Source organism: Micrasema longulum, unplaced genomic scaffold (genome assembly GCF_059751315.1).
Source record: "Micrasema longulum isolate JH-2025_06_02 unplaced genomic scaffold, ASM5975131v1 h1tg000384l, whole genome shotgun sequence".
Classification (NCBI taxonomy): Eukaryota; Metazoa; Arthropoda; class Insecta; order Trichoptera; family Brachycentridae; genus Micrasema; species Micrasema longulum.
The window spans coordinates 58,634-180,995 of record NW_028277585.1 but is presented as its reverse complement, the minus strand read 5'-3'; the positions used below and the strand labels follow the sequence as shown (position 1 = coordinate 180,995).

General features: G+C 32.4%; 9 protein-coding genes across 13 annotated transcripts; 5 read left to right on the top strand and 4 right to left on the bottom strand.

The window, feature by feature from the left end:
- The first annotated feature begins 6,065 nt into the window (after positions 1-6,065).
- On the top strand, positions 6,066-17,901 carry LOC148282005 (facilitated trehalose transporter Tret1-like). 4 transcript variants are annotated; one of them, XM_088225773.1, is made up of 6 exons: positions 6,066-6,347; positions 10,698-10,887; positions 11,979-12,114; positions 13,038-13,246; positions 13,923-14,186; positions 16,401-17,901. In XM_088225773.1, the coding sequence occupies exons 1-6, from the start codon at positions 6,322-6,324 to the stop codon at positions 17,187-17,189; spliced, it is 1,614 nt and encodes a 537-aa protein (XP_088081899.1). In that variant the 5' UTR covers positions 6,066-6,321; the 3' UTR covers positions 17,190-17,901. The 4 variants fall into 4 exon arrangements, with proteins under 4 accessions (XP_088081899.1, XP_088081902.1, XP_088081900.1 ...); XM_088225774.1 differs by lacking the exon at positions 6,066-6,347 and having other exon boundaries at positions 10,755-10,912; XM_088225776.1 differs by lacking the exons at positions 13,923-14,186; positions 16,401-17,901 and having other exon boundaries at positions 13,042-13,229.
- A 10,099-nt stretch (positions 17,902-28,000) lies between these two features.
- Positions 28,001-55,459, top strand: LOC148282004 (facilitated trehalose transporter Tret1-2 homolog). Its single transcript, XM_088225772.1, has 6 exons — positions 28,001-28,357; positions 37,480-37,669; positions 47,977-48,112; positions 49,961-50,169; positions 52,237-52,500; positions 54,558-55,459. Exons 1-6 carry the CDS (start codon positions 28,332-28,334, stop codon positions 55,338-55,340), a joined length of 1,608 nt encoding a protein of 535 aa, XP_088081898.1. The 5' UTR covers positions 28,001-28,331; the 3' UTR covers positions 55,341-55,459.
- Positions 55,460-61,924: 6,465 nt separating this feature from the next.
- Positions 61,925-74,684, bottom strand: LOC148282003 (uncharacterized). Of its 2 annotated transcripts, XM_088225771.1 has the most exons (14): positions 73,912-74,684; positions 71,250-71,385; positions 69,104-69,394; positions 68,491-68,616; positions 67,274-67,428; positions 67,104-67,133; positions 66,978-67,011; positions 66,194-66,308; positions 65,506-65,641; positions 65,204-65,260; positions 64,994-65,120; positions 64,538-64,677; positions 63,927-64,039; positions 61,925-62,179 (listed from the first exon to the last, which is right to left on the bottom strand). In XM_088225771.1, exons 1-14 carry the CDS (start codon positions 73,963-73,965, stop codon positions 62,113-62,115), a joined length of 1,581 nt encoding a protein of 526 aa, XP_088081897.1. In that variant the 5' UTR covers positions 73,966-74,684; the 3' UTR covers positions 61,925-62,112. The 2 variants fall into 2 exon arrangements, 1 of the variants encoding a protein (XP_088081897.1); XR_015822200.1 differs by lacking the exons at positions 64,994-65,120; positions 65,204-65,260.
- Positions 74,685-79,007: 4,323 nt separating this feature from the next.
- Positions 79,008-81,632, bottom strand: LOC148282002 (tRNA (cytidine(32)/guanosine(34)-2'-O)-methyltransferase-like). Its single transcript, XM_088225770.1, has one exon. The coding sequence runs from the start codon at positions 81,375-81,377 to the stop codon at positions 80,457-80,459; it is 921 nt and encodes a 306-aa protein (XP_088081896.1). The 5' UTR covers positions 81,378-81,632; the 3' UTR covers positions 79,008-80,456.
- A 2,529-nt stretch (positions 81,633-84,161) lies between these two features.
- Sas10 (UTP3 small subunit processome component Sas10) lies at positions 84,162-85,977 on the top strand. Its single transcript, XM_088225768.1, has 2 exons — positions 84,162-84,352; positions 84,579-85,977. The coding sequence occupies exons 1-2, from the start codon at positions 84,336-84,338 to the stop codon at positions 85,876-85,878; spliced, it is 1,317 nt and encodes a 438-aa protein (XP_088081894.1). The 5' UTR covers positions 84,162-84,335; the 3' UTR covers positions 85,879-85,977.
- Positions 85,894-95,331, bottom strand: Nle (notchless protein homolog 1). Its single transcript, XM_088225767.1, has 10 exons — positions 95,064-95,331; positions 94,822-94,982; positions 92,975-93,111; positions 92,534-92,708; positions 90,681-90,798; positions 89,239-89,440; positions 88,624-88,813; positions 86,801-86,964; positions 86,232-86,358; positions 85,894-86,006 (listed from the first exon to the last, which is right to left on the bottom strand). The coding sequence occupies exons 1-10, from the start codon at positions 95,205-95,207 to the stop codon at positions 85,994-85,996; spliced, it is 1,431 nt and encodes a 476-aa protein (XP_088081893.1). The 5' UTR covers positions 95,208-95,331; the 3' UTR covers positions 85,894-85,993.
- A 152-nt stretch (positions 95,332-95,483) lies between these two features.
- TM9SF3 (transmembrane 9 superfamily protein member 3) lies at positions 95,484-98,386 on the top strand. Its single transcript, XM_088225766.1, has one exon. The coding sequence runs from the start codon at positions 95,592-95,594 to the stop codon at positions 97,323-97,325; it is 1,734 nt and encodes a 577-aa protein (XP_088081892.1). The 5' UTR covers positions 95,484-95,591; the 3' UTR covers positions 97,326-98,386.
- Positions 98,387-100,906: 2,520 nt separating this feature from the next.
- Positions 100,907-112,416, bottom strand: LOC148281998 (putative RNA-binding protein 19). The gene is made up of 15 exons (XM_088225765.1): positions 112,301-112,416; positions 111,689-112,084; positions 110,414-110,671; positions 108,787-108,927; positions 107,834-108,014; positions 107,654-107,748; positions 107,378-107,486; positions 107,106-107,294; positions 106,054-106,212; positions 105,864-105,967; positions 105,141-105,659; positions 102,441-102,643; positions 102,154-102,270; positions 101,964-102,072; positions 100,907-101,176 (listed from the first exon to the last, which is right to left on the bottom strand). The coding sequence occupies exons 1-15, from the start codon at positions 112,334-112,336 to the stop codon at positions 100,976-100,978; spliced, it is 2,817 nt and encodes a 938-aa protein (XP_088081891.1). The 5' UTR covers positions 112,337-112,416; the 3' UTR covers positions 100,907-100,975.
- Positions 112,417-116,292: 3,876 nt separating this feature from the next.
- Positions 116,293-116,772, top strand: LOC148281997 (cytochrome c oxidase assembly protein COX19). The gene has a single exon (XM_088225778.1). It carries the CDS (start codon positions 116,401-116,403, stop codon positions 116,650-116,652), a length of 252 nt encoding a protein of 83 aa, XP_088081904.1. The 5' UTR covers positions 116,293-116,400; the 3' UTR covers positions 116,653-116,772.
- Positions 116,773-122,362: the final 5,590 nt, after the last annotated feature.

Below are 122,362 nucleotides of genomic sequence, written 5' to 3'. Positions count from 1 at the left end.
TGACTGCTTGCATTCAATTAAGTTCAGTATCGCAAATGAATCCTTCCTATGTACTAAAGAAGCAAAGCAATACTCTGTACATCCCCCTAATCCAATACAGCGGATGAGACATACTCAATTTTTACAATATCGCGACTATTAACTTTGTATAGACACATATGATAGTTAATTAAATTTTATAATATAATTAACACAAATTAAACTGCATTTAAATTTATCTTTTTTTTTACAAAATTGCAAGGTTTTTAGTTCCACCTGAAAATTTTGACAAATGGTTCATCCGCGGTATTGAACTTACATAGACGATATCGCAGTTATGAACGCATGTTTCATTTTCTAATTATCAATGCGTAGAATTAAGAATACTCCAGAAACCGTATCAAAACAGAAGGCGACTAAACTACTCTTAAAGGAGTAGTTTTATGTTTTGACCCTATGACCATACGTCGCTCAGTACGCAACTCCCGATTTGAATTCAACTATGCCGTTTTGTGTCATTTTAAAGTGTAGAAACACTGCTGGGATCTTAAAGAAACAGGATAGGATCACATTTCATTAAGTAGTAAATGTATGTGTGCGTAGCAAATGCATTACTTAAAAATTCAATTATTTTTCCATCTGTCAGATTGTCAAAGAAAACAAATTGGACATTTTTAGCCAGGGTAGTCAAATTTTTTACGCTACTTTCCTCATCTAGTGAGAGAACCAACGAAAATTGAACCTCTCGAATTAAACAACGCCATGTTGGACATTTAATTTAATTTTTAATTACATAACATGAATGACAAAAACAATGATCATGTGTAAATTATGTTTATTTCGATAAATTTATTTTTATCAAAAAAGTACTAAAAAATTGGCAAACGTACAATGCCAATGTATTTTATATTTATAGTATTTACGGCCTCAGACAATGAGGAAGTTCAGTGGTTTTAAAAAACTAAATTATTTGTTACTAGACTATCAAACTAAGCCAAATTTTTTTTGAAAATATTTTATATATCTTATATCAGTGCTGTGATTTTTCAAAGTTTTGTTATTACTCGGCTGTGACATTACAAGTTCTCTTCGTTGAGTTCTGCTTATTGGTGAGCAAACGAATATCTATCATAGTACTCTGTCATTAGTTGTTTCGTAAGAACCTGTGACGTAGTTCATTTTTATTAAAATATGTAAAAAAATATATATATTGTGTAATTAAATGCTCTTATTTTTACTGCGTGTAAGAAATCATTTTTTGGATCCAATTTTCTCTAGTGTTGAACTTCCTCATTCATGTAATTATTTTCACATACATTATGCTTAAAAACTAAATACAGTATTTTTATTATTATAAAAATAAATATGGTTTTTATAAACCTTTATTCTTCCTTTACAGCATTTTAAATTTCCGCCAACGATTTGATGTAAACACTTATAAATTTATCAAATTAAGCATTTTATTATGAGACCACTTTTATTTATTTTAGAGCACTACTGTTATACATAATGTAGTTTCGGAAAACAATCACTTCATCCACAGGTGTAGTTATAAACTAAAAGTTTAATCATGTTATTCCACAATGTCAATGGCGAGGCAATAAAAATAATATGAATACTTGTGGACATACATGTGTAAATATTTTTTCTGTGCAGTTGTTAAAATGATTATTTCTGTTTCAGGTGTATGAATGCCTTACTTGTGGTAAATATTTCTGTTGTGATTGCGACATATTTGTCCACGAGAGTCTCCACGCTTGTCCCGGTTGTGCCTCTCTATCCGGATCTTCAGTGACCAATGGCAGTACAAAACCACCGCAGAAATCTGAACCTATTACCATAGACTAGAGCCAAGTATCTCCTAGGATAGAATAATTAATAAATGATTCTTAAACAATCTTGTTTATTTATTTTAAATGTATTTAACAAGCAGGGCCAGTAAAAATACATATACAGTCGAACTTGGTTATTACGAGGAAGACGGGACCGACTGAATTTGCTCGTTATAAGCATTACTTGTTATACCAGAGAAAGGTTTTTTAAAGCTAATCGCCATTGCATATTGTCACTATTTTTCAATTATAATAAATGCTTACAAACACACCGGTTTCTAAATTTCAAAATCAGTTAACCGTATTTAAATAAACATTTGTATTTTTCACAATAGAGAAATCTTTTTTCACACTTCAACATATTTCACACCACGTTCTATTATACAAATAATTGCCACTTTTTCGCAAATTGAAACACTTCTGTTTGTTAGTAGTCATGTTTACAATTCAAGGGTTAGGTTTTAACTTATCTGACATCACCCACTTTCATTATGCATTGACCTTAGAACATAAAAAAAAAACATTGTAAAACCCCCTCAAAACAAGGATGTCATTCGTAAACTACAAAAGAAGTTGTAAATTGTAATGAGGTGCCGAGCCTGTGCTTACTAAGTTCACAAAGCTCAGATTTTTTACACGCCATTTCAACCATATGTGTATACTTTGTCAATGCTGTCGGTGAAAACACCAATTAGGTACTTAGACACTTACTTAGTATCATAAACGTAAACCGATCCCAACGCCCAGCTGCATCGGTAATAAGTTAGTCCTGCATTTGGATTTTATTACTTAGGTTCTTATTTCGAAAATAATGTTTTTAAATAATTGAAGAGTTTTTGCTCATCTGTTGATAATAGTTTTGTTTGGCATGTCCGAGAAGAAGCTCTTTATTAAATTGAATAAATGTATGGAGAAAACCGCAAACTAAAATGTCAACTAATGTTTCTTCATTATAACCAAGATCTCGCTATTTCCGTGATTGTTATAACCAAGTTCGACTGTACCTCCATTTACAAACCAAATGAATTAATCTACAAATATAGAATTTATACTTAATGCACTAACTTTGTGGTTAATTTTTATAATAAAATATTTGTAGATTCCCCCATTTGTAGATTATAATAAAATAAACGTAAAACAATTTTCTTTTTAACCACCTTTTTTTTCTTTTCTTTCTACCTACCGGTTTCAAAGCTAAACAAGCTTCTTTTGATAAAGTAATCACTGTTAAAATTAAATAGGATAAAATTCATTACTTAATTATATCTTTATAAATAAGTTTTTGTAGCTTTGAAACCAGTTGGTAGAAAAAAAGTGGTTAAAAACAAAATTGTTGTATATTTATTTTATTATAATATACAAATGTTAGGGAATATTTTTAATGGCTGCCATACAAATGGCACATACACATACACATCTCTCATTTGTAATTATTGGTAATTTAAGGGTGTTTTGAGGACTCTTGGAGTAATTTTAGGAATGAAATTAATTTGCTTTTTTTTCGGCCGTTTAGATGCACGGTCAGTTTTTCTGGATGAGGTGGACTTGTCTCCATTCGATTTCCTTTTATAGGATTTTTAGCTGAGAGTATCTTTCAAGTCGAAAATCCGTGTGTCATTTGCACTCTTTTTAGGCATTTTTATTTTCAGACGCAAACGAAACGATGGCATAATAACCAACAACGTATATAAGGCGGGGGTCAGGGCATTCAAACCTCCCCTCATCGAAAAGTAGTTTACACTAGATATAATGAATTTTGAAAAGCTCTTAGGTACCTGCTATTGATTTAAAAAATCAGGTTGTGGTCCCGCAGCTAGTGTCGCAGACACACGGATAAGAGGTCCGAGGTTCAAACCCCATTTTACCCCAACTTGATTCCCATTTTCTAATAGTGAGTTATCTATGACTCGTTGGACCTGGTACCCAAAATTATAAGAATGCAAATTTTTATTTCTAAAATAAAAGCTGAAAAACACAACACTAAGTTCCTATCTAACCATCCTATATGTCTGTCAAACACCCCCCTTGTGAAAGCTTTGAATACGCCCAGAAAAATTCATTGTGAAGCTTTGAAAATATCTAGTGATGTTTTTGGAGCTTATTATCCCAATTATATTGTCAAATGGCTTAATGCAAAGTATATTTATTTCTAATTTTTCAAACGTATTAGGCATCTTCGGAGCGCCTGATTACAAGTTTTTAGGAGTTAAAAGAATTTATTATTTTCTCTGGATCCCATACTGTACCGCTCGCTACTCTTAAGAAAGCATTATTTTTTAAATATTAATGCAACATGTTTTTTCGTGTTAAGACTAATATTAATCTGTGCCTACATAATTTTATTTTTATAAAATAATATGATGATAAAAAATTTAATAATTCGTAATAAAGAAATTATTCCAAAACATATTTTGTATTATTGTTTGTGTAGATGTTTCCTTTCTAATTCCTTTCACACCCATTGGTGCGATAGGAAATTGCACCGCTAGGTGTGGATCTCGTATCCGAGCCGCATGGACAGAATATGAGTTATAGAAGGAGGTAATTATTACATGGCAGATAAGTTAATCAGTCTAAAGTATCGTTTACACGTGGACAATACAATAGATAGGACAACATGGTTTGTCCAAGCTCCGTGAGCAGCCTCGCCCACGCAGGACAGGACGCTCGGAAATACGATAATTCGGCTGCAGTTTACACGTTTGAGCTGCTAAAATGAATTTACGTTTATTGCGAGCGAGTACACAAAAAACCGCATTTATTTTATACCAAGATGTATTGGAATTAGAAAGTTTAGTGGTTTTTTTATTATTTGTTTATAGACTATTAAACTGAGCAAAAAAAAAAATATTCAGTGCTATGATTTTTTAAATTACCCCACGTGTGACATTTCAAGTTCTCTTCCCCTTCTTCTCGGTAAGTTCTGCTGATTGGTCAGTTGACTTACCGGAAATCTATCGCAATTCTCTTACCATTTGTTGATTCGAAAAAACTAGTGACGTTAATCAAAGTAGTTCGTTTATATTAAAATCATTTTTATTATTTTTATCATACATTTTCAAAAAATTTCACCGTGCAATTGAATGCTCAATTTTCTAAGAATACATTTTTGTATCCAATTTCCTGTAGTGCTGAACTCCCTCGTTGGTAAAAGACGAACTAAATAATAAAAATGATTTTTTTGCGGCCGTTTTCGGCAGAAAAAATGCGTGGGAGCGAGCGTACACGTCGAGCAAATCGCTATTGTTATAAGGTCCTGTCCATACGCATTCGCATGAGGACAATGCGGCCACGCCCGGTAATCTTTGTTCCGCGGAGATAACCTGCCCGTCTATCTCCGTACCAATGGCTCGGAACAATGTCCTGTCCTAGAAATTGCTGTTTACACGTGGACAATGGCTGAATCTTGAGACGGAACAATATTGCATTGTCCACGTTTAAACGACTTTTTACTATTCAATTTTTTAGCAAAATTTTCATGTTCATATCAGCCATTCGAAGGCAGCTGACAGACGTATTTTCCCTACTCTATATTTTGATGTTTTTTAAAAAATCTTTAAGGGCCTAAACTCTAAACCATAGGTTCTCAAACTCATTTCGCGCACTTTGAGAATTAAATTTTTTCTAGAGCCCTCAAAAAGTTTCTCTGGGCCTTTTACCACCCCCCCGAAGGCCTTCAGTGCCCACCTTCAGAAATACTGGTCTAAACACATATTTTTTGTGTTTTTTATTCCATTACGAACCTACACCAGCTTTAAGATCACGTTTGTTGAATATTTTGTTCAAATTTGTAAAATAATGAACATTTTTTTTTCCATTTTCTCATCACTCCTAATTATTATTATTTTTTAATTTTCTGTCAATCACAAACTACCTTAAAAAGAACTTTTGTTTGAGAGCAATTTGTGCCTCGGATCTCTTGATCGTTCACGCAGAGACGCTACCACAGGAACACAACTTATCTAATTACTATGTATCTTCAAGCAAGCTTATAATTTAGTAAACGTCAGTAGTTAGATTATTAAATAATGTTGAAATACAGGCTTTAAATACCATAATGGCATTATTATTATAATTCACCTCCGAAAATGTTTTTTCGTAAGAACAGTTAAAACTGTCAGGATTTGAAAATCTAAGTGCTGAAAATTTACTGTTGTAAATTATTTTTAGCTCATTGAACAACTCATTAAAAAAAGTTGTCGCTTTTTGATTGGCCAAACTTTTAGTTGACAGTGGCCAGCAACAGGCGTCGGAGTTAGTATCAGCACGGCTGCTGAGTATCGATTTTTGTCCCTAACCAATAAATTTCCGCATGGTATTTTTTCAAATGACGCGCTCCGCAATATTTTGGCGGTAACAAATGAAAAAGAAATGCGGCGTGCGGTTGTGAAAATTCAATGCATTGATCGGTTTACTTTTGATATTATAAGTGTTTTTTGTGACACGTAATGTTTTTTATTTAGCATAATATATTATAATATACCGCTGACCTGTTGACATTCGCCGCACAATGGAGAAGAATGTCGAATCTTTTACGTGAGTGCTATTCTTTGACATAATAATATATTGCTGCTTTATGCTTTTCAGTTGAAAGTAGCCGGCCGCGTTTTTTATGCTTTCTTCTCTTTTTAATGAATTTAAAGGTGTACAGACTTGACTGACAGACTTTCACATGGCTTGATTAAAAAATCAAGCTATGTGAAAGTATGATTATTTTCTTTTAAATTTACTTTTTAAAAATCTAGAAAATATTTCAAAGGTGGTATACTTAGGTACTTACCTACTTACATAAATATATTCACGTAAATACAGAGTAAAATAGAAACATCCATGTTTTAAATGTCAAGGTCAGAATCGTCAGCGTATTCTTAAGATTTTATATGTACCAATATATTATATTATTATTTATTATGTAGATAATAGGTACCTATATATTCATCATCAAAATCATTCCCTTTCCGCACCTAAAGGTGCGTAGGGCACTGCATTGGTACACCAATCGCAGCACATCTTGGTCATTTTTGTTATATTAAGGTAAGATGATCAGTCTTACGGTTCAGGTGCCAGTCCGGGAACTATGAAATATTCCAGAGTAAAACACCTTTTTAAATAAATATTTCATCTGAACCATGCCGGGAATCGAACGAGAAAGTTCAGTCAGAAGCCAAAAACACAATATTTTATTTTTATGTAACAGATGGAAGAATTGGGGAAATGTGGATGTTACACATTGTGTAAAGTGGGCTTATAAACCACACAAGGCATGTCATAAGCTCTGTAAATGCCTCGTCGTCCAAATGTTCCGTTTTCGAAAATGTTCTCCATCTCTGTTAAAATATGATTATTATAATAAAATTACGTATTAAAATAAAAACTTGAGAGTGAAATCCAGACTGTCTACAAACGTTTTAACATACTTTTCAATTCTTCCATCTGTTGATTTTTTTAAAGTTAAAGAGCTGAAACCTTTATTGATGCGAGCGAAATTTTACTAGGCAACGCCTGAAAATATTTTTCAGACTCTCGTTTCTCCCCAGTCCGATAGCTAATAATTTTATCTACATGTAACAAAAAAATACCGAGATTCACAGCGATTGGTACACCAATGCTGTGCCCTATGCACCAAAAGGAGATGGTGATGATAACATAAGTATTTATTAAGTATTAACAATATTTTGAGTATATAATAACCTTTGTAGACTAATAATGTAATTTTAATTCTCTTGATTTCATCTAAAAATACAAATAATATAGGGATGAAGAGATAGAAATGAAGGAGATAACTTTGATAGATCCGAGATTAATAAATTATTATGAATGTGAAAATCTAGGCATTTATGGGGCCTATCTATTTATTTATGATTTATTAAGTAAGTTCATAATATCTTAAGAACTAATATAAACGTTTAACAATTTTTTTATCAAAATTTCTCAATAAAATATTTTTTCAAATTAATTTTAAATATTTCATTTTTTTCTATTTCTTTTATTTCTTCAGGTAACTCATTGTGCAGCTTCAACCCCTTGTACAATGAGATTTGAGATTCTGTTTTGTAATCTTATTTTTTTTACCTCTTGTTTCATATGCATGACATCGTTGGTCAAATTTTATTATTGCTTTTATTTTATTCATCCCCTTAATTGCTACATTATATTTAATTTGTTGCTTTACTGTGAGTAAGCCAATTTCTTTGTGCATTATTTCTACATTAGAATAGATATTTCTTTTGAGTATAATCCTCATTGCCTCATTTTGAAGAATTTGTATATTTTTAATTTCTCTTTCATTACATAAAAAAGAATGGAAGCACAGTAATTAATGTGTAGACATATTATTGTTTTATATATAAGAATACTACTTTTTAAATCTATTACATTTCGTCATCTTCCCATAAATGTTTTTTTAATTTTTTTAATTATTATTATTTTTATTTTTTTTATGACTATGTCTTGTCATTGGGTGTTTTAACTATTAATTTGCACACCCGTGTAACATTAACTGTTTTGTCTAATGTTTATGATCACCACAATTTTTTAGAAGTTGTCAAAGCAGACTTTCACATTATTTGATAGGTACCTACTATCTTGAAGTTGATATCTGTTGAATTTTTTTTTGCATTTGTGCATTTACCTACCACGCTTGAGGTCCCTGGTTAGATTTTTTTATTTATTTAATGTGCAAAATACACAATTTTACATAGACACAATTATATGTTTTTTATGTCCCGACTTGTTAGAAAATTCCGTGTTAAGTCGGGACTCTTCGATATATAATATAATAATAATCAACAATATTTATTTACATATTAAAACAATATACAGGTAGTCAAAACAATATGTAAAATAATCAAAACAATACACAAAATAATAATATAAAAATATACAAAATAATAATAGAAAAATATAAATAATAAGAATTTATAATACATGTCGAAAATGGAATCAAAAGTTATATAATAATACGTATGACAGTGATGACATACACATATACGATATACGTATATGGATAATAATGAAAACAGCAGCGATGTTATGTATTTATTTCCGAAGCAATCTCATACAGTGGTCTCTACCCCTCGATACAATCCAACTATGGATCTTCATCTTAAATATATACGTTGTTTTGGAGAACTTAATATGTTCATCCAAGACGTTGAACACTCTTGGAGCTATATATGAAAAGTGTCTCCAAGCAAACATCGTAAACATCGATTCCTGACAAGGTCGAACAAAATATTTATTCAAAAGGTTTTACACAGCATGTTTCATAGTTCCTGGACTGGTCGAGATAAGCTGCATAAAAATAAGTGTTTTACTACCATAAACATAAGCTTTCTTCCATATAAAAAATACAGCGATCTAAATAGATTAGGACAACTGCCAGAAAAACATTTTGTCCGTGACCATGACATCTGTGTCTGACCCGGTTCTGACTAGGAAATGCAATCCCAAACCAATTTTTAATTCCGGTATTTTAGAGGCTGGGAGATTTTTCTCTCGCAAGATTTTAGTATTCGGTAGACTGAGGGATTTTGTTTTCGTGGGATTCCGGTATTTTTCGAGAGATCGAGGAATTTTATATTTTTTTTAGGAATCCCGCGGGAGGCCCGAATTATTTGAGAAAAAAATAAAAATGCCTCTTCGAATCAACGAATTTTCTCATTTCCTTTAATTACTAAGGCCTTCATCGGTGCTCCAATCTCAGAATATCAGCGAGCATTTGTAATATGCATGAAAGTAAGATGATCAGTATTAAGCTTCAGCCACCAGTCCAGATACAAATATTGTACTGAAAATCCACCTTCTCAAAATATACTACTTACTCGTCGACCTGCCGGGAACAAAGCCATTACGACATTTTTTAAACATTTTAATTTTGTGAAATGTACAGTATTTAAAGCACTGCTTAGTTTATAGTAATTTTTCCAAACCTTATATGTAATTTATTATTTTTCTCATTTTTTTTTTCAATTTAGTATTTTTATTTTTATGTTGATTTTAAGTGTGATGTTTTTTTCTCGGGCTAGTAGAGGAGATGTACCGAATATGGAATATCTTGGGGGAAAATCTTATTAATTATAATCAAATTGTTTATTAAGTATTACACTTTAAAATCTTTGAAAATGTAGTTACGTAACATAATATGTTATCTAAATGTTGGAAAAAACATACAAATATCATAATTTTAAACAACAGGTACAACAATAGAAAAAAGTGTTCTCAAAAACGTGTTCCATTAGGAATATTAATGGTGTATTTAGATTTTGAAATTTCGCATGCGACAATCAGATTTGAAATAAATGTTATCGCCCCCTGAATACTTATATGCCACCAATGATAGCGGGCTTTGCTCTAGATTCAATCGTTGTCTTTGATTTCGTACATTAAAAAAAAATGTCCCTTTTCTTTAACAAGCCGCCCAGTTCTGTTTGTCTGACGGAGTCTGGAACCTGGCCACAACTTGGAAAATAGAAATAAATTTAGTTCTACTAGAATTCGATCTTTGAAATAGTGTTCCTAATTTCAGACGGAACTCCATGTAAATATCACCCAGGTTTCCCATATTAGGAACAGGATAAATACAAACACATATATTCGCAGAAAAAAAAACGAAACAGTATGGAATTATAAAATGGAAATTATTAATTAGTAATTGATAATTTGGTGGAGAAAAATATTAATTAATTAAACATTAAATCGGAAAGGCACAAAAAGGTAATTACTATCTCTGACGCTTGTGGTGGTAGGGAAGTGGGTACGCTGGATTATAGAGGGCGCTCTTGCTTAGTTTTTTATGCCATATTCGGTATCTCCTCTAGTATCTAAACCTATACGTGACCACGAAAGGGGGTACAAACAGATGACGATCTGTAAATGATTTTTCAGTGAAACGGAGACGATGCTGACCAGTTCCCAGAAGTCTCCGCAGATTCAGTCCAGCAGAACTGGAGAAACAGGTCTGAAGAAACCACGCAAGGAATCCCTGAGAGATTTTCTTAAGGATCTTGGATCCGTTGGATCCCTACCTGGTCATCAAGGCAAACCCTACTCGACCACTAAAGGTGTCATCAATCAGGCTAGTAATGGAAGGACAGATTCAGGTGTTTACTTTCCAAATTGAAAACTTTTGTCAAGGCTGTAGTCTGGAATTTGAATTAGGCTAATCTTCTACTAATCGCGCAAAATAATACTATTGGAAGTAATAAACTAACTATGGCGCCTGAAATTTAAAATGTATTATTCATTAAATCTTTCAAGAGAAACTTCGTTGTTTATGCCTAAATGTCCAAAATGTGAAGACTAGTAAATTCTTCGCACGACTTGGAGTTCTTTTGAATTGATTTTTCTTAATTTCGTATTTCTTAAAATCAATTTTACTATTTTCTTAATACGTATTTGAGAAACTTCACTGTACAATTAAATGCTGTAATTTTTACCGCGTGTAAAATAACATTTTTATTTCCCGTGGCGCTGAACTTACTTACTGAGCTATGTGTTGCAAGGATATAAAAATGAAAATACTCTTAACAACTGCTGTTATATCTTGTTCCAAAATGAGTATTTCCCAAAACTCTTTTGGAATATCAGATAAAATTATGCACTTAAATATCAATAAATACAATAACAAAAAAGAAAAAAAAACTTGATTTAATTTATTTATTTAATTTTTTAAATATTTATTTTATTGATTTAAGTTATTCTGATTATTTTGTTTATTTTATTAATTTTATTTAATGATTTCATATAAAAATATTAGGTCAGTTATTTTCCTGCGATCCTCCAGAGTAAGTAAATTAAAAAAAAAACATAACAATGACATTTGTTTTATAGGAATATTCAGTTTGAAATTAATGAATCTTCAAAAATTTCATTGGACTCTTTCAACGTTATTTATGTGAATTTGGTAAAAAGGAGACCACAATAGTAAGGAAATACATTTTGTGTTGTTTATACACCTGTTCAAACGACAATGTCTAAATCGTTGTATGTTGGTGCTGCATCCTTAACTAGAACAAATATATTAGTCAATGACTGATGAGACATGTATCTAGAATCTATCTATCTTGATAAAACCGTTCAGTATTTGTTTACAAAGATTTAAACATTCTTAAATTGTTATTGTCCGTCTTTGTTGAGATACGTAACTAATCCTGTAGTTATTCACAGTGCCTCGCCGCCGTTGCTGTGTTCGTTCTTGCAGCAAGTGCTGGGCAGCCTATCGGCTTCTCAGCTGTTCTTCTTCCGCAATTGTTCGTTGAGAACTCTACAATGCACGCTGACTTGGAGATGGGATCGTGGATAGGTTAGATCCTAAATAAACATTTACAAAGATCAGTGTGGGAAAGACGTAAATAATAATAATAATAATGAACCTGTTTTATTAAAGCATTACGAATATAAGCATGTACGAATACATCTATACTCCAGGAACTGGACATAGAAGAGAGACTAACATACATATGCGAGAAAAGAATCCTGCAGTTCTTTGGGCATATTTCCAGGGGGAACTCTGATAGTTTGGAGAAAACTTCTCCTGGGAAGTGTCGAAGGGACAAGGTCGCGTGGACGTCAACCGACAAGATGGAGCGGCACAGTCACTGAATTATCAGAATCATCACTAACAAATGCGTATAGAAGAGCACAAGACCGTTCCAGATGGAGGGAGACTGTTTACAGACGAGCCATGCCTGGAGTCAGGCGTAATCACCACCCTCAGATATGAGGCACGGATTGACGAGAGATTAAAGCATATACGTTAATACTATTTTGATTTAGTCATGTCTCCAGGAAAATAAATATTCCGTGTGTGAAATTAAACAAGAATCCTGAACGGGTTTTTTCGACTCGATGGCTTCTCTCAGTTTAAAACCTTAAACAATAAATCGAGTGAAGATTAATCCACCTCGTGGTGTACTAGTTAGAGCATTTGCATACATTTCTGAAGTGCTGGATTCGATTCCTGGCAAGATTGACGGGAGAATTTAAAAAGTGTGTTTTTCTGTAATATTTCACTGTATCTGGGCCGCGATTTCAAACACAATCTTCATCGGTACATATCGAAGCGGTTTATACCGCTTATTTATTTATAGTAAAAAGTTCGAAAATGAATATATTAGCATGAAAAATTAAATCGTCTTCATCGGCAACCTGCAATTGAACATGTTTAGAAAAAAATATAAATGTATGTTATTTTAAGAAATTCCTGGAATGTCTCATTCTTTTTAGCTAGCGTCCACTCGACAGCGACTCCTGTGGGGTCCCTATTGGCAGGTCCCCTGATGGAGCGGGTGGGAAGACTCAGAACCCTCCAAATCTGCGTTCTTCCACTGATAGCTGGATGGATAGTTCTCGCCACGGCCCCATCGCTGGCTTTGCTCTTCGTTGGTCGCATACTCTGTGGGTACGCGGTAGGAAACATCGGAGTGACAGCACAAGTAAGTGGCTCAAAATAATATTGTAATTTCATGTAAAATTCCCTGCGCTGTAGTTAACAGAGTCCCGTCGGATTCCATAACAGCTATATCCCTTGAAAGACAGCATTTAGTTATATTTATTTTAAAACTCGAGAGAAGCTTAGGCTTTTGGCTTAGGCCAAAACCAGTCGAAGGTTTTGCTGAAGTTGAGTTTTAGTATTCAGCTGCAAAAGACTCAAGGGCAGGGCATTTTTAGAAAGGTTTAATCTGCTTTTCAAAAATCATCAACAACGAGTACAAAAGTTTCAATGTTATATATGGATTCCTACTTTTCGTCAGTATTCTAAGATTTGTAAATAACATTGATCCTTCGGCTTCAGCTTTAGCCGAAGGTTATATCAAGCCGAACAATCGGCTTATATTCGTTTTGTAGAAGGGCACATTATTTTTCATGTGAATTTGAGAGACCTGCATTTTCTTTTCCATCCATTACTGATATCAACTGCTCTTCATAACTGTCTATTTGACGTGTATTTTATATCTTCTTTCATTTGATTCATATAAGCGAACCAACGTACCTGATCGCCTCCGCTATGTGACAATGGTTACCAGAAGTTTCTTTTTTGTCTAATTTCTGTATGTATTCCTCTATTACTTCACACGAAGACGCTAAAAGCTTCGTTGATTTTATTGAAAGGTATACTTGGGTGAGATTTCTGACCCCAAGCTCCGTGGCCTTCTATCTGGTGCGCCATTCGTGAACTTCTCCATGGGAATACTGTTGATCTACAGCCTCGGCCAGTTCCCCTGGCGGTGGGTGGCTGCTTCAGGAGTCCTGCTTCCCATCGTGTCCATCCTGCTGCTTCTCCGAGCGCCAGAAACCCCAGACTGGTTGGCGCGCCATGGCAAACTTACGGAAGCGCATTCTTCAGTTCTTTGGCTGAGAGGAGATGAAATTCTGGTAAGTTTGTTTAGGTAAAGTTAGATGTTAGGCTGCAGATTGAATACAAAAAAAAGACGTAGCTTTGTATCCTGCATAGTAATTTGAATGAGAATTGAGAATGGCAAAATTCGACATCCAAACTGACAATGAATTAATTGGTTTGGATTTCATTAAAATTACACATCTCTTTTTTTTTGTAGCGACACTTTTTTCCCATTCCTAATGGGGTTGGTGTTCAAGAATAATGCCGTTAAAATCTGACATAGATTTAGTAGAGTTTTTGAACATCTTCTTTTTTAATTATGTTATTTATAGCTTGAAAACGATTACGTATTTTTCTTTTTTAAAAAAAAACTCTTTCTGTATTAAAAAAATAGTGTTACAAATTTGTACCGTCAGGGAATTGCAACATAAAAAGTTTTTATTTTTCCAATACGATATATTTACAAAAATAAATGAAAAACCCCCATTAAAATTAAACCACAAAAATATTTGAAAAAAAAGATCTTACTGCTATCATAATTGTACTATTGAGGTTTATAAAATCTTTTCACAACCAAAAGGGTTACAGATCTACGCAAAACTAATTCCGAGTAGTAATTTTTTGTAGCTAATTACTTCAAAATGGCCGAAACTAATAAAAAATGTCCAAATATGTACCGACGGTGATTAGTTATATCAAATGCATTCTCATAAAAGAGATATGTGAGTTATTTTACACTTGGACAAATTTGCACGGTCAGGGAGCAAAGGGTAATAAAAAATAAATCATTAAAAAAAATATAATTACGTAAAACCGATAAGAAGACACACGGTCTCTGTGAGTGCACGGTGAGGGATCTTTCACTGTGGCATGGCGATCTTCTTCCTCTTTTTCCTTAGCCTTCTGTCCACCACTGTTGGATATAGGCCTCTTCCATATTCTTCCATTTTTCTCGGTCGGTTGCTACTTGCAGCCAATTTTTACCCCCTACAGCAGCTATGTCGTCGGACCATCTTTTTTCCTCACCTCGCTTACTCTCCCAAGGTCTCCATCTTAAAATTTTATCAATTTTGGGTCCATCTTGCGGGGTCTTGTCTCGCAACATGTCCTGCCCATTGCTACTTCAGTCCTGCTACGCGATCCATGATATCCGTTATTCTGGTTCTGTTCCTAATTTCTTCATTTCTTATTTTGTCTCTTAGTCTTATACCAAGCATGGATCTTTCCATGGATAGCTTTTGAGCTTTTCTACATTTCTTTTTGTGAGGTCCATGGTCTCTAATGCATAGTGGCATAGCGATGGCGTCATAAAATATGAAGTAAAAGATCCTAAATTTGTTGCAACAGAGAGGAAAAACATTTTTGTGATATGGACCAGCCTGTTTATAAATATTTGGACACACTCAAAACATTGTTAAAAAACCCTAAATCAGATCCTTTCATCCAAATCAGAAAGAAACTGGTGTACATTTTATTTCCATTAAAATGTGTTTATTACGATGGTGGTTAGCGTATTTAGACACCAAGTGCGAGATTCCGTTTTGTCAGCCTCGTAGTGTAATGGTCAGCGCGTTTCCCTACGATGCAAGAGGTTTCGGTTCGATTCCCGACATGGTTGAAATGAAATATTTAAAACAATGGAATATAGTCCCTGGACTGGCACCTGAAGCATATGACTGTTCATCTTACCTTTAAGTAATAAAAAAAGAAGATCGAGATACGATGCGATCGGTGTACCGATGCAGTGCCCTAAGCACCATTCAGTGCAAAAAATGGAATTAAGATAATGTGAAATACCGGTTTCGATTCCCGATAATATCGACTTGAGCGTTTATTTGAAAAGTCTGTGGACTGACAATATTGATGTAATAATGCAGTGTGAACCATCACGACGCGTTGCGCCGTTGTGTTGTAAGAAAAATAGAAAAAAAAATAGCTTGGAATGATGGTATCTTGGTGGTTAAACAGGTTAATGTATTATTACGAGAATTATCATATTAAAATTGTTCAAAAGTATTCGACCTGAATTTTTCGTGAATCTGAGGGGAAAAACCAGTACCTTTGATTTAATTAAAAAATCATGTAATTCGATGCCTGATACTTGAAGTACTCGGCAAACCTCATATTTTATTATCAGATAACTAAATAAACATTTTAATGGGTTCCATGCATACAAGCCGTTAGATAAAATGGACTTAACGAAAATTATTTTTGGTCATATCGGATATTGCCTGATGTTATTTTTTCAGGCACGAAAGGAAATCCACCAAATTATGACGACGAGCGCCAAGGAAAAAGACGAACAAACCATATCTAAAGACAGCTTCTGCACTATTATAAGTCGTCCTTCAGTTCTCAAGCCACTGATTATAATCAACGTCTTCAACATCCTTCAGATCTTATCTGGGACGTACATAGTTATATTTTACGCTGTCGATATTATCAAAGATGTGGCTGGAGACAGCATCGATAGTTTGGTTGCTGCTATTTGGACAGCTGTCATTAGACTGGTATTTTGTATCGTTGGGTGTTGCCTTTTGTTTTACGCAAATCGAAGAACCTTGATCATAGTCTCTGGAATTGGATCTACAGCGACTTCACTAGGTCTTGGTATTTTTATGATGAGTAGGTTTAGTCAACAGCCTACGTCTTTGGATGTTTGGGTTACAGCTGTGTGTATTACTGTGTACATAGCCTCGAACACTCTCGGCTTCATGATGCTGCCAGGATTAATGGTCGGAGAGTTGTTGCCAGCAAAGGTCAGAGGGCTATGTGGAGGATACATTTTCATGTTGTTCAACTTGACTCTTTTCACATATACCAAATTGTACCCTTTTATGAAGAACAGTATCGGAAATTATGGCCTTTTTATCATTTTTGGGGTTTCTTCTTTTTTCGGTACTCTTTTCATGTTTTTGTTTTTACCAGAAACGAAAAATAAAAGTCACGCTCAAATCCAACAGTATTTTGAAAAATCAAATATTTTGTGGATGACTAGAGATAAGATTGGCGTTTCTTATGACAATACACAAGTGTAATCCTCATATTACGGTCAGAAAACGGAACAAGATCTTGTGCATGGTTTGACTCAATGAATATTGTGTCGCGTCTGTAATAGAAAAATTGGGTAAAATCTGTAGTCAAATTCAGATAAATTAGAACACGTTCTATTTTTCAGCAAGATTTGCTCGACCAACCTACGCTTGTCACCCTGTTAACCACTGGATAGGAAATAAGACTAATAGTTCTCTTATACATATCTATGCTGTTAACTATCAACTTCAACAGTCAACGCATATTTGTTGTTGCTTTTGTCATTTTATTACTGCATAAGATCTTGCACTATTTTCTGACCCACGTAATGCGAATTTAAGCCTTGAAAGGCTGGGTATTTCTGACCAAGAACCGGCATTTTTAATTGATGGTGATTATTTCATTACCAGAGTATGATGAAGTTCAGTGCTACGGCTAATTGTATATAAGAAATGTTATCTTACACGCGGTTAAAATAAGAGCATTTAATTGTACGGAGAAGTTTCTCGAAAATGTATGAAAGCATTAATAAAAGTGTTTTTTTTATATTTTATTATTTATTTCGAATATAAACTGATGTACAGGTTAAATTAATATATAAAAAAAACTTTATAAAATGTATACATAGTAGAGCCTGCCATCTAATTATAAGTATTCACTAAATAATACTGTAATAAAGCGACGACGGCTTAAAATTTCAACTCTATAAATAATAAATATACTTTGTATTAAAATAAGAGAAAGAAAATATAGACAAAACAAGGAGATGGTGGGAAGGAAAATAAGGAAATTGATAAGGAGTGGTGAAGGATGATTGAAGGAAAATAGAAGTGGAAAATTGCATTTGATTTTGTTAAACAACTTTTCTTGCTCTTAATTATTATTAAGAGCAAGAAAAGAGACTAAACGTTTATTCCTTCACTGCTCTAAACTGTTATTTAAGGTGATTCTAAACGAAAATATAAAACTAATTATTTATAAATGGCTTTTATCATTTTTAATTGAAAAATGCAATTTTTACGTTTATTTTCAATGTAAATTTTACGAAACTTGGTTTGCGGAAAATTTTCACTGTATTGATTGTAACAAATACCATAAAAATATAATTTAGGTCCTTTTGACAAAATGGTGTTTAAATAAGATAAGTTAAGGTATTTTTTGTTTTGTACACCATTTTGTGAAAAGGACCGAAATTATATTGTTATGATATTTGCTACAATCAATATAGTGTAAAGTTTCCCGAAATCAAGTTTTGTAAAATTTCCATTGAAAATAAACCAAAAAATGGCATTTTTCAATAAAAAAATATAAAAGCGTCATTTATGAATAATTAGTTTCATATTTTCGTTTAGAATCACCTTAAGTAACAGTACAGTTTCACATATCATGTATGTTATAAGTAATAGGCTTATTTATTATTGTGAAACTGTTTAAATTTTATCTCAAACGCTGCTCTAAACTGTTATTAAGAAACCGTTTCACATAACAATTAAATTTGCAAAACGGTAACTGTTACTGTTATTTCATTTTTTTTAAGTTGGAACGCCCATATCTATTTTAGTGCCGACTACACTATGTAGACAAATTTATTTATGAGCTACATTTATTTTTTGTTGTTCTTTATACAAGTAGGTAATAAATGTATTGAAATATTATTTACTTAAGAATTGTACAAATATTTACTAATTTATGACATGTGTTGTGACAATAAATCTATATTTTTGAATAAACTTCGCCTTTTATTTTTACATACTATATTTATTTATTTTAACACTTTATATACATATACAGTTTATATACATACAAGGGCGGGCATATTAAGTAATTTGTAATTTCTTCCTACCTACCCAAACTGTTCAGTTTGACAAAATTATAAGTAACATGGACATATTGAATCTAACAATTTTAGACAGAAAATAAAAATACATAAAAAAATTAAAACTATACTATGAAGAGAGGAGAGGGGATGGGAAAGAAAGGAAAGAATAAGGGTACAGGAACAACTTAAATATTTAGATAGTGACATTTCAATTTTGACTTAAATGTAAATAAAGAAGGGGGAGTCTCTAACGTAAGTGTATATATATGGTCTTTTATTATTATTTCAAACAAGTTATTTCGTTTTATTGACCACAACGTCAATGTCCATGAGGAACTTGAATGAATGAAAAAAGTACGATTAGTCAACGTATTTTGACGAAATCGCAATAATTATTTAACTTTAAACTTTTTTTTCACATTACAAACATTAATATATAATGTATAGAGATGACACTACAAATCCGAGCAAAAAAGTCGTCCCCAAAGGAAAGGGAATGACCAGCGGAGGAAGCAAGTGTCGTCACGTCATATCACGTCGACTTTGGCAGGCAAAACACGTAGTACAGTAAAAAGCGCGGACTGTTTACATCGGTCTACTGTAAGTTCTATTCAACATGTCACTCCCTTCCGCATACGCGTCACCAATGGTTTGCAATGGTTTGTCGTTTCAAAATACGCCCGATTAACTGAGCAGGAAAGAGACAAGAGATAACTCACAAATTGGTAACATATTAATAAGACGTTTTTTGACATTAAAATAGCTATTTTAAACAAGTATTGATTCAGATATAAACATTACTTACCGGTGAATGGTTAAACTATCGCTTTTCCAGATCGATTTGTGCAGTATCTTTGCGCACATATAGGCATTTTAGTAATTGCGAGGAGACAAAAGTTCAAAAGTAGCCGGGGACTGCTCGCAACAGATTGAGTCTGTTCTATCGAACATATGCTAACTGGCCGCAGGTTAAGGGACCATATTTCGAACGCTCGTGCTTACTTTAGTTATATACCCCAAGGATTACAAATGAAAATTATCAAACTAAATAGGTACAATGAAAAGAAAAGTGACAATAACGAAAATCATCGAAAATATTTTCCTTTCCGAATACGGTGGTGCATAGGACATTGCATTGGTATACCAAATGTAGCATGATATAATATATTGATCATCTATTACATAAAGGTATAATGATCAATTTTACCCTTCAGGTGTTCGTCCAAGGACAATGAAATATTTTTGGGTAAAACTACATTTAAAAAAATATATTTTATCCCAATCTTCCTAAAAATCGAATCGACCTTAGGCACGGTTGGCGAACGCGCCAATCACTACACTACGAGGCGGACTTTTCCCCACTCAATTTCCCTTTTCAGGACTTTTACCTGAGAGCAGCCATCCAGTCGAAAACACTCGTCTAAGATTCTTGTCGTATTTTACCAGCAGAACTGTATTCCTCATCTGCCTGGACACGAACTGAAACCCAAATAGACGTAAAAATTAATACGTATTAATACAAAAAATATTTTTAAAGTAAATTAGTTAAAACACCTAAATATTTATATTCTTCGCTGGCAGCTGGACCGCGATACAAACGCTATCTTCATCGGTATATATCGAGACGGAAAAACGCAAAATCGATATTTATGTACGAAAATGGGTATATTTGTATGAAAAATTAAAGTGTTTTCGTCGGTAACTTATAATTGAACATGTTTAGAAAAAAAATTGTACTATGTTGTTGTGTTGAAAGAAAAGAGTTTGAATGAATTTAAAAATAAATTACCATATTACAACAGAGATTAAGAACATTTAAGAGAAGGTAATATAGAAGTCTAGGCATCTACAGGGCTTATGACCTGTCATTGGCTGGTTTAAGTGGCCACTTTACACACTGTGTAACATTCACCATTCTGCCCATATTTGAACATCTATATTCCTTCGATTCTTTCATCTGTTGATGTTTGTGAAGTTAAAGAGCTGAAACCTTTATTTATGCGGGTGAGATTCATCTAATTGAATTATTTCACCTGCTTACTAGGCACAGGCGTTGCCAACGTAGGCAACGCCTGTTAATATAAACAGCTCCCCAGGGAGTCGAATCCAGTCCTTGTCTACAAAAATTTGGACTAACTCAAAATATTGTTGTTAAAAATAAATGTTACATTTACATTAAGATGATGTAAATAGATTCGTTAGTTATTTTGTTGTATATTTTGTATATATTGGACTATTTTGTATCCATATTTATTTATATAATGACATATTTAAATATTTTCATTATTATTGTTGTACAAATCTATTTTGCTTTAAATGACTGATATAATTGTTTGTTATTATTTTTATCCTATCTTTTTACGTATGATTTGAAAATGGTTTTGCTAATTATATATATTATATGTAACTTTATTTTGTTTTAAACTAGTACTGAAACAAATGCTTCATCAATTGATTCACATTTTTGCTTACAAATATTATTGGTAATTTAATTTATTTTATTTCTATTTTCACCATTATTAAGCCTTATCTTATTATCAATTACTATTGGTATTTAAAAACAGATTTCATTAATCATTATAAAATTTAAAGTCTTGTTTGAAGTTAATTAATAGTATAAAAAAAAGATTATTATATAATTACTTTTTGTTTCCTAATTTTGCGTTATCGTTGTTATTAATATTTGTTTATATTTTTTTTCTTATGTTAATTGAATGATTTTTTCCAACAATTTATTTAATTTTTTTTTTTGTTTTTCCTTTGTATATTAATATTGTTTATTATTGTTTAGTATTGTTTATAGTTTGTTTTATAAATTGAGCTATACTTAAAAAAAAAATATTTATTGTATTGTAATCCAAAGTGTCAGATCAAATTTAGGGTTGTATCATATTTAATTTTTTAAAAACATTTCAGCTCAACACAGGCTTTTACCTAAATAGCTTAAATATATACAACCAAATATAGCTTAATTCTTATATTTAAAAAAATATTTAAAAAAAATTTAAATATTAATTTCTATACTTATTGTAATATAAGGTAACTTAAAAAACATTTTTTTTTTATCATTAGAAAATTTCATTTTACTTTGTAGATAAAATTAGTAATAGGTAAGTAAGTCAAAGTAATACGGGCCCTGAAGCCCTGAAGCGTAATACAGATTATCTTATCTTCATGAAACAAGAAAACGATCGAGATACGCAGCGATGAGAGATTGATGACGACGGTGATAAAATTGGATTAACAATAATTGTCTGAGTCAAGGAAGGTGCAATCATGTTTTTGACATTGTCAGCATGACACTAATCATTATTTTATAAATTATTTTTATCAATGAGGAAGTTCAGCTCTACGGGAAACTGATTATAAAAAAAATATTCTTACCTGTGGTAAAAATTGGAGCAATAAATTGTATGGCAAAGTTTCTTTAAAATGTATGAAAATTTAATAAACACAAACTACTTTGCATGACGTCAACTCTTCCATCTGTTGACTTTTGTGAAGTAAACGAGCTGAAACCTTTATCACGTGGGTGAGGTTGGAAGAGATTAGGAAATGTGGATGTTCAAACATGGACAGAATGGTGAATGTTACACAGTGTGTAAAGTAGCCACTTAAACCAGCCAATGACAGGTCATAAGCCCTGTAAATGCTTAGACTTCCATATTGCCTTCTCAAAAATATTTCCTTTCTATTAAAAATTCAAATGCAAAATCAAAAGGGCCAAACAAACAAAAATATACGGACATAACCTTAATTACAAGTTAAACAGAACACAATGACACAACAGTTAAAGATAAAAAATATACAAATACATTTATTTTAAATGAAAATCAATTAATGTGATACCTGAATTTGTCGGATTCTGCAGATTTCAGAAATATTCGGTAGAATATTTAATATAGCTACCCTCAATAATTCTTCGTCTTAATTCGTAAGTCTTTCATTATATAACCACTACACTTAAGTGTAAAAAAGCACACATTCGTAATTAGCTTCCATAGAAATGCATAGTTTTTTATGCATGTTTTTGAGGTCTCTAAACTTGGTCGAGTGCAGGTTTTAGTGTTGCTGGTAACGTCTTTTAAACTGGAGATTATCTCGCGAAGGACTTATTCGATTATCATCTCGGAGACAATTTTCATATAAAGCTCCAAGAGTGTTCAACGTCTTGGATGAACATATTAAGTTCTCCAAAACAACGTCTAAATTTAAGATGAAGATCCACAATTGGATTTTATCGAAGGGTAGAGATCACTGCATACGATTGCTCCGGGAATAAATATATAATATCGATGCTGTCTTCATTATTATTCATATATGTAATAAACTTAGCAGTGATGATTAATAATTTGTGAATATATATTTTAACTATTGCTAATCGAAGCGTAAAATTATTTGTTTTAATGTTTATTAAATTACATATTCTACCATGTAGATACCTAGATTCTACCATGTAGATGCACTTTATTGAATTATTTTGTATTTATTTTTAATATCAATTAATTACCAAATTATATTATAAAATAACTATAAATTATTAATTACATATTGCCATGTATTATGCAATAACTTTACTGCATTCCATTTTGTATATTGTTTAATATTTATTAATTTTTATTTGGGAAAAAAACAACAATTTTTACATATATTGTATACAAAAAATAAGAATACATATGAATGAAAATTGTGAAAACAGTCAATAAAAATTTTCCACAGGGGTGTAAGCTATTGATTGAGTACATTATCGGTATCAAAATAAAAGCAATTAATATGATTATAATATGTTTATAAATGTTTTTGATTTATATATAGAAGAGTTCCGACTTAACACGGAATTTTCTAACAAGTCGGGACATCAAAAATTATATCTGTGCTATTATAAAATTGTGTATTGCGTGCATTAAAAAAATATATGTTGCGCGTATTTTTCTGCTTTTACCATTTTTTTGCGATGCACTTGCAACAAGCTCGCGGTGGACCAGTGGTCCGCGGTACATCTGTTCAGAACCACTGCCTTAAAGGAACAATATTATTTCGCATAACCTGCTGTGCGCTATGTATCAGGGGCGAACCGTGTATAGAAGCGATTATACGCAGCTTACCATTATATTTGACCACCCATAATAATGTCTTACGGTAACTTTATTTCCAGAAAAACAAACAATTAATTACTATTTCTTATAAATCATTGCCACCATTTGTATTTTTCTCTAAATATAAATAAATCTATGAATTGATTTATTTCACATAAGCGCGCCTAGCGCTAGCAATGAGCCAACGAACTATAGTCCTTAAAATATAGGTTGATTAGAATGACAGCTGTCAACTAATTACATTAGTGATTGGAAATTTCTGATCACTGATCAAATTGATTTTATCAGTTATTTCATGCAATCATGAAACTCTGTTTCCGAAAATTGATATAAAACCGCAAACACAAGCCTATTCTAGTGTGTTTAACTCAATTATTCGCCAAAAAATAAGACATTTATACTTTTTCATGAACAGCAACAAATTAATTATTTTGTTATTCGATCAATTTACATTGATCAATTTGTACCATCTCTAACGTTTTTGCAAAATTATGTTACCTTGTTCTTACAATAATGAGGTTTATTTTAACAATGTTTGGCTGGATTTTCTCCCTAGGGAGTTGTTCATATTTAAATTTATTTCAACAGAGAGGGAAAACGTTTTTGAGAAGGGAATATGGAAGTCTAGGCATTTACAGGGCTTATGACCTGTCCTTGGCTGGTTTAAGTGGCCACTTTACACACAGGCCATAAGCCTAGACTTCCATATTCCCTTCTCAAAAACGTTTTCCCTCTCTGTTGAAATAAATTTAAAGGTTTGTTTTAGTTTTTTTTTTAGTTTGAAAGCTGATTTTATATATTGATTTTGATTTATGTGTCAAGCAATGTATTAAAAAAAATCATTAACACGCTAGATACGAATGATTTTTCGTGTGTCAATATAAATAACTCCTTTGACGTTACTACAAAGTTGTGTCGTTACTTTTTCTGACAAATGTCATTCTAATCAAGCTATATTTTAAGGACTAGGCGATTACTCTAGCTTATTTCTTCGTACAAATAAGAGTACCGTATTTTAAACATCTTAAACCCAGTGAGGGGATTTTTTTCCTAGAGTAAACTTCCGGATTAGACAAATTCTTTGAAGATTCTCGATTTAGAAAACAGTATTTTAAACATTAACTTAAGAACTATTTTCCTTTGAGATATTTTTGACATATGACTCGCAACACATGTGGCGCTCGACGCGGTCGTTTTTGGCATTATTCTTTTCTAGAACAAATCGGCCAGTTGACATTTCAATCGTAATGACAATACCTAATACTGACTGAATTCATTGTGCAATTTTTTATAAACTTTTATAAAAGTTATGTGTTAAATTAATGGATAATATAGCTACACGATATAATAAAACACGAAGTTACGTCGTTTGAGTTGATTTCATAGATTAGAGTTGTTGTATCACACAGAACCACAAAAAAATAGCAATTTGTAGCATCTATCACTTACATTATATTATGTTCCTACTATGTAGGTACAAATAAATGATATTTTTTATAGCTTACCTGTAAATAAAATCACCGTTCGCCACTGCTATATATCTATATAATATTACATATATTTTGTAAAATAAACATAGCGAATGTCTGATTGACATCTGTGTTTTTATTCTTCATAGGCATAAAATTCTTGGTATTTTAATTTGTAGAGTTTGGACTGCTATGCAAAAAGTGTGTTATCACGATTTTCAATTGGTTCGATATGTACATACATTACAATATATAGGAACAGTAGTAACTGTTACCCGCTCACAAATATCCATCAGAGCTGTATTTAGATTTTTAATCGACTTTAAGGACCAGTTGGATAAAAAAAGTCAAGTCGAATAAAGTTGTACGTTAAATGATTAAAATTTATTGCAAGAAAGAGAGTAAACATTTTTATTGCAAGAAAGAGAGTAAACACTTTTGAGAAAGGAATCCATTTACAGGGTTGATGACCGGTAATCAATAAATAAATCTGCGTTTATTTATTTATATTTTATTTTATAAATTTATTGCAAAAAAATAGTATACATACTTAATAACGAAAATCTATATAAAACTAATTAATGTAAAATGAAAACGGAGTGTTTTCTGTTTATGATTGTCTCCATCTAACATGGCTCTGCCTGTTCTAAGGTGGAGATTTTTTATCTTTAGAGCATAAGTAGTTCTCTACTAATAAAACAATAACATAAAAAAGAAAAACGAAAACTACTTAATTATAAATGCCTAGCTTATCAAATAATTAATAATAAAAATTATATGCATAGTATTATTATACTCTATCTGCAAAACAGTGAAGAAAAAAAATATACCAATAAGCAAAATAAAAATATAAGAAAACATAGTAAGCTCTGTCTATTCTCACTAGGTATAGTAAATACCTGTTTTGAGGTAAACAGCATTTATTTTTTATTTTAAATATAAAATACAGCATATTGGCTGGTTTAAGTGGCCACTTTACACACTGTGTAACATTAACTATTATGCCTATGTTTTAATATCCATGTTCCTTCAATGTGGGAGTTCAGTGCTACGGGAAATTGGATAAAAAAATGTTTTCTTACACACGGTAAAAATTAAAGCATTTAATTGGACTGCGAAGTTTCTCTAAAATGTACGAAAAAATAATAAAAATGAACTACTTTAAATGACGTCACAAGTTCTTCTAAATCAACCAATGTGTGTTGGGATAGAATTTTCGGTTTCCAATCAGGAAAATTCACCGAAGAGGTCTACGAACTAGTGACGTCACATGCAAAGTAATTAAAAAATTACAAAACTTTTAAAAAAATCAAATCGTTGCGATGATAACGATAGGTACATAAAAATAAAATTTTGGCCTAGTTTGATTAGTCTATTAACAAATACAAAAAAAAACTACTAAACTTCCTCACGAAAAGTGCTAAAATATACATAAACATAAATAACCGCAAAAACATTATTTTGAGAAATCGCAATTTGAAAGCTGGAGAAAGAAGACAAGGGCCAAATCCTTTTTCCTGTTTTGGATGTTTTTTGTGCACAAATAATTATTTCCTGTCTTTTTAATTAATTCCGTCGGAAACTTTTTCTTACTGAAACATTTTCATATATCTGGAAGGTTTTTAATAAGGCAAAGTGGCTTAAGTTTGGTTGAGTGACTATGGCTTGTTTATAATATGGACAACGCAAGCCAAAATAGTAACAGGAAGGGAATATTACAAACAATTTTTAAACATGTTTATTGTTTTATGTTTTATTATACAAATACCTAAACACGAACAAAATCTTGTTTTTAGGAAGAAAACAATCGTACTTACGAAATGATAAAAATCTGTCCAAACGGTCAGTAAATTTTATCTGCCTTTAGTGATTTAGGCTTGTTGAGATATTATTGAAAGTCACCACTGTTTTGCCGTAACAACCAATAATTTCGATTTACAAAACTTTTTTTAAACTAAGTAACAGCGAAATCGTATAATATTTGAAACATCATATTAATAACACATTTAAAATGTTTTAAATGAACCTAACAGGATCTTGAATCAATGTGGAGTGTGAATAGGCGCTTGTGCTTTTAATATTTAAAATCGTCTTTCAATAACAAAACTTATATAATTAAAAATAATAACTACCTACGTACATAAATAAAAATTGAAAGTAGGTACCTACATAAGATAAATAATAATTGTCAGGTAATAATATTTTTTGAACTTCCTCGTATGTGCATATTGTTACCAACTTCTTTTTCATGGTCGACGTCATATCACTTCAAACTACAGGTCAACGATTTTAAGTAGTACGTGCCTAATTACATAATTTTTCGCAGTGTTTGTTTCAACAGCAAGATATTTTTAATAAATCGATTTGACCCTGTGTTTTTAAGAGCCGCTGTTTCAAGTTGAACACTCGGCGATTGGTTTATCACGTTAGTTGACAGTCGACAGTGCGAGATCCGAGTAGGCGGTATGTTGATAGCACGATAGCAATAACGTTTTAATAATCTGCCACACTATACATATTACGATTACTTGCGAACCCGGAAGAAATTTTTAAAAAAAACATGGCGGTTTTCAATTTTGACGTAACCATGACATGACTTTAAAAAAGTTTTAAGTATTTAAATTAATGTTCCTATTTTTGTGATTAGTGTAATTGTTATGTGAAAGTTAAAGTGGCAATTAAAACTCATTAAATATTAATTCATGTATTGAATACGGCCTATTTTTTACAAATCAAAAAGATTGACTTAACATTGAAGACATTATGACAGAAGAAGCAGAATCGACAGCGTAAGTAAAACATAATTGGATTTATTTTACTGTATTGAATTTTCAAAAAAATTAATAATAACAATAACAGTACATGTAAGCTAAAAACGGATAGTCAAACAAACGCTAAAATAAAAAAATGTAAAAACTTGAATTTAATATTTTAAAAGATATGTTGACCCTTTTTACTTATTACACCATGTTGCGTGTTTAGGTAATGCGGCGAGAGATAAATACTAATTGATAGAAAACTATCTCTATATTTGTATTATTATTATTACAACCTGTCAATTTATTTATTTTTAATGAGTTACGTGAATATTTTTAATTTGCTAGGAATATTTTTATTTGCTGACAACATTTAAATGACTCCAAGAATATTTATATAATTGCCATTAATTTAATTATTTTTTTGCGAAAATAATTCAGTTGTATCCTAAATAACATAATATTTTTTTTTATTATTATTATTAATCTTATGGATAACTTATATAGCGCACAAATCCCGAATATTCATTTTAATTTGAATTATGGATAACTAATATAATTAGCGAAGGTCCTAAGAGACGATTAACTGAGGCCCGTAGGACCGATTTAATAAGACCATGAGGACAGATTCATTAGTAGGACGTAGTAATATTATGTAGCAGTTGGCGGCAGCTGACGGTTATTATTTTAAATTTACAGATTCACTTTTGAATTTAATTCGCTTGCTAAACAAACTTGTTGGGTAGATAGATAGAAAGAGAAGAAATAATGAATTGGTTAATTTCGCGTGGTTTTAGTAGCATTGTAAATGAGAGAGATTTCTTTACTACATTTAGACTGATCCGAATCGCAAAAAAATGAATTCTGAGGCCCAAAGAGCCGATATTTTTAGGTGCCCGAGTTCCTAATCAACTGAGGTTCGAAGGGCCGAATTTGCCTAGCATATTAAGGTATATTTTATTCACCCAGAATCTTACAAGATTCCAATTAGTTCATTCGAATATTAGAATTTGGAATATTAATTTACATATTAATAAAATAATAAATTTTTAAAAATACATTAATTTTAATAAATTTTACATTATATATTTAAAAATAACATTTCATATTTTTTTAGTAAAAAAAGTACAAGAAAATATGTTATACTGCAATGTAAAGACGTTTCTAGCTAGAAACGCCGTTTTTATTTAGTAATCAAGTAAACGTCTTTCTTTTTTAGTGTTAATATGCCAATTGATTCTACTAAACTAAATAAAAATAGACGTTACTGGCCATTTACTGTTTTTCAAACTAGTAACGCCGATCTAATAATCAATTAACTTCGAAATTACCATCAGATCTTAAATTTAATTGAAAACGAGTATGGACATTCATTTTAGATGTTTTTAAAATCGGAATAGAAGAAAAAATAAGTGTTTTAATCAGTCTTTAATAATTATAGTCATAAAAGCCTTTTGTATTTAGTAATCTTCAAGACTTTTTGCAGTTTAGTCTAATTTATTAGTGAAAATAATAGAGTTTTGGTTATTTTAGGAAGATAGATGTATTTTAGTAGATGCGTATTTTTTTCTGATTTCGGATATGTATTTAACTCATTTTCAAAAAAAATGTTAGATGTGTCCTTCTTTCTTATGACGGCAGTATACCTATAACCACATAATTCGTTATCTTTTATTTTTAATTATTGTTATAATTATTTTATATAATTGCATATAAAATGAATAATATTTTGTTTTATGACACCTCGTGTTGTCGTGGTTAGCATGTTTGTTTACCATGCATAATATATGGGTTTAATTTTAGAAAAAAATGACGTTAAAAAGTTTTTTGTCTTAGTATTTCATACACTTCTCTTGCCCCCTCTTCTTTTACCATACGAAAAGAGTTGGACTTTGAAGTTTTACGAAAATTATCAATAAAATCAATGATTTGCTAAAATTTCGTGGTGAACGAAATAGTTTATTTATGCACCGTCATTCACGGATAAAGAGAGATAAATATTAATTACTTGATTACTAAAATAATATATTTAAAACAACATATTACAACAAGGATGGAGAAGATTTTAGAGAAGGAAATATGGAGGTCTAGGCCTAGTTTTTATTATTATGGACTTATATAGCGCCATTTTCGTTATGTAGTACAAGTGATTATATAGATAAATAAATTTAATTGAAGCTTTCAAATTTGTAATTAATTTATAATTTGTTTTGTTAAGACATGCTACGGATTTATTCAAATGATTTAAAGAACAAGTGGGTTTAATTTATTTTCCAAAACATCACTTCACTCTCACAGCCTCGCACCTCTGCTGGGAGAGCATTCCATGCCGTAGGGCCTGCGACAGCAGATGCGCGTTCACCGAATAAAGTGCGCTGTTTGCGTAGAGGTATAATAACTTTTTTCTCGCCGTTGACGTAGCTGATCTAAGCGTAAGACGCCTGTCATCCAGTTCATCTGGAATGCATAGTTCCCTTAGATATTCCGGAGCAGAGTTGTGCAGTGATTTACACATAAGCTGAATATAAATTATGTGGATGAAATCAAGTATCTCGGGGTCTACTTGGATAGATATTTAAAATTTAAAAAACATACTCAATATGTAACAAAAAAAAAACGTTTATGTGAAGATTACGAAATGTAATAGATTTAAAAAGTAGTATTCTTATATATATAAAACAATAATATGTCTACACATAAATTACTGTTCTTCCATTCTTTTTTTATGTAATGAAAGAGAAATTCAAAATATCCAAATTCTTCAAAATAATGCAATGAGGATTATACTCAAAAGAAATATCTATTCTAATGTAGAAATAATGCACAAATAAATTGACTTGCTAAAGTAAAGCAACAAACTAAATATAATGTGGCAATTTTTATGCATAAAATAATTAAGGGGATGAATAAAATAAAAACAATAATAAAATTTAACCAACAATGTCATACATATGAAACAAGGGGTAAAAAAAGATAAGATTACCAATGAGGAGAAAAAAATAATCTCAAAACTCATTGTACAAGGGATTGAAGCTGTACAATGAGTTACCTGAAAAAATAAAGGAAATAGAAAAAATTGAAATATTTAAAATTAATTTGAAAAAATATGTCATTGAGAAATTTTGATTAAAAAATGTAATATTATTAAAAGTTTATATTAGTTCTTAAGATGTTATGAACTAACTTAATAAAGCATACATAAATAAGCCAACAGAGTTTGTATTCCACCATCTGTGGAAAACGTAGCTAGTGTTATTCCCGAAGTAGAGGAGTGACATTACTGAACGTAGAGATTCCGAAAATAAGTCTCGCTGCGGCATTTAATACAGACGGTAGGCGAGTCATTTTGTTCATTGGAAGACCTGCATAGATACCATTACAATATACAGGCATTGACAGGGCATCCATATGACCTGTCATTGGCTGGTTTAAGCGGTTACTTTACACACTGTGTTCTTATGTCTTAATGACTTCCTAGAGGGTGAAATCTAGTCTTTTGTCTACGAACATTTGGACAAACTCAAAATATTGTAATAAAGCAACCTAAGTTAGGAAAATTTTCCCAATAATTCGTAATACGAAAATAGGTAATGCAGAAATTTGATATAGAATTTACTAAAATGTAATATTCTTTATACGATTATGTTTCTAAAATACTTTTATGTTGTTGCTAGTATTGGTAGAGTTAGCGTTGCAGACTCCGGATGGATACCCACACTAGCACAGATTGGTTTCTATTTATCAGTAGGTACTAGATGCAATTTCAGGAAGCTAAAAAAACGTTAATGTTTAAAAAGGCTATAAAAAAGTGGATAGTGGAGCTAGGTAGAAGTAAAATGGATTGTCTCATTCGCCCATACCAATACTGAATCAACTGCTCCACAACTATATAGCTCATGTTAGGTTTTTGTTATTTTCATTGGGTGTTTTGTAATATAAATAATATAGATGTACATAAATACCTTGTTTTTAAAACTGTCTGAATATTTGATAATTATGTTTGTTTTTTAAGTTAGTCTTCTTTGTTTATTCTCAAATGTAATTCAAAAAAACTAAATTGTTAAGTGTCCTCGGCACGGGAAACCCCAGTGAGGTCACATTATTTTTATTATTAATTATAGTTTGTGAGCGAAAAATATGAATAAATAAATAAATAATAGATTTTTTATTTTTTTTTAAATTTCATACGTGAAATTTTAATTGCCTTAATTTATTTAATTAGCCAAGGGCCCAGGGCCCAGATTACAATGGGAAGTTACCATTAATCTTCAGTTTTATCCACAAAGTTATAAAAAGCAGAATAGGTTTTCTGTATAAAAAGCAGAATAGGTACAAATACATTTTTTTCTTCTAAACATGTTCAATTATAGGTTACCGACAAAGATATTTGAAATGTTTATGCAAATATACTCATTTTCGTACACAAATATCAGTTTTTCTTTATAGTCAATCGAAGATAACTCTATTGACTTCTCATTGTAATCGTAGAGAGTGTAGAGAAGATTCATAATTGCACCCTAGGGGTGCCATTTTACTACTATTGCCCGTTTATCACGTCAGACCTGTCATATTGTTATAATATTATTAAACTTAATGTACAAGTTGCACAAAAACCGCCCTTGAACCTGTAGCAATTGCACAGAAATCTTTAATCCGAGTCATCTTAAAAAAAACATTTCGCTATCCAAGTGACTTGCTCTTCAAAGAATTTAGAGTACTGAATATTATTCAACAGTATATATTGAGAACGGTAGTGGTTACACACATAAAGAGAGACATTTACCCAAGCGTAAACCACAACCATAATACAAGATACTCTAATAGGGATCTGATACTAAGTGAAGGGGTCAACACTGTTCTGGCATCGAGACAACACTATAACGTAGGCAAAAAGGTCCATAACCTTTTGCCAGAATCGTGGAAAGACGGGAGTGTTGTCAAGTTACGGAAGGTGTTGACCTCGCTCTTTCATGACATTGGTCGTAGGGAGTCAGAAAAGTTGATGCATGCCACGGATTGGAGAACCTTACTGGATGTCAAAAATAAAATATAAAAATAAGGAATAATTAAAAAAAATATATTTATAGATGACAACCATGAAGTTTCGCATAAATAAATTGTCTATGTTTTTATGAATGTATGTATGTGTATGCGCATGGGTGTATGTACGTGTGTGTGTATGTACATGTGTATATATGTGTATTTTTATATATACATGTGTGTATATATGTGTATGTCTGTATGTATATGAATCAAAATGTGTATCCGAATAAGTTTATATTTTGTTTGTCTGTGCTCTATATTAATTTGTTAACTATTATAATATATAAAAATGTAATTGCCTAGCTTGGAACGGGGTATGTACCCTTGTTAGCTGGGCAAAGTGAATATGGAATTGTATTTTGATAAAGAGTGTGAATAAATAAATAAATAAAGTTGACAAAAAGTAAAGAAATGCGCTGCCAATGTTTTAGGTCAGGAGCCGCCAGTGGTGTATGCATATACCTTTTCTGGTTGTTACTATCAAATCTATATCTAGTAACAAATTTTAATTAATTTAATAATTTAATTACAGTCTGACATTGTTTTAACTATGAAATAAAATCTTAATAATAAAAAGGGTATATTATATGTTGAATTGTTTTGCAACGGAGAGGGAAAACATTTATTAGATGGGAATATGGATTTCTAGACATTTTTTTTTTAGATAGGGTTGCATTATTATTATCCCTGCTTATAATGTACAAGTTTTATATTATTTCTTAAAGTGGAACTTAAAGCTTCCATTTTCTCTCGTGTTGAGATCAAAATAAACTTCAAGGAATTTACAGGGCTTATGATCTGTCATTGGCTGGTCTATTTGGCTCCTTTACATCACTGAAGGTTTCAGCTCTTTTACTTGACAAAGGTCAACAGACGGAAAAGTTGAGGAAATGTGAATGTTCAAAAATAAGCAGAATGGTGAATGTTACACAGTGTATAAAGTTGACAATGACAGATCATAAGCGCCGTAAATGCCTAGACTTCCATATTCCCTTCTCATACATATTTTCCCTCTCTGTTGCAATGAATTTCAACCTTGATAATTGGAGGGTAAAATCCAGCCTTGTTTACATTATTTAGGCTTTTTAGGCCGTTACCTGTGTTATGTTACATAATAAATTTTTAAGTTGACTTAATACTTGGCATTTAAATCCATTAAACATTTTGGTGAAAAGATTGAATAAATCACGCAAAAAAATCACAAAGTAAAATTAATTACACACAACAAACTAACAACTTTCATAATAAATTAAACAAATTGAATCATTTCAAGTAGGCAATTATATATATTTTTTATTTATATAAATAAAAAAATTATAAAAATAATATCTAAAGATTTTTTTTAAACACGTGTAAAAACTACATTTAATTTTAATAAGTATGAATGCATTATTGTTTTACGTTTTTTCTTTATATATCCTATGTTTTTATTTTTTTCTCATGTACTCGTATTTAAAATTATATAAACTCTTATAATAAACAATAAACAACTACAACAGTGTAAGTCACTCTCCAAGCACAAGAGTTAGTCTCTTTTTTGGAGAGTTGCAGTGATAACATTTACTAGATGTGTAAAAGTAGATATGTATAGAATTTAAAAAAAAACATGTACCTTTTATGAAATTTATTAATAAAATTTTATAAAATAGTTTGATATAGGAAACCACGCGTAAAGTTCAAATTCGAGATTGTTTTTCAACTGACGCAAATATATCTTTGTTTTGTAAAAAAAATAGTAAAAATATTATTGACGAAAAAAGGAGGAAGAGCACATAACTCTCGTGCAGGAACCTGGATCAGTTTATCTTGGCCATGTTTCTCCTTCAGAAGGCACAACTAGAATATTCGAGAAAGCTATATGCGATAACGACAAAAAAAAAAAACCTTTTTGCAAAAGAATCATACAATCTCGTTCTTTTGATTTCTTCAGGATTAATAAGAGCATTTTCCACTCCTAAATTAAACTTTAAAAGCGATAATTATCATGGTTTGATTGACCAGCATGATACAGACCTTGTTTTGACAAAACTTCGGCTTTTGTGAACCATAACGTCAGTAGTGTTAAGCTAGGGTTTCCTAGGACAGCGGTGCCCGTATTTTAACGGCCGTAGTGAACGGTGATGCAGTGGACAGCCGTCGTAACGTCGACTAGAGAGTGGTTTCCTAGGGAAACGGTGTTAAATGGTGTTGATAACACCGTTTTCCTAGGAAACCACACTCTAGTCACCGTTACGACGGCTGTCCACTGCATCACCGTTCACTACGGCCGTTAAAATACGGGCACTGCTGTCCTAGGAAACCCTAGCTTTAGTGCAACAAGTAAACCAAGACAATGTAAAGGTGTTGGACTTCTTGGATTCTGGTTCTATTTCACAAAGAACTGTATTCTTAACCCGTCCGGACTCAGAGAATATACACTGGAACCACTTTTACACGGGGTATACATTTCACGCGGTACCGTATTAAAAAAGTCAATGGTGGAGTTTCTTTGAACAGAAGTAAATCCGGATTTTCAAATTTCCTTTTTCCCACCAAGAATTTTTCCGAGGATGTATTTTTTTTTTCGAGATGAGAAATAGATTATCAGTTGTCAGCTCTCCGGCTATCCCTATGCAAAAAATCACGTCAATCGGTTGTTCCGTTGCAACGTGAAAGAAACACAAGCAAACAGATAAACACACATTCGATTAATAAATAATATCAGGTTCGGGAAAAAGTATTTTTTATATATTGCCTAGTATGTTTGCTTACATTTTAATTTAGCTTATTTGTATATTTTTTACATTACTCACTGTTTTGCAAATATAATATAATAATACTATGTTTTACTTATAATTAACGCCGATTTTTTCGGCTCTGAAATGAACTGAAATTAATATCTTCAATAACAAATTACAACACAGACGGAAAACAGTTTAGAGAAGGGATATGGAAGTCTAGTCATTTACAGGGCTGACCTGTCATTGGCTGGTTTATTTATGTTTGAAAATATATATTTCCTGTTGTAGTTTGTTAATCTTAATGAATCCTGTCTTTTGTCTACAAGCATTTGGACAAACAAAAAATATGGTACAAATTATATGTTCTTAAAATCTTTGTTGAATTACCTAATAAAATAAAATAAAATGCTAATGTTAGTAAATATCAGTATATAACCACTTACCGGCTTTTAATGTCTAACGGTTCCGGGACGTATCTGTTTCTTGGTTAAAACTCTTACTACACAACAATATGTTGTGGATGCGACAACCACTTATCCTTTAAAAAAATGCGTATTTTTATTTATTTTATTATACATTTTTTTTATAAACTTTGCCCAACTAACAAGGGTACATACCCCGTTCCAAGCTAGGCAATTACATTTTAATGCATAATAATAATTTACAAGTTAATATAAATAACAGACAATTAAAACATTATTTTACTATTACACACATATCGATATATACATACATACATATACATATATAGATGCTTATTTATTTATACATATATATATATATATATATATATATATATATATATATATGTATATGTATGTATACAGGTGTTCATTAAACCCTGCAACATCCGAAACCACGATTATCAGTATAAGCAAGAAGACATATTGGCACATTAAAATATTTTTTTAGAACGGATAAAATGAAAAAAAATGTAAATCAAAAAAGGAAATGGTTGCTTACTTCTGCAGGGGATAAACGAGAGGGGGAAGGGGGAGTCTGATACACCGACAACTGAGCTTCCCTCACTTCTCCCCTGCAGAAGTAAGCAACCATTTGTTTTTTTTAATATATTATTTTTTTTTAAATCTTTGTTCTAAATATTAAAAAAATATTCTTATGTGTCTTCTTGTTCATACTGGTCATCGTGGTTTCGGATGTGACAGGGTTTAAAGAACACCTGTATGTATGTATGTGTATGTGCATGGGTTTATGTGTGTATGTGTAAGTATGTATATACACACATACATATACCCAAGTGCATATACATACATACATAAAATATACACAATTTAATTAATATGTGCGAAACTTCATGATTGCCATTTGGTGTTTTAAAATTATTCTTTATTTTTATATTTTATTTTCAACATATGGAATGTATGTTTACAGTGAGGTGACAGCTATGCTGCCAGGCGGGCAGAAGTCCCCGCGGATAGTGCCGGCCTCGGGCAGCCAGCAAATTATCAAGAAGCCCCGGAAGGAGTCTCTCAGGGATTTCATTAAGGACCTCGGGTCCGTCGGCTCGCTGCCCGGCCATGGAGGAAAACCCTACTCTACCAAAAGAGGTATAATCAATCAGGTCGGTTTACAAAACAATAATTAAAATATATTCTAGTGTTTTAAATCCGGGTGTCATTGAAACATGCAAAATAAGGTGAAAAGGTTGCAATGTGTGAACTGTTACAGAATGGCCGGTGGCCGGTGGCGACGGCTCTGGTTTGCCCGATCGTTTTACTATCGAGCTAACGAACTAACATACCCTGTCAGCGTCAGAATTGCGAAAATCAGATTAAAGGTGACAGACAAATTGACTTTATACATTCTTTAAACTCTGTCACATCCGAAACCACGATAATTAGCGTATTGAAAAAATATTTAGATCAAATATTTTTTTAAAATAAAATATTTAAAAAAACAAATGGTTGTGTACTTCTGCAGGGCAGACGCGAAGTGAGCGCGGCCGCACATTTATCGGCGTATCAGACTCCCCCTCCCCCCTCCTCGTTTCTCCCCTTCAGAAGTAAGTCATCACTTGCTTTTTTTGATGTCATTTTTTTAAAATTCTATCAATTCTAAAAAATTATATTAATGTGCCAATGTGTCTACTTGTTCATACTGATCATCGTGGTTTCGGATGTGACAGGGTTTAATGAACACCCTGTATAACGAGGTGCACTAGCATAGAAAGTAAATGTACATTTTAATTAACGCGAATCTTTTATAAAAAAATGACCAATAAGTAAAATAAATTAATTATTAACCGTTCATCAAAGATTAAAAAAAAAATCTTCATCCTAAGGAAGTCAATTTCACTTGATCGAAGAATATTCATCTCATCCTCCCAAAAACTCAGTGACCGTATGCCGATGATGCGGTTATAATTGACGATTCAGTCACGAGTCTTTAGGCCACTGTAAATAGCATAAATAGGTACTCCGAATGCATAGGTTTAAAAATCGATATTGCAAATACCCATGTACTGTGTAACGCTTTATGCCTCGATGCCCAAAATCCACTGAATCTGTCAAACCAAATCATCGAAAGGGTCGAGTTTCAAATACCTGGGAGTATATGTTACAGAAAATGGCAGCTTTCAAAAAGAACTGGGACTGCGGATAGGAGTAGCAGGCGCCACATTCAACAGTATGAAGGCTGTCTGGAGATCGGATATTTACTTAGCGAAAACCAAATGCCGCCTATATAACGCCTGCATAACACCTATTCTCTTCTACGCATGCGAATCGTGGCACCTCACTTGGGCCCAAAGCAGCAAAATATTGAGTTTTGAGAATAGGTGTCTCAGAAGAATCTTGGGTGTGAGGTAGTTTGACTTTGTGCGAAATGAAGTAAAAAAAGAATGGACGCAGCAAACTCCGGTGACAACTGTCATCAAGCTGAGGCGATACGGTTGGCTTGGCCATGTACTGCGGATGCCTCCTGAGAGCCTTAACCATTCTTGCCTACTTTACAAGGCATCGGGTTCTCTGTTCGTCGGCAGTTTATGTCAGAAATACGGGACGCGAACCTGACTTGGGAGGACGCACAGGAGCTGGAAGCCGACAGAGATGCCTGGAGGATCTTCGTGGACACCGTATGCTCCAACTAGGAAGCGGACATGGAATGATGATAAAAGATTGGAATGATGAGAAAAGTTGTTTTTGTAATGAGCGGATTTAAAAAGAGGCTTTCAATATTATACCAGTGTTCGATGTTGTTCCGTGTCCGCTCTTTAGTTAGAGCATTATATTGTCTACAAACATAGTCTACAGGCCTCTCTGTCGGCTGCCACTTGTGCTTCATGCCGAGTCAGGTTCGCGTCCCGTAGTTCTAAAGTGAAATGTCGACGAACAGTCGACAATGGACGTCCAGGATGTCAAGAAAAACAGCGTGGTTAAGGATCTCGGGAGCTATACGCAGTATGTGGCCCAGCCAACCGTAACACGTCCGCTTAATGACAGTTGCCTCTCGGGAAACCAGCCGGGCACAATATGTATGTATCGAGGCATTCATTTATATTTGTAACTAATTATAAACATTATTTCAAGTACATATTAGAGCACCTGAAAAATTATAATAAAAACAAATATATTTTTATTAATATTAATATTTTTTTTTCTAAAGAGAAGAAAATGTTATTAATAATGAATACTGAGTATTGTGCAGATATTGATACAACAACAACAACAAACCATCACGCCGTTTCCCTGTAAGGGTAGGCAGAGAGGATAGAACGCCACATCACTCTATCTTTGCATACAGATCTCGCTTCTTCTACTTTCATACATCTTTTCATGCACGCGCGCCGATTATTCCGACTTTTGACATGTCCATCTTCAAGTATTTGTTGGATTTGGTCATGCCATGTCTTTCTCGGTCTACCTCTATTTCTGCATCCATCAACATTCGCATTGTAAATATTCTTAGCCGTTTTTTCGCTGTCCATTCGTTCTTCATGTCCGAACCAGCGCAGAGCTCCTTTCTTAATTTTGTCGATAATGCTTGTCTCAGCCTTACATAAGGTACGGATCTCAACATTTGTGCATCTATCGTACATAGTTTTACCACACATACACCAGAGAGATCGCATTTCGTTAGCATTCAGCCTACTTTCATCCCTGTTTTTCCAAGTCCACACTTCGCTCCCATACATCAGGGTCGGGACCAGGACTCGGTTGTGAACTGCTAATTTTGCCTCTTGCGACAAACATTTATTTGCCAATGTTTAAGTGCTACGTTCAATCTGTTCCCAGCACTCACCCTCCTTTCAATATCTTTCAGTCATTCCATCCCTAGTAAACATACTTCCCAGATACACAAATTCCTCTACTTGTTTTAGTATAACTCCATTCACAGTGATTTCACATTTAGTCATACTTTCATTTTTTTCAAAAACCTAAAAAAAATTATTGATCTGTATAGGAAGTCGGTGTCTCGTGCTATTTGGCATTTCCTCACCGATTACCGATAGCTCACTATCTGCATAAATATATTTAAAATATATAAACATCATATTAAAAATAATGCTTCACAAAAATCGCACTTTTCCATCTTTCCAATTGTTCCAAGAAGCTAAACTTTTAGACATAAGACAAATATATTTTTTTCAATGTTTAAAATGTATATTTAAGAACCAAAATTTATTTACAAGTAATTCAAATAGATCAAGTCAAAGAAGGAATCGTGTGTTAGAAATAACACATTGTAAAACGAGGCTCGCACAGAGACATGCCTATTTTATAGGCCCAAATTTTTTTTATTCTTTTTTTACTGATAACATTTTATTGATTCCAAACTTTCAACATTTTCCTTCTTTTAAAAAACACATACTATCCTGGATTCAAACTAAAGATATGAACTCTTTTTTTCTATGATATATTTTGTTGCCTTTTAATAATAAGGAATATTTTAATGTTTTTTTTAATGTTTTTTATTTCCTTTTTTAATTACTATAAAAAAATACTATGTAATATTTTATAGGATATTTTATTTTCTCTTTCTTATGTTAAACAAAAATATTATAACTGTCTATTTATTATATGAGCAAAAATTCATGAACATTTTCTTGTATTCCCACGAACAGGCCATGCCTTTGTGGGATTTTTTTGTTTAATATTTTTACTATAATTATGTATTTCATTGCTATGTAATTCTCCTTTATTTTTTTAATACCCTGTTTTACCTCTTATGTTTATTGTAAAAAAAAATATACATGTAAAAACATAAGGAATGAAGTAAAAATCACAATTCAGTTAAATAATATACTCGTACATATTTTTAATTTAAACTAAAAAAACTTGACATTGACGGTAGTCCACTTGTTTTTACAATATTCAATACAAAGATACCGAATTAGTTGGAGCTACTTAATTGATATCTCAAGAGGAAATTAAAAATTATTTTAATTCACATGTCATTACAACAATACTCTATTTCAGTGGTCGGCAAACTCATAAGTCAAAAGAGCCAAGGATCAGCCGTTAAACAATTAAGATTTTCTTTGAGAGCCAAATTCCTTAATGTTTTAAACTGTTTCCTCTGTATGATGTGCCATATATGCTTTTTTGAATTATTTTATGAGTTTCTGATCCTTTATTAAATTTGTGGTAATATACTCGTGTCTGTGTCAACTAATTGCTCGTCCCATCTCAACACAAGACTTTCAGTCCCATGGAGTTGGGACTTATTTATTTGTGCTTTATTAAGTTAGTTCATAATATCTTAAGAACTAATATAAAACTTTGAATAACGTTACAATTTTTTATTAAAATTTCTGAAGAACATCAAATTAATTTTAAATATTTTAATCTTTTTTATCTCCTTTATTTCTTCAGGTTACTCATTGTACAACTTCAATCCCTTGTACAATGAGTTTTGAGATTCTGTTTTTCTCTTCATTGGTAATCTTTTGTTTTTTTATCCCTTATTTCATGTATGACATTGTTGGTTAAACTTATGTCTCAAATAATGTGTCATAAACTACATGTATGTAAATAAATGGCAACGTACCTTAATAATAAAGTGCGTACATAAGCAGCAGAAAATGTGCGTATTCGTTTTCCATTTTGACCATAAATTCTTGAAATAGGCGATGATAAAAAGCTTTAGCTATAATTGTGATGACAATATTGATCATTAAAACATGTTTTCTGGAAATGTCTGCGCACAAAGCGGTTCTTGTTGAATGATGCAACGGCAAATAAGTATCTTGTGATCAATTTTTGACTTTTACCATTTAAAAACAACATTTTGCCCCACCTGCAAACAAATTTATCGAGTTTTATATGTTTTTCCATGCATTTAATGACAGCATAAGAAATATTCTCGCCACTTGTTGGAACTTTCCGTGGCAATAATTTTTTAATGTTTTTCTTTGGAACCGATAGACGAAATAAATGGAATGAACGTAAAACTTAAGCTGTGTGGTCAAGTGACTAAAGAGCCGCATGTGGCTCGCGAGCCGCAGTTTGCCGATCTCTGCTCTATTTAGATAATGTAGCACAGTAAATTTTGATGATCAAAAATGTTTCTTATCAACAAATAAAATAATCTTGATTTGTTGAATGCGTGATATGACAAATTAAGATTAATTAGGTTAATTGAAATATTGCTATTATTATGTAATAATAATTATAAATTTATTGATTGAATTGGTGTTTATTTTGTAGAACTTTATATTTAAACGAAATGTTTGTTTTTATATTTTTTGTATTTATAAAAATAAAATAAAGTGTTCAGAAGACTCAAATCAGTGTTTGATTTCAAATGTTATAAATTTACCTTAAAATTGAAAATGTTTAAAGATTCTCGCAAAAGATTTTTAGAACGTTTATGAAAAATAAGAACATGCTGCTGAGTACAACTGGACTTAAGTTAGTACTGTAACAGTTAATCTATATATTAATATATAAAAGGCAATGCACGTATGTGTGTCCTCGATAGACTGAATAACTACCGGACCGATTTACGTGCGGTTTTCAGCGAAATGTAGATCTTTGCCACGGGCATATTTATAACTAAATCTTCAATTTATTGATTAGAAAAAAAGGAGCGTAAATATTTTTTTATCCATCACCAGGGTTGCATTCGACGAGAATGCATGTAATAAAACGTTGGGAAGATGTTATTTTTTAGTGTATAAAAAAGTTTGTTTTTAAATGTTTAATGTTTTCAATGTTTACAACATTCGTTTTTTATGAATCCCAATCAGATTATTTTCTTAAGTTCTTTATAATTTCTACCCATTAATATATTTTCGCTGGATTTTTGGTAATACTAAAATAATATTAACTGACATTCAATCTTATCGCATTCCTGAATAGAGTGCACCCCTGTTTTTTTTCCTCTATTAGGGCCTTCTACCTAAAACAAGTTACATTAATTTACAATAAACATAGGAACAATACGAATAACAATATAGACTCAAACAACAGGCAACAAAACAAGAAAAAGCACAAGAATAACATGGAAATAATAGAAATAGTCAACATTTGAAAATGAATTATGGAATGTTTTGGAATTCAACCATAAACAAGTACCTAGGTACCTACTTAAATTCAATACTTTAAAATGATTTATTTTAAGTTCTGTAATTCAATCATAAACAAGTACCTAGGTGCCTACTTACTAATGAAAAGTTACATATTTTTTACGTTTATCTGAACGGTTTTAATAATTTTTAATCTTAAGAGGAAACGCGGTCTAACTTTTTTTCATACAAGCGTATCCCATATTTTCTCTATGGATTATGGCAATAGAGCAGTGATTTTTTACACACTATAGATATTTTTAAATTTTTTTACAATTAACATAATAACAAAGAGTATTAAAAAAATAAAGCATAATTACATATCAATAAAATACATATTAATAGAAAAATAGTAAACAAAAAAATTCCACCAAGGCATGGCCTGTTCGTGGGTTACAAAAAAATGCTAATGAATTTTTGCTCCTGTATAAATAATGGACAGTTATAATATTTTCGTATAACATAAGAAAGAAAAAATAAAATATTCTGTAAAAGATAATATGGTATTTTTTTTATAGTAATTAAAAAAGGAAATAAAACATATTTTAAAAAAACACATAAATATTCCTTATTATTAAAAGACAACAAAATAAATCATAGAAAAAAAGAGTTCATATCTTTAGTTTGAATCCAGGATAGTGCATGTTTTTTAAAAGAAATCAAATTTTGAAAGTCTGGAATCAAAGAAATATTATCAGTAAAAAAATAATTAAAAATTAATTTCCTATAAGCGTGTTTATTTTGTTTCGTTTTTATAAAAATAGTTTATTATGCGAACTAGAATCATACAAACCCGTAAAAAAACGCAGTTTTACGTAAAAAAAAAAACCGTAAAAAAACACAGTTTCAACGCACGGTATACAAATATAACTTTTTTTGAAAAACGCAAAATGTACCGATGCTGAAATTTTTATTTTGATACTCTGTCTGAAAAAATAACAAAATCGGTTTAGTTTTGAGGTGCGGAAAACGAGACAATGAAACGACAATTTTGTCTATTCTAACAAAAGGTCTGACATGCATGTTGCCACCTTGTCATTAACAGCGAAAATGTTAATGACAAGGTGGCAACACTGGTTCTATGCAATAGAGCGAATTATTACTCTGAGCATAAATATATATTTATGTATTCCACGATTTGTAGGTACTGTACTACTTTACCTTTGTTAATTGGATATTTATAAAATGAAAAGAAATCTAGAACCTCTTTTTTACACGCTTTCTAAATAATACGGTACAAAAATGTTTTTTAAAAATGATGGACGCTGTAATGCGATCAGAAACGTCGGTAAATAGCATGAACGACACACGGCACAATAACCCAGAAAAACTTATTGTGCATCTAAACAAATGCATACGGCAAATAAATAATATTTTCCTAATTCCAGCATATGTTAATTGGGTTTTTCTTTTCTTTTCTTTTCTTTTCTTTTCTTTTCTTTTCTTTTCTTTTCTTTTCTTTTCTTTTCTTTTCTTTTCTTTTCTTTTCTTTTCTTTTCTTTTCTTTTCTTTTCTTTTCTTTTCTTTTCTTTTCTTTTCTTTTCTTTTCTTTTCTTTTCTTTTCTTTTCTTTTCTTTTCTTTTCTTTTCTTTTCTTTTCTTTTCTTTTCTTTTCTTTTCTTTTCTTTTCTTTTCTTTTCTTTTCTTTTCTTTTCTTTTCTTTTCTTTTCTTTTCTTTTCTTTTCTTTTCTTTTCTTTTCTTTTCCTTTCTTTTCTTTTCTTTTCTTTTCTTTTCTTTTCTTTTCTTTTCTTTTCTTTTCTTTTCTTTTCTTTTCTTTTCTGTTCTTTTCTTTTTTTTCTTTTCTTTTCTTTTCTTTTTTTTTCATGGTCATGTCATACCATATATATGTGCTTTAATTTTTTTAATAATTAAAAAAGGAATGGCCCACGCTCAGACGCTGTAGTCTTTGTGGGCATTTTTTCCAATTCATGTTATAGCTTAATTTTAAGATGTATTTTTCTAAAGTGTATTTTTGTAATTATATTTCTATGTAAATAGTATGTGTATGGAAAATTAAACAAATGAAAAAAATAGCCGTGAAAATCTAATAGGTTAAATCATTATTTATCAAAGCGTAATAGTAATATAATAATACTTATTACACTAGGTATTCGTTTTTGGAATTTCCTACAGCGATTTTTTACTTTTTGGGCGCCGAGAGGTATTTGCAAGGAAAGGGCGGTATTAAATAATATTTTTTACGATTTTTATAGTATTTTATTGTTCATGTTATATTTTAAAATTAAATTTAGGAAGAATAAATAGTAAACCAATATTATTATTTTTTTAATCGCAAAATTTTTGTACCTATTCCCTATTGTAATTTTTCAGTATATTTTTACACGGTATTGGATAAAACGTTTCCCCCATGTTAAAAGAGGTTTCGATGTTTATTTAAAAAATACATCAATTGTATAAGATAGTGCTTTGAATTCCCCTACACACCCGAGGAAAACATCTGTGTAAAGCAAATATTCAATAAAGTAATCAATTAATAACTTAGGTTTTTCTAAATACTTGTGCGAAGACAAGACTAAATAATTGATTACTATTAAAACAGGTTTTATGACACGCAATACACTCTAGTTAAAGTACATAATATTACCCTAATTGAAAAGGGGAGAGGTATGATATTATGTGTTCGTTTTAGATAGAGGGTTGGGAGAGGAGAAGAAATTTGACACCACAAAACCAACAATTCCTTAACTTATTATTTCTAAAGATAATGAATTAAGTCACTCAAATTTATTTCGACATTTTACAGCAAACATGAAACTAGTCCACATTTATATTATTCTTACATTATTGTATGTATGCGAATCATGGTTAGATGAATATTTTTATTCAGAGATTGTGACTATGAAAAAAAACTCGTAGCATGTTTTCTTTGGTACGGGGTTTCCAGTGAGGAATATACCAACAAATCATGTTGTATTTAAAACTAAGAATAACAATAAATAAATCGTTAGTCACCGACTGAAACAAGATATTTCAGCTGAAACCGAAACCGAATGTCGGCTTCTGTTCTAGTTTCGAAAACTCGAAACTTCGAAATTTTTTTAGTCGACTCGAAAAACTCGAAGCGTTCTTAGACTTAGTGGGTAACAAATTGTTATACATATGTATTTTAAAATATCGAATAAACGCTGTTTTGCGGCGCTGAAATTATAAAATAAAAATCTCTTCAAAACGCTTAAAATTAGGCGTTTTTATTGTTAAACCTTACAAGTTCATTAACACAAGTTTTAAAATACACATTAAAATAAATGTCATAAATCTAATGAGTAAATTTGTATGTTTTTAGCACTTTTTGGTTCGTCGTTATGTTATACATACAGGGTGTTCTTTAAACCCTATCACATCCGAAACCACGATGATCAGTATGGGCAAGACGACGTGTTGGCCATATTAAAAAAAATATTTAGAAGGAAGAAAATTTGTAAAAATAAAATATTAAAAAGAACAAATGGTTGCTTACTTCTGCAGGCGAGAAGCGAGGGAGGCGCGGCCGCGCGGTTAACGGTGTGTCAGACTCCCCCTCCCCTCTCCCCGTTTCACCCCTGCAGAAGTTAGCAAACATTTGTTTTTTTTATATATTTTATTTTTAAAAATTTTATTCGTTCTAAAAAATTATTTTAATGTGCCAATATACCTTTTTGCTCATACTGATCATCGTGGTTTCGTATGTGACATGGTTTAAAGAACACTCTGTTTAACTTTATATGTATCAGTTTTTCAATGTCGGCTATAGGAACTTTAACTTATTATCTAAAGGAATTACAAAAATAGAAATATGATAGATCTTGGAACTCACTAGAACTTAGAGTCACGCGCCATAAGATGCACCCGAGTACAGCCGAACGTAATACGACACATCCCGACGGCAGGTTTCGGCTGAGCCGAAGTTTTGGCCAATTTTTGGTCGAAATTGAAACTTCGGTAGGTCACTGTAAATCATTATTGCAAAAGTGTTACTATAAAACTGAAAAAATCAGACATCTTATTAAATTAATGTGTGGTGCCTTGTGCCTAGTGAGGTGTTAATTTAGAAAAAAAATGTTATGTAAAACAAGAAAATAAATAAATTAATAGTAATTCACGCAGGAAATATGATTATGCCATTTATGTAGGCATATTGTACTAATTTAAAGTCGGATTCTTTCGTTGGCTGTGTTTATTAAAATATCATTTTTTAATGTAGATAATTTGCACTTTAAAATTATTGCGATAATAACTGACCTACATAATTATATGGATCAGTTATTATTGTTGTTGTGTTCTATATTAATTATGTATAATCAATTAGTAAATTAATACATAATCGATTGACAATGAATAAAAAAAGGATTAACTTTTTTCAGTGCATAGCAGCCTTTGCAGTATTTGTGTTGTCGGCAGGCGCCGGTCAACCAATCGGCTTCTCCGCAGTTTTATTACCTCAACTTTTCGCCGAAAACTCCACCATGAATGCTGACTTAGAAATGGGATCGTGGATTGGTAAGTTACGTTTTTGTGGAATAACTCGGGGGACGTCCGCTGACCATCGGCATAAGGGGAAAAGCGACAATGTTATAGTTTACAATAAATTAATAAAATATGAAATTATTCGGTGAGTTATTACCCCAAAGGTACCTGTCAATGTGTTTGGTTTCAATATTATATTTAGCAAAAAATATGCAGGTATTGAAAATCCATTTTCTGTTTTCTATATGGTCTAAAGACTCTTTATTGTTTGATTTTATGAAGGAGGTCGCAGAAAGTGATATTTATTGACAAAGGTGATGAAAGGTGACGGGCAGCTTACTAAAGTAGATCATGGAAACAAATATGACCCATTCTGTGAAAAAACTTTTACAAGGGCACATTTTTAAAAGTACCTAGCAGTAAATATTATTATAGAATACTTAGGTAGTTATTTATTCCACATCTCAATTCTTCTTCTTCAGTCTTGTTCTCTCCACTGCTGAATAAAGGCTTCAACCAAATATTTTCACTCCTTTTACCTCCCCTTTTCCCATCCACGTTCTACCGGCTATCGAGGCAATGTCTTTGGCCCATTTTTTTGTGGCCTTCCAACACCTCTTTCGTTTGCCCGTGGTCTCCATTTTATTGTTCTGGTTGCCTACCTGTCACCATTTTGTCTCGGCAAGTGTCCAGTCCACTGCCGTTTTAATTTGCCGTATGATCCATGACATCTATGGCTCCGTTTCGGTGCCAAATTTCTCAATTTCGTACTCTGTCTCTTAGGCATATACCGAGCATCTGTCTTCCAATTGTTGCGTGCATTTTAGTATCTGGCTACTTTTCTGTACTATATACATGGTTTCTAGTCCGTATGTCATTACTAGCAATATACACAATGAGGAACTTCAGTCCTACGGGAAATAGGATACAAAAATGTTTTCTTGCGCGCGGTAAAAATTAGAGCATTAAATTGTACGGCAAAGTTTCTTGTAAATGCACGAAAAATATATTTGATTAAAAATGCACTTTAGTTCCCGGCATTATATATCGTACATCGGCACTTAGAAAGAGTCTGTCGGCCATTTCATCAAACTTGACATAGTAGAGGGTGGTCTATTTGGAAGATTTAGAGCAGGGCTGTTCAAGTTTTCATACTAAAAAATAGAAAAATTACGGAATTAATTCGTGTAAAATGAGGTAGATAAAAAATGTAAAATGTTTTTATTTCCTCAAATAGAGCTTGCGAGGCTCGATCGTAAAGCGCAAATTTCAGGTAGATACCCTTAAAGCGGAGTTTGATACGGCCGTCCAAAGCGGCGGTATTAGAGTCAGGTGTCCTTTCTCAGACCGTTCTAAAAAATGTATGAAAACTTTAAAGTCAAAATTGTGTGATTTTTTTAATGCCGAATTGTAGATAGTTAAAAAGATGATGAGAATGATCATAGATTCGAGTTCTCTACCTGATTATTCACGAAAAACCCAAAATAGTAATGGAATAATTTTCAACACGACTCACGTAAATATGCCCGGCATTTCAACTAGTCGAAATGTCGGGAAAATTCAAATTTAAAGGTGAAAATTGAAAGTTGCTTTTAAAAATCTGAAATAAATAACCTGTGCAACCCGGTAGGATTCTGAATCAATAACATAAACAAAATTTAAATCTGAGTGCGTCGGACCTTCTATATCAATATAAAGTTCAAATATAAAATATTAAATTACAATTACAACAAGATTCTTATGATATTCAAATTCCCGAATAATATCTCCAAAATTGTATGTAAAATAGTGTATAAAAAATAGATAAATAAAATTTCATCAACCCTTTTTTATTATTTTTAATAAAATCTCAGCAACACCACAATAATTGTATGTCTCCAGCGAGTATCCACTCGGCTGCCACGCCCATCGGGTCCCTGCTGGCGGGGCCGCTTATGGAGCGCACGGGACGGCTGCGCGCGCTGCAGCTGTCTGCGGTGCCGCTAATACTCGGCTGGCTGGTGCTAGCCACCGCCCCCTCCCTCGCCGTACTGCTGGTTGGGCGAGTGCTGTGCGGCTACTCCGTGGGCACACTGGCGGCTACTGGACAGGTACCGGCACAAGCCCACCACTTACCCGCAGCTGTTGTAGAGTGCTGAGAGACAATTTGTCAGCTGGGCGTAGAGAAAAGTTAGCTAAATTATTCCCAAGAAATACAAACTCTAGGCTAATTGAGGGAGGAGAAGGATACATGAATATCCATGGATTACTATTCCTCTCAGATTCCCACTGTTTCAGTTAGTTTTTTATTCAAAATTTAATGGTGATAAAATTTGATAAATACTTATTTACAAAATACAACTATCTGTATTCTATTTTACCCTTGTGAATGGGCGTCAGTGCTAAATAAGCTCCTTATGTCACTGCAACTTGAGTACTCGCCCTCCAAGCCTCTAGGAGTTAAAAAAGCCTGACTGCGAAATGGAGGGAGAATGTTCTCATATTGTTAAATCTTCTCCTCCAAGCCCAACTGCTTAAAGTAGGGTAAGTGTAAGAAAAGGGTGAGTGCTCTCACATCCTCAGATTTAACCAATGGTACACCGAGGAAAAGAGGCTTCTTTTGCAATATAAATCATTGCATGAACGTAGAATGTGTATTGGTGTTCCATCTGCACTGTAAAACTTACATCAAAATTATTATTATTATTATATTAATTTTAAGCGAGCTATGCTTAAATCTATTTTATTGAAAGTTAGCTGTTGGCGTAATCTAGTAAATTTTTGAACTCATTGAGACTACATATTGAGATCACCTCTTGTAGTAGCTTATTCCAACCATCAACAACCCTATTGCTCAGGAAATGCTTCCGTAGATTTAGATTGAATCACGTTTTTTCCAGCCTGAGACTGTGGCCTCGAGATGAGCATCTTCTTAAAGCTTGAACATGGGATCCAAATTTGGGCAGCTATAGTGACTGTGGAGTATCTTGTATGTCTCTATCAGGTCACCCCTTTCTCGTATTATGGCATCTGTGACTCTTGATTACATCTGGAATTTGCTAAACTGCCATAACTAAAAAGTTCATTATAACCGCATACGGAGTACATAGTGGCACTCTAACGTGATATTTATCAATTGTAATTTGCCAAGACTGCCATAGCTGGCGGCCTCCGTGGTGTAGTGGTTAAGACGCTTGACTCACACACGGAAGGTTCCGGGTTCGATTCCCGGTGAGAACACAAAAAAATTAAATGTGATTTTTCTCAAGCCTGGTTGTTCTGTAATGTAATTCACCACTGTAATTGGGCCTCCTGGCCTGTTGTGGTACAAAAAAAAAAAAAGAAAAATAGCACGATATATGGCAGTCATAACATATTTTATCGACTTACTGCCAGAAGTCATAAAGTGAAATTGTTAAAACTGAGTTAGAAGTTATAATCTAAAGTACCCGGCAGTAAATAAAATACATCGGGCTTAAAAATGAGACTGCTGATTTTGTAGAGCGTCGTCTCTGTCGCAAGAGTTCAGTATCTGTATGCATATATGTATGACCAAAGACAAGCTCTACAAAGCCGTAGTTTGCCGATTACGCTGGCAGTCTCTTTCTTAAGCCCGATCTAATTTATTTAACGCCGGCTACTGTACCTCTTTTATCATGTTTTATATAGTAAAGAAGTCAGTATATTCAATAACACCTCGCTTATATAGCTATAAAAAAGTATATTGTAAGTTCTAACTCAGTTTTGACGATGTCACTTAATGATTTCTGGCAGTAAGGCAAAGATTTATTAAGTGTCAAAAATAACAATCAAAGGTATTTTTTAACAAATAATTGTTGTTCTTGAATGTAAATTTATTCAATAATCTATTGCATCTGAAGAATATGATATTGCGTGAATAGTTCTTGTATTTTTTCTGATTCATCAGTACAACCAGAAGCCGCTTAGATCTGCCCCTCTCTCTCCTCTTAGATCGGTCCCTTGTAAGTCATAGGTATATGAATGTATAATTATTATATTTAGTAAATTGTTTTATACTGATCTTTAGTAAAAAATTACAAATGTCAAAACCTTCAAAGTCGTTTTTCTCAGAAGACTTGTGGCACTCACGACTGGGAGGTGCGATTTATCCACAAGCAGATGCTGAAGACTTTAAAGCCTCTTAAATAATTGCGCAGGTGTATCTGGGGGAGATATCAGAGCCGCGATTACGCGGCCTCCTTTCTGGGGCGCCCTTCGTTTCGTACTCAATGGGCATCCTAGTGATCTACAGCTTGGGCCAGCTGCCATGGCGGTGGGTGGCGGGCTCGGGGGTCGTGCTTCCAGCGCTAGCCCTGACGCTGCTGCTGCGCGTACCCGAGTCCCCGGACTGGCTAGCGCGACACGGCAAACTACAGAAGGCGCACTCCTCCATCAAGTGGTTGAGGGGGGATGACTTACTGGTTAGTGTTTACTATCTATTTACCTACCTGTGTATGAGGGCCGAGGACTGATCAAAAAATATAGTGAATCTAATTTTTATAGCAGCAATTGCAATATTGCAATATTTTATCTTTTTTATATGGATGTATGTACACAGATAGATAAATTGATTCCTAGTTTTAATTGTTATGACATAGGATTTAGATATTTGTGATCTCATTTATAAATAATTTAATATGTATTATGTCTTAACTTTTGAAAAACCATCAACGTTGATAAAAATGTTTTATTTAAGTAAGTAAATGATATTTATGACAAAAATAAATTTAAAAATACATTATTTCCTGCCTTAGAACAGGGAAGCTATTCCTATTTGGACAGTTTAGATGACTCACGAGCAAAAACAACAAATATGTATGTATACTTTCACTAATGAATTAACCTATTGCATAAATAATTCAATGTAAATTGTTGTAATAAATGTAGGTATGTACAAATAAATAAATAAAAATAAGTTCATTGCCTGACTCGTTGAGATAGTCAGTGTCAAATTTGAACAAGTTGTGACTTGCCAGTCGGCTTCCATCTTCCAGAGCTGGAAGGGTTAGGTTGTGTTAATCTGTTTGTAGTGTGTCTGTCACGCATCATGGATTTTGAACAATCCATTAACATTAAGTTTTGTTTTAAGTTGCAAAAAATGCCAAAGAAGCATACGAAATGTTAAAATCAGTGCGCGGCGATAATGTGGTGACTTTGAAAATGGTTTACAAGGGGTATGAGCGATTCAAAAATGGAAATGAGTCGGTTGAAGACAAAAATGTGGACAAACATGATTAGTTTAACATATTAAAACAGAGAAGAAGAAGATTTTAGAGAAGGTAATATGGAAGTCTAGGCATCTACAGGGCTTATGACTTGTCATTGGCTGGTTTAAGTGGCCACTTTACACACTGTGTAACATTCACCATTCTGCCCATATTTGAACATCTATATTCCTTCAATTCTTTCATCTGTTGATGTTTGTGAAGTTAAAGAGCTGAAACCTTTATTTACGCGGGTGAGATTCATCTAATTGAATTATTTCACCTACATACTAGGCAACGCCTGAAATTTTTTTATTTTTTCGATTTCTATACTTCTTCATGGACCAGGGCTGGAATTCCAAACGAAATTATAGCGGGGTATAGCGCGTTTTTACATACTAAATACGCATTATAGCGCGCTGTAAACGCGTTCGGAATACCAGCCCAGGCAACAATATTTTGAGTTTGTCCAAACCTTTGTAGACAAGGTTACTTTGTAGACAATGATTAGTTTAAATAGGCGATTGACTATTTGAGAGCTTACTGAAGAACTGAACATCTTATACGGGTCCGTGTAAGATAATTTTGGTAGTGAGATGAGTAAGTGCAAAATTTGGCTTCTGATCCGCAAGTTTTTGCCCAAAAAAAGGTTCCTGGCTTTCTACATTCGCCTTACTCTCCAGATTTTGCATCATATGACTTCTGGCTCATCCCAAAAATATAATCTGTGCTAAAAGGAAACCATTCCCAACAGTCAATGTTAAGGTAAGTGCATCGCGAGCCAAGGAAATTATTATATTTTCCTTTATATTATATATAATTTAAAGGAAATTAAAATGTAAGCTTATTACGTTCAGAATAAAATTATTCACCATATTTTTTGATCAGCCTGGGTACTTCTTAATCTGGTTTAGTTAGTTAAGTTAACCTTTAAACTAGTCAAATAAGCACACAATGTTATTTTTTCTGCGCTGTATTATGTTTATTATCCTTCTTTAACAAATTTAAGTGATTTTACAATGTTTTTGCACACGTGAATAGTCAAGATAATCCAACATCATCAAGATAGATGAATCATAAAGATAAAGATGGCAGTTTACTGTTTAACCTATGCAATATTTAATAGATGTGATCATAAAAACAAAAATGGCAGCTTACTGTTTAAGCCTGTGCAATATTTATAGTGTGAGCTAATGGATTTGATTGAAACAATTAATGTTTTCTCCATGCACAAAGAAAACAAACTTAATAAAAAAACATTTTTTCTATTCCAGGCCAAAAAGGAAATCCACCAAATTATGACGGCCAGTGCGAGGGAAAGAGACGAACAAATCCGAACAAAAGACAGTTTCTTCAAAAGTATCAGCCGCCCTCCCGTCATAAAACCTCTTATCATAATAAATGTATTCAACATATTGCAGATATTTTCCGGAACGTACATTGTAGTATTTTATGCAGTGGACATCATACAAGACGTAGCGGGGAATGCTATAGACAGCTTGATCGCTGCTATACTGACAGCTCTGATAAGACTATTATTTACGTTATTAGGATGCGTCTTACTTTACAACATAAACAGAAGGACTATGTGTGTCGTGTCAGGATTAGGATCCGGGATCACATCTTTAGGATTAGGAATATTCATGTTGTGCAGAAAAGGCACCGAGCCAACATCGGTAGATATTTGGGTAACGGCGACATGCATAATAATATACATAGCCTCTAATACTGTCGGGTTTATGATGATGCCTGGTTTAATGGTTGGAGAACTTCTCCCAGCCAAGATACGAGGAATGTGCGGAGGATACATATTCATGATTTACAACATATTTTTATTTGGATTTACAAAATTATATCCTTTCATGAAGTACGCAATAGGAAGCCAAGGGCTGTTCATAATTTTTGGTGTATCATCATTACTAGGTACTGTTTTTATGCATTTGGTTTTGCCTGAAACAAGAAATAAAAGTTTGATTCAAATTGAACAGTATTTTGAAAAGTCCAACTTTTTATGGAAGAATCGCCAAGTCATGATTTCTGATTGTACAAATGTATAATTTCTTAAGTAGGTTTACTTAATTTGATAGATGAAAATTGTTATAGAATAGGATTAACACGTTATTTAAATGACAACGATTACTTATTCATTTGAAAATGAGTGATATAAATGCTACAGTTGAGCACCTGACCGGCAATCGGAAGGACTCATGTTTGAGTCCTGGGGTGACAATCCTTTTTGTCCTGTGATTTTTATGTTCATGTTATCATAGTATTTATTTTTGTTGCCTGTTTTGTTAAAAATTTGACAATTAATACCATTTCTACCAATGTTTATTTTGTAAGTAAGCAAATTCCATCATATTGAAAGCTTTTAATTTAAAGCTCTTTAAATATTTTTTAGGTTATTTAACATATTAATTTTATGTTACTACTTATTAATTAGAAAATTAGTTTAATACACTTTTTTCCCATCCATTGGTGCATATGGCATTGCATTGCCATACCAAATGCAGTGTATTGCGACCATCTGTAGTCTTCATCCGCCCGGACAGTCATTTATAGAATTATTCAAACAAACCATCACGACGTTTCCCCGTAAGGGTAGGCAGAGAGGATAGAACGCCACAACACTCTATCCTTGCATACAGATCTCCCTTCCTCTACATTCATACATCTTCTCATGCACGCGCGCCGATTATTCCGATTTTTGACTTGTCCATCTTTAAGTATTAGTTGGATTTGGTCATGCCATGTCTTTCTCGGTCTTCCTCTATTTCTGCATCCATCAACATTCGCATTGTAAATATTCTTAGCCGTTCTTTCGCTGTCCATTCGTTCTACGTCCAAACCAGCGCAGAGCTCCTTTCTTGATTTTGTCGATAATGCTTGTCTCACCCTTACATAATGTACGGATCTCAACATTTGTGCATCTATCGTACATAGTTTTACCACACATTCGCCCGAGAGATCGCATTTTGACAGCATTCAGCCTACTTTCATCCCTGTTTTTCCAAGTCCATACTTCGCGCCCCATACATATAAACTGTTAATATTTATAATCAGGATTAACAAATTGCAAATACTTAAAAACTCAAATCAGGTCATATCTGGAGTCTACATAACTGAAGGACTCTAATGACTAGATGTATGAGAGTAGATGAAGCTAGGTCTGCCTATCCCCGTTGGGTTTTGTTAAATTTTCAGAAGTTATGCGTAGTTATGAAGACATACAAAATTTTTAATGTCATCAGAATCTCATAAAAATTATGTGGAAGTAAGTTGAAATATGAAGGATTTTGTATGAATTTTCCGTTTGTGTTTTGTTGCATTTGACATACGATAATCAGTATTAATCCTTGTACTATGTGAGAGATTTGTCTAAAATAATCAACCTATGTTTTTTTTTCATACTTATCACGGAAAGAATTGTCTTTATCCATGAATGGTCATTGATGATACTGCTGGTGCAGTATCATCAATGACAAAATAGATGGCATTTAAATTCATAGGTAATTGCCTTCATAAGGGACCTTGGCGTCATCAAATGTGACACTATTTATTTATTTAATAAACGCCCAGAGGGCTCTTACAATATACAGTCAAAAGTACATAAAGTATTATAGAAAATAACAATAATAAAATCATAACTAGTACACTCAACATGTAAATCATTCTAAAAAAAAAGAAAAAGGAAATCAAGTGAAGATGAATAGAGAAACACATTAAAAAGGGGAGAATTGAGGGGATGGCCATTCGATGGATAGGATAGCTAATTTGATAGCAACAAGAGTGGTGTGGAGCAAGTTGAATAATGTAGCCGCATATGATGAGAAAATCCCTTATTACATTGTAACAGTGAAAAGCAGTACGGATATATTGTTTCATTCCCAATTGATTAAATAAGTACGTAATTAGTTTTATTTTTAACTGTATTGTTTACAATTTTATTAAATACAGCACTGACAGCTCCGAAAAATGTCAAAAATATGCATATCTCTTTCTCAGATGAATGTTTTTTGTACAGTGATACAATCTCTTTTTTTTTTTTCATATTATTAAGGTCAACGCAATATTTATTATAGGTACCTAAGATGTAGTTTTTCTTCTTCTTTTTTCACATCCCCTCATAAGTGGAGCATGTAGACATCACCAGACGTCTCCAGAAGACCCTATCTCTAGCCAGTACTCCTGCCTTCTCAAACGTCAATCCCCGTCCCTTAATTCCGCTGCATAAAGCCAAAAAATTGACATCGACGGCTTTCCAGCATGGCGGGAATCCGCAGGTATGAAGAAGAGGCAACTTGGATTGAGTCTTCTGAGACATCCGCAGTTAGTGTCCAAGCCAGGTCCACCACCGCACTCGGAAAATGCTCATTATAGGAAGCTGATATGTCCGTTCTCGGACTTCAAAGTTGGCAATGGAATTGAACCTTCTTATACCTATATAATATTCTTCTCAAAACTCAGAAGTTTTGTGTTTTGGTAAGGTGCCAGGATTTGCATCCATATACGATTGCTGACATTATACAAGAGGTAAATAATTGCTATTTCATTTCACCAAATATAGACTAGAGTTCCAGACAGCACGCATCGTGATAAAGGTTGCTCCAGCAATTCCTACATGGGTTGCGAGCTATTTGTGCATGCCACCATCCTCAGTCATATGAACTCCCAAGTATTTAAATAAGATGTAGTTAGTATGGGAATAATATGTTTTTTTATTATGTGTCTGTAAGTATCGTCACATTATTTATACACCAAAATTATTATTTTAAATATACCTGTACCCCAGAGGCAGACGGATGCAAATCCAAAAGTCAAATGTTCACAAGAGTCTAAAGAATCTACTTTTTCTAAGTGATTTCTAATAATTTATGGCATTAATTTGTATTTTCGGTATCTTAATACATTGGTTCTTTCATTATAAGACTTACATTTTTTTAAAATCAATGGACATTATCATAAACTGGATACGTAAATCGAAATGTCATTTTATCAAATTCTGGATTTGCATCCGTCTGCCTCCGAGGTACAGATATATTTAATATTAATGGTTATCTATTATACTACGAGGCAGACAATTTTGTGACATGAACAAATAAAAAATATTTGAATCCGTGAAAATTATATGAAACCAATATTTTGAAAAAAATTACTTCCTTAAAAAAATTGTCTATAATTAGGTATCTCAAAAGATTTGAACTGACTGACTTTAGCACGTCACTTTTGGTATATGCTTAAACGAATAAAAAAATGTGGCAACAACTTGTGACTCTATGATTTTTATTATTTATTACTTATGTTAGTTTACATTACATGCTAGTATATATAATTTAATATTTACACTGTCTATAGATTAATATTATATGTGTATTAAATTTCTAAATTACTATTTTGATTATTATTTTAAGTCTTCATAATTTCAGGCACCTCATACATTTTCATTCCTTTATACATAAAATATTTTTGTGATTCTATTTTTGAAATGTTGCCTATTCTATCCTTATTTTTCAATTTTTATTAAAACAATTTTTGTCTTGAAGTATTTTTATTGTTAAAAGTCTATTTTTATATGTACGTATTTTTTATCAGTAATATTCTTATGGCTTAGTTTTGAAGCAATTCTATTTTATTTAGATTTTCATAATAAGCTAATTTACAACAGGGTACAGTAATAATCTTAAATAATCTGGATAAAGTGACAGACTATGACCATAAGTTTAATCAATCCAATCTATTTACTGTACTTGTACCACAATACTAAAAAATGTAGAGAAATAAATAAATAAATAAGTCAGGCATTTTTTAACCATTGTGAAATTTATAACTTTTTTAAACTCATTTTGCATCAAAAAGCATTAGCATGGCCTCCTTGGCAGCTATATTTTTTGACGTGCTCGGGCGGGTATGTAGAGTTTGCGATAAAAGAACCAAAATCAATTGATGGCGCCAGTGTTCTTTTATGGCTTTTCCTTATATGGCAACATTTAAAAAATAACTACTAAAATAGAATGTCGTGATCTTTTCATAACCAATTACAAAACAAGCCACTTATAATTTTGTGTTTCCAGCATAAAAATCAATAACACATAACTGTTTAAATTCCAAAATTGAATGTTTTCTACTATTTTTTTTTATATATTGGTGATGATTTAATCCTTCTCTACGAGTAAAGTAGTACTTACGTTAGTTATAAATAGTTTGATTAATTTATTTGAATGTCGAACACTCGTATACTTAACCTAATATGCAAATCAGTGCAAGTTACGTATAAATATGTTAGGATGACATATTTTAAGTGTTTGTTTTTAAGGAGTAGTGTGATTAGTGTATCAAAAATTGTTTTCATGTCAATACAAATATTGCATTCAATTGTCGTAATTTTTGTTCATTTTTATTTATAATTAATTTTAATCCTTTGTGACAAACCATAATAAAAAAATAATTTACAGTATTATATCCACATGTTTCAATATTCATAGCTTTTATGCTGTTTCATGCATGTAATTGGACAATTGTCTCATTTCATAACGGCTGTAAAAGACCATGATTGTTACTTAATAAAATCACATGACAAATCAATGATGATTTTCAAATTACATATTATTGGATGTTGAAGATGTTACGAATTGATATAATTTAAGCAGATTATATTAGAATTGTCTCAAAAGAAAATATTTTTACAGGATAAAAAACTATTGATGTCTTCCTACATTCAAGCCATGGTTTTATTATTGCTTTGAATGAATAATTTTACCTGTAAGGTTACAAAAAATCATATAACATTGTTGTGTTTGCGTCCAGACAAACAATAATATACATTTTTAATTTTGAATCCATTTTTTCAAATTCAATTCATAATTTCGGTGGTAAAAAGAACGGAGTCAGAAAATCATAGTTTTGAGAAAAAATATTTAAGTTGACTAGTTAACAAAAAATACATCCCTCTATCCTCCTGGTACCGACATTTATTCAGCTAGGTTAATAAGATATTTAAAAAAAAATATTACCATGTATAAACTAATTTCAAATGGAAAAGTTATGAAAAAGTTTGTTACTAATTCTTATTCTGAGAAATGGGGGTCAGTGTTATAAAAGCTCTTAACATCACTGCAACCCGTGTAGATCTATTGTGAGGAGTCCTCTTAAATTACTTCTCACTCTCCAAACCCAGGTTTTAAGGTTCTGACGATTGAGTGGAAGACTTCTTAATTTCCCCTCCAACCCCAGGCCCTTAAATTACCTGGCTATTAGGAAGGGAGAAAGCACTCCAACATCCTCAGGTTTAACCAGTAAAGCATCATTTTCATAAAGAATGTGTATAGGTTTTCTATCATCTGCACTGCAGAACCTACATCTAGAGGTTTCAAAAAGATTTATTCAAGAAAAAATTCAAAAGAGACATGAGGCGCTGAGAGCTTAAGCGACGTTTGATATTAATTCAATCCGAATATGTAGTTAGATGAAAAAATCTAGGTTTTAAGCTACACTAACTCAAGCGCCATTAAAATAAACAAAAAATCTGTATGACCAAATTAAAGTTTCATAAAAAATCATGGTAGACAAACATAACCGCCAAATTTGTAACAATATCTGTTAAGACAATTTGTTTCCTTTATTCATGTTAAGAAAAAATTGTAATGTTGACCACATAGGCTTAGTCATTTTATTAATAATAAAAAAAAACATAAGTCATAAATGTTTAGAAGCCAATTGTCAAAATTGCCAATAACTGTTTCAATGTCTAAGTTCCTCTGGCTCTCAGCGCCCCATATGAGGTATTTTTACCATCAAGATGACAATATATTCATCAACGAACCTAGACATTTAAATTTATTTTTGATTATTTTCTTATTTTAATTTCATCCGAGTTCTTATTAGTGCATTGACTAAAGAGTTTAGACTATTGTTCACAAATCAATCAAATCAATATTAATATCAAATGGTGTATGTTAAGGCACAAAGTTTTAACAACACAGTAATTTGCCCTGAATTGTATTGTAATATATCGAGGCTTTACTGACAGAATGCATTAAGTCATTAAAACAAGTTACGGGATAATCGAATTTAAACCTTTTTTATTATTTTAACGCATTATTTCTCCCACAATTTTCTTTAATTTTTATTTTTTAAGTTTTAAAAGAGTAATCTTTATTTTAAAAAAAAAAAAAAATGTGGGAGAAATAATGCGTTGAAAAAATAAAAAAGCTTTAAATGCGATTATCCCGCAACTTGTTTTAACGACTTAATGCATTCTTCAGTAAAGCCTCAATATAGGATACTAAAACAAACATTATCAACACTGCATAATATTAAATTTATTAATTGTGTTTATCAAATGTATGTTACTTTATATAGTGTCTTATAAATATCACAATTACATGGTTGAGCTCTATAAAACAAATGTTTAAAAAATGCTGCCTTGTGCTGTAGTAGAATAGTTATATTTAATAGATTTTTTTTAATTGTGTCAATTTTTGGGCCAATCAAAAACGCAACTATTGATAGTTGAATTGCATGTGATATAAAAATAAATGTATATAATGTAATTTATGTTTACATATTATGTAGCTACTTAATTGGACCAAATGTTTTTGTAAAAATTTATGAGTTTAAAACAATGTCAATAAATAACACTAAATAAGTTTAAAAATGCATTTTAATTACTACTGTAAATGTACATTCATTGAAAAAATAAAGACAAAACAGATAAAACATCAACAAAGTATTTTGAAGTAAGGAATGGTATATAAAATGGTGTTCAAGTTTTATTATCTAATTTTTTAAGACAATAAAAAAAACTTAGTAGTAAAAAATCATTTCCCCCATTTACTTTTTGATATCTTTAAGATATAAATCTTCTTCTCTGCCAGGTACGTAGGAGAAAAATACATCCCTGAAAAAATAAGTGTTTTTTAAATCAATATTTTTTTTGTTTTAGTTTAGTTTAACAGTGGGGTCTCAAATAGGTGTTACCTGAAGCGTAATACTGATTATCTAACACATGTTTTAGATACACTGTGATTGGAGTATCAATACAGTAGCGTCCTACGCAGTGGCGGCTTTGCCTTATGTTCATTGGGTCAATGACCTCTCAAAATGTGCTAACAATTAAAAAAAAATTGTACCTACTATGAAGAAAGTATATAATATAATGTAATTAGATTTGATAATATTTATTTTTAAAATGCTTTAAAATATATAAGCGCTACCTATTAATCTGCATATTTTTATTAATATATTATTATATCGAATGCTATGCAGAAAAATTGCCCTTCAAACCCGTGCTACATATTTCACAGCGCAGGTCAATTCCTAAAATGTCCCAAAACGAATGTCTCGTCTTGTACGTACCCTCGTTCCATACAACTTTTTAAAACGTTTTTCTGGTAAAACGATAATAATATTGTATTTACTCTCTGAATCTTTTAAAGTCTGTGATTTCAGTTTGTCTGCTGTTCCTAAAAGGTCATATTAATTTTCTAATACAGATACTTCTTTCAGTAGATGAGTCTGCATTAAAATTATATACTGTAGATTTTTTTTCCTTGTAATTTCTTTAAAGCAAATTATTTTATTTCACAATCTTTTTTTCAAAATCATTTTGAACATCCGCCATTACCGACAAACCTACTTCGCCCATTCCATCTTCCATCAATAAAACATCCTGAAAAGCTCATATCGTCAAAACCACCCCCTCTGATCGATTTCAAAAATTCATTAGAATATTAATGACAAGAATTTCATTTTCTGATGATATACAAACTTGTGTTGTAGGAAAGTTTCCACAAAATTTTGTTGGTGTTAGAGCGAAACTGTGTTGTTATAGGAGGGTTGCTTGTACCATTCATTTTATCTTTTAAATGTTATTCAACCTCCTTTAGGTACCTACATAGTACGTATTATTACTTACTTGTTCTTCTGGTTTTATTCATTATATCGATGACTCAGGTCCATAAAGCTATAACTAGGTAATTACCAGTTTTGAGAAATGGCTGGCCAAAGTTTTGACTCATCTAAATAGATTTGTAGCAACTAATTATTGTTATAACCTCAAGTGAAGTATATACATATATATTTATGTGAAATACATAGACAATCAATAGAGTAAAGTTTTTTATGAAAATTATCACAACATTTTAATTAGTTATGGAGCTGAGAGATTGTAAGGTTTATTTATTTCCATATAAAATCTGTCTATTTTTAAGAGTTATATCTTTGTCCAATGAGGAAGCTGAGTACATTGGGAAATTGGATACAAAATATGTTTTCTTACACCCGGTAAAAACTAGAGAATTATATTGTTCTGTGAAGTTTCTCAAAAACATTTGAAAAAATTAATAAAAATTGACTTCTTTGAACTAGGTCTCAAGTTCTCAAGAATCAACTGACGATAGAGTGTTGTGATAGATTTCCGGTTTCCGGGAAGCCAACTCATCAATTAAAACTTGCGACGTCACAGGCGGAGTAATTAAAAAAATTAAAAATCATAGCACTGTTAAAACGATACATAAAAAAAAATATTTGAAAAATAATTGGATATGTCCAGTATAATATAAAAATACAAAGTAATTGTAGTAGTCATAGAAATGTAACAAGATAACTTGAAAATTAAGGCTTTAAAAAATTTAGACAATCATTACCTGAAAGTAGTATTAGGAAATTTTCGAGTTTCCATTGTTGGCCACCAGAGTTGTCCAGTGTGAATCAGCTTACGCTTCACTTTTTTATGAAATTGTGTGTGCAGTTTATCTACCTACAAATAAAAGATCAACAATGGAAACCTTTTAAGATTTGTCAGTAAATAACATGAATCGAATTTGGTTAATCTATAAAATTATTTTCATTTTATGCTAGGGATTTTACTTTAGAAAGCTTTAACTGTGTATCCAACTGACGTGGTGAATATATATTATGTTTTAAGGATCAAACCACTTTAGTGCTCCTTACTTAGATGAATTATAGTTTTTTTTTTAAATGTCTATTACTTGTAAAAACGTTTTGATAAGAGATTTTGTGGAGAACCACAAAATCTCGTAAATGGTAAAAATACCAGTCATTTATTATTAGTAAGCACATAAATACATAAAGTCAATGATCAAATGGTAATTTTTGATTGAGGAGAGAACACACAGCTTTACAATACTATTAACATCACATAAAAAAACAAAATCTGTCGTCAATGTCACATCATCTTACGAAATCTTACCAAAAAAGTATTGAGTCAGTTACTTTTATAACATGATGCACTTACCATTTTGTTTATCATGGGGCGATGGTTCCAGTTCATGCTAAATAACTGCTTATCAGTAAAGGGAAGTTTAGGAGGCTTTGTACGGAATCGTTCAGTCAATAAAAAACGCCATCTTACATTTTGATCCAGTCGTGTTTTTTCTGTAAAACATTAAGAAAAATGATTTGAATAGCTAAAAAACTGATATGTAAAACATTTTTTTTTTAGTAGAATAAAATGGGGTCCCAAATAGGCAAATGAAAGCCCGTTCAAGGAGAATTTTTTAAATTTATTTTCCTTGATATGTTAAAGATGTGAATTTGTGTAGTGAAAAACTGCAAATGGATTTTACACAGCCTGTCAACGTATTTTGTACATTTGCATTTGTTAGTATCTGAGATCAATAAAAACGTACATCTATATACTTTTAAAATATCTCTGAATGTAACTGAACAATGGGAAAAGGCGACACATTACCACTCTCTTCATTAGTAACTCCCCCTTTTAATCGTTTTCTTGCCCATTCCTGTAAGATTGGCAACTTGTATACTTCAGGCAATGATGGAATACTGGCTCCTGTTTCAGCCTGTTCTTCTAATAACACCTTGAAATTACTTCGTCTATTAAAGTATCTATGCACACGACATTATTGTTACCAAGATATTTTATTTTTCTGCATTTTCTTACCTTCAAAAATGTATCGATTTTAATTGGGTGAGTTTTTTTCTTTTTGACTGGTTTTTTCTGTAAAATGCATATATGTATTTAAATGAAAAATAATAGGAAAGTATACAAGTAGCCTGAAAACGTGTAATCTAACATTTACAATGCGCAATATACAATCAAATAATTTATGTGGTGCACATTGTAAATACTAAAAAGTCAGGTTAGATCAGTCAGATCAGAGCTCCGAGGATCCCTCTCTCCTGTTTTCTAACAAAGCTTCGCACCTAAAAGCAAAAAGGTTCATAGTTGGAAAACTTGTTTACCTTATTATTTCTACGTCTAGCTTTCTTTTTCTCTGGTTTTTTACGTGACTTCTTTTTAGGTGGTTTGGCATTTTTTCTCCTCAATTCTTCCGCTTCCATCCTTTTCTGATTGATGTATTTCACAATAGCTGGATACCTGATACACAATATTTATATTCAAAATGTGTTTTTTATTGATTTACAGTGAACATACAAATATAATACTCGTAGGTAATAATAAAATATGAAATTAGATAGCTAAAAAATATATACCAAGGGATAATTTATAAAAAAAGATAGGAAGAATCTAACCTATATTATTAAACAAGTTATAAATTAAAATTTGTTCTAAATTTCAACAAAGGGAAAACATTTTTGAGAAGAGAATATGGAAGTCTAGGCATTTACAGGGCTTATGGCTGGTTCAAGTGGCCACTTTACACACTGTTTAACATTTACCATTCTGTCTATGTTTAAACATCCACATTTCCTCAACTCTTCCATCTGTTGACTTTTGTGAAGTAAAATCCAGCCAGTCGGCAAACATTTGGACATACTCAAAACATTGTTGAACCAACTTTCTTCGTTTGTTTTTTATTGTGCATAAGGCCGACAAATTAGTATACCATTTACGCATTATAATTATTACTTATATTTGTAAATTACATGAACGTAAGGTGATCAGCCTTATTTGGAAATAAATACGAACCATCTAACACATTCGCAATCCGCTCCGCAACAGTCATATGCAGTAAAGTTTATTATGTCATGGTTTGAGTGACCATGGGGCGAGTGTGGTGTGTGTGCCACCCCAGGTAACTCAACTGAGGAAAAAAAATATTAAAACAATTAATAAGTTCTTGCCTGCGGTGATTTGCACATAGTCAAAATATTAAAAATAATATTGTTGGTCTATTCAAACATTTGTTAAGTAGTGGATTTAACCGTCTAGAAAAATTATCAATAATTACAGATTTTTCAACAAAGATGAATAACATTTTTAAAAGGAATATGGTAGTCAATGCATTTTACAGGACTTATCACTTTACACATTGCGTAACATCACCATTTTATGTTTGAATATCTGTATTTCTTCAATTCCTCCAAAAGTTGATTTTTGTGAAACAAAAAAGATGAAACCTTTTTTGATGTGGGTTAGATTCTATTGAATGATTTCACCTACCTGATTATATTTTTTATACTGCTTCTTAGACTGAATCAACAATATTTTTGTCTCCAAAACAAGTACATTCACAAATTAATATAAACACTCGTACGAATATTTACAAACATACAGCAATGGCATTTTAACATTAAATAATAAATAAACACCTTGTTATTCACCATAATATAATATCATAATTTTGTAAAATTACATAACTTAGATTTTATTTACCAAATAAATTAAATGAACATGATGTATATGATCTTTTAATTAACATTAAAAACTACTTGTGTCCATAAACTAAAATTATTTATAGATAATACTTAACGTTTTTTTGTGGGTCTCCTGTTTTTCTTTGGGGCCTAAATATAGGAAAAAAATATTTGAAAAAGTTACAGTTAAAAAAACAAACATTTCATAGGTAAATCATGGGTATTGCAATTTGCTGGCTTACATTTTCACTGGCGTCACTATCTTCGTCATCCTGAAATAAGCAAGTCACAAATATAATATAAATAAAGATAATTGCATGGAATGAAAACTAACTATTTGACCTCCACAAGATAAAAACATGACTAACTAAATGCTCTTGACTACTCGTGATACTGTTTGGATAATACAAACCGAAATTAGGCCAAACTTCTTCATAATTATTTCAGAAAGTGGTAATGGTTCTTTAGCAGGGGGACGTGGTTTATACATTTTGGTAGAAATGAGTGGAATAAATGGATCTGCTGCTAAATACACAGACTTCGGAGGTTTAGGCCGTTTTTGGGAAGCTAAAATTGTAATAATAATTGCATTTAACAGAATTATTAGGTGATTGATAAAAAAGAGATTATTTTTTATTATTATCAGAATTGTATATGTTTAAGTAGTCTCAACACTTGGCTTTTACAGTAATTTCAATAAAATTTGTTTGGGAATTGAATTGTTTACATAAATTAAAATGCCTAAATATTTATTTATTCAAACACTTTATATACATATACAGTTTACATAAAAATTTATTTTTATTTATTTTTGTAAAATGTTTCCCTCGGCACGGGACACCCTAGTGAGGGAACATTATTCTGTATAAAAAAAGAATACAAACAATGTAAAAGTATAAATAAATATGAATAAGGGCGGGCATATTGTGTTTAGGCAATTTCTTCCTACCTACCCAAATATTATATGTCGTTATTGTATAATAGGTAATATAAATACATATCGCCAGCCTAACTTGTAAAGTGAATCCATAAATGGACAAAAATGATATTTTGACGTTTTCTGTTGGGACTTTAAAGAATATATATGTGTGTAAAACTTGTATGCCCGTGTACGGATGCTACAGCATACAGAGGCTACGCTACAGCGTTGCATTATTTTTAGAAAAAAATATTGAAAGCTACTTTGATACAATTCGCTACCGAAGTAAAAACTGTTTTTAATCCCACCTGAAAAATGTAAGTTTGGGATTTATGAATTTTAGTTAGGCAGGAATATTAGAAATACTCAGATAAAACATACATAATAAACTGCAAGACCCAATGACTGTCATCCAAATTTTCTAATTCTATTGCAGGTTGGGCTCAAATTAAAAAATATTTTTACTCTATTCAGTGCCTAATCTCCCCGTTGTCTCCGGACTTCGTCTTTGTGCCTTCCTGTCTTCGGAGGAAATGGGTATTTCTGGTAGAGCAGACATTATAGAGGTACGCAAATATTTTGCATACTATCTAACTTTTCTGAAGACAAACATGGTCAATTTTAATGTGCCTCAGATTTTTTTTACCAGAAAGTAAGTTGGTGTTCAAATTATACGTATTTATAACAGTCGTGATTAATAAAATAATTACGTGGGAGTTTAGGTGGTCCTTTCGGGGAAAACACATATTTTGCCTTTCTTTCCAATTCCAAGATTACATCATTGATACCGAGAAAAACCATAGATGAAAGAATAAGCTTCTGTTCCAAAATGTATCCTACAAAAATATGGGAAATAAAGTCACTTAGGTATATTATATTACTCAATTACGTTGTCCGTGTCGGGGCAGATAAACAATACAGTTCTGTGTGTAAAATAGAACCAGAATCTTGGATGAGTGTTTTTGACCGGTTGTCCACACTCAGGTAAAAATCCTGAAAATAGGAATCGAGTTGAGATAAGTCCGCCTTGTAGTAGAGTGATTGGGACGTTTGTCTACCATGCTTAAAAGCCCAGGCTTCGATTCCAGGCAAGGTCAGCATGAAAAACAGATTTGAAAGGTGGTTTTTACACTACAATATTTCATAAACTCTCGGCTGTGGCACCTGAAGCATAAGACTGCCTTTATGTGATAAGTTATCCGTGCGCCATTGCAGTGCCTTATGCATCATCAGGTGCAGATAAGGGTATGTTGAATAATTCAATAACATGTCTACCTTTCCAGCAAGGTCGACATTAATTTTCTGTGGAACAAATGGACTTACGTTCTTGCAACTGACTGGGATCCAGATTATATACGGAATGATATAAATCATTAAAGAAAAGAATGGGATCTTCGTCACTTCTTTTCAATGACGTCATTACTGTAAGACTCTTGTATCTCGGTAATATGCCAAGGGTGGCCAATATTCTCATTACTCTACTGGGAGTCCCTTGGCCGATGTCCATATGCATCATCAGTCTCAGAGTGGACAAACTCTCTCGCTGAGGGTTAGACAATTCTTGATACCAAATCGGTCCAATATCGGCCGTCAGTTTCGTCAAATAATAATCGTCTGCAAACAGTAAATATAAGAAATATTTGTTTATTTATATTAGGTTGATGGAAAAGTTATGATCGTTGTTTACATATACAATTAAACATTTTTTTATAAAGTTTATATTTGAAGCACTAACTTTGTGGTTATTCATTATAATAAAATAAATAAAACAACTCTGTTTTTAACCACTAATTTTAATAAATTAGTGATTAAAAACAAAGGTGTTTTATTTTAAACATTTTTTTATTTAATTATTTTCAATTTTAATCAATTATGTAATTTCCATCAGTTCATATAATCTTCTCCCATCTTTCTATCAACTTATTAATACCATTAGTGTAAAATTCCGTGGATTTTGATGCGAAAAATGTAGTAAGGGATGCTTTTACCTGCTCTGTTGTACCAAATTTTTTATCATTTAAAAATTCAGAAGGAGCAAGATCTGGAGAATACGGTGGATGCTTGATAACATCCCGATTCAACTCATTTAGCTTGTGTTGGGTCATCATAGCCACATGTGGTCGGGAGTTGTGATGAAACACTACCCCTTTTCTGTTTACCAATTCTGGTTTATCCTTTTGAAGGGCGATGTTCAATTTGGATAATTGCTGACAATATCGTTCTGCTGTAATTGTCTGATTGCGTTCCAAGAGTTCAAAATACACAATACCCTTACATCCCACCAAACACAAAACATAACTTTTTTTTAAGGATTTCGGCCTTCGAAGTTGTTAATGGGGCTTGTCCAAGTATAGCCCAATGTCTTTTTCTTGTCACGTTGTTGTACACGACCCATTTCTCATCTCCCGTTACCAAACGATGTAAAAAAGGTTCATGTTTTTGTCTCGTACTCAAAGCAACGCACGTCGAAACATGATCCAATAAATTAGCAGCCGACAATTAATGAGGTATCCAAATGCCGTACCGCGAAACCATCCCCATACGCTTCAAATGTCTTAATACGGTTGTTTGGTTGACTCCCATCATCGACGCGATCTCCCTGGTGGTTAGAATGGCCGCCCGGTACGTGGTTTATCAATTAGTGAAAAATCCCCAAATCGGAATTTTGCAAACCATCTTCGTACCTGTCGAACTTTGATGACATCTGCTCCGTACACTTCACAAGTTTTTTACGGAATTCATAAAGTAAACAATGACGTAAATGCACTTTATCGACCGACATTTTGAAAAAATACAAGGGCTCTTCTTCACTGTACTCTGGCCAGGCCAAAACTGAATAGAAAGTAGAGGGAAAGCATCCTTTATACAATGGAATTATTTAAAAGAAGATACTATTTATCATTTCTGAAGAAAAATTTTTTTCACCTAGGATCATAAAAAACGATCATAACTTTTGCATCAACCCAATATATATGTTTATACAGGTTAAATTTTTTGTACAAAAACACTGGATTTAATCGAAAAATTGTTTACCAATATACTATAAACATTATTTATACACACACAATGTCAATAGAAGATCTTTTCATAAGATAGGGGTTGCAGAGCACACATTGTTCTTTAGTGCTAACTGCCTCTGTGCAGGGATTAGATGATTCAGGTATTTTAGCAAGACAATTGATAGCGTCTCACAGTGATAAGAAAAAGAAGAGAAGTGAAATAAATCTCTATTGTAACATACTATTTCATCACATTGTCTTTTGAAATGTGCAATACACCTGATAATTTATTCTCTCTAAATTTATATCTCTTCTATTAATATAAAAGTATTTGGAATATGTTACTCCTTTGTATAGCTTACACTGAACTATTTACTATATCGATGAAACTGTAAAAGCACCCCAATTTAACGGTATGATAATAAAAGTAAGGGTCCTCTGACCGAATGTGGGTTTAAAAAAATACTTACGATATTCTTTCTCTCTACGATGTTCCTCTCTTATGCGTTTCCATAAATTTTCATTAACTATGCCATTTACTGCACGGTCTTCATCTCTCCATTTTAATTCTATTGACATCAAAGATGACGATGTTCTCCATATTTTCTTAAAGTTTATTAAACAATAACTAATACCAATTAAGCTTCATAATTGTAATTTAGTGTGAAAGAAATAGTGAATTTAGTGTTATTATAATTAGAGTAGTGATTTTTTAAACTGAATTTATGACATCAAGAGTCTGTTTACAAGATATTTGTAATGTATTTGATGTTTAAATTGCACTATTTTCTTCATACATAATAGATGTGTAACTTCTGATTTATTTTTTAAAAATGCTGTTAATGATTTTACACTGGTAATACTTTAAAACAACTGTCTAGTGTATTATTTTAAAGAAAAAACCGCATGGTATTATTTTTCAGATTTTAATGATTATTGTTTCTGTCAAAAATGCTCGAATTGAATTACTCAAAACGGCATCTAGTTATGCAACTTTCTCACGTTTAATAACAAGGTTTTTTCAAAAAAGAAATTACATTGTTAGAAAGTGTTAAACCTATGAAAGATAAATCATTATTACACTGGCTTTTATGAATATCTTTTAAATCTTTATATAATTAATAAATACAATAATTATTTATTAATAACATTTTTTTTTTGTTTTGGTTTATTATTACCTCGTTATTTAAGAAAAAAACTATTTTTTCTGGTGGCCAGGTTTATCTCAGGTCTCACAAGGTTATATAGAATATTTCACACCTTGAGTGTAAAACCGTAGTATTATGCAAATAGTGTAGTTTAGAGATATGGGGTTCTGAAAATTTAACTTTGCTTGAAAAACTGGGCTTTTTAAATATTCTCTTATTTCTTTTTAAAACTAAAAAAAAAAAAAAATTTAAACTTACTTCCCTTTTACACTTTTAAGCTTGTGACAAATGTGATTGTTTTGAATTTAAACCTCAAAAATTAGAAATTTGCACTTACTTTAGTTGTACACTCACGGTGCGATTTGCATAAATTAAAATAAAATATTACCCGATGAGGAAATAGTATTAGAAAAAAATAATATTACAGATTTCTAAACACAAAAATGTTGTGTCATACAAATGAATTAATTTACAACTTTGTAATAAAAATACCAGCATCTAAAATTTTTTTTCTTCCCGTTTGTGCACATAAGGATTGACAAGGAATTAAAATGTATTTTTCTGTTATCAGGTTACGAAGCATTTAATTTAAACACCACGTAATCACCCTGACTTTTTTTTATGGCCTAAGCCAATGAGGAAGTTCAGTGGTTTTTTAAAAAATTTAAATTTATTAATAGACTGTTAAACTAAGTCAAATTTTTTATTTTTTATTTTTATGTATCGTATTATCGGCGCTACGATTTTTCAAAGTTTTGTATTTCTGAAAGAACTCCGCGTGTAACGTCAGAGGTTCATTTCCGCTTATTCTCATTCAGTTCTTCCCATTGGTCCAGAAGCGACAAGCAGACAATCTTCCATAGCTCTCAGATCATAGGTCGATTCACATGAACCAGTGACGTCATTTAAAGTAGTGCGTTTTTATCAAAATATTTTTTATTATTTTTTCTGTACATTTTCAAGAAACTTTGCCGTACAATTTAATGCTCTAATTTTTACCCCGCCTAAGAAAACATTTTTTGTATCCAAATTCCCGTAGGGCTGAAGTTCCTCATTACAACAGTTATACAAAGAAACATATGTACAAGAAACTGAACAAAAAGAACATAAAATTATGTAGCAAAGACAAACAAGGGTAGTAAAATAATTATATATAATATATTTAAAAACACAATTAAGATATAAGACTTCGAGCTGACCCATGCCAATTCATCTTCACCCCACACTATTTTAGTGGGAAAGAGAACTCCGAAAAGCTAGAAGATTTATCCCAAAGAATTCCAAGTTGTGTGACGAATCGACTAATCTACACATTCTGGACATTGGGGCATAAAAACAAATGTTGCTCTTAGAAGATTTGATAAATAGCAGATTTTGACTTCTGGTAACACGGTTGGAAACATGAAAAGAAATTGATTGCAACAGAGATGGGACACCACTTATAGCCTTAAGTATTTTGAAAATGCATATAAGGTCCATCTTGGTTCTACGTTTCTCTAATGAATATAGATTAAGAGATTGCTCTATTTCAAAATATGAATAATTACCCCTTTGCAATCCGAGCAACCATGCTACTTTTCTTAGAAGAATGTGTTGAACAGGCTCGATATGGTCAACTTGTCAAACTCATAAATCCACAAACGGTCGAAAATTATATTTTTGCGTTTTCTGTTAGGACTTCAAATAATATATATACATGTGTGTAAAACTTGTATATCCGTACAGTGTTACATTATTTTTTTTAAATATACTATTAAAAAACTTTGGTACAATTCCCTACTGAATTGACAACTGTTTTTACTCTACCCTTAAAAAAACTAAATTTGGGCTTTATGAGTTTTACAAGCCAACTTAATGGCCCCAAGGCGACTATTTGTTGACCGTAATCCCAGCTAAATGGTGTTAAGATTGCCATCTGATCTTAATATACAGATGGTAGTATTAAGCAATTATAGTGGTAATTTGAAAAATAATGCAACGGTACCTTTTTCTTTTTCTTGACTTTCTTTTCAAGTGAATAATTTGAAGAATCACTCATTTTATATTCCTATCTTAATTTTAAAACAGAATATTTATTATATGAATTAAATTGGACAGAATAATTTGAAGGGAAAAAAAACAATATTGAATGGTTTTGAATAATAGATTTATTCTGATTTAAATTTCAACATAAGTAGGTGAAGTTTAAACAAATACTTTTATAAATATTGTTAAAGTACTTATTTACATTTTTTTTATGTACAACAAAATAATTATAATCGATAAAGAATAATTAAACAGTTTTTTTTTTAAATATACATATTTTTTTATTGCTAAAACGAAAAGTCTTCATACATATCTTATTATAATAATATCTATACAAGAGGTTACCTATTTTGTTTGTGACAATAATAAGTAAAAGTAAATATGGAGGTAAAAAGTAATAATATGTATCCCAACCTCCCAACATGAGATCCCAACAGTCGAATATTTTTTTAAAAGAGGAATATGAAAGTCTATGCATGCACAGGGCTTATGATCTGTCATTAGCTGGTTTGAATAATCACATTTTTCTCTACATTCCCTACTTGAAAATTGTCTTAGTCTCTAAATACAGTAAAACTCCAGTCATCCGGATTGCTAAATATCAGTATCGTTATCAGGAAATAAAAAATAAAGGAGATATTATAATAACAAATAAAAGTTAAAATTAACTTTGCCCGACATGTTTAAATAAGTTTTTAGTGTGATTCCAATTCGCTGTATTATTTCAAAGCAATAAAAATGGCGTGCATTACTTCGGATAATTGGAGTTTTACTGTAGTTCTTGATCAAATTACTCTAGAATCAAACACATTATCTATAATCTAGAGAAGAAAATATTAAAGTTTTGGCATTTACAGGGCTATGCCCCATCATTGTTTTAATATTGTGATACAGCCACATTTGCACACTGTGTAACATAAAAAATAAATCACTTACAAAACTAACCAAAAATGTTTTTTGTTTCCATAGCACAAAAAAATGTCAGATGACTATAAATAGGTAAGTATGAAAAAATAATTGCTAATTAAATAAGGAGATAATAAGGATTTGTTTTTATTTATAAGTAAATTTAATATTTCATGTATGCAAAAGGAATATTACAAATAATTTTACATTTGTCAAAAAAACTTGTATAAAAAAAGTAGTATGTTGAAATACATGAAATTCGTGTTTTCGGCTCCTTTTCTCAGATTAAGAAAATTCTTTGCAAGGAGACACAGATTGAAAAAATTATTTCGCACAAATATTATGGCTATTTAATAAAACAGAGGAATCCAAAAATAAATATACAAACAAAACGGCCGCCTGTGTATCGTAAAAAAATCCTGGAAATGATATTAGCAAGGTACCCGAAAAAACTATAATCCGTCTTCGGAAGGCGAATTCCTAGTTATAGAGAGTCTATGTGAAGAGGTCATTCTCGGTTACACTTGGTTGAAAAAGAATCAAGCGGTGTTTGATTTACATCGAGGCTGCATATACTTTGGAGCTAGCAAACAAACCACTATTCACTTAACCCAACCAACGCGGGCGACTAACCGGTGAGCCGCCGCATACTTGTCCTGTACGCGGGAGACTCATTGGCGAGTCGCGAGTTTTTCCCACATTATCTGAATGAAAACATACTAGCCAAAGGCGAAACCTGGTCTCTAAAAAATCTCGAAATCATCACACTACTGACATCTTGCGTCCTTTATCTAAAATACGGTTTCCAGCTAATCAGGCAAAAGTGCGTATTTAGTTGAGATAAGCGGCGGCTTGCACTGACTCCTAATCGAAGTATTCTTTGCTTTTTTGTGTATGTGAAGAACTACATATAATTAATCGGTTCCGTTTTATTAGTGAGTTTGTTTGATTCGGTGATGTGATAATAAATATAATACGCAAACAGTAATAATGTGGAGCCTGTTTTTAGTGTAACATGCTTTTACATAGTGAGATATTTTAGTATATATCAGTAAACTTATTGTGTTTAAAACTTTTTTAATTTGATGTATTTATATTTCTTGTAATTACAAAGTGTTTTTTTGGTGATGGTAAATAATTAATAAGTAGAGACTGGAAAATTTTGCGATTGCAATAAAATGAAAATTGACGCAAAATTCGGCATTTTTACACGAATAATGCGAAATTCAGTGTTTTTTTAAAATAATGCGAAATTCGGTATTTTTGCAAATAAAAAAAGGCTAAGCAAGCTTTGAACAGCCATAAAATATTTCGCCGAATTGGAGGCCATATTTGTATTCATAACCGTCATATTTCCATAAAAGTGTTGTTATGTGCCGATTCTGCAATATGACGATATCTTGGGAACGAAAGGATTCTTGTGAAAAACATATTCATGGTATAAAACATAGGAAAAATGCCGAGAAGAATTCAGCTTGCACTTCGAAGCAATCTTCGATCTTTACGGTGATAAAAGATGTTACCAGAAGACAAGACGCGAGGAAAATATGACACAAATAGTTAACGAATCCAATAAATTTAATCAGTACATAATGAGCACCGTCGATTTTACGGAAAAGGCGAAAATTCATAAATGAGTGGACAGAACAGTTTCGGAAATGTATATTTTCATGGCTATAACTTTTGCAATGACGAGGACTAAGCGTTTGACAATAGAAGAGTATTAAAGTACAAACTGTACAAACGGTATACTTCACACTCCGTTTTTTAAAATGACGATGTCCAGAGACAGGTACCAACTATTGTTGCAAATACTTCACTTTAGTGATAGTAATGTACAAACACCGACTGATAAATTTTATAAAATTAGATTTCTTCTTGACTACACTAGAACAATTTTTAAAGCAACTATTGTTTTCAAAGGCCTAACTAGGGTTTACCGACAATACCAGGCTAGCCCGCTACGCGATCAATATTTATTTATTTATTTATTTATTTATTTATTTATTTATTTATTGATTTACACGCCCAATGGGCTTTTACATATTTTAGAAATTACATTTAAGTGCAGCAGTGAAACATAAGTATGTAAGTTTGGTAAAAATAAAAGATAACATAAGAAAAGCTAAAAGATACAATAATAGGTAAAAATCAGGAAATGTACCAACATAGGTATATGGTACATAGAAAAATATTTTTAAAATTTACATATGAAAACATACACGCATACATATACATACATATAAGTTTATACATTATTAAAGAGATACATGAGAAAAAGAAATAGTAAATAAAGAAAAATATTAAGAAATTTTACATAAATTAATTTATAACCTTTTGAATACTTAACCTATATTTATATAAAGACAGACAAAATATATCAACCTCACCATACTCGTTACCTAGCCGGTGTAGTCTAGGTATTGGTGAATTGTAATAATAATTGTGACTGCCAGGAGATTCAAAAAATAACGTTAGCTGCCGAGTATTTCGAAGAGGTACTTTCAAGCTGATAACACTAGTTAATTCCGGGACGTCCAATACGCCATTCGCTATTTTATATAAATTTAATAAGTCATTTATAATTCTTCTTTTACATAGAGTTGACATATTTAGTGTACATAATAAATTATCATAATCAATATTTTCAGCGGGTATATTAAGTTTGTAATTGATGAATCTAAGGAATTTACGTTGTACTCTTTCTAACTTTAAAATATGAACATTGTAATAAGGTGACCAAATTGTTGAATTGAATTCTAAATTACTTCTAACCAAGGCAGTAAATAGCACTTTGAGGGTAGTGATGGAATTAAAATCCTTTACAGTTCGCTGCAAATATCCGAGACATTTCATTGCCTTATTAGTGATGGTATCAATATGTGGCTGCTGCGTATGGTGCACTAAGGGCTGGGCTAATTCAATGTGTTGGACCCGTGGTGGATGGGGTGACATCGTGAATGCGAACGCCGGTGCAGTGGTTGCGACAGCAGAAGAAGCTGCAGGAATTAAGCAGGCCCTGTCGCTGGCCAACATTGGATACATGGTGACCATCATGGTGGTAACCAAAGTGAAATTCTGGCTAATGAACCATCACATGGGACAAGGTGTCGCAGCCGGGTACATGGCTAAAGTACTACGTTTGAAGCTGCCAAATGCCAATGAGCAAGCAAGGACAATGCTTGCCCACACGGTGGGACACTGGACTTTGACGCTGTTCATACTTGGGCATGCAGGGGTTGCCGACGTACGCGCCACTGAGCCCTTTGCTGTGTGGAGTCGCCTTTGTCAATGATGTGGCAGTGAGATTCCAATCCATGCCTGCTGGTACACATCGTGTGGCCGTGTGCTATGAGGGGACTAAGCGAATGGTACGTTCCCGGGTGGCGATCTTCTGCCCGGATGTGCAAGGAATTGGGATTGTGGCCCAGCAGCGTGCTATGGTCATGTCAGACCCTGCGTGCTACCATGTGGGTGGGAGATACCTAGTGGGCGATGCACACTTTAATAACCGCTCCACAGAATTCGACCACATTGGGTGGGTATACCAGGAAAGGATTTCCAGCTTTCGATTTTTTTAAGAAGAAACATTTTTTGTCATAAATAACAATAAAATTTATACCATTTATGACCCTCTACACTAAATTAAAGGATTACGAAATAATTTCCCTACGAAAAACATCCTTTATGAAGAAAAAATTTGTGGCTGGAATGATATTATACATGGTGTGTCTGGAAAGTAACGGTACAAACAACTGCCTACAAAGTTGTCAATCATCATCTCCAACAGTCATTTAATTTATAGGACTGCAACACAAAACTGAACGCAATACTTTATCCTGATAAAAAAATTGCCGCAAAACAGTCAACTGCGCGGATTAAAGCCACAGCAATAATAAAAAAAACATCCTTGCACCACACTCTGTGCAAACAGTGAATGGGGAAGTGGACAATGTTCCTTACTGATGCTAGCAATCACAATGCTGAAAAAATGTTTTCTCTTCTTATTCAATAATTCTTTGAAAAAGAAGGTCTGCAGCTGAAATTGATAAAACTGGAATCTTTGGAAATGAAACTTCGGATCCTATTATTGTATTGTATTGCATAAATACACTACAAAATTAGAAAATCCCCCGAAAAAAGCTAACCACTTTCAGTGCAGACAATACGAAGAGATTACGTGCGGGAACGAGAGAGGCAAGGAAAAAACAATGATTTCTTAAAAACTGCAAAAGCAGGTGTCCAACAACATTGTAGGGATCAGTTGCCCAGCTCACATTTTACGACATACTATCTGTTGATGTAGAATCTATGGTACTTAAAATCTACAAATACTTTTACACATTTGCAGTGCAGAATGAATGCCTAAAACTTTTCTGTGCTGAAGCTGAAGTAACTCATACTAATTTACTGTCTGATGCCAGAACAAGGTGGTTATCTTTGTTGCCGGTGATCGAACGTATTTTAAAACTGGGAACCCTTAAAAGATTTCTCCCTTGCAGAGACTAAACCGCAAAGTGGTAATCGATATCTTTCTAAACCCACTGTCGCAAGTTTACCTCTTGTTTCTATTTGAGAAACAAATGAAGAAAATTGAATAATCCAACATAACCATTATAGAAGTAAAAAGCCACATAAATAGTCTTGAAAAGACTCTGACGGAACGGAAAGAAGCCAAGTTTTGGGGAATCCAAACTAAAATTGAACATGGTGAAGAAAGATTCTCGTTTTTCAAATTCAATAAAATTATTTGATGAAGAAATTGGTCTGGAAAATATTTGAAGCAATCGAGTCGCCCTCTCTCAAAATTTGAAATATTTTCTTGGATGAATCTCACAACCTCTCCACAATGGCAGGATGTAGAAAAGACAATAATTTATCTTTAGAGAAAGGCATAGCTATTACAGATGGTCGCTTTGAAGAAATATCGTACCTCAAGGATTTCATGGAAATGTGAAAAGTTAACAAAGCGTGGACCAAAAAAGACATGCATGATAAATGAATAAATATATTTCACAAAACCAAAGTATCGGAGAGGAAAAGCAATTAAATTGTGATGTGTCAATATTTATACGCCATCCCTGGTCATAATGCGAACATTGAGAGAATCTTTTCCCAAGTAGTTAGCCAGTGGACCAAAGAACGCAATGGCCTTCACATCGAAATGGTGGAAAGCATCATTCAATGCAAGTTTTAAAAATGTTGATATACCTATATATAAAATAACAAAAATAAAATATACCTTATGGATGATAATAAAATATTTAGAAAAATTGTAAATAACCCACAACAATAAATATATTATAATATGTAAGTTTTTATGAAACACATAACAAACTTTGCCTAACCCTAATTTTGGAACATTGTTACAAAACCAAACATTCATCCTTGTGGATTTGGGCGCTTCCATAAGTGGCATTTTAACTCTATCAGAAGATCTTATAAACTAACTTGATATAGCGTAAGTACTTAAATATATTCAATTAAAGCAAAACAACCAATGACAGGTTATATCGCATCTGTTGAGATTTCTACAAAAGAAATATATGATCAAAATTTAAACAGAAAAAAATAGTATTGTACTAACTAGAATGTACGCTATGAAGAATCTCCCGGTATGCCATCCGCACCAGTCTTCAGGGATATGTTATTCTTCTGCAGTTGTAGATTCTTGGTCAGGCCGATGGCTTCCGTATAGGGCGGGGAGATGGGACCTTGAACTGGTTCTCTGTAGCAGTATTCCTCTCTTCCGGGCAGCTGCAGGGATATTGTGGTGTCAGAGTCGTACGCACTCAAGTCCCCGCAGGAATTAAATGGCACCACGACCCTGTTAGGTCCGACCAACTGATTAAAGTCGCAGTATGTGTGGTCCAAGAGAGGATTCACCATGGTGGGAATGTACCCAGCGGGAGGTTTATACCCCTGACATACCACAAAAGCTTCGATACTAGAATTCCTGGAGCTGAGCGGCTTGGCGACAGTCACAATAGGAAAGAACTGTTTCAGTTGTGAATACAGTAAGGTAACATCTTTTCCTCGGAATATTTTGGCTACAAACGTTCCACCGTTCTTGAGAATGTGAGTAGTAATGTTTAAGGCAGCCAGTAAAAGTTGCGATTGGATATACTCGTCGATATCGTGAAGTCCTGTCACGTCGGGAGCGCCATCGCAGACTACTAAATCAGCGGGTTCACCTTCAAAGTGGCTGATAATTTCTTGTGCGGTGCTCAGCTTGGTTATATCTCCTTGGATCTGCACTACTCCGGGCAGCGGCGCCATGGCTTGCAGATCGACCGCGACAATCTTGATGTTCTCTACCTCGTTCGACTTGAGTTTCTGCGCGAGAACTTGACTCCAGCTTCCGGGCGCAGCGCACAAGTCCACAGCGCGAGTGACACCGTTAAAAATGTTATACTCTTCGTCAATATGCATAAGTTTAAAAGCGCTTCTGGCTCTCCATCCTTCTTCTTTAGCCAAACGGTAGTAAATGTCTCTTTTGTCTTTAGAGGATTTACCCATGGTAAATACTTTCCCGAGCCACGTGTTTATAATAAGTAATGTATAGCAGGTGTATATTAACTGAAAATATTTACCACAATTATACCACTACTGAGTGAGGAACTTTTAAAAATTATTTTTAGTTTTGGCTTTATGAATTTTCGCGGGTAACGGTCCGCGCCGGCGAACCAAGTCAGAAAACCGCCAGAAATGACACGAGATACGAGAAAGACAACAATAATACAAAATATGAAATTGAAGTATGAAAGTGGTATGAAATTTGAAATTGTGTAGAAAATAGAAATTAATCAAACTCAAAGACAATATAAAATGAGATAATTCGGATCCGAAGATCAAAGACAAAAAAACCGAAGACGAATGACCTGAAAAAAAATTTCGAACTTATTATCACCATAAAAATTAGAATATATATAAGTATCTGTTTTGGCAAAACTCGTTTTGGTCGTTAATATTATATTATAATTTGTAAATGCAGATAACCAGTTTTTAGCCAATGTCACCATATTTTGGTAAAAGGCACTAATAAAGAGGAAAAAATGACGCATCTGCGTATACTTATTATTATTATTATGGATAACTTATATAGCGCCATTTTCGTAATAAAATACCTCAAGGGCGCTTTACGTAGTGATTCTATTGTTAAATTAATTCAATTGAAGCTTTTAAATTTGTAATTTAATTAAAACAATTTATTTTGTTGTCACATGCTACGGATTTATTCAAATGATTTAGAGAACAAGTGGGTTTTAAGTTTTTTCCGAAACATCACTTCACTTTCACAGCCTCGCACCTCTGCTGGGAGAGCATTCCATGCCATAGGGCCTGCAACCGCAAATGCGCGTTCACTAAATTTAGTGCGTTGTTTGCGTAGAGGTATAATAACTTTTCCTCTCGCCTTTGACGTAGCTGATCTAAGCGTGAGACGCCTGTCAGCTAGTTTGTCTGGAATGCATAGTTCCCTTAGATATTCCGGAGCAGAGTTGTGCAGTGACTTATACATAAGCCAACAGAGTTTGTATTCGACCCTCTGTGGAAAACGTAGCCAGTGTAGTTCCCGAAGTAGTGGAGTGATATTACTGAACTTGAGATTCCGAAAATAAGTCTCGCTGCTGCATTCAATACAGATTCTAGGCGATTCATTTTGTTCATTGGTAGACCTGCATGGATACCATTACAATAATCGACTCTAGACACTACAAACGCATTTATTAATTGACGGGCGGCATCAACTAGCAAATTTTTGCGTATGCATTTAATTTGTCTTAGCTGGTAGAAGCATGAACTTATCGTTCTACTAATTTGAGCGTCAAGAGATAGGTCAGAATTGAGTAAAACTCCCAATAGTTTAACGGTGGGTAAAGCGGTACTCCCCACATTGGGTAGAGCCGTATCCTGGATCAAATTCTGTCATCTGGCTGAAGCCACCCACAGTTGTTCAGTTTTTGATGGGTTTAATGTAAGTCTGTTTTCAGCCATCCAGTTTCCTATTTTCTTGATGCATCCATCAATTAATTGACAAGCACACTTCTCTCGCCTGGTTTGCAATAAAAATTAATCTGCATAGCAGTGAGACCTTTCTGCTTTTTCTTCATGAAACATGATGACATAGGCCGAAAATAAATTACATGCATTTACAAATTATTATACCACTTAGAGAAATACAATAACTATAATTTATAATGTATGTTTACGCAACTCCATTTTAGTAGAGATTGTTTAAAAATCTCAAGATGTGAACATAAGCGTTTACTGAAAAAACTATTTTATATTTTAATTTTTTTCATAAATCGACGATCCACGAACTCTTTTTTTGACTTTTGTAATAGTATGCTAAGTTCCTTGGCAAATTTTAAAATTTATAATAAGTTAACAAAATAACATAAACACTTTCATACTTTCTATGTAAATAAATATAGCACTACAAGATCGCCTAAGAATATGCCAACAAAACTGTAATAATTAACAAAAAGGCTGATTATTAGTATCAGAAAAGTTTATTTTATTTTATTTAGAAAAAAGAGCCATACGTATTGATTTAACATTAAAAGAAGAAATATAAAAATGACCCATTGAGTTTTTATAAACTAAGCTAATATTGTTAATATGAAATGTGACAAATTAAAAAAAAAGTATCTTGAGTTTCAAAATAAATTCTTGAAATAGGAATACAATTGTGAACTTCAATCGTATAATATATGTACGACATCATTTTATCAAACTGACACTGACTTTTTTCTATGATAATATTACTTTTTGAACAATCTGGTTCACATTTTCATTAGATTAAACTTTTTTTATTTCAGTTTTTATTTTCACATTTTTTTTACAACATGCTATCCGACGTATTTGCAAAAAAAACACCCACTTTTGCTTTTGGATAACGCATCGCCCCAATAAAAGCTTTCGCGGTAATATAAATTATTGAAAATCTGAAGAAAATATTATGTGAGCGTTTACTTTGTATTCAAATCAATAATTTGTCACCCCCTATTTAAGCGTAAAGGGTTTTATGTCAACTGGTTCTAAATAAAACAACAAGCGTTTCGTAGTTTGTAGGGGAAATAATTCAGCCGCATGAATCTCATCCGCATCAATAAAGAATATTTAAACATACGAAGAATTGTAAATGTTAACAGTGTGTGTGGCAAGTTAACTCAAGCCCTGGAAATCCCTTGACATCCATATTCTCTTCGCAAAAATGTTCTTCTCAGCTGCAAAATGTTTATAGGTTTGAGAGCCGCTGGCTCAATCATAGACAATAACTATGTAAGAAATTTCTAAAGTAATCTTGGACGTAGACAAATACATATTTTGACAGCTGACATGTGCGCCCTTGTTTCTTGGAGTGAATGTTCCAAATATAACCTAGAAATACCAACTATTTGCTAACCAAAAATGCTTTTATGAATCTATCGATCTTAGTGTCTGTAGTAAGTTTATCGAAATATCAGTCACAGTATGTCTGAAAAAATAAGGTTAGTTCCAATTCCCGTTGTTTTTTATTTTAGTTTACTAGCATTGTTGATTATGAGTACATGCGTGTATTTTTACATTATGTTGAATTATTCCTTGAAGAAAACTGTATTGATTATTGTTTCACTTCATTCAATATAAATACTTGTTATAACTCGTTAGTCTATATTGGTAATAAACTGGATAGTAATGAGTAGTAAAGTTTTTATCCCACAAATTTTTTTTCAGATTGGATACGAAATTCGATTTGGATGGAGAATATAACCCTTCGGACTCTGAAGATGAATATTCTGATAACGAAAAACGTTTGTTAACTAAGGTCCGAAAAGGGAACAATGAAGATTCAGGCAGCGACGAAGAAGTATATGGATTTTCCGAGTCAGAGAAGGAAGATGATGTCGCCGACAGCGATATCGAAGGAAAAGGGGAATCCGGTGATGATCTTCCCGACACACGAGCGTGGGGACAAAGGAAGAAGTCTTTTTACTCTACGGATTACGTTGATGAAGATTATGGCGGTTTCGGAAAGGATGAAGAAGCAGCCACCCAGGAGGAGAAGGAAGCCAGGATATTACAAACCAGATTAGCGGAACAATTAGAAGATGACGATTTTTCTTTAGATTTTTTCACTTCTAAAGGAGAGGAAAGCAGTAAAAGGGAAAAGGATGGAGAAGTGCTCATCAAAACTGATCTCTCCCAGATGTCCAAGAGACAGAAACTGCAGCTTCTAGAGAAGGAATCCCCGGAATTCAGCGGCTTAGTTGATGACTTCAAATCAAAGATCTCTCTAGCCAGAGATACTTTACAACCTTTCCTAAATTTAGTAGCAGAAGGAAAAGTCCCTAAATGTGAAGCTACTCATTTTGCCAAAACTCAATACGATCTTATATTAAACTATTGTACCAACATAAGCTTCTATCTGTTATTGAAGACTAAAAGGATCAGTATTCAAAACCACCCCGCCATAAAGCGGCTTTATCAGTACAGACAGATGTTAAATCAAATCGAACCCATTTACGAAAATTCTATCAGACATCAGATTGAAAGAATTTTGGCAGCCGCAAGTAATGATGAAAATATTTTTATCCTTCCCGTACAAAGTAAGAAAAAGAACGCAAAGAAATTAAACCTTTTAAATAAACTGGATAAAAAACAATCCGCCAAAGCCAAGGAAGTCGGGGATAGTGGTTCTAACGATGATTCAGATGAATCTGAAGAAGAGACTAACGAATTGGAAAATACCATCGAGGAGACTGCAGGTGTAGCCGTGCAGAATGAAGAAAGCGTGCAGCAGACAGAAGGAGGAGAAAAGAGAGCCATCACATATCAGATGGCCAAGAATAAAGGACTCACTCCACACCGCAAAAAGGAGCAGAGAAATCCCAGAGTCAAGCACAGAAATAAGTACAGGAAAGCCAAGATCAGGAGGAAGGGAGCTATTCGAGAAGTTAGAACGGAGGTTTCTCGTTATGCTGGGGAAATATCTGGTATTAAATCTAATGTTAAAAAGAGTATCAAGATAAGATAATAAAACAATCGGCAATCCATGTATAAAATATTTTATTCTCGAAATAATAAAAATAACACGAATTATTTCAGTCCAATAAAAAATATTAATTTTCTTAAAGCTTTCTTTCATTCCTTTATTTTTGCCACCTATAAGAAAAAAAAACAATACAAATAACAGATTATTTATGTCACTGACAAGATGATTCAGTGTTGTAAATTAGGCTAAATAATATACATATATTTATATATTCATTAAAATAAAAAAACAAAAATACTACTTAATTAGACACCTTAAGTATGTATGTACTTAAATATTTAATAGCGATAAAATATTCAATTACTTAAGTTCGGCACTTTAACCCTTAAACTTACAGTTTTAGAACTTTATCTTTTCCTCCTGATGCTACGCAAGATCCGTCTGGTGACCAATCAACGGCGAATACAGCATCGGCATGCCCCGGAAGGTCTTGTTCCAATTTTTTTGTTTTCATATTCCAGACTAAAATCAAAATAAAAAACGTTAAGAATCACAGGCAATACAAATTAATGAATGAATTAGACCATGTACAAACTGTATAAGTCTTTAAGGGTGTCCAGTGCCTGTCTCTAAAAATTTGATACTCAAAACATCTATACATGACAAAAGGCAATTATTTATACAGTGTAAAACAAACTAAATATAAAACACTTTAGGGGAGCACTGCAATATTGTTTCGGAAGAATCTGTGCTTTTGAGGTTATTTTTTAAAAAAACTACCATATTTACAAATTAGACAAATATTTTTTCTTAAACAATGTGATGCTCAAAATAACTGAAATGGTCTCTCAACAAATTGTTTTATTTGTTCAATTTAATTGCATATTCCACAATGTTATTGCTGATTTAATGCATTTTCAAACTATGTATTTAAAAATATGTATGTATTGTATTATTAATGAACCTTTTAGTGTGGAATCAGCACTACCACTGACTAGAAGTCTAGAATCAGCTGACCACGCTATCATATACACAGCTTGTACATGTCCCCGAAGTGACGTAATAAACTTTCCATTTGCAGAATCCCATAACTTGACAGATTTGTCAAAAGATGCCGACGCAATAATTCTGAAAACAGTATTCATAAATACAATTAGAAAAAAAACATTGAATTAGAGTTTTGTAACATTGATTTATTGGAAAAACAGAATGTATTTTCACAAAAATAAATTATAGTTTTTCTTGACTGGCACTTAAAGCGAGACTAGATTGTGGATGATGTAAATGAATTGATCTAAGTAACTAAGTGTTATTTAATATTTGTATTTGAACGCTTACCGACTTTTCTATGTCTACCGGTTTTGAGACGTACCCGTCCCTTCGTCAAGACACCAATTAAGCCAACATGTAAAATCCACTATACACCTTCACCTTAGGTGTTGCACAAAAATATAAAACCAACACGACATGCATTTTAAAAAGCACATGCACTGATTAGACAAACATGCACTGATTAAATTATGAAAATATTCTATATTATTTGAGAAATAGTTGAAAAAAGGTGGAGGGGATGGAAGGAGGGGGTGAGCTTAATAGGTTTAGGGTGACCATTTTTATATCCAGTCAACAGTATTTATAATAATAGTAATAATGATAATAAATGGAGAAGAATTCTTAATGTAAATACTATATCCACAAATGTATCCTAATTTTTACCAAATAATATCAAATCTGCTTTTATACAAAAAACAATATTGGTAAATTATTGTTTAATAAAGATAAAAATAGTTTATTAAATAATTCAGGTGTTGGAACGTTGGAAGAACATCAAGTAATTTTGATATGAGGTGTCTTCACAATAATAATTTCTCCGAATTCTCAAATCACCTAACCAATTTTAATCATGACTTCAATAAAAATACAGGAGTTGAAATCTTACATACAAATAATAAAGGGTTAAAAGTAAATAATATGGAAATATTTCAAATTAGGAAAGCTTTAAAAAAGAATGTTCCTTTGATCAATAATCAAACAACCTTTCAATATAGTCTGTTATACGATGTTTCACTGTAATGGTCACTCTAAACCTATTAAGCTCACCTCCTCCCCCCATCCCCTCCACCTTTTTGAACTATTTCTCAACCAACATAGAATATTTTCATAATTTAATCAGTGCATGTGCTTATTAAAATGCATAATGGGTTGTTTTTATATTTTTGTGCAACAACTAAGGTGAAGGTGTGTAGTGGATTTTGCATGTTGGCTTAATTGGTGTCTTGACGAAGGGACGGGTACGTCTCAAAACCGGTAGACATAGAAAAGTCGGTAAGCGTTCAAATACAAATATTAAATAACATTTAGTAAAATGTTTGACCACAAAGTTAATGCTTAAAATATTAATGATCTCTAGTTACTTAATTTCCACATAACTAATGTACGTCTATTTTACAGGTATGAATAATAACTGTCGATTACACATAAATTATTTATTTTAATTCTCATGATTGTGTTCTAATATTCTAATATATAATTACAATAATCTATGAAAATCCGTTTTAATGCTGTGACTGCCTAGTTAGGGTTGTATACCCCATTCTAAGACAGTCAAATACAATATTACAATATAATATATAATATCATGCATATCACCTGTCATTTGATAAACTATATTATATTTCACTCATAATACATGTGTTAGTAATAAAGTGTGTAAATGTATAAGTGCGTCATAGAAATATTTATTTCCTAAGATATTTTTAAGACAGTCAGCACTTTATATTGATTTACCTTGTATCAGGTGAGAATCTAACATCATTGATAAGTTGTTGATGTCCCGTCATTCTAGCCAAAGGTTTCTTGTCTGTTGAAGGCAGCCATAGGAACAATGTAAAATCATCAGATCCAGAAACCAATCTCTCGACACCTTGGGAACAAACAGCTTCATATTTCTCCCGGGCGAGATCTTGTAGACTTTTTTCTAGGAAAAAAAAATAACTGAGTTAAATCCAATACCTGTGTTCAAAGATTTTGAAATATCTACTCAAAATATTGTTGAAACAATAAATTGATAAATAAAAATATACATATATTTTACATACAGAGGGGGGAGGACCCAAAAAAAACGGAAATTTCTTTCTTTTTTAATATTTTTAATCACATAAAATTTTTAATATTTTATAACACTTGGCTTAGATAAATTGTTTTGGAATTAATGCATAAGTCACTTAGCCTTTTTACCTTTGATATGATATATTATATGCATAATATTTGAGAAAAAAAAAAAAATCATACTCTAGTAGGTATACTATGTGGATAGAAATATTATCTTTTCTTTACATTTACGAATTGTAATACATAGAGCTTACAAATTTTAAGTGATTAATAAATTGGTCACAAACTTACTGTCTTCAATTTGTTTATTAGCGTCCATAATGGGATGAAAGGGTCCAATTCTAAGAACAAAGTCTGTACTCAATGCCAATGTATTAACCCAGTGGGCGTGGCCTTCTAATATCCTGCATAGCACTCCATCATCAGCTCTCCACACCCGGATAGTTCTGTCTTGTGAAGCGGAATATATAAGACCGGTGCCTCCCCATTTAATCTATAAATAGAGAATATATGAATTTGAATAAAAAAATATGGCGTGTAATATGGAGTGAATTTTGACACACACTTTGAGTATGTGGAATAACAAATTATTGATATCTGTTTGGTAACGGTTCTAACGGAACGGTTCCTACACACCCCCACACATTCTGCAACATATCGCTAAGTATTATTAACATAATTTTAGCGCATGTTCGGACCTGGTGGTGTTTGCATCCCCTTTAACTCTGCATGTAATTTATGTATTTTAGTATTTGCATGTTGGTTTTGAAACCGGTAGACATAAAACAGTCAGTAAGTGCTCATATACTAATATATACGAACATTAGTTAAAATGTTTGACCACAAAGTCAATAATGCTTTGAAAAAAACGTAAAACGTAATTTAATTTCAAAAATAAATTATGGTATTTTTGCTGTATAGGCCTTGTGTGTAATGGTCAGCGGGTTTGCCTACCATGCAAGAGGTCCCGGGTTCGATTCCAGACATGGTTGTTAAAAAATATTTATTTAAAAGGGTGTTTTTACAATAGTATATTTCATAGTCCCTGGACTGGTACCTGAAGCGTAAGTCTGATCTTCTTATCTTCATGTATTTTTTTTTATTAAGATACGCTGCTATTGGTGTACCAATGCAGTGCCCTATGCACCATTAGGTGTGGAAAGGGAATGATGAAGATGATATTTTGTTGAAACAAAATTACATAAGAAAATCTTAATGAGAAATTAAAAATACTTTTAAAAAAGAAAGTTCACTTAACAAATATTACCAACGCATGACAATATACCAAAAACTCCCTTCATCTCTTAACTAGATCTATTAGAACGATACTCAATCAAATAAAGAAAAACATTCAATCTTGTTAGTGAAAATTCTTAATGAAAGTTAGTTTTAGTTTTTTTTTATAGAAATAAAAGACGAGTGATACTAATCCACAATTTTAGGACAATCAGTGACAATAGCTACATTGCTTTTGTGACACCTTCAAGACTGGTATCTTTATTACAATCAATCTATTATTAACAATGAACCCAGTTACTTATGCCAAATTTGTGGATTTACGTATCACTTGTCTTTTATTTCCACTGTGAAAATAATCATATTAAAATTATTAATGTACTGGTATTGATTAATTATTATTTTGAAAAATATTTTTATCTCAGTGAAATTGGCACCATAATTGAAACTATGAATTCAGTTTGGTCCTATAATTGTGGAAGATAATGAATATTCACCTGTGTTACAGCCTTTGTATGCCCAGCAAGGGTAAGCAGTGTTTGGCACATGACGGTATCCCATATACGAATATCTCCATCTTTAGACGAACTTGCGATCTTTCTACAATCAGGATTACTGAGAGAAAAAAAAAATTTGAGTCTGCGATAATAATTAATTTTGAAACATAATAATATTGAGCATGTTCTAATTTTTATAGTCAAACAATTTAACTTTGAGAGAATAGATCCCGAGGCATAAAATTCAATAGATGACCGTAGAAACTCACAAGTAAAAAATCTTTCTCTGGTGTGCGAAGTGTTGTAACTGAACAATTTGAATGCATGTGGATGAAAGGGGAGCTCCTACCCAGTTGGAGATTGACAGAAGAAACAATGTTGAGATATAGTAGAATGTGTAAACGTTATACTTGAGTCACTGAGCACTGAACTGGACTACATATTGGAACTCACTGTATGTATGAACTGCACATTCTAAGTGAGGATGTTATCACTTACATATTTTCCAGTGTTCATTTTACTTCCTGATGAGATTTTGAGATCGTGTACTAATTTCATGTTACAGTTTGTTAATAGTCAATTGAATGTTTTGATAATGGGGAAATTCAGTGGTTTCTAAAATATTTTTTTTTATTCATAAATATACTATTAACTAAGAAAAAGAAATGTGTATGTATCATATAATCAGCATTATGATTTTTTTAAGTTATGCAATTTAGAAATTACTCCGCGTGTGACGTCTCAGTTCTCTTCCATTTCTCAGTCAGTTCTGCCGAATTTATTTTTATTTGTTTATTAATTTTTTTCACACTATAAATAATGATTAATAATAAAAATAATGTGACCTCACTGGCGTTACCCATGCCAAGACACTTAACAATATTTAAAAAATATATACAGAGTTGGTACGTTGATCTTCCACAACTCTATTATTATTGGTTGATTCATATGAACTAGTGACATTGTTCAAAGTAGTTGGCTTTTCTTGAAATATTTTTTTATATCTTTTTTGTACATTTTGAAGAAACTTTACTGTACAATTTAACGCTCATATTTTTACCACGCTTAAGAAAACATTGGTATTCAATTTCCCGTATAGCTGAAGTTCCTCATTGTTTCATTTCTGCATGTACTTAATACAATAGCAAGTGCTGATACTGAGAATTGATTTTTGGGTGACTCCTACATAACTTACACTAAAAAAAAAACTAGATTTTTTAAAAACACAGTATTTTAAAAGCTTTGTGCTATCCCGAATAAATATATTTAATTGAATACTTAAGACGATATCTCAACAGAGATCAGGGAAATAACAATCATAGATATTTCAACAAAGACAGAGAAAGTACCCGGGAATGTGAAAACTAAGAATTCTGACCTTTCATTACCTGGTATGAGTAATCACTTTACATATTGTGTTACTAATAAGTAGCAAAAATTTTTTTTTTTTACTGGACTTTATTTCATAGACCCTTATTAAAAAAAGGTGATATTTCCCTATTGTATTATATTATTAGGACATAAAAAGCCCTAATAAGGAAAAACAATTGTATGATTTTTAGTTTTAAAAAATTAAAGAATCAAAATAAGACTCAAATCAGTGTTTGATTTAAATATAAATATTATAATATGGAGTTCTACAAAATAAACACCAATTCAACAAATAATGTCTTATTTTTTTCAGGTAGCTATTAGTTTTGTTATTAGCATGTGAGTATTCAGTGTATCACTTGGGATATAATATCTTACTAATTATAGGTCTAGTAGGATAGCAATTAATTTCTTTAACCCATTTTTTATTTTTCCTCCATTTTAATGTATTTTTAAAATGAAAATGAGCATGTAATACGTACATGTGAAATGGTTCCCAACATAAACAAGTAATCCATTGCTTGTGTCCGATCATCGTTTTTCCCAACTGCTTTCCGGTATCGGGATCCCATAGCATCACTTGGCCCTGTTTACACGCCGAGGCCAATTTGTGGCCATCAGGTGACCAGCTGATACACAAAACCCAGTTTTTGTGACCTGCCAGATAAAAAGAAAAGTTATTACAAATATGTACTAGCAGATTTAACTAAGCCAATATATACACATGTACCTCTATATTCTATACATAATTTCGGTATACAAAATATATAACATATATGTATATAAATTCAATACAATCTTTAGGAACAACAAGTCTATCCATACTAATAAACCGGTTATTGTAAACATGCACTAGTTTGTGTATATACTCGGAGTGTGACACATGCTGAAAAATAAAGCAGTACATTTGATTACTGTCTTACCTTCACACGTAAAGTGAGGAGTTTGAGTATTTAAATCCCAAAAGCGAACTGTTGTATCTCCTGATCCACTAGCCAGGTGTTTTCCACAAGGACTGAAGTTCACAGATATAACAGCCTCTGCATGCCCAGGGAGGGAACTGGAAACAGTGCAAATGATCATCATTATCATCATCTATCCTTTTTAGATCCCTAAGAGATATATAAATAAATGGCTGAAGAAAGTTAAGTGAGTCCTCTTTTGAAAATATTAATGCAGTGATTCATAATCTCTTATTTCTTTTCCATTTTCCTTTTCATCCAATATTTCGTATAATAATCAGTGACATGTGTAATTCTAAGTTGGTATTAGTCCTGATGATGAGGTAGTAAACCTCAAACCGGTCGATGAATAACACTTAATTAAAGTGGTTTGTAAAAAAGTCATAAACAAAAAAGTGTAAAATGTCATAATCACTACCACTGGTGTATAAATACACGTTATTCCTACACTAACTACATCTAAGATACGGCAAACCATGATTTCGTAGCCATAGCTATGACACTGGTTGTCAGTGTTATTATTTATGATTCTGAAAAATGTACTCAAAACTTAAAGCAATTATCTACTTATTCAATGAATTGGATTATATTTATTTACTGCTCTGTTTATCATAGTTGCAGGGTAATTAAAACATTTTCATTTAGTTGTTTCTCTATAAAGTGTTCACGATAAAGGTCTGTTAGAGAATAAATGCAATTACCCACAAATTGAAATGCCTTGTAGCACGTCCATTTAATTGTACGTCAATGTTTACCACAAAGTACATAATTGATATTAAAGTATTTAATGTCGGGCTTACTGAGAATTGAACCCGGAATCTCAAACATGATAGACAAGCATGCATTAAACTTTGAGGCGCACAAATATGAGCTAACCGGGTGGTACCGATTTATCACATTATTAAATACTAATTGTGAAGACTGATAACAAACCCCCTTTACAGTAATATCCACTATATAAAACCAAACCATTTTTCTTATTTGAAGATTAGGCAATGAAACTTCTTGTTTGAAAACTACACACTTGCTTGAGTGAATGCTATAAAATAATTCAAACTTTACAAGACTGTTTTCTTCTTCAATCAGACATTAACTCTTTTAACCAATGGTGTAACGTCAATAGATTAGAATTAGAAAACAACCAATTTCCTTCGAGTACCTAATAGAAAACTCCAAAATTTATGTAGTTGAGTCCATCAGAGATTTAGGAGTTGTTTTGGACTATAAACTGACATACAACAAGCATATAGATAATAAAGTAAATAAATCACTGAAATTACTTGGCTTCATTAACAGAATATCCCCTGATTTTACTAATGTCAGCACTATCAAAACCCTTTATTGCTGAACTGTTCGCCCTCTTCTATAATATGCCTCTGTGGTCTAGTCTCCATTCTATGTGAATCTAAATCGCATTGCATCAGTCCAACGTCGCTTGCTTAAAAAAATAGCGTGGATGCTTGAACTAGAGAGAGGTAACTATTCATATGCTGATATGCTGAGAAACAGTGAAATACTGTTCATCAATCAGCATAATGGCCTTAATTCTCCAATGACCTGTCTTTGTCGTATCGTTAATTCAAGACAAGATCTGGACTTTTTTGGTTTAAGTTTACGATTTAAAGGAGCACCAAATAAATAGTCCAGATCTTGTCTTGATGTCCCTTATGTTTGTTAACGCTTCTTTTATTTTTTTCATGTTTTTAATTATTCTTATATTGTAACATTAATACCCTATGAATTGTATAAATGGACAATGTCCGTTAATAAATAAATAAAAAATGACCAGGAAAAAATTTAGAATTTACCTTGTACATCTCGTAACGGGTCGAACTCTGAACACAGCTTGTTGCTGATATATTATATCAACAATTTGTTCAGAATTTATTTGTCCAATATCCAAACTGCTCTCTAATGTGGATGTTATTTCATTTTCATTGACAAAAAATAAGAAGGGATTAATTTCTTCCTGAAAGAACGCATTTATAATCAGAGTATAAAACTATTAAGTCCTTTTTATTATATTGAATCCATTTAACGGCCAACTCACCTGTTCTAAAAGAGCATTACAAATTAATTGCAGTTGATCCCTGGTTATTTTCAGAGGTAAGTCTAAAGGATGTCCGATTTCTTCTCCGGTGTCTGACTTGAAACGCGCTTGAATTGTTTGCGGGACATCTCCACTTTCATCCATTTTAAATTAGCGTAATTAAGGTTGAATTAATAATTTGAATAGAATTTGTCAATTTTTAACCTGAAAATTATTGACAGATCGACGAGCTCTGCAATATCACAATACTTCAAAACTCACGTGGAACAAACATTATAAATTAAAATCTATGGTGTAACTAGCTGTCAAATATTTATGGCTTCGTAGTGTTCACATTAACGGGTAGTATCTCATTTTGGTTTAAGTACTGGTTGATTGAATTATTTTCGGGAAAGTTTTTATTGACGTTTAAGTTCTGTTAGCAACACTTGGTGAAAACTATGGTGATTTCGGTGAATGTTCTACGTGTTCGTTTGTTTTTTTAAAGCCTGACAGTTTTCCGATGTTTTAATTTATGTAATTAAGAAAATGAACAAGTTACTGACAACCTTGTTTGCCGTATTTTTGGCATTAGCTCATTGTGACGAGCACAATCATTCGTACAAAAATGAAGAGCAGGTAGTGCTCTGGATGAACACAGTCGGCCCGTACCATAATCGGCAAGAAACGTACGCATATTTCTCTCTACCTTTCTGCGCGGGGGCCAAGGAAAGCATCGGACATTACCATGAGACCCTGTCCGAAGCTCTTCAGGGTGTCGAATTGGAATTCAGCGGGATCGATATAACTTATAAGGTTGACGTTTCTGCCCAAAATTACTGTGCCATCGAATTGAACGAGCAGACATACAAAGCCTTCGTTTACGCCGTAAAGAATCACTACTGGTATCAAATGTACATAGACGACTTGCCGATATGGGGAATAGTCGGAGAAGCCGACGGAAATAACCACTATATTTGGTCGCACAAAAAGTTCGACATAGGGTACAACGGCGACAGGATCGTGGAGGTTAACTTGACCGCGGAGAACAAAGTGAGGCTCGCTTCGGACGCTAAGTTCCCCCTGACGTACGAAGTCAACTGGAAGAAGAGCGACATCAAGTTCGAGGACCGCTTCGACAAGTACCTCGACCCCAACTTCTTCCAGCATCGCATTCACTGGTTCAGCATATTCAACAGCTTCATGATGGTCATCTTCCTCGTGGGGCTGGTCTCTATGATCCTCATGAGGACTCTCCGCAAGGACTACGCGCGCTACTCCAAGGACGAGGACCTGGACGACTTGGAGAGGGACTTGGGGGACGAGTACGGCTGGAAGCAAGTCCACGGGGACGTGTTCCGTCCGGTGCCGCACCTCGCCCTGTTCTCCGCCCTCGTGGGCTCGGGGTACCAGCTCACCACCGTCACCGTCAGCGTCATCATCTTCACTATCTTCGGGGAGCTGTACACGGAGCGCGGCTCCCTCCTGTCCACCTCCATCTTCATCTACGCCGCCACGTCGGCCGTGAACGGCTACTTCGGGGGCTCGCTGTATGCCCGCATGGGGGGTAAGGTGTGGATCCGCCAGATGCTGCTGTCGGCCTTCATGCTGCCCGTCATGGTGTGCGGGACGGCCTTCTTCATAAACTTCATCGCCATGTACTACCACGCGTCCCGCGCCATCCCCATCGGTACCATGATAGCCGTGACCTGCATCTGCATATTCGTGATCCTCCCCCTGACGCTGGTGGGCACGGTGCTGGGCAGGAACTTGGCCGGTCAGCCCGACTTCCCTTGCCGGATCAACGCAGTCCCGAGGCCCATCCCAGAGAAGAAATGGTTCATGGAGCCCGCAGTAATCATCATGTTGGGAGGGATTTTACCGTTCGGATCTATTTTTATCGAAATGTATTTTATCTTCACTTCCTTCTGGGCTTACAAGATTTACTACGTGTACGGGTTCATGCTGCTAGTGTTTGTCATCTTGATGATTGTAACGGTATGCGTGACTATCGTCTGCACATACTTCCTGCTGAATGCCGAGGACTACCGCTGGCAGTGGACGAGTTTCCTGGCGGCCGGCAGTACAGCGTCCTACGTCTATCTGTACTCCTTCTACTACTTCCTGTTCAAGACCAAGATGTATGGCCTGTTCCAGACAGCTTTCTACTTCGGCTACATGGCTCTCTTCAGCGCTGGACTGGGAGTCATGTGTGGGACGGTGGGTTATGTGGGAACGAGCTTGTTTGTTAGAAAAATATATTCCACCGTCAAAATTGACTAAAGACTCAAGATATATGCAGTGTGAAGAGTACTTTGTAATATTAAAAAAATCATGCGAACTTTACTTAAATGTGAGTTAGCTCTAAATAAATAAGTGCGTAATATTCCTTATTTATGAGATTTTTCAAGTATTCCTAAACAGCTGACTGATGTCACTAGGTTTAGTACTCTCGATTCTCGATAACAAAATGCATTTGGGAGCTTTTGTAAATATATTTTCTATGTAGGAAATAATAATTATAAATAACAATGTAATAAATAATGTATTTATCTCTTTTCTACATAAATAATTAAAGAATGACTCGGTTATTCCACTAAACCAGAAGAAATCCGATGAAAATAATTTATCAGCATGATAATGTATGAAATAAATTAGTATTTAGGATATATGTTCATACTTTAAACAAGCATACTTAATATATCGGAATAATTAAGTCTTAAATAAATGGAAATGTATTTATTACTCAATTTTCTTAAGGCGAGTTGACTTTTAACTTATTGTTATACAATTTGTTTTCTCACAGATGACAACTCGAGTATTATTCTCATGCCATAACTTCATTAACATCACATTTTAATTCATATTCAACATTTTCTTTACCTTGTATCTGGAATGAGGATTGTACATACTTAAGTGAAAAAAAATTGTATGTATTTTAGTATCAATATACCTATTGATATTTTGTGATGCGTTTTTTGAACTGCAACATGTATTTATAATTTGTCCAATAGTAAACTGTCTATTTCAAATAATCTAGATTTTAAACTTTTTTTTGTTAAAATATGCAACTAAAACAAACTAAAAACAATTCAACATCAGATTGCAATATTTTCGGAACTAGTCAATGGCATTTATTTTTGTATACTTGCCAAAAATTGCGTACATTTTCAATGCCCATTATTTGATGTGAATATAAAGTTTTCCAATTCATTAGATATTATTTTCTGATCTCTAGTGAAATATTTCCTGAGAATATAATAACGCCAGTGTAGTGTACGAAGTGATTTCAACTTGTTACTAATTAGAATGTACATATTTTTCAAATAAATGTTTTTACTTTACATAGAATTTTTATTACAAATTTGAATTTTCTTTTTAGTACAGATTTCCCAATTCGGTCCAAAATACAGACTCAAGTGACATTAATTTAAACAAAACAAAAGTTGTATTTGAAATGCAAAATTATCATTTGAATAAACCAAAAAAATAAATTATTTGGTAAACACATAAAATATTTATATACTGCAAGGATTATTAGTCCACTCGTTTATCGCGATGCTCACATACGTCTGTGAGCACCTGTGACAGCACTACTATGCGGTGCTCACAGTATAAGTGAGTAATTTATTATCAGAAAGGTTCGTTTAAGCTAATAAATAAAATATGTCAATTTTCGAAGCAGAGAAAGGGTTAGTGGATTTCCATTGCTGTTAGATTTTAATGATAATCAGGCATGGAACTAACTACTATTTGTAGCAATAAAAGAAGCACATTTAGATCATGTTTCAGCAATAAATAAATTCACATAAATATTCATAATAAATGTTGACGACATTACAACAAATGTAGGTTATCAGTAAAAATAATGTATGCAATTTTTGCACTTCATTTTTAATTGTTACAGCACATTAATGCGGGAAAGAAATGGCCATGTTATTATGAGTGTTTGAATGATGTGGCACTGTTTATGTAATGTATTTTATCCATTAAAGGAGCGGTTCCTAAAAGGTGTTCCATGGAGGGGTCACAGGGGTTCTGAGAGTTAAGGTGTATTGCTGTAGACAGGCAACTGTAACAGGCAGTCGACACCTACAAAATTTCATTCTTCACATTAAATATGTGCAGTAAATTTTTAAATTAAAAATACAGACTTTCTTTTCAAGTCGAACATTACAACATGCAAATAATAAGGCTTCTTAAAAGTATCATTTTTGTCAATTTACTTTTTTATTGTTGAGATGAGGTTACGCTGAAAAAAGGTAGATTAGGGTTCCTAAAAAAATTGGGAATATGCTGCATTAGAGTGTACTTTCAAACCGTTTTAGCGCATTATTAAATTAAATGTAGCAAATATGATTTTCTCCTAACTCAAGTGGCTCCGCTTTTATCAAAGCGTAAACTTTCAATCTTTCTCACTTCTTTATAATATTTTTCACAACCCTTGCAGGTATCCTATTTTTCACACAGAAAACTAAATTTTACTTTGTGGATAAAATTGATCATAAAAGTTGATTTTCCATTTTATCCCCGATATTGTGAGAAAAAGAAAACTACATGTCTGACTGATTTTGCCAAACCAATTTTTTTCAAATATTATATTATCAGAGTATTAGAATGTAATTTTTCAAAATTATTTATCATATTTGTACACCATATGTCAGAGTATGGCAGGTTTTCAGACTAGGCGCTTTTATGGGTTTTCGGGTAGTCCTAGTTATCAAAAAAGCAAAATAATAGGGACACACTAATGGTAAATATCTAAAAAAAATGGCCTAGTTCTATAATCCAGGGAGAAAATACTATAGTATGAAGAAAAGTCAGCATTGAAAAAGGTTGAATACCACTGCTTTATTAAGTTAATATGTGCAAATTTATCTCCCCATTAAAAAACATCTGTTATTTTGAATTAATTAGGTTATTCATATATGTATCTTTTAGTTTACTTTTTTGTATAAATTTTTGACTGACTCTTCTTTTTAACAGTCTGTTTTTCGGTTGGTTAAAAGATATTGCTTTAAGCAATAAGTCCGGCAAAGAACTCATTCTTTGTACTTGCAGATTTAATTTATTTTGTATTTTAATTTGTACAACTCGTTGGTTCGCCTGAGGCTTGAGAGTGCATCGGTGATATGGAATCCGCACGAAGCGAGATACTCCCTCATGTTGGAGAGGGTTCAGAAAAAAATTCTGAGGTATCTCTACATGAGGGAGTATGGTAGTTATCCGTGGCTCTATCCCACTGGGTTCCTTTTGGGTATGCTTGGGACCAATAGTTTGCAAATTAGAAGGGATGGGTCTTCACTGACCCATTTTTTCAGACTGTTAAGGGGTTTCATCGATAACTCGGCCATTTTAGAGAGTATCAATTTTTATGTTCCTGATGGCTATCTCTGACAGCGTCAGCACAGACTGTTTTACCTCCCGGTTTCCAGAACCAACCTGCTTCTGGTCATGCCGATTGGAAGAGCAGTCAAGCAGCTGAACATTATCACTTACGAGATCGACATCTTTCACATTAGTGAAACTATGTTTAAGAGGCAAATACTCTTGCTATTAGAGAGTATTATATCTTAATAATGTCGAACCATTGCTCAAGAGTTCTCGGTTTGATATATAGTTCCAATTTAACGTCTTAAATCATTTGTTATTTGTTATGTTACTTTGTGAATAAATAATTTGAACTTTTAGAATTTGTAAAATAAATTAAGTAAAAATAAATAAAATAATGCGAACTAACTCAAACAAATTGTGTGTTTTTATTTGATTTAGACGCCAACACCTTAAAAAGGTTATTAAACATTAAAATGAACTTACTATGTATACGCTGTTTGATTTTCTGAATAAAATAAAAATGCAATAAGTGGATTTCTAACCATTTAATGGTTCTTGATATAAAATATTATATTATCCATAAAATAAAATTCCTAAATTCAGTCATCTTCTTCCATTTCGTCTGGCTCTATTAAAGCCTTTTTGCTTTTTTTCCCGCCAGGTGTTGTTTGGTTGTAAGATTCCGCAGTCCTTTTTCTCAATGTGTCTAAGAATTCATTTTCATCTTCCGCTTTGGCCCATTCTAGTACCAACCTTCGTCCGTATAAATGTGTACTCTGGCAGAGGGCATCAAATGCATTCTGAAAAAAAATATAACCTTGCAATAATTGATTGATTTACTCTTCCACTTTATCTTGCATGCACAAATGGATAATAATGAAGTCAGCAAGAAACAAAATAATGATTTAATTTTTGTGCAATGTGAATGAGGCTAAACAGTGTGCATAACTGATGAAAATATTTTTTTTGATAAGAGAGGCATTTAAAGATTGAGATCTGGGTAGTCGCATAAGAGACTGCAGACTATAACTCATTTGACATATTTTAATAATGTCAGAAGTCCAGCATCGTCATTTTTGAGTTACGTATGCAGAAATGTTCTTTTTAAATGTGCCACTGTTATTCTCGATATGCATTTTGAGAAATTTATTTCATTAAGTTTATTTATTAATTAACAAACATAAGTTTATTGTACATTATTTGAGACAGTAAGTCCCAACTCCATGGGACTAAAAGTCCTGTGTTGAGATGGGACGAGCAATTATATGACACAGACACATGAGTATATCACCACAAATATAGGATTAGAAACATAAAAAATAATTATAATATGTATACTATTAGCTCTATCTAGTCTCCAAAAATATAGATACAAAAACATGACTATTCAAAGATGGAGATTTTTAGTAAAAATATAAGTGTTAATTGTTTTGCATTGGGTGTGTGAAGAGGTGAAATAGAATAGAACACAAAGTGTGCATAGAATAGAACACAAAGTGTGCACAGAATAGAATACAAAATATTATGAAATTTGACAAATAAGGCAAAAAGTATACTGATGTCAAGTTTCATAAGACAATCCCTTACCTTTGCATCACCTTTGTTATAATATTCGACAAAACAAAAGCCTCTATGATTACTTTCTCCAGGTTGCATCTTTTTAGGCATCCTGAGAGCTTTGATTTCCCCAAATGTTCTGAAAATTTACAAACAAATTTTAAAGTAAAACAGTTAATTTTTAGTGTAATTAAGTAACCTTAAGAAAAACACAACTCACGAAAAAATTTCTTGAATTTCTCTTTGATTTGCCTGGAACGGAACATTTCTAACAAGGATTTTAGTTCCAGTCTGTTTCTTGATCTGTGTTTCTTTTTTAGCAGTTTTTACTTGGAGGCTGAAAATCAAACATTCATTTTAAATTAAAACACACCTTCATGTGCAAAAGATCAGCTTTAAGAATAATTTGTAGATAGCAATCTTAGGATAGTAAAAATGTATGGAAAAAAATTAGTTGCCTAATAAGAACAACTTCAAGCTGAAGATCTAAATTAAAAGTTTGGTCACCTTCCGGTCCTTTCAGATCTCTTCAATTCAATTTGTTTTCCATCTAGTGAAGTGAATTGCAGGTTTTTCAGAGCTCTTTCGGTTGCTGTTTTGGAATAAAACTGTACAAAACCATATCCCATGGAAAGTTGTTGTCCAAGATTGCGAGGATCTTTTTTCAAAGCTACTGTAGCTGAGTATATTCTCCCACAACCCTTGAAATGCTAAAATATAACACAGTAAATGAATACATGATATATGAATATTCAAAGTACAAAAACAGATAGAATGTTTGTTTAACATTGTGAGTATCTAACTTTAGTCTCCATATATATAGGTAACATAAAGTTATAATATTTATAGAATGGGCCTGAGGGCACTTAAAAACACTCTCTTCATCAGCATAAGGAAGCTGGCTCTACTGACACGTCGATAAGTGTTTGCAGAAAGATACGGCTATCAATTTAAAAAAATTAAACGGTTTTTTTTTTTTTCATAATGCCAATATTTATTTCATTGTCATCTCAAAGGTTAAATGATCTGACGCATACGCTGTAACTACTTTGAATTTTTACATCTCAACCACTAAATGGTGCTCTCACTGCTGTCATAACTGTCAAACTTTACTTCATTGTCAATGTAAAATTAAAATTGAGTTATTTCTTTTGTATTTAACAGACTTCAGTGATAAAAAGTAGCCACCTAAAAAAATATTTGGAATTGAAATAAATCGAAATTAAAGCAAAAAGTCCTAGCATGAAGATGATTTTTGTCACTTCCAGAGCATAGAGACGATGCATCTCTTTGCAGACGATGCCTTAATATATATATCGGGAGAAAATTATAAAACAATTATGGACAGACTAAATCATGATCTTAATAGTGTATCACTGTGGCTAAAAATTAATAAATTAAAATTAAATGTTAACAAAACTAAATATATGAATATAGGAAACAAAAGAATAGAAATTACACCATCAATTGTAATAGAAAATGAAAAACTTAATGAAGTCACTGAAATTAAATATTTAGGTGTAATGTTGGATTCAAAATTTACATTTCACCAAAACGCTAAGATGGTAATAAATAAGATTGCAAAAAAAATATCAATTTTGGGAAGGATCAGAAGATTTATTGATAAGGACTCTTGCAAAACTATTTACAAAGCAATTATTGAACCACACGTTAACTACTGTAGTAGCATTTTATTTTTATCAAACAAAGAAAACATAGATAAACTAACTGTATTACAAAATAAAGCCTTTAGAATCATTTTGAAAAAAAACAGATATACGAGGGTAAAGTCGATGGTAAATGAAATGAAATTATTAACATATAAACAAAGAATATTTTACAATACAATGATATTTGTTCATAAAATTATAAACTCTAATAAAAAAACAGAATTTTGGAAAAAAATTGATCGGAACCAGCATGAACACGATCACAATACTAGAGAAAAGAACAAAATTAGACTTCCATTTAGGAAAAAGGCAAAGTCACAAAATTCAATTTTATTTAAAGCAATTAAAAAGTATTACGAAATGGAAAAAAATATTTATGAAGAAAAAAACATATCAAAATTTAAAATAATGGTCAAGACATATGTGATAAACAATTTATAAATTAAATATATTTTCAATGTTATTATTAGAACACACATAACAATATGTATGATATGTGTGCCCTACTTTAAGATTTAAATAAATAAAATAAATAGATAAACAAACTGTTGGGTACAAGTGACCTCGATAGCTATTGATGTCTATACCTTCTCTGACTGTCAAACAAGAAGATACAGGGTCTAAAGTGAATTTTCATAATCACTTGGAAGAATTTACCTTAAATTTTACCGTCAAAGTGAAGGTAAAGCTTCCATATATTCCAAATCTAATCGCCCCCCAGAGTCCGTATTCTAATAGGAAGTTAAAATTTATCTTTAATTTTATGTACAATTATGTTTTCTGTTTTTTTTTTTCTAAACATGTTCGATTACAGGTTACTGACGAAGGTACTTTGAATTTTTATTAAAATATATAAATTTTTGTAAATAAATATCTATGTTAGTTTATACTGTCTCGATATGTACCTATGAAGATAGCGTTTATAATCGCGGCCCTGGTACTGTATTTTAACTCTTGCAAACCATTTTCAGTTTTAATTTATCGGTTTTCAACATAGTTTCCAAACACACAATAATTTTTTTAATTTGTATCGTTTTGGCATTCAATTCTTCGGGTTGTGGTCCTGTGGCTAGTGTCTCGGACTCACAGACCAAAGGTCCGTGGTTCGAATCCCACTCTACCCCAACTTGATTCCATTTTCTAATAGTGAGTTATTTACAACTCGTTGAAAATGGCCCTCAAAATTAAATATTTGGGTAAATCATAAGACTGCAAATATTTATTAAAAAAAAATATATATGGTTTTATTTATCAGCATTAAATGGGTAAATTTATTTTGTTGAAAGTTGTAATTATATATTATATAAAAGTAATATATTTGTAACACAATGATTACAATAAAAGGTCACTAAACTTTTGAAATATGAAAGTAAAATGATTTTTGAAAAATAAAACAAAAAAAACAATAAAATGCTTGCAAAATAAACCAAATCCAACCAACACATAAAATGGAAATAAACTTAATAACGTAATTATAGAAAACATTATTTCTTTACTTTAGCATAAATTTAAGTATTAAATAAAACAAAAAATGAACCTCTCTTAATGCGTCTTCTCTAGTTTCGAAGTTAAGACTTTTGACAAAAAGTATGGTGTCTGCCTCAGGTAATTCTTCTTCCTCTTCAGTTTCTTTTTTTTCTTCTACTTTAACGGGTTCCGTTACAATTTCTTTGATAGTCTCGGTGTCCGGTGTATTTTTATTTTTCCTGTTCTTTTTATCATTTTTTTTGCCAACACTAAGATCTAATTCTTTCTTTACTGTGGGATCTACTTCTTTCGAAATTTCATTTTGATCTGCTGGCTTGGTAAACACATTATCTGGTGCCCATTCTAAATAAAGTGGAAGGTACTTAAATTTGGAATAAGCCAGCTTGGAAAAAGCTTTTCGTGCCTCCGTGGGTTCCACAAATTCCACTAAGGCAGTGATTCCATGGGGAGGCATAACCAAACGAGCTATAAAACCGAAAGGTTCAAAGAGCTTTAGGACTTCATCGAAAGTAGTTTGTGCAGGCATGTTTTTGACTAAAATTACACTTTTAGATCTCTTTTTGGCTACCTGCAATCAAAGAACAATTCAAAATTTGACTTGAGCATATTAAAAACTTAGAAACTAAAATTTCATATGTGTATAAATGACATGTGTACAATAACTAAAATATATATAAAACATTAAAAAAAAAAACAATTTAGTCCTCCCCGAAGCACAGCATCTTAGTGTGGAAGTCTTTGAAACATTTGCAAAATACTTTTATATTTATACCTGATTGAAAGCATCTAAGCACACTCCATTATCTTCCAAAAACTTTTTTGTATTTGAGACAAGTTGTGTTTCTCCCAAAGCTAAACGCACAGCAGCACTGGTTTCTAAAATATAAAGTTGAAATTGTTTTTATGCACATAGTGTATTAATTATATTATTCTTTTCAAAAAAGTTATTCATCGATACTCACTGGCATTTCCTTCAAGGAACTTTTCTTTAGTTGTATTGAAAGTACTTGCTACTACATCAGCTATTGCATTAGCTCCTAGGAATAATGTATTCCAGTTATGGGCTGAACCCGCCTGTAACTTCTGTTGTCGTTCCTTTTTTTGCTTATAGGTAAGTCCCTCTAAAATATAAAGAATCAATAAAGATTACTAAATTAATTTCATAGTAAGCTATAGATCTTTACCAAAAACTAGCTGGTCGAAAGGAAATAAGAATAAGTAACATGAATAGTTTGCACCAGTAATTGGAGTAGCAGTTGTGCTAAACTAAATGTCAAATGCAGTGTTCAAAGTTATAAATAAGATAGTTGCAGCACATATGTGTATGCTTAAGAAATAATCAACTTACTCTACTTTAGATGATGGAGAAATAAATAATAAGTAACGAAACTAAAAAAATATATATGCAACGAGCAACTACATAAGAGTTAGGTAACACAGACCATTTGTTTTTCCTGAATGCAGGACCAATTTGCTGTTGATGATGCCTGTGGGTAGGAAGATTGGTCTATTGAACAGCCTACCAAGAGAGATGGACCTTTTCCATGTTAGGATTACCAATTTTAGACTCTTTCTCTCTAACTATGTTAAGTGTCGTAATGTGTATTAGTGATTAAATTGTCTGTTTTTTTTATTGTTTTTATGGACTACACGTTTATGCATCTGTACCTTTGAATGTTCTAGTATGCACTTTTTTTACATTAAAAAAAACTGATATGTATATTATAATTATTGGTGGGTGTGCTGTATGTGATAAATTACGTACATGTAAATTTAAAATAAATAAATAAAATAAAAGAAGAGTATTAAATTTTTTTTTATCAAGAATCCCTGAATTTTGAGTTTATCAGTCTGATTAACAAATTACAACAGAGATGAAGAACATTTTAGAGAAAGGACAAACCATAAATATTTTAAAACGGTGTATTTAGATAATTTTTTAAGATGCAATTTTACACACACGGTGGGTGGATATTTACAATGATTGAGAGATTTTTTCTTGAAAATATTTCACCTTCATTGGGATCCAATTCTGGTTTCGCTTTGCCAGGAAGTAAATGTAGCATTCTTCCACTAAAGATGGAACCATCAAGCGCAATAAATGCCTTGACAGCATGTTCTGGCATCATGAATGTTATATGACCAAATCCTTTGGGCTGATGTGTTAATTTATCAATAGGTAAGTTCACCTCTGTCACCAGACCTAAAACAATACACTGATAATATAATTTTCTATAAAATAAATAAAGACACAAAAATAATAATGCAATTCATGTGTCAAATTACCAAATTTCTCAAACAGTTCTTGTAATTCATTTTCAGTAGTAACATATGGAAGATTTCTCACATAAATACGACCACTCTCAGCTATGCTTTCTTCGTTCTTTAGAGAATCCTGAAAAACAAATAGAAATAAGTACTATTTACATATAAACAAAATAAGCTCTATAATGAAACACCCTATGCAGAGACAACAAAAAAAATATTTTTTTTACTAATTTTACTTGGGAGAGTGAGGTAGGGATACCATAAAGTTTGTTTATTTATAAAAAAATCAATAACCTCTTGTGTTTTTCTTTTAAAACCGGAAACATCTGTCGATTCTTCATCAGGCATTGATTTATTTTCATATTTATTGACCAGCACTCGGTGACCAGCTGGGGAAAAAGGTTAAACGGTCAATAAAACAAATTGGATAAAACAAAATGTAAATATTTGTGTATCAGTTACGTAAATGGGCACCTAAGAAGCTCTTGCTTTTGAACATTGCCTTTTTTCTTTCTTCTTCTGATCTGAAGCCAACATAACAAAATCCTCTGGTTACTTTTCCTAAGCAGCGAGGTATTCTTATGGTAAACGGAACCAGTGGTCTGAAAAACTCTTTGACGTCTTTCTTTTTACACGAAAAAGGCATTCCTTGAATCTGAAAAAGAAATATGTTGATTAATTGAAGTAGGTTCGGAATAAGGCTTTCACCTTCTTATATTGTAGATATCATGTCAGGCTACCATTTATGATTCGCAACTGTGATAATGTTGCAATCGATGTACAAATGTAGTGACCAACAAACTACTAAATGTGGAAAAAAGAAAGAGAGGGAGATGAGTGTCTTAAAATTTATATGAAGAATTGTTAAAGGAATCACTGTATGATTTTATCTTTCGAGTGCTGTATGGAATATTCAATTGTTGAAAAATTGTGATATTTCTGCACCGACAGGCACTTTAGAGGTTAGTAATTTTAAAACCAGGTATCTTTTAAAATTATGAGCATTCAATAAATGTTATGAACAAATAGTTTATACAAACATGTATTATATATACTGTATGTGTATTACTGTATGCTTAGGATGTAAATTTATAGAAATAAACACTTTATACATTAGTGCGTCAGGGACGATTTTCAGTGTCAAAATAATCTAAAATCAATGTTCTACAATATTTTTTTTTTGTGGACTATAAATATTTGTAGCATATTTGATTACATGACTTCTTGTACAGCTGTAATTGATCCAAACAGGAAAAATGTGTTTAATTTAGTAATTTCTATAATGATAATAATAATCATGGTTTATTAACAGAAATAACAATTAATACATACACACTTAGGTAATAGATTTCTCTAGATCATGTCTAGTCTGCCTAACTAGGATTGATATTTGGAATAAAAAACATGTAGGTATGTTTGATTCTTACCTTGACTAAGTAAAGAACTCTATTTCTCGGTTCCTTTTTCTTTTTAGGTTTCTTTTTCACATTTTCCTCATCCCCACTTGCTATAGTTTCTTCAACACCTTTAGATTTTTTGGTTTTCTTTTTCATCAGTGACTTCATATACTGGGAATTGAAAAATAATTAGAATTGCAACAAAAAAGCAGTTAAAATTTTTAATTAACTGCTATCGCCGACTATTATTTAATAGGAAATTTAGCCCTTCGGGTCTCAGTTACATTTGGGCCTATTTGTCACATGTAATATTAATGTTATTGTAAATTAGAGTTGAGTTGGTTTAGCAGACTCTGGATCAGAGATCCAAAACCATAATTTCATTCCAACTTTCTAACTGAATTATTTATAATTAATGATAATAAGAAAAATACTTTATTTATATACGCGATTTTTCAGGGCCATACTGTGAATCTTAGGAATATTTTTTATGATGTACTTTTATAATTATCCTAATGAGTTTTTTTGAAAATATATAAATTAAACAAAATTGTGCAGTCCTAATAAAATAGTGTTAGAGATAGAATGGTCTTATTAGAATCGGCGAACGTGCATTTGCGGTAGCAGGCCCTACGGTAGCAGGCATGGAATGCTCTCCCAGCAGAAATCCAAAACTGTGAGAGTGAAGTAATGTTTCGGAAGAAACTTAAAACCCACTTGTTCTCTAAATCATTTGAATAAATTCTTAGCATGTGGTGGAAAAGTAGTATGAAAAAGTACATTATTTTTCTTAAATTAAAAAGTTAAAGTTAAATTTATATCTTTATATAATAACTTTGTAAAGCGCCCTTGAGGTATTATATTATGAAAATGGCGCTATATAAGTTATCCATAATTATTATTATTATTATTTATAACATTAAGGTATATAACTAGAGTAAGCATGAGCGTCCGAAATATGGTCCCTCAACCTGCGGCCAATTGGCATATGTTTGATAGAACGGACTTTAATCTGTTGCGAGCAGTCCCCGGCTACTTTTGAACTTTTGTCTCCTCGCAATTACTAAAATTCCTATATGTATGCTAAGATACAGCACAATTTTTTTCCAATTTATGTTATAGCTTAATTTTAAGATGCATTTTTTTATAGTGTATTTTTGTAATTATATCTCTTTGTAAATAATATGTGTATGGAAAAATAAACAAATAAAAAAAATCAATCTCGAAAGATAGAAAAAGCGATAGTATAACCTTTCACCGGTAAGCAATGTTTTTATCTTAAATACTTGTTTAAAATAGCTATTTTAATGTTAAAAACGTTTCATTAATATGTTACCAGTCATAAGCCATCTCCTGTTTCTGTCCTGCTTAATTAGTCGGGTGTATAGTGAAACAATAAACATAAGTGACACGAATGCGGACGGGAGCGACATACTGAATAGAACTTACAGTAGACCAATGTAAAAAGTCTGTGCTTTTTACTGTACTACTTGTTTTGCTTGTCAAAGTCGACGTGATATGATGTTACAATTCTTGTTCCCTCCGCTGGTCATTTCTTTTCCTTTGAGGACGACTTTTTAGATCGGATTTGTATGGAATGTTATCTCTTTATATTATATCTCAATGTTTAAATGAGATTAAAAAAGTAATTTTATACCTCTAAATCACTGATAGCTTGATCTGCTATTTTACTTTTGGCAAATTTTTCTTTTTCTCCAACTTCTGAAGCTCTGTCCTCATTTTCCACTCCACTATCATTTTCTTCTTCTTCGGCATTGTTATCTTTTTCAATTACGTCGCTCTTTGATTTCTTTTTATTATTTTTATTGACAACGGCGTCATTTCCCCACATGGCTTTGTCCAGCTTTGATGCGTGGACTTCCATGAACTCAGAAAATAGGGGGTCATCTTTGTGCTGAAATAGAAATGGATAATGCAATTGAAATACACATAACTTAATATTTTAATATGTAATACCTACAACGCAAACATAAAAATACATTTTCAAATAACTTTGACATTCGGTATTCAAATACACAATTATTTAAATAAATCCATTACAGCACAGGACACCCAGGCTTGAGTATAATCACATTAATATTTGTGATCTTATCAGGAATCGAACCCGGAACCTTCCGTGTGAAAGGATGGCGTCTTAGCCATAACACCACAGGGATCAAAATACATTTTCTTTTTTACCTCATTTAATATTAAGTTTTGGTGGATAGTGAGATCAGAAAGTTTGCGAAATATGAATGAGCTCGGTTGTGGTCTTGTGGTAGTATCGCAGACTGCATGGGCTTTGGTCATTCCGTGGCAAGATGCCTGGAAAACAAAGACCGCTGCTTGCACTGCGTGGGAGACCATAAATCTATGACCTGCACCAAGAAGGAAAAAGAAGATGATCATCGATGCTGAAATTGTATTAAGATGGCCGAGGGTTAAACCAAGGCATCTAAGCACAGGGCCAACGATAGGGAATGTCCCCACTGAATCAAAATGATGATGAGGACTATGGAGAGAACATTCATCATCATCGTCATTCCCTTTTCCGCACCCTGCAGTGCATAGGGCACTGCATCGGTAAACCAAATGCAGCTTATTTCTATCATCTCTTACATGAAGGTAAGGTGATTAGTCTTACACTTCAGGTGCAAGTCCAGGAACAATAAAATATTAAATATAAATTAAAAAAGATATAAAAATAAATTTTAAATCAATATTTCAAGTCCGCCCTGCCAGGAATCGTACCCCGGGCCTCAAGAATGGTAGGCAAACACGCCAACCACTATTCTTATCTCCACTCGGTTTCCTAATTCAGGGTTTTTACATGAGGCCATTGAATCAAAAACTTTACCCATAATTTAAAAAAATTAATAATAAATGTAAAATAAATTATCAGTTACATGTCCATATTTTGGGTAACTGTTACCTTTTCTAAAATCTCTTGAATCTTCTTGTTTTTTTCTTTTTCTTTCTTTTTCTTCCATTCCTCTTTGCTCAATTTCTTTTCTTTACCTTCCTTTTTAGAATCATCTTTATCATCGGAAATGTTGTGGGCTTTTTTATAAGCCGAACTGTCCGGGGCATATTTGCTCCAAGCCTGAGGCTTTTCAGTATTTCCGAGAGATACGCACGTTTCTACCACAATACGAGTGGTCTTGATGCACGATCCATTGAAGAAATCCCTCGCCAATGAAGCCTGGTCCTCTGTTTTAAATCCTATAAACCCAAAGTTACGAAACTTTCCTTCCTTGGTGTACTTTAATTGTACATCTGTGATTTCACCCTTTTCGCTAAAGATTTGACGCAATTTGTCTGTTGTAACCTGTAATAAAAATTAGAATATTAAAAAAATCCTAGAAGATCTTAAAAACCCCGTAGAACATAGATAAATAACTTGCTCTTGTATATTTTAAAAACAAATATAATTTGATGAAATTAATGAGGTAACCTTACTTTTTTAAATATTTTGTCAGGAATAATTAAATAAATCCTACTTAATTTCAATACATTAGCATGGGTTACAATAAATATAACTTACATTGTTCGGTAAGTTTTTAACAATTAGTCTTGACATGTTGAAAACCTACGATCTATCAAATTTGACAAATATACACAAAACACACGTGAAAATTTGACATTTCACACATTATAGTCATAGACAAAAGATTATAGCACAAATTTCTAATAGTCCTGAACTAGGTACGTAGGTACTAATTTAATTTAGCGCATAAAAGTGGATGGTAGCACTAGAATTTACAGATGAGGACAGTTCAGAATATTCTTTTTATCATAACTAAGTCATCAAAACTTAGAAACAACGAGAGTTAAGTTTGCAAAAAAATAATAATTTCATTTTCAATTTTATTAATTCATATATAAGTACATTACAAAATGGAATATCTTAATTCATACATATAGAAATAATTAAAATAATTAGGTGAAATTAGGTATATATAATATATATAAAAAAAACTAATAAGTATACATAATATCCAGAGAATAATATGTTAAAAAAGTAAAAGAATCTTGTAACGGAAAACTCCTTCAGAGACGTTAAAAATGTCAATGTCCAAAGTAATATTGTTCAACATAGAGATAGCCCTTCCAACAGGCATAATCTTTGGTAGGTTGGTCCTGTGTATTGGAATGTGAAACAGTCTATGCTGACGCTGTCTAAGGTAACTATCCAAAACATAAAAGCTAATGCTTCGCATAATTTCAGGGTTGTCAAAAACACCGCGCAACAATCGAAAGAAGTGCGCTGTTAAATACACATTCCTTCTAGTCTTCAAACTGCTGTAACCAAGCATACCCTGGAGAAACTCAGTAGGATAAAGCCATGGATAATATCCACACTCCCTTATGTAGAGAAACCGAAGAAAGTTCTTCTGCACCTTATCCACCATAAGAGAGTAATTCAACTCCCACGGTACCCAAATCATCGAGCCACTGTCGAGTCTACTTCACACCAACGAATTAAAAAGAATTCTCAGTACTCGTGTACTACAAAAAACTCTGGCAGTACGCAAGACGAATCCTAACATCTTCAACAAACTACTACAAACTGTTTCAATCTAATCACGAAATGTCAGGGATTTCACTAAAGTGATGCCTAGATCTTTAACCTTCGCAATCCGCATAAGATTCTGGTCATTCATTCTATAGCGAAAGAAAAGCGTTTTGTGGGCCCTGGTGAAAGACATAACTGAGCATTTTGAAATATTGAACAATAATTTATTTCGTCTTCCCCATTCAGATACGTTTATCATATCCGCCTGGAGAGTACGAAAATCGTCCAAGGTTTTAACCCTCAAAAATAGCTTTCAGTCATCCGCGAATAATAAAAAACATGATTTGACTACAACTTTTTTAATATCATTGTTAAAAATAGAGAACGGTAATGGGCCCAGGTTGGATCCCTGGGGAGCACCTGAGTAAGCATTAAATTTTTTGATGCAATCAAGCCATGTGAAACGTATTGATTTCGGTTTTGGAGGTAGCTCGCCATTAATTTTAGCATTCCATCCGAGAAACCGATCTCACTCAGCTTGTTTAACATAACATCATGATCGATTGTATCAAAGGCTTTTCAAAGTCGTTATATGAACAGTTAACCTGATGTCCCGCATCTAATGCAGCCGTAATATAGTCTGTAAATATCATTAAATTTGTTTCAACCGAGCGACCCTTCCCGAACTCATGCTGTTCATCTATTACAAATTGCTCGACTCGAGAAGCGATAATTTTACTTATTAAAATTTCAAATACCTTAGCTGGCGCTAAAAGTACAGCTACAAATCTATAGTTTTCTACGAATGACTTAGAACCACTCTTGTGTATAGGAGTAACTTTAGATATCTTCCAAATTTCTGGAAAGACTCTTGTATTTAATGACAAATTAAATAAAAAATAAAGGGGCGTCTTTAAAAAATCTACGCATCCTTAAAAAAGAACGTCGGTAAAAAAATTGAGCCAAGAGAATTGATATTATTCGATCTATCTATGATCGTGGCTACGTCTTTCTCATTGATATTTGGAATAACAATAGATTGTGCACCGTTTTGCGTAGTACACTGCTTGGCAGCGTTAACGTCAAAAAGCGGAGGTTCACTACTATATATAGTTTTGAAGTGACCTGCAAACGCTTTCGCAATATCTGCGCCCCGAACAGTTCGATCGCCCCATGTCGTGGTGTCAATATTTCCGCCGTTTGCCTTTTGAGATTTAATAAAATTCCAAAAACTGTTTGTATTTTCGAGAATATTGTTTTCCATATTGGAAATAAATGACCAGTACGCTAATCTAATGTCACGTTTAACGCTAGATCTTAATCTACCAAACATTTCATAATCATTCTGACATCCCGTAGCTTTCCATCTTTTATGGTAAGAATGGTTAACTTGAACATCCTTAATAAAAGCCCCAGAAAACCACTTTGGATATCGCCTTCCTCCAGTTGTCTGACACCTTCTAGGAAAACAAGAATCAAGTTCTCCTTCAACAATACAGTAAACGTTTTGCATTGCCTCATTTACATCCAATGTGTCGTATACCTCATTTCAGTTGATAAGCCATAAAGCTAGTCAAAATTGCTTTTATTGAAGTTCCAGCCTCTCCAACCGACTGTGCCTTCGGTGGGAACTTCATTCTGACGGGGACGATTGATTGACACACTGATACAAAATTCAAGCGTGGGATGATAATTGTCTTCTCTTGTTAGAGGTGACAATGACTGAAACACACCAACTTCTTTCCCGGCAAGTATTAAGTCCAGAATCCTAGCTCTAGACTTCAAAACATCATTACACTGGGAAAGTTTTAACAATGAGCACAAAAAAAATAGGTCAGCCTCTATACCTTCAATGTTGCTCGTTGAAGGTAAATTGAAATCCTCCAATATAATGACGTTTCTGTTCTGAATGACAAAATGAGGAGCGTCGTAGCTAGGGGTTAGCCAGGAGAGTGGCTGCCAGGAACGCAACTATCAGGGGGCGCACTTTGCAGAACGACAGCTTTTTTTTTTTCTTTCTCTTCCTAGAAAATAAGTCTTAGGGGGCGCAAAATGGAAATTTTGCTAGGGGCGCTTATGACCTTAGCCATAACTTTAAAAGTGATTGTTGGTATTTAACGTTCACGTTAAATGCGTTGCTTCAGCAATGAAATAAAAATGTTGTTTTTAAGTTTCTTTTCAAAATCAAACCTAATTAATGTTTGGTGTGAAATAAATTTGTCAGCCTCATGGTGTAATGGTCAGTGCGTTTACCATGCAAGACGTATCGGGTTCGATTCCCGACATGGTTGATATGAAATATTTAAAAGGGTGTTTTCACACCAAAATATTTCAACGTCCCTGGACTGGTACTCACATTGTAAGACTGATCATCTTACCTCAATGTAAAACAACATTACAGCCAATATGAGAGTTGTGTTGGAATACCAAACCTCCACAGAAGCAGTATTTAAACATTTCAAATAACTGTTCTACAAATTCACCTTAAAATTAAACACATTCCAAGATAAAAGATTAATAAGAAATATTTACTTTTCAATATTTTTCTTGCTTGTGTGAACTTGTAGGAAATTCAAACATATAAACAACCATGCAAGAGGATAAAACATATTTTTTCTTCAACCAAACTGTTTTTTTTGCTAGTAAAATATTTTCCGCTTTAGATAAATATTTTTTTGTAAAGAACTAAAGTTGAAAAAAAGTTTCTGGCTTTTGTTAATTAATAATGATTAAAATACGATTTAGATTAAACTGTGTTTGCTTTTATACTGAGGTAACGTAGGTATTGCTAAAAACCTTAGAGATGAAACGGTAGCGCGTCTAAAATAGCGAGTCTAAGCACAACCCCCTCTAAAACCCTCCACAACCCCCTCTACTTGTAGAGGTGGTTTTGGTCTAAGCTAAAACTAGTCTAAATTCTAAATCAAACAGTTCGAACATTTTTGATCGTTTTGGACGATCGTCATGATGAAATGATGGTAGAACGCAGCTTTTTTCTTTGGTCTTGTTTTTTTTTGTTCTTTTCTATGATCTGTGTTCGTTTCTGTCAGCTGTCAAGTAACTGTCAAGCTACCAGTTACGTTTTAAATTCGGGATTTTTACCATTATTTATTTGTTGATACTGGAAAATGTCGTCTATGACATTTGGTCAAAAATTATTTACTCCAACTCCTCCAGATAAAGGCAGTTTTCCTTTGGATCACGAAGGACAATGTAAAAAGTTCATGCTGAAATATATGATATGTTTATCCAACAACAATAATGATAATTCCTTATGTAGGAGTGAAGCTAAGAACTACTTAGAATGCCGTATGGATAATAAGCTTATGGCAAGAGAAGAATGGTCTAAACTAGGTTTCCACGACGAGCAAGATGTCTGATAAGAAGACTGAATCATAACCTCACCTCACTTTAATGTTATTTTATTATTATAATGTATTTTAGACTATATGTAAAATCAAGATGTCCACTCTATAAATTTATTAAACTTTTTGAATTTATCAGTGACTTTTTATTTGGGATGGGCAGTAAACTTTTTACCGCATTTGACCAAAATGAAGAATACAATTCAATACAATATTATAATTATTCGCATTTTGTTTATCAACATCTAGATACATTATACACTTATATATTTCAATGTTTTAAACAACTAAAATCCTACCAAGCTACTTTTTGTGGCTTGTTGGTGGAGATTCATATTAATACTAACTTTTAAATTGAAAAACTATGAATTTAAAAATGTTTAAATGTTAAAAATGTTAAAAAACTCTGAAAAAAAAACAGCCAGAAAGATCAGTAATAGATATACAAACAAATAAACTTTTTTCAAATGCAACAACAACAACAATAACAAACCATCACGCAGTTTCTCCCGTAAGGGTAGGCAGAGAGGATAAAACGCCTTAACACTCACAGATCTCGCTTTCTCTACATTCATACATCTTCTCATGCATGCGCGCCGATTATTCCGACTTTTGACATGTCCATCTTCAAGTATTTGTTGGATTTGGTCATGCCGTGTCTTTCTCGGTCTTCCTCTATTTCTGCATCCATCAACATTCGCATTGTAAATATTCTTAACCGTTCTTTCGCTGTCCATTCGTTCTACATGTCCAAACCAGCGCAGAGCTCCTTTCTTGATTTTGTTGATTCAAATTCCTCTACTTGTTTTAGTATAACTCCATTCACAGTGATTTCACATTTAGTCATACTTTCATTTCTTTCAAAAACCATCACATTCGATTTATCGACATTCATCAGCAAATCGCTTCCCTTGCATACATCGTAGACCTTTGTTACCAAGAATTGCAGTTCCTTTTTGTTGTTAGCAAGAAGTACGGCATCGTCAGCATGCAAAAGACAATTGACATTTAAATCACCCATTTTTGCTCCCATTCTTAAGCCTTTCAGTTTTTTCATGCCGTTATCGATATACACGTTGAAAAGCCATGGTGACATCACACATCCCTGCTTCACTCCTTTATGAATGTCAAACCACGATGTGTATTATAATTATTATTTATTATTTATTTATTTGAAAGAAACGTATTTATTTATGTATGATCCGTTTACCCTAACACATGCTGTGCTGTCTTTATACAGAGAAGCAATAGCTTGTGTCAGATTTCCGCTCACTCCGTACTCCGATTACACCTTACATAATTTTTCTCTGTCAACTCGATCATCAATCAAACGCTTTTTGCAGATTGACAAATGCACAGAAAAGCTTTTGGTTTTTAGCAAGAAATTTCTCTGTCATGTTTCATTTATGAAATTTTTTTAGCATTTGCTTTAGCAAAGATTTGATCCATACATCCTTTTCCATTCATACAACCGCTCTGAATATCCCACACTCTATCCTTTGAAACTTTTCTTACTCTCTCAATCAGTATTCTTCCATACATTTTGCCAACAGCGCTCAAAAGGCTGATTGCTCTATAATATCCGCATTCTACCTTTGAACCTTTTCCCTTGTATAGAGGCATAACAACAGCCCTTATCCAGTCTGGAGGAGTGTATTTCTCCTCTAAACATCGGTTGAAAAGCTTGTGCAGCCATACAAAAATTATTTCACCACCCGCTTTATAAACTCTGTAGCAACATTATCAAAACTTTGCACTTTTCCATTCTTCCACTCTACTACTTCTACTTTTTTATTTTATAGTAATTAAAAAAAGGAAATAAAAAATATTTTTTAAAAAACATAAAAATATTCCATATTAATATACATTGATATAATTAGCTGTACTAAAATTGCATAGCGCGCATGCTGTCACAGTTTCATTGTCCATTGTATAGAAAGACAAATGACAAGTGCGATTAATTGCGCGAGTAAAGCAGTGTGTGGGCGGAGAGGCAACATCGGGCGAGAGGGCGGCAGCGCGAGGAGCATGAGCTTTAGCAGCACAAGGAGCATAGTGTGGCGGGGCTAAAAGAAATTAAAAGGCGGATCGCAATGGCTAAAGGTGCAATGGGTAGACTCATCAAGATATAGAAGGATCGAAGGATTACTAAACATACAAAGATTTATCTTGTTAGAACTCCATAAAGTAAAGCAACAAATAAAATATAATAAGTGGATAAATAAAATAAAAAATATATTCCAATTTAACCAACAATGTCATAATATGATAAGGTTGCCAATGAGGAGAAAAACGGAGTCTCAAAACTCATTGTACAAGGGATTGAAGCTGTAAAATGAGTTACCTGAAGAAATGAAAAAAATAGAAAGCATTGAAATATTTCAAATAAGTAGATAGTTTATACCACACGTTCCCATTGTGCAGAAATAACATTGGTTTGAGTCACCACTTTAAAACTGTGTAACATTTACCATTCTGCCTATGTTTCAACATTCTTATTTTATTTTTATAATTATTTTTTTTTTTTTGCACCACAACAGGCCAGGAGGCCCAATTATAGTGATGAATTACATCAGGTTTGAGAAAAATCACTTTTTGATTTTTGTGTTCTCACCCGGAATCGAACCCGGAACCTTCCGTGTGTGAGTCCAGCGTCTTGTCCACTACACCATGGAGGCCACCAATTCAATTTCTTAAATTCTTCCACCTGTCATTTTTTGTGAAATAAACTAGTCCAAACCTTTATTAGGTGAGATTCTTCTAAATTTTCCTATTAGGAAAACACTCGTCATAAATCAACTGGACTAGAAAGAAGCAAGAAATTTTTTATGCTTCTTCCTGGTTCAGTTGATTCCCCACAATAGAGCTATACATGTCGCAGTGACGTTAAAAGCTTAACCCATCTTCTAACCCATCATGAAGTCTAGTTCGTTTTATCAACAATATTTTGAGTACATACTTCCTAATTATGAACATTCATAATCCAAATAAATTACGATTTTAAATAACTTAAAATATTGTTGGTCATTGATCTTACTATGATTACTTTTCTTTGCTATGTTTCTTTTAGTCGCAATATTTGTATATTGTTATTTATAAGATGCAAAATGAGAAAATAAAAATAATGGAAATTTGAATAGGTTTTAAGAGAAACAATTGTTTTACAAGTTGGAGTTAAGTAAAAAATTTATTGTTTATATAAAGTATGTTATGTTTACAATATTTCTTATAGGTATAGTGCCACAACAAAGACATACATTTAAAAAAAATAGATAAAAAAACATTACAGCATATTTTAAGTATAAATAAAAATATTTTACTAATTCATAAATAGCTTTCATCATGTGCATTTACACTAGAATAATAATGAGGAAGTTCAGTGGTTTTTTTTGTTTTGTTAAACTATCAAACTAAGCCAAAAAAATAAATGAATTATGTATCGTATTATCAGCGCTATGATTTTTTTAAGTTTTGTAATTTTGAAATTACTCTGCCAGTGACATCACAAATTCTCATCTCTTAGTTCAGCTGATTGGTGAATCGGCTTTCCAAAAACTGAAAATCTATCACAAAACTCTATCATTTGTAGATTCGGAAGAACTTAATTCAAAGTAGTGCACTTTTATTATTTTTGAGATACTTCACTTTGAGTTTCCCGTAACACTGAACTTCCTCATTCAGTTAAGGCGTTTTTAAAAATACATATTTAGCTGTTATTAATAATAAATATATTGAAGTATTTTTTTATGTTTACCATGAATTCATTCAATATCACACCTCTTTTCAATTTCAAAATTTTCTCTAAAATAGTCAAATAAGAAGAAAAACACAAAAATATCACAGTTTTCATAATGACACTTTTAGAAAACAGCTTATTTTATTATGATACTGTCATTAGAACCTAGGATATTAAAAAAATGTTTTATAAGACCAAACATCAATAATTAATCATATAGTACACAATAATTTGAAGTTCTCATTATTACTTACCTATTACATATTTAATATTATACATAAAGATAATTTAATATGAGGAAGAAAAATTGAAGATAAAAATAGAAGAAATTGAGTTTCTAAGGAGAACGTTACCAAGAGGTATAGTTGTACCAGGATTGTATACAGAACATTTACAAGTCTGAGTAATGTGTGGCTAGAAGAACTAGTAATAGTTCTACATTATCTCTGGCTAGAAGCTCTTGAGTTCAGAATACATTTTTGTCTGTTTAATAACTTTAATATCTTTAATAAGAAAGTTTCCAAAAAAATGGAAATTGTGGTTTTGAGCACACTGTCCGACACATACTATCACACTTTATGTTGACTGGCATTATTTCGGTTTATGAGCTCTACTTATAGATATTATATTGATATTTGCTTCTTGCAAAGGCTAAAATTGAGACTAAAAATACTTTATAAACATGTAAATTATAAAAAGAAAAATGTCTACAATCGAATTAATAACTATAAGCTTTTGGAGAAACAAATAAGACAATTTTAACACAACAATTATAGATATTTAAAACATGATTTTGATGGCAACATACATTAATTAAAATATACTATGCAACTTAAGACATAGATACATAACATGTGTATGAAGTTAGGCCTTATTTAAAATATTAGGAGACATGTGCCAACAATGAGCTATGTCTGTAATAATTAAAAATAATATTGCTGTCTCATAATTTTCTGTGTAGAAAATTAAAACAACGAACTTTTCTAGTTTTTAAATATTGAAACATGTGAAAAATATTGGTGCTGGAAAGCAAAAAGCTATTTATTACTTTTTGTGTGATTGTGAGAATTATCAATATTATTATAATTGATTGTGACAAAACTTTGACGAAATCCAATAAATGATATGAAAAATATTTGTTATAACAATATGCATGACTCATTTTTTATCAATACAGTGATGAAACCAAAATCTCAAATGATTAACATAATAAAATATTGAACATACGTATTTAAACTTATTAAAACTTTAATTGCAGTATCACCCATTTTAAAAATCAATTCAGTTTTCATAGTCCATAGATTCTTGGCTAGTTTGTCGTTTCGACTAGACAACTTTATACAAAGTAAAATAACTCCGTAAAAAACTAATAAACAATAAAAAATATTTTTATCGTCAAATTAAATAAACTAAATAATATATTTATTACTAAATTAAAGACAGTAAAATAATACTTACAAATAACATTACATAATTGGAATATTTTTATTTATGGTTGAATAGACAGATATAATAAATTTTTACAATTTCAGAAAAATTACATGTAAAAATGCATACTGCATACAAAACATATCAAATTATGCTTGCGTTACAGCGTTTGAAATGACAGTCTTCCTAATCTATGTTTATGCTTAAATTATTTCATAATTATTAATGTGTTAAGTAATAACCCTTTGAATCCAAACCCATTTAATACAGTTATAATTGTTGAATATTTATTTACATTAATGATATTTTTAAATCTTTAGCTGTTTCAAAAAATATTATTTCTTAATTAGTGGAGATCAGAACTTGTACAGCATAGCAAAAGTTAAGTATTTCATTTATGCATACAATGTTGAATTCGTAGTGTGGGACCATAATTAATTTAGCCGTATTGAAGGCTTATGGAGCTATGAATATTTTATTATAAGTGTAAATAGAATTACCGTAATATGTATCAAACACTACTTGATTTAGTCTTGTTAATCCTATGTAGATAGATACCAA

Bases quoted from the DNA above. Each gene is read 5' to 3' on its own strand.
- LOC148281997 (XM_088225778.1), top strand. From the start codon at position 116,401: ATGTCGTCTATGACATTTGGTCAAAAATTATTTACTCCAACTCCTCCA.
- LOC148282005 (XM_088225773.1), top strand. From the start codon at position 6,322: ATGGAGAAGAATGTCGAATCTTTTAC. The intron at 10,888-11,978 runs GCTAGTAATGGA...AGTTATTCACAG, and splicing joins CTAAAGGTGTCATCAATCAG to TGCCTCGCCGCCGTTGCTGT. The intron at 13,247-13,922 runs GTAAGTGGCTCA...TTTTATTGAAAG, and splicing joins ACATCGGAGTGACAGCACAA to GTATACTTGGGTGAGATTTC.
- Nle (XM_088225767.1), bottom strand. From the start codon at position 95,207: ATGGATGAAAGTGGAGATGTCCCGCAAACAATTCAAGCGCGTTTCAAG. The intron at 93,112-94,821 runs GTAAATTCTAAA...CACTGTTTCCAG, and splicing joins CCCGTTACGAGATGTACAAG to TTCCCTCCCTGGGCATGCAG. The intron at 88,814-89,238 runs GTAAGTTTGTGA...TTTTTTTCCTAG, and splicing joins TAATAAACAAATTGAAGACA to AAAAAAGTCTACAAGATCTC.
- LOC148282003 (XM_088225771.1), bottom strand. From the start codon at position 73,965: ATGAGTGATTCTTCAAATTATTCACTTGAAAAGAAAGTCAAGAAAAAG. The intron at 67,012-67,103 runs GTAAGCCAGCAA...TCCTATATTTAG, and splicing joins ATAGTGACGCCAGTGAAAAT to GCCCCAAAGAAAAACAGGAG. The intron at 65,121-65,203 runs GTAAGAAAATGC...AGTAATTTCAAG, and splicing joins AAATCGATACATTTTTGAAG to GTGTTATTAGAAGAACAGGC.
- LOC148282004 (XM_088225772.1), top strand. From the start codon at position 28,332: ATGACAGAAGAAGCAGAATCGACAGC. The intron at 48,113-49,960 runs GTAAGTTACGTT...GTATGTCTCCAG, and splicing joins AGAAATGGGATCGTGGATTG to CGAGTATCCACTCGGCTGCC. The intron at 52,501-54,557 runs GTTAGTGTTTAC...TTTCTATTCCAG, and splicing joins TGAGGGGGGATGACTTACTG to GCCAAAAAGGAAATCCACCA.
- TM9SF3 (XM_088225766.1), top strand. From the start codon at position 95,592: ATGAACAAGTTACTGACAACCTTGTTTGCCGTATTTTTGGCATTAGCT.
- LOC148282002 (XM_088225770.1), bottom strand. From the start codon at position 81,377: ATGGGTAAATCCTCTAAAGACAAAAGAGACATTTACTACCGTTTGGCT.
- LOC148281998 (XM_088225765.1), bottom strand. From the start codon at position 112,336: ATGTCAAGACTAATTGTTAAAAACTTACCGAACAAT. The intron at 107,487-107,653 runs GTTATTGATTTT...TTTGTTTTTCAG, and splicing joins TTAAAAGAAAAACACAAGAG to GATTCTCTAAAGAACGAAGA. The intron at 101,177-101,963 runs GTAAGGGATTGT...ATTTTTTTTCAG, and splicing joins ATAACAAAGGTGATGCAAAG to AATGCATTTGATGCCCTCTG.